Genomic DNA, 144179 nt, shown 5'->3' with positions numbered 1-144179 from the left:
TCTCTTCTTGCCATAGTGATTCATTAATGGAATCCATTTCACCCCTGTGTTTTTGTTATCCTGAATTTTAAAACGCTGTTTTTTGAAATTACTCTGATAGATAATTGCTTTCCCTCTCCCTGTGAGGTAATTTCATAAACATCAAAATATGAAGTACTTGCAGCCTAGAAAGATACATCCTGGTAAATGATAGTCTCTCTGGACTTATGCATACCCTGGCAATGCCAAGCTCTGTGACACAAGCCACCTGCTCAGTGTATTTCTCAGTTGCACTGTCTCTGCACACTCTCCATCACCCAGCAGGTCCCCTTTGGAGGCCGAACTTGATGCTATTTAGTTACTTGAGAAAGGAGGGAGGCATGAACTTCTCAATCAGCAAAGGTTCCATATAGCAGGGACTACAAGGTCTATCAGAGTGGAATGGAGCCTGATGCTATCAATAACTATCCTGTACAAGTTTCTCCAGAGTCCTGGCCTTTTTATGTCATCACTTTCTCATTCCTCTAATTGGACAGCAAAGCTCATTGGAGAGACTGATGCTCTGCAAATCTTGTAATTGCAGACCTTGATCAGTATACTCCTTGCAATTTTTATGCAAGGACAGAGATTCTCACAGATCTGGAATATATCTGCAGAGAGGCTGTTGTGTCTTAGGATTCTTTTAGGAGACCAAACATAAGTGAATTTTTCTCCTGTTTGGCTTCTTTCTTCAGTAAACCATTCTAGTGTTCAATCAATTTGTCCATTTTTAAATTTAAAGAAAGTTTTTTATCTCATTTATGCTAGCAAAATAAAAATAGAGAATAGATCATGATCATATCTTGTATCCAGTGGTTTTTTTAAAGAAAATTATTCATGGGCTTTCATTTCCATTAACCATATTGGAGGAGGTAGGGAATAGAGGGTGCTTTCTGCTTTGTGATATAACTATTTACTTTGGTTTATGCTACATTAGTAAGTGAAACAGCTTCAACTTCCTTCCTCTATCTTGCCAGAATTCCCAACATTCAGACCATTTGGGCCACTTTCAGAACTCTGAAGACATTCTATCAAGTACAATCTCCTGCTCTCTGCTTCTTTCCAGTGGACTTTAATAAACTCTAAATCCTAGGGGAGGAAGTAAAGGCAATAAACTCATTTTTCCCTTTTCAAGTGGTTTCAAAATCCTCACTTTGAAAAGAAAAGGCTTTGCAGAAGTGAATTCTTTCTCATTGTGTTAGTGACAGATAAGGAAAATGTGCCCCTCCAATCACCTTGCCTAAGTGGCCCCTGGGGTGCTTCACCAGCCTGTAAGCCACGCATCATTTTCTGTCCCAGCCTTTGTGAAGACAGCCAATAGCTCACATCAGACTTTACTGGGATCATGTTTCTTTGCTGGTCTCCTGACTCTTCATGAATCAAATCCTTAGCAGGCCTTAAACTTGCCTTATCAGTTATTATTAATAGTAACTGAATGTTGTCACCACCCAACTGGTCCATCTGCAGCAAGTTTTCTTGCTTTGGCTGACACAGAAGAAGCAGGCAACATCCATCTTTTTGAACAATTGATTCACACAGGGACTGAAGAAAAAACACTGAACAGGAAAAAAACACCAAATGCTCTCTATGGTTTGTGTTCAGACTTATATGACAGATGAAAGGCAAGGGAAACCAAAATAATAGCTCTGAGAATGATGAGGGCTCCTGAGAGAAAACTCCCAGTGAGGGAGAAAGATTTGTGAAATAAGCCCGACCCATCAACAGCATTCAAGCAACATTTATTTCAATAAATGTTCACTGGATGCCCTACTATAAGCCAGACCCTGCACTAAGTATCAACCTTAATTCTACATGTTTTGTCACCTGTGCATACAAAAAATAAGAATACTGACACATTCAGAAACAGGACAATTTTACAGTTATGGTTTTAATAGCCTTAGCACCTTTAGAGAAATGGTTAATTTTGGCAATTATTGATGTTCAATTTGGGTTACTCTTTAAATATTAACTAATACTACCTGGGATATTGTAATAAGAATCCTAAAAACATTTAAAAATTTTCAAAAGAGAAATTATCAGTGTAACATAATAATTTTCATATAAGATGCTATTGTTTTAAAAAATTTTTGGCAATCCATTTGACATGGTTCCTGATAGTGCTAAGGATTGTGATTTATGAAGAGTCAGGATACCAGTATAGAAATATAATATTAGGAAAGCCTGAAGTGAGCTGTTCGCTGCTTCACAAAGGCTGGGTCAGAAAGCGATAGGTGGCCTACAGGCTGCTGAAGCACCTGGGGGCCACACCAGGTGAGGTGGTTGGAGGGGCACATTTTCCTTACCTGTCATTGAAACAGTGAGAAAGAAGTCACCTCTGCAAAGCCTTTTCTTTTCAAAGTGAGGATTTTGAAAGCATTTGACAAGCAAAATGGAAAAGCAAGTTGATTGCCTTTACTCCCCTTTTCTTCTGGTGAGATATTTGCATAGATGTGACTGAATTCCAGAATGCATTAACCAAATCATAATGTTCTATGTAATTCCACATTCATGTGGTGTGTATAATCATGCTGGCACTTTGATCTTATCTTTCTATTCCCCAAAGAGGCTCTGACCATACTGACCACCCAGAACATGTAATGAAAACACTGGAGGGTGTGAAGGTAAGGGGAAACACACAAGTCTTCAGCTTTTACCTGACTCAAAATTTGACCATCCTACTTTGATTCTCAGGTAAATCCTGAAATGATGTGATAGTTACTGGGCTGCTGGTGATATTGTAATTGTAATGTCACTGGAATTTGTCTACATCAACTTCTGCTCACGGAGCATTTTACCTTAGAAACAAGTATGGAATGGAAAAGAGGTACAGGAGAGTTTAGATACACTCCACTTGACATCAACAGACACATGTGGTTCCAGAAGGCAAAGTTGTAAGCGCAGTCGTAAGCAAAAACCACTCAAGCTATACTACTCATATTAAGTGAAAAAATGTAATGGAACTTATTAAGAATCTAGATAACCTTTCCTAGATAGCTTGACATTCCACTATGTGGCATTGGGAGCACATCTATCTGATACTGAAAATTTTCTGGCATGACAAATATGCAACCACGTAAGGAATTCAACATAAAGATCTCGCATATAGTGAACCTCATTCATTGCTGTAATGTCATAATCCTTGACGAAACAGACAAACTGGCAGAAGAGAGGAATTTTTCTTTACAAGATTCTGGGTATAAAAAATGAAAATATCTCCATAGTCATAATTCAGGGTATCAAAGAAACTTAGATTCTGGGACACCAATGTGAAAACAGAAACTTAAAACCACTCACCACTTCTCACTGCCCTCCATCTGAAAATGTCTGTAGCCCTATGTCCTCAGGCTGCCATTCACGCTTCTAGTCTTGGAGTTTGTCCCAGTTGCTTAGATAGAGTCAACTTTCACTGCTTTCTAGGACAATCATATCATACTAAGGGAAGCCCAATTTGCCCTGAACTATTTCTAGGGTAAGTGGATTGGGCTTCCAGACTGCTGCCAAGGAGTTTCCACCATTGTTGGCCTAACACATGAGAAACTTCTATCAACAATATTATATAACGATAATAAATGTTACTAATAAAAACTAAGAAAAGTGGCATTGGCAATTCTGGTAGCTGATATCATCAAATCATCCAGGCCTTTGGTAATTTATTGACAGCACCAAGAAGCCAGAATTGGACAATGAGGTTATGGGACAGCCACCACTGCAGAGGAGTACCCACACTGGAATGCAAGTATCAGTTCCATTATTCACTGAGTATGGCAGCTCACAACATAGATGCCAAAGGATGAGATGTCTTTGTGATTGAGTTACACTAACACTGTAGGAATATTTAGGAAAACAAAACACAAACAACTGTATAGTTTACAACACAGAGCAAAACTCTTCAAATTGGGAAAATTAATAAGGTAACTAGAAATCTCATTTAATGCCATTTACATTTTCCCAATTATACAGCATTTTAAAGATGTGTTTCCAGTTTCTCAGGTAGCATATCAACCTTCAACTCATTTTTATCCACTGGTAGCCAGTGATGGAGATGGCGTGGTTTCTCCAATCATGTTCTAGCTGATTTATTTCTCTCTTCACACTAATCACATGGCCCATTTATAGAGCCTTCTCTGAGTTCCCTTTTGGCTCTCCTGATGCTTTAGTAACATTTTCATAGCAAGTCTTTTAACAAATTACCACCAAATCTACACATTACCATTGCCCCTTGTTTGAAACCAAACCTTTAGCATTCCATATGTGCTAGGATTGTTTTGACCACTTCTTGGGTGATGTTTTTTATTTATTCAAACTTGAAGCATTTTCAGTTTTTTTGGGCAAATTCTTCAAATGGCATATCAGCATTAATTTTGTATGTTTTATCATTGGTAACTAAAATTCCTGTTCAAATATTAAAACCATTTTTGCTAAATCACTAAACTTCGGTAAGTTGGCAATTCAATAAATTGAATTTTAACTTTCAAAAGACAAAATGATCTTTGGTGCATTGATCTATGATGGCTGCAGGCTGTAAATATGTCCATGCTTACACTGAATAACTTCTATAAAATATAAATATACATTGATATTTTTGAAACATTTTGGCTATAATAGTGCCCTCAATAGAAAGAATACACATTAGAACACGTCATCTATGATGTCAATGACTAATAAAGGGACAAGCCCTTGAGGAATTTAGACTCAAGCACCGGAGAACTATCTTCAACAAGAATTCCATACAGTGTTTATAAATAACCAAAAAGGCCCAGGATTCTGTTTATAGATATTATGTTGTGTCTTTCATCTAGGAACATTGTTGTACGCTGCCGGGCCTTTCATGTGCTTACTTACCTATGATGCCCTATAAGAACTTTGGTGGGCCAGGGGCAGCGACTCACACCTGTAATCCCAGCATTTTGGGAGGCCAAGGTAGGCAGATTGCTTGAGTTCAAGAGTTCAACACCAGCCTGGGCAACATGGCAAAACCCTGTCTCTACAAAAAATACAAAAATTAGCCAGGCATGGTGGCACATGCCAGTAGTCCCAGCTGCTTGGGGGGCTGAGGTGGAAGAATCACTTGAACCCAGGAGGTCAAGGCTGCAGTGAGCCAAGATCACATCACTACACTCCAGCCTGGGTGACAGAGTGAAACCCTGTCTCAAAAAAAAAAAAAAAAGAACTTTCATCTTACTGTTTCAGCCATAGGGTTCCCACTTGTTAAGGGTTATAATAATTATCATTCTTTATATGGTAATATATTGTTTATAAAAACATTGTGAACCATTATCTCTCTTAATAAGGCAATGAACTAGTTACACTACAGTGGATTTTTTTATAAGGAGATATAATTTTGTACAGTAGTGTAGAAGAATACTTCAATTCTTCACCTAAAATTTCAACTTATTACACATTCACATGCAGAAACTTCAGTTGAGTCAAAAATCCATGAAAAATAAATGTAATACTCAGAAAGCCAAGTTCCCTTTCCCCAAAGCTGGTTCAGCAGGTACCTATGCCTCTATCATCACTATGCTCCAACTCAAATGTGGCCTTGCCTAAGACAGACAGCCTTACCTAGCTGAGACTAAAACCAGAATGAAGATTATTGGAATGACATTTTGATAAAGTCAGGGATCAAACTGACACCACCAATAAACACTGGAACATCTTTGGCTTCATTGACAAGACAAGAAACCATAAAAAGAGAGTAATGTTTGGCTACAAAGCCAAGTAATAGCAAATGTGCATATACCAAATTTTTCTTCTAGTATTCATGAAGTAAAGCTACTCCCCCCAGGATGGCTCAGCCAGCCCTGCCCCCACTAGGCTCTATTCTCATCTATTCCTGGAAACAGTGTAAGAATTGAGCAATCGTGAGCTATATTCACATTGGTGACTGGCAGAGATTAATATCCTCTCTGAATTACAGTAACTTCCTCCAAATCAAACCATGCACAAAAACCCCACTCTGATTATAATGTATAACTATGATATAAAACGAAGTAGCAAAATCTCTGGACACTGAAAACCAAAAGAGATTCTTAACTCTTTTCCCTAAAATAGGTTATATGACATCTCTTTTTACAAAGAGATAATTGGCTACCATAAATAGTATAATAAAAATAGTCTCTTGTTTCTGCTGTAAAAATTAAAATGTGTTCATGACAAAAGAGAAGACCAGTGAGTTCTAACCTTTGATTCTTAATGTTGAAGTCATTTTACAAAAATATAAATGTCTTATTATACGTAGCAGTTAAACTAGCCATGAGTTTACTACCAAATGATTACTTACTTTGGGAACTATTAAATGACTTAATTTTCATTATACTTCTTCACTTAGTAATGGAGCTATTAGTCACACTTTAGCCCATATAATTTATAAATGATTGATGTTATTAAAACTTAGCTTGTTATCTAACTATGGGAATATGCTTGTGTGAAGCAGAGGCTGCAGTGTTAGGACATACTTTTTAAGGCTGCAAAATATCAGCTTGATCATCTGAATCCCAAATTTTAGAATTTTTGTAAATTAAGGTTAATAGTGCTATGAAAATAACAAATGCTCTCAAAAGGGAAAATGTTATCAAAACACCCTTTCTGCCTTGTGTTTTGGTATTTTCTCTACCTTGTCATTGGAAAGCCAGTTTAGAATTCATTTCTGTTTCATACCAGAAGTTCAGAGCTCTTGTTAAATGTGCAATGACCAAAGACACGATAATGACAGTTGGAAAAATGTGGGGAGCTGGTTCTACAAAGGCAGGTATAGTTATGACACTAAGTAAGGAGAAATAAGATTGGAGAGAATTGAGGTGGATCTGGTGGGCAATTGGAAGTCTCTCATTTCGTGAGTGAGTGATGAAAACTATTCTGTATGTGAAGGACAAATTGAAATAGAGGAGATAGGAAGACCAGCTAAGAGGCTGTTATGAACATAAGTGTGAGGTGAGTAGGACATTGATTGATGTAGTAACTATGGAATTAGTAAGAAAAACATTAAAGGAGAAGTACTGAATGAGGTGAGGCAGCAGATTAAGTAAGAAGGAAAGATAAGAACAGGTCACAGAAGCAGTAACTAAGATGAACTCCAAGGTTGGAAGCCTAGAGTCCCAGGAGAATGTGGAGGCCTTGGCATTCATAGAGCATTTTGAAAGAGCTGCAGATTTGGAGAGCAGACAGAATGGGAGCAAAAGATGTAAATCATAGATTCAGAAAATAAAACAATATTTCACAGTAAAGAAAACTTGAGTCATGTCTAAATATCAAAGGGAGAAATAAGGGGAAAAAAATATGTAAAATATTAGAGAATAGGGAAGAATTCCCAATATGCACAACGGCCCTGGTCAGGAGAATCAGTGTTAGTGATAATGCACTAAAAAGAAAATGTGATCTGCAGAGACACCTATTCCTAAAATGAGAGGACTCTGAAGGAAGGCAGGTGGAAGCCAGGAGATAACAACATCAGATGATGCCAGTGTGCCAGACTCTTGAAGGTGAACTGACTATCATCAGACCCTATTCCATCCTCCAATCCTGATTCATGGTGTCTCTATGCTACCCATTTATTCATTCACCCATTCATTCACTAAACAAACTGATTAGGGTCCTACTATGTAGCAGGCACATGCTAGGATGTGAAGAGACATAAAGCAGAATCTTTGCCCCAGAAAGCTCACACTCACAGAGGTGTTAGCAGGTAGGGAGGAGACAGATGTCGATAACTCAAGCTTGACGCTCCAGTAAGTGCTCACTTTGAGAACAACAAGTAGGACACACATAATTCTGACTAGGGAATGAGCAGAACTTCCTAGAGAATGTTTGTCAAAAAGTCATAAACACTTTTCACCAAAAGGTATGTACAAGCATGTTCACAGCAACATAATTCATCAGATCCCCCAACTGGAATCTATCCAAGAACCTGTAACAGTAGAAAGGTAAATAAATTGTGGTATACACACATAATGGAATGAGAATGAGTGTCCTACAGCTACACACAATAGCATAGATGACTCATAGAAACATAACGTTGTGGGAAGAGACAGACACAAAGGTGTGCATACGTAAAATTCCTCTAATGTGAAGTTGAAAGGCAGGCAACATGAATCTATGGTGTTAGAAGCTGCAGTGATGGTTGTCTGTTGGGGATGGAGGGATAGAAACTGGAGGGGAGTAGGAGGGGGCTTCTGTAGTGTTAATACTGTGTCTTGATCCAGATGCTGTTTACATGAGTATGCTGAGTTTTGAGAAATTCCTCAAGCTATGCACTTATTGTTTGTGTACTTCTGTATATACCTTATACTTCAATAAAAAATGAAATAAAGCTTAAGAAGAGAGGTCAAAGTTTGGGACACTGTGGAGTGTGAACCAAGGAGGACATGAGGAAAGGAGAGTACACTAATTCTCCTCTGCTTGTTCCTCTCCATTCACTATTTTTTACCCTCTCCATCTGCCTGTGCTCTGGAAGGATGACTGTTATGGGCTCAATTGTGTTTCTTCAAAAGAGATATATGTTCAAGTCCCTAATGTCCAGGACCTCAGAATGTGACCTTATTTGGAAATAGAGTCATTGCAGATGTAACTAGTTAAGATGAGGGTGTACTGGAGTAGGGTGGGCCCTGAATCCAGCATGACTGGTGTCCTCATAAGAAGACAGCCATGTGAAGACAGAGACAGGGAGAGTAAACAGCATGGGAAGATGAAGGATTGGAGTGATACTTCTACAAGGCAAAGAATGCCAAAGATTTCCAGCAAACCATTAGAATCTAGGAAGAGGTAGGGAAGGATTATGCTACAGTTTTAAGAGGGACAGTGGCCTTAATGACACCTTGATTTTGAACTTCCATCCTCCAGAATTGTGAGACAATACGTTATTGTTGTTTTGAGTCACCCAATTTGTGGTACAGCAGCCTAAGAAATGAATCCACTGACCTTTATAGATGGAATCAGTGGGCCAGGAGGTAGCTGTAGGAGGTACCATAGATCAGAGAGGATAAAAGAGCCTGACTATGCAGGCAGCTGCTGCATTTTTCTACCGAAGGCCAGCTCTCTCTCCAGGCCCTTTAACTGCCCCCTCCTCCTGCCTCTTAGTCCTAGGGGTGGTAATGGGTCCTGCTACTGCCAGCTCCAGGGTAATTCTTCATTCCCTGTACCTCCCCCTTTATCCAGCTTATGCTTTTGTAAATAGTCGTTTCACAAGCCCTCTTCAATTGTCTTATCTGAGGACTCTTAATTATATAAAGAGAGAAATTAGCACTTCCTAAATTTTACATTCATATGTATATGCGCATTATTATTTTCAGAACAAGCATGTGAGAATTGTAATGAGAGGCCCTCGGGAAAATCTCCTACCAAGGAACTAAGACCCTCTGATACTGACACGTAAAGGTTTTTTTCTTTTAGTGGTAATTGATGGGATTCAAACATCACAGGTATTGCCTATTGTCCTTAAGCAAGATGTGTGTGCTGTTTCCACAGACAGACTGCAACAAGAGAGAATTTCTACATTCAGCAGAGCCCCTCTTTAAAACTCCTTTGTTTAGAAACCATTCTCGTTTGCTTTTATTTCCACAAAAAATAGAGGGGAGGGGAATTTATGTTTCAATGTACAGCAATGTAAGGTGAAAGAATTTTGTGGTTGGCTGGACCATGGCCCATAATTTCTGTTCTGGGAAAAGTTACCAAATTGCCTCCATAGGCTTGGCTACAAGCTATAGGCCATAAGAAAAAGCCTTTGGTCATTTGCCCATAAATGAAACATCCACATTCAGAGCTCAGAACCAATAATCAATTGAGAAGACCTATCTTCATGGCCAAAAAGGGTGCTTCAAACAATACAAGCAATAGCTAGATATAGCTTTGCACTGAATTTAATAAAGAAAAAAGAGTGAAGGAAATTGTGACTTATAATTTCTCTCATTATGATAAAAAAAAATAAATGATTATTCTGGTCCAGTGAGAGAAGCACCAAGCTTGAGATAGGGTAAGAAAGAGAGGCAGTAACAATAATTGCAATAATATTATATGTGACGGACTAAGCATTTTGCACATTTATCTCTTCAACCCTACAACACAGGTAATATTATTACACCATTTCATAGATAAAAAAGCTAAACCTTAAAGAGGCCAAGTAAATTACCCAAAGTCATATGGCTAGTAAATGTTAAAGTTTAGGATCCACACCAAAGTCTATAATATAGACATCAAAGTGCCATTGTCTTCCCATTGCAAATGGGAGGGGAAAACCTTTGCATCTCCTCTCACAGGCTGAAAAACCGAGGTGTAAGGAAAAACTGAGTTGCATTTAAAACAAATGGAATTTCTCCCCAGGTTCTGAATTCTGGCCCTGAGTCCATGGCAGAAGCAATGCCCCTATGTGGCAGATGAGGAAACCAAGGCTCTTGGAGGTTACGTAATTTGCTCAAAATCACACAGCTATTAGGTAGCATAACCCAAAGTCTTGCCATCCAAAGATGAATATATGTTTGTAATGAGTAAAAGCTGGTCCTCTACGTTTGGGAAGCTTATGAGTATTAACCTTGAAAATTAAAGTGCTAATCAAAACAGAAAGTGTCTTTTCCAGAAATGTACTGCTACTAACTGATTTCACAAACAAGATCCAATGCCTCAGAGAGGGTACTTTTTCCTCAGGGTAAACAAGCGTAGCCTCTTACAAAATTTTATGGAATAAGGAATTGGCAGTGTGAAAGAAATATTTAGCAGGATAGACCCTGTAAGGCCAGGATTACTCAAAGACTAAGAGACAAAATTGAATTTACTGTGTAGGAACAGCCCAGTGGGGTCATTACAGAAAAGTGATGAGTCCCAGTGGAACTGAACCAGGGTTCAAACATAGTCTGTAGGCCAGTGCGGCGGCTCACACCTGTAATCCCAGTACTTAGGGAGGCCGAGGTGGGCAGATCACTTGAGCTCAGAAATTCAAGACCAGCCTGGCCAACACGGTGAAACTCCGTCTCTACTAAAAACACAAAAACGAGCCAGGCGTGGTGGCACATGTCTGTAATACTAGCTACTTGGAAGGCTGAGGTGAGAGGATCGCTTGAACCTGAAAGGCAGAGGTTGTAGTGAGCCGAGATCATGCCATTCCACTGCACTCCAGCCTGAGCAAGAGCGAGACTCTGTCTCAAAAAACAAAAACAAAAAGTTTTTTATCACAAGTATCTTGTGATTTATGTTTATTCATTTCATATTATGTATTGATGCTAATTTATAGATTAAGGTTTAATATAACTTTAAAATATATGAAGGACATTAATAATATATGTCCAAGGTAGCAATAAGAAAATTGAAAAGGTAATGGAGTGTTACAACAGAGCTAATTGTTATTCTGCAGTTACGGCTGTGCCTTACTGGCCCCATGTAAAGTTTCTTCCATTCCAATAACAGATATTCTCAGCGGTGTCCCTTCCAGAGCCATGCTGAGTAGCTTAAGACTGAAAAAATACCATAATAAGACAATAATCTAACTAAGTAGTTATTAAACGTTAGAGCACAGCAAAAGCATCTGGAGGGCTTGTTCAAACACAGATTTAGGGTTCCCAGTTTGAGAGTTTCTGACTCACCAGGTCTTAAGAGGGGCCAGAGAATTTGCATCTCTAACATATTTTCAGTTGATGCTGATGCTATTGCTCCAGGGAAAACATTTTGGGTACTTCTGATCTAACTCCTTGGGTAGATCTGTTGCCCGTCTGTTGTGAGAATCCCCCAGGAAAGTCTTTTTCTCCATTTGTGTTTTCAGCAAGTACCAGTTTTACATGCATGACAAGGTTACAGGTTTAAAAATTAAAAAAAAAAAAAATCTTGGCATCTCCATTCTCAACACAAACATAGACGTCAGCAAAATGCTATAAGAAGAACATAAAATCAAAGCTAAAAACAAAAACACATCCAAAAACCAATTCAATCTAACTTTCCATAGATTTTGGTGTGCTACCTGGACCTGCTGTTTTGAGACTTACTTGATGGAGACAGAAGTTGTAAATCACAATAAAATTGTGTGAGAACAGCACTATTTTCTTCATTTAGCAACTGACAAAATAAGGACTTGAATGGTGTAAATAAGTATTGAAAGGTAGCAGACTAAGGGAATGGTAAAAGAAAGAAATGAAGATAGAGAAAGGAGAAGAGAAAAAAAGAAAAAAAATTCAACTTTTCTGTTTTCCTCTGCTGCTAAATGTGTATATCACACTTGGAGGAAAAAAAATTCCTGATGGCCCTGTTTGCTTATCATCGGATCATACAGCATGAGAGCTAAAAAGGATTTTATTTTACAGAAAAGTAAACTGAGGCTCAGAGCCAATAAGCAACCATTGATACTTCCCCTGGTTGGAAGGAATGACTTACAGGAAATCTTGGAGCTCAGATCCAGTGCCCCCTCCACACACCTAGTTACAACAGTTCTAAAGGCAAAAGATATTCTGGTTAAAATGGAAAGAACACTAGCCTGTAATTTGAGTTCTGGATCTCCTCTGTGGACCTGTCACAGAATCAGTTTGGTTTCACTTTCCTCAGTTCTAAAATGAAAATAACAAGTTCTACCTCACAAGGTTTTTCTGGGAATCTATGAGGGAAGGGATGTGATGTTATATTTTGTAAACTGAAAAGCCCTGCACAGATGACAAATACTCCAGTGGAGATCTGGTGTGACTGACGGGCATTTTAGAGCTAAATGGCAGGTTATAAACAGGAAGAGACAAAGGTCTTAAGGAAATAATTTATTCAAAATGAAAGAGCCAATAACAAGTAGCTCTAACAGACTTCTATTTCTTGTGCTGAATGGCATACTCTGACATTAAAATTGCATACAAGACCAAATTTGTATTGAAGTTTAAAAAAAAAAGTTAAAACAAAAACGAACAAGCAGAAAGCAAGAGAAGATGTGATCAAGTCACATCTGGACCGTAGGTATTATGAACCTGTAATACCCAGGTTATCCCATAGGTTGGCATTGCCTGGGAAGACTGAACAATCACACCTTAAGTTTTTGTACTAATCACATATTCTGCAGAGCTCTTGCCATAGCTCTAGCTATTCATGCCAAATTGTCAGTCTTCTTGCGTCATCTGGGGAAGTTGTAGGTCAGTAATATCTAGATCTCAACTTTCGAATGGCTTATGGCTCTTGCAATTACCAAGAGACTCCCAAAGCTCTGGTTTGGGGACTAGAATTTCTGTGAGACTATTTAGCAACACTGTGGTTCTTCTAGTTAATGGGAATTGCAGCCGTGGCTCCAGAAGCCTGTGACTGCAAATACTGCTAGTCGGGGTATTAACTACGAGACACTAGAAGCAATACAGTGACCTTTGTGCAAAGGCCCAAAATAACCAAGGCCAAACTGAGATGGAATAAGGAAAACTTAGCCTGAATTAGCACCCATGATATACAGCAAGAAAAACAGGGATTACTTGTCTCCACAGTCTATGTTTAGCAGAATGTGCTCCTTCGAAAGCTGGAATGTGTAGCTGATATTTATAGAAAGCACCATATGCGTGTCCAGAACATTTCTGTGGTATAAAAAAGCAAACTATGGTGAACCATGGAAAGGAATTCATTGTCAATGTTGGTAAACTGAAACCCCAGTGATGGGGATGTAATTCTGTTTGACTCACTGGAGCTATTTCCCCACCAGTCTTGGGTGCTATGAGGCAGTTCAGGGCACTATGAGGATCGAGATGGAGGAGGGAAGCTGGTAGTAAATAAGAAACTTTTTAAAAATTAAAAGAAGTTTCTTGCTCTTCTTTTGTCCTTATTTAAAAAGAGAAAAGATGCAATAAAGATGTCATCGATTCTAATGCTGTTGGGTGGAGTGGACAAAAAGCAATGATCGGAAAGAAATAAGCTATGCATGGAAATAGGAGCATTTGCTAACACTTTCCTTCGGGCAGATTATCAAGAAAATCATTACCTTTCTTATTCTACAGTGTATTCATTTAGTTCAGTAAGTACTTATTAGGCACTTATGTGTTTAATTTTTCTAGGGAAAATGTTACTTCTGTTGTTTTTCTATTTTGTGTTTCAGAAGAAAGGCTTTTTCCTTCTAAAGAGTTTTAGGTAGCAGGCAGGTCTGCTTTACTTGTGGTAGGGCCACCACTGACCTAGATGGTGTCCATGTGTGGGTGGAGGCAGGCTCCTGGGCGTGTGGCTTAGGGTGTGAAGTGAGGACTGGATTTCAGCTCCCACTTGTGCCCCAATCAAGGTATCATTGAACAGTGAGCAGACTGCCCACCTGTCCTTAGTAGCCTGGCTTCATATAATAACATGTGTCTGAATACGTTGTGTGTTAATTAAATATATGTGGACTCACTATGACCTTTGGCTTCTCCATAAGGGGAGGTTTTATAAATTGTCAGGGCAGTATCTTATACTCTGAAACCAAATACTTGCAGCAATTCCATGACGTTTTTTTGTTTTTTTGTGGGGGTGGTGTGGTGTAAGGTGAAGAATTATCTCCTAGTTGATCTGTTCCATAAATTAATAGTTAACATCATAGTAATTATTGAATTATTCTAGAATAGTTTCATGAATTAAGTTAAACTCAGTTTAGTTCATGTCCAGGGTAGCAAAGAACCTCTGTCTACGTGCTCCTGAGTTCTTCAGGATAAAAACTTTATTATTAACTATTCTGAAGGAATATGTGGTACCATAACAAATTTATTTCTTGCTACCTAATGGTCCGGGAAGACTCCTCCAACATAAGTATTGAAAGTTGGCAAAGGAGACAAGAAAACAGGACTGCCATTGAGAAATTATTCTTAAAATTGGTTTCCCTGCTCTGTCAATTCTCACCACTACCCTCCCTTCTAGGGCTGCACAGTCTAAGTTTAGAGGTGAAGTGCATGCCGTGTGCGGATAGAAGACAAAGTATTTTCTCCATTCTCTCAGGGTAAACATAGACCTAACGTGTTAATGCGAGTTTTTAAAAATTCATGGTCTCAGTCAGAACTATTTTGGTTGGAAGTGACTAAACCCAGCTAGGATCGGTTAAGGTGATGCAAGGGCAAGTGTGGAGATGGGACTTGAGAAGAAATTCATACCAGGTCTCAAAACCTGTCGCTCTTACTTTCTCCTAATCTCTCCTTCTGGTTTCCATCTTTCAACCTCTCAGTTTCTGTCTTTAGTTCAGTTGTATATTTTCAGACGCACTTCCTCATGGAAATATGACCACCAGCCGCTATTATGCCAAGTACCTCCAAGTTTCACCACCAGAGGGAGAGTGAGACTAGCCTCTGATCACAGTTTAAACATCAGAGGGGAGGCTCCCTCTGATTGGCCTCGCTTGTGTTCATCCCAGCTGGGCCCGAACCTGTTCCAATCAGCTCTAAGTGGGACATGGTTTACTATCACCACCCGGGCCAATCAGAGCAGGCCTGTGAGTGGGATCTGTAAATGAATTGCAACTTCTATTTGCTTGTGGGTATACGGGGGAAGGAGCATTTCCCGAAAGAAGGCCGTACAGTTGTGGACAATGACCACTATGCCCATTCTTACACCAGGTGAGAGTTAACAGCCTCCTTTGTACTTGTTTATTCAGCACCAGTTTATTGAACTAGGTAAGAAGGTTGGGATTGGAAGACATGGCTGTCTGTATATTCCAGAGCAGAGTCCAACTGAATGGCATTTAGGGGCAAAATGCTGAGTGATTAAGAACTTGTGCTCTGACTTGGCAGACCTAAGTTCAAATTTCAACTTTACCATTTAGTTGGTGAGTGATCTTGAATGAGTTGTTTAACCTCCCTCAGACTCAGTTCTCCTTATATTCAAAGCACTTTGCCAAAGAGCCTGACATGCAGTAAGCACTCCATAAATGACAGCTACTATTATTATTCAAAAATATATCAAGTAGGTCTTATTGTCACTGTTGTGTTAATAAGATAGTGGCTTGTCTTGTGAAGACCAAATAGAATTTGGGTAAAAGTCCATATTGTTTTATTTGGATGGGGGTGGGGGCCATCAGCACCCTCACCAGAGCAGTTGCTGCTGTGAAAGAAGCCCCTGTACAAACCAGAGCTTACCTCAGAATAATTTTCTCATTATAGTGGCACCCTGTCCTAAATTTCTGTGTATCTAATTTTGTGCCCCTTCCTGCCCATTCTCTAATACTTGCTTGTCTCTCAGTCTGGGTCTTGACACACTACTACTACATTCCCGATATTCTTATTGTTCCTAACCTTCTCTGCCTGCATTTTTCTGGCGGGAGTTCCTGACTCTCAAGACAAGTGAAGCCTACATGTTTCACACTGTCGCTGGGGTAACTTGCTGTGCAGGAAGACAGGAATGCATTGGATATCAGCACTGACACAGGACAGCAGAACCAAAACAGGGAGAAGTGAGTGCAGGTACTGAAGTAGAAAGGGATGGAGAGTAAGTGAGCCACCAATGCCCTTAGAAGAAGAAAAGCATGCATCCCAAGGGACAGTGGACAGTGAGTAGCTAAACTCTTGTGGGAGGCTGCCATAAGGCAGTCTGCAGTCTACAGTCTGGTCCACGAAGGAGAAAGGAAGAGCAAGGCAAGAAAAATGAAGATACACAGTGCAAAAAAGCATGTGCAGGTGGAAGGATTAGTAGGGACTCACTTAATTGCTGAAAGGCTTGAGATTCAGACTTGAAAATGGGCAGGCACCAATGCAGCTCTGGAAGATGGGAAAGGAGGAACCTTAGCATGGTCTCCTGACAGGGCAGGGTACCACTGATAAAATCTTGAAAATCCAAGTGTTCCTTTTGTTGTGTCACTCACTCCAGATTCAGAGACCCAAGAGAGGGCATCTGACTGATGGAGCACAGGTTAGTGATTCACACCTTTGTTGTCCTGGGGCTTTGAGAGGAAAGAGCAAGTCACTTCAGCTCCTTTGAAGGGAGGTCCCCAGATCTACCATCCACCAGCATCACACACAGTAGGAGAGAGGTAGTTCCCCAAAAGGAAATTAGGGTGCTGCTAGGAAAGGGTATAGACCCCAGGCAGCCAACAAAACAGCAAATGTCCTCTGTACAGTTCCCACAACATGACATTTTTGTTATTTTAATACAGAAAAATGAGTTGCACCAATTGGAGGAAGATAAACATCTCCATAGATGGATTACATCATGCAGGGATTTTTTATTTTTTTAACAGAATCCATTTTGTAATTGTAAATTTTATATAGAAATCCAAATGTAAACAGATAAAAAGCAAAACGCTGGGTTGGAAGGGGAGAAAAGACCCCACACTCAGCCTACTTTTGGCAGCCCTGAGGTCCCACCACACAGAACCTCAGACTTTGAGAAACACAGTTTGAAAATCTCAGCTGAAAGTCCTTAATGGTGACTTTTTTTAATAAACTTCAAGCACATATTGAAAGGCAATTCTCACATTAGAGTTTGTAGGGAAAATATATGAACCAGTGTATTTAAATCGTAGTTCTTGGTCTTCCTTGCTGTCAACCAGAGGTTAAATTACGGCTGTGAAAAAATAAAAATGCAAGAATAATAGACTGTCCATAAAATGTTTCTTTGCTTTTCAGATATTTGTCCCATGTTGCTTTATCATTTCAAGTTAGTCCTGAAAGACTAGAAAATTTACTCTTTATTGTTAATATGTTGTTCTTGGAACTTGAAAAGGATGAGACTGAATGCTCTATGATTGTTAGAACCACTGTTAAAACCAGCAGAGACTGATCTCTATACAAGTAGCTTCAACGGAGTTGAAACTAAAGACTAGAGGGCATGAACTCTACAATTACAGAGGTATTTTCTCCAGCTTAAAACGAAAGTGCATTGACTGGACAGAAAAGCAAATTGCTAGCACTAAGCCTTCCTGAATGAATAGAAGAGTTCAATGGTATCTGTACTATTCAAGCCAGCACACTGCAACTGCAACAAAAGTTACAGTCAAATTTTTTTTCAGTTTAAAGTGATTTCCAGCATCTTCAAACAGCAACTTATATAAAAATATTAGAATATGAACTTTTTTCAAGACCTTTTTTCATCTTTAATTTAAAACAGTTCCTCCCACCCCCTTTTGCTTAATTGCCAAATAAATCATAGTTACCTAGAGATTCTCTAAATATAAACATTGGCAACTTGTTCTTTCATCACAGTTAGAGAAAGAAAATAAATAGGTGGATATTAGTTTGTAACACTTAGGGTCAGAAAGAGGAGATTCAAGAATGTAAAGAATTATTTTTATTATTATTTTAATTGTTATTATTATCAAAAAAGTAGACTCATAAAGTCCAGCAAAGATTGTGCTAAACCTGCTGACTTTCATTCCAAATGAGGAGTTAAATACAGGTGAGAGAAAATCAGTGGTATGGGGAGTTTCAAAAAGATCTCACATTCTAATCCTGCCTTTCACAATTTGGAATATTGTTTAATATTCATTTAGAAGAGAGGAAGAGTAAATGCTAACATTAATTAGCCCTTGAGGAAAAAAGCAAACTGAATGTGTTTCTGAACTGCTCATTTATATATAGGCATTAATTTTATCCTCAGAGAATTTATTGTTGTACCTGTGAGCCAGCATTACTGGGTTTGAATTCTTATATTTAGCTGATGCTAAAATCATGCTATGATATTTATAGGACATTAAGAGGCCTTCTGTGACTTCTAACTTTTCATTCCTGGTGTGCCATCTACACAGATGGGTGATAATTGCTTTGGGAGTTTAATAATAATATTAGTAATAGTCTTTTCCAGTTGGGAATTTATAATCTAGTGGACAAGTAAACACATACACATTTTAAAATGTGAAGTAGCAAACCAAAGCCGCACACATTTAAGGTCTGATTAGGACATACAGCAAGTACTATAAGAGTTGGGAAAAGAGAGGGGTCACCATGAGCTATAGAGATCATTGAAAAGTTTGTGGGTCAGATATGACTTTAGCTGGGCCTTTGAAAGTTGGTGCGATTTTGATTAGAAAAAAAATAAGGGACAAGAATATCCATTTGGGGCAAGAGGATTTCCATGCACAATACTGAGGGGTATATTAGGGTAAATAAAACTAGCTGCTGAAACAAACAATCTCCAAATCTCAATAGCTTAACACAATAAATCTTTAAAACTTTAAATAATAATTTAAAGGCACTGGAATTCTTTCTTTAGAGAGTTTCTCATACTGAAATATTCCATTTCCCATGCTCTTTTTACTCCTGCTGGTTTTCACAGTTACACATTTTTGACATTGTCGATACACTAATAGCAACAGACAATAATGTCATAATTAATAGAGCTATTCACATCCCAATTCGATATGGTAGGGGTGAGCATCAGGAGAAAATAAGGGGTTCATCTCCACCCAGCTCTACCCAGTTATTCAGGGCCCTAGGCTCATTTCATCTTTTGACATGGTCATCTTCTGCATATGGCTTCCAAGTTTACCACAGAAGAAAATGACTGAACGGAGAATTGTGAATGGGAGGTTCTTATGGGCCAGCCCCAACAATGGTGTAAATTGCTTCTGCTGTCCACTGTCCAGAATGCAGTCAGCCAGCCCCAACCTAACGGCAAGGAACCTGAGAAATATATTTTATCTGTGTGCCTGACAGCAAACTTACTTGCTGAACCAAGCATTGTTTTTGTTGCAGGGGGTCATATGAGGGACAGTAAGAAGAGGCAAACTTTAATGGCAATTGCTGGTCACCTCCCCTGTTCCCATTTTTCCCTCCTAACATTACTGTAATTTTTGTACCCCATGTACCTCCTTCACTTCAAAGGATATTGACACTGCCTTTAAGTACAACTGGAAGCAGAGAAGTTTGGTGCAGGCTAGCTATCATAGGTTATTAAAAGCCATTGTCGGTTCCTTAGTAGATAACTGACATGGTAACGCTGGCACTAGTCAATAATAGTAGAAGACTGATTGGGAAAAGGGGAGAGACTTGAAGAGGAATAATAATAATATCTTTGTATTATTTTTAGCCATATTTGTCTTTTTGTGTAATTTTTTCCCTACAACCTCTTATTATTAGTAGACAAAGAGAGTCTGGATTATTGCCCTAGTGAACAAGAAAGCAAATAACACTGAAGGGAGAGAAAGATGCCAGAATGATACTAAGTATCTGAGAATTTACATGGTCTCTAGAGAGAAGTGTAGGAGAAGGGGAGAGAGAGAATCCAGAATAGTGAAGCTTAAATGCTGAAGGAATGGACACTATCATAATCTAAAGAGACTCCTTTAACCAAAAGAATCTGAGTTACTTGAATGAACTAAATAATTACTTCCTTCCACCCCGCATTACAAAATAGGAGTGAAAATTTGAGCTTTATTATTACAAATAAAAAAAAATACTTCTACCCATTGCATTTAGTAATGAAGAATGTGTGTCTGTTACAGACCAGCTTGAAGGCTAGCTTAGCTTTGGTGTCCCCAAAGGCAGAGGTCTGGGACAAGGTTTGCATGCAGGTGGTTCATTTGGAGAAGTGGTCTCAATGAACAAGACTGGAGAACTTGGTAGAGCATGAAACAAGAGGGGAGGACAGAAAATACAATGGTGTGCTATCCAGTTGGTAACTGGGGCTTGATGCCAATGGCACCATCTGCAGGTCATGTTGAAAGAGCCTCAGATCCACCTCTGGGATGGAAAAGGGGAGCATTTTGTTACCCTGCCCCCTTGCATACACACTCTGAGGCTGTAAGTGCGAGGCTCACAGTTGGAGCACCATGTGCCAGGTGCTGCAAGGTTAACCTGTGCAGAGCTGGGTGACCCAGCAAAGACTGGAGCAAAAGGCAGGCTGAGCTGATGGGAGGTACCTGAGGCAGTTGCAATGATCCAGTCATAGGGTGGTGAGGGCACAAGCTAGGGAACTCAAAGGGTCAATGAAAAGGAAAAGATATCATGCTGCCCTGACCTTTCATCTGCAGGTCTCCTCTGTCCTTTTAGAAAGAGCAATAATCCCAGCCTTTACAAGAAAGCAAAATTTTACTCTTGGATTTTAAGGAGATATGCTACTTAAGGAAGCCTCTAAAAAAAATAGGAGAAAAAGGGAAAGGCTACCAATTTCCTTTTTTAAAAAATCCCACTGATACAGAAAGTCAGACTAATTTTGATGTAATGGCCCCTCCATGTTATCACTTAGTCTAGTGTAAATTGTGGTTTCCCAGAGAGTGAGTCTCTGATTAATGCACTTCAATTACTTTTTCTATAGAACATGGTGATATTTGCCATTACACGGAAAAAAAGCAGCTAAAATAGCTATGTCCCACACGGACGTCTCTACACTGCCCACTATAAATGAAATGTTTTTTACTTATACCCACAGTCAGGGAACTATTTGGACCAGATAGTGGTCTCTGGGCACTGGAATTCTTCCTTTAGAGAGTTTCTCATACTGAAACATTCCATTTTTCATGCTCCATTTATTCCTACTGGTTTTCGCAGTTATATATTTTTGACAGTGTCAATATGCTGATAGCCACAGCCAGTAATGCCATAATTAATAAAGTCACAACTTGACTGCCAGTTCCAAGAGAAGGGAATTTGACCTGAAAATGAGGATAAAGAAACATCTTGGTGGAATTTTTCTGTTCTTCACTGCACTCTCTTACATTTTTCTAGCACGAGAATCCATTTAGCTAGTGATACCTCTTTTAAATGATTACAACTTCAGTTATTCTGATTGAAAAAATTTCCATGCTGAGTACATAAGACAGAAAATTACAAGCAAGCTGTGCTACTATAATACATTGCTAATGTAGTCATTTTAAAAACTAGTATGGGGAAGTTTTAAGTCAGTGTTAATACATCTATTCTTTCAACATTTATTAAGGAGCTATTATATACTAGGTGCCAGAGATTCAAATTCGAGTAAGTCACCATCCTCAAGACTTTATAGTCTAGTGGACAGAAAAATACGTAATGGTACCAACTGTGAAGATACTGTAAGAGGAGCATTCCTTATGTGTTAATGGATCAAGGAGAACCCCTAACTCTACTTCTAGGTGTGGGATGGGAGCAGATGGGGAAGAAGGCTGTGAAGAGGAGGTTGATCCAAGACTGAGTCTTGAAGGATGGAAGAAAAATCATCAGTAGAACAAGGCAGGGAAGGGCAAGTCCAAAATTGTGGCAGTGTAGTTGATCATACCTTATTTAAACTCACCAAAACCTTTCACAATCAAGTTTTACCTATCTAAAGTGATTATGAAAGGTTTTGGTGAGTTTAAACTTTATTCAGGCATTGGAAAGATAGTCTGGGGATTTTTAATTTGGAGAGCAATATGATTACATTTGCATTTTAGAAAGAAACCCTTGGTGGTGGCATGGGAAATGGATTGATAGGCTGTTGCAATGCCCATTCAAGAGGAAAACAGGGCCTGAAGTCAGGCAGTGCTGATACAGAGAAGAAAAAGGTGTACTTGAGAAAAAGCCAGGGTATAAAACTGACTGTTTCCATAACCAACAGAGGAGGGGTTAGTGCGTGGGAGAGGATAGGGTTTTGGTTGACTATGGTCGTTCTTTTTTGCCTTGTCAGCACCAATACTCCTCACTGCAATTGTTGCCTGCTCTCCTGCTAATCATTCTCTTAACATGAGCAGATAAGCAGTAGGTGAAAGTAGTGCTTCGGAACAACAGATGCTTTGTTCAGACATGCTCATTATAGTCTTACCTTATGGTATTTTCCCATTGATGTAGGATGGGCCATTAACAAATATCTGGAAGACAGTCATGTTTACAGGAGAATTCTAGAATAAATAACTGAAGTTCATATAAGTCTTTACAGTTTACAAAGCAATTTTTCCATTTGTCACCTCGCTTAAGACTCACAGCAATGCTATGATGGGTAAGGCAGGAGATCTCCCCATCTCATATTGCCAGTGAGGCAGCTATGACTGAGAGGTCAAGTCACTTGCTCAAACCCACACAGCTTCTGAGAAATTGACCTAGGAATCCCATAGTATATTTCTCACTCCATACTTTACATTACCCCACATTAGCTGAGCCTTTTGGTTTTTGGCTTGGAATGTCTACAAGGCTTTTTATTTCTATGTTAATACTTACCATATCTACCCAACTTAATTATACATCTCAAAAGGTTAGGAATTGGGTATTATGCCTCTTTTTTCTTTCATACATACTAACTAGATAATCAATAACTATTATTAATAGTACAGATTTCTTTTAAAACTGAACATAACTGGAAATTTGGGGCAGCATTTAAAGTCAGCACTTAATTATTTATACCAAGGGAAAAGAGTGTGGATCAAAGAGTGACAACCAGTACTGCAAAGTCCATGAGGGTCCTGGACAGGGAGTATGTATAAACTAACACAGATGTGGGCTTTTGTGTCACACAGATCTCTGTGCTCCATTTGTAATAGCACCAGCATTTATGACCTTTGGCAAGTTATTTAATGTCTCTATGCCTCAATTTCTTTATGTCAAGGGGGAAAAGTAACAAAACCACATGGAATTGTTGAGAGGAATGAACAAGAGAGTACATGTAAATTCCTAGTCCAGAGCCTAGTACACAGTAGACCTTTCAATATATGTGAGTAATCCAGATATCAACTGAAGTCCCCATCCTATTTCCTTCCCAGAATTTCTGTGTCAACTTTGGCTATGTTTGTGACTGTGTTCCTGCTCTACAGAACTCTTGCTCACCAATGTCTTATCTCCATTTCTCTGATTAATACTACCTTCTATGTGGAAATCAAGCTGCTTGCCTTGAATTCCAACCATACCCTGCCCCTCAAAAAAAATTACACAATGCATTACAATGTATAGCAAATTTTTACTAATGATTCAGAGGAATGGCAAAAAGGTTGCATCACAGATTTCTAGGGCAGACAACTTGAAATACAATGCTTAACTTTCTTCTTCTGGAGTCCCTTAGCTATTTCACCAGCTCTCACTTCCCACCAAGTTGCTTAGCTCTTGCTTTGCCTCCCTCCTTTATTGCCACAACATCTAAAACAACAATAACTACGATTCTTCCTACTGTTGACGGGGTTGGAGAGAACACTGCCGCTCTAACTTCTATCTCCCAACTAAGTATCAAGCTCCCTCTTGAATGATGGAAGACTGTGAATGACAGGCCCCTGCTCCAGGTCTCACTCCTCTCTCCTCTCCTTTATAGTCTCTGTGAGAAGAAAGGAGCAGTATAAAGATTTATTTCCCCACTGAAATGAATTATGGCACCTCTTCCTTCTAAGGAAAAACTGTCCACAGTCAATTTTAGTTTCAGATACCTTTTTTCTCTTAGTAACATATTATTATTGTATATTGTGATGATGGGTGCTGCTTGCTTAATAAGATATAAAAAGATGATATTGAGTGAGCTGGGGTTTTTTTCTTTTTCTTTTTTAGATATCTCTTCATTTGGTCAAGACCTTCACTCCCATCCCATGGCTTCCCATCAGCACTGACTAACATCACACAATTCATCAGGTGATAACTTAAAAAGGAGTTTGGTTTGTATAAGATGCAAGAAAACTCCTTGCAAAGCAATGCCATAATTTTGATTCAGATAAACTACTTCTTAAATAGCTAATTTTTCTTCAGCCTTTGGAATAACATGGTGTCTTACAATTACATGGTATCTATAAATTACTGCAATGTTTTCTAGTTACCTCTATTTGAAATAAAGGATGTCTTGTTATTTTGGGAAAAGAAACAAATGTCTTTGTCCTCGTGCCAATGAAAATGAGGCAATCTCAAATTCAGGCAGATTGAAGAGCTGGTTCTTAAAAAGGTGACTCCCTAAAACTATATTAAATAAAAAGCAGGCCAGGTGTGGTGGCTCACACCTGTAATCTCAACATTTTAGGAGGCCGAGGCGGGTGGATCACCTGAAGTCAGGAGTTCGAGACCAGCCTGGCCAACATGGTGAAACTCCATCTCTACTAAAAATACATTAAAAAATTAGCTGGGCCTGGCTGCATGTGCCTGTAATCACAGCTACTCAGGAGGCTGAAGCAGGAGAATCGCTTGAACCCAGGAGGCGGAGGTTAAAGTGAGCCGAGATTGCACCACTGCACTCCAGCCTGGGCGACAAAGCGAGACTCCATCTCAAAAAAAAAGGTGCAGTTAGAAATTGGAAGTATGCCTTCCATTTCACCATAACTCCTTTTTGGAATTTTGCCAGTAACTTAGAATGTTCAGTATCTGGTGACTAGAAGATTTTAATACAAACTGTTTAAGAGAAAGAATGAAACATTGCTGTTGCTTTCTAATATATGACGTCAACTCCCTAATTAAATTTTCTTTTCCGAAGAGCAGTCAGACATGTTGGTATGAACCCAATCAAAGTTATGTGACTTTACATCTGGGCTTTTTAATTGCCACTTTGATGGAGTGTAATAGATAGTTTCACTCAGAGATCTTGCTTTATTATCTCTAATCTGTCACTTTGATTTGGTAATATACATGATGTCTCTAGCTTCAATTTCATTCCCTTTTCAATTTACATCTGAGGTTTAGACATGTGTGAATTTGAAATAAATTCGTGTTGGATTTAGTATTCTTTGACTTTTGACTAGCATTAGCCTTTCCCTGAAACATTTGCCATTAATAAGCTACAATTTCAACACTAGTTCGTTGTGCAGTAATTGTAAGATAATGTACCTTTTTTGTAAGGTAATGTACAATTACTGTTGATTGTACCTGCCCAGGATCCTTTTCCCCTTCTTGAGACAAAACTCACATTCTCTTCCATCTTAGTCTAGGTGGCTAGGGTAGGTGAGCCCCTCCTCCTGATGCCAGGACAGGGCATGTAAGGAGTATTGGATCAGTGTATTGTATCTCTCAAGGATGGGCAGAGTCAAGAGATGAGAAAAAGAAAGAACCTTAATTACTTTGAGCCTGGATCCAGCTGGCCCAGAATCCAGTCTACCTTGGAGTCCCTGATTATGTAAGCTTACGTCAGTTTCAGTTAGTTTTCCTATTACTTACAATAGACAGCATTCTCACCATAACAAATAGCTTTAAAATATATTTGTTTGGCAGTACCTCAAGAAAGATTTCCCTTTAGTTTATCTCTATTTTGCTAAGTTCTTGAAAGTAGGTATAAGTCACTTACTACAGAAATTTCAAAGATGACCCAAAAAAGCACATTCAAGGGCTAGTTGTTTCTACTTCTGGGTTGGTAACGCTTACTCACACATTACCGTCAAGAAATCTTATTTGTAAGCCAAAGTTTCTATTAACAGAAGTGTTTCTGAAATCTGGGTTTGCATTTCATTTTATGTTTTGTTACTTTGTATTCTTTTTCTAAACTTTCCATGCATCTGCTTTACCATCTCACAAGAGGGAGAAGGAAGGTGGACTGTCTGAGATGAACCTCTTCAGTAGGAAAAAATACTTTCACTAAGCCTGGTCCTCCTGTATTGCGCCACAGTTTACATTACTGCCCTTCTCCTTCCTGTTCCTGTTTTTATTTAAGAATTTACTTTTATGTAATAATTTCTTTGATTACTAAGATACGTTAATTAAACTGCTCTTGGATATAAGCAGAAAACCCCAACTCAATTGACTTAAGCAATAAGAAAAAATCTATTTCACATACCAAGACATCTAAGTGGGAAGGACTTCATGGCTAGTTAATTCAACAACTAATTGATGGATGTCTTCTCTTTCTACTTTGCTGTCTTTGGGAAAGTGTTTCTTATTTAGCAAGATGCCTGAAGCAGTGCTAGGCATTATTGCACAATGTCTAGGGAAAAAAGAACTGCTTCTTCCCATGTGTCTGTTTTCATCAAAGAAGAAATGAAGTCCCATTGACCAGAGCTGTATCATGTGTTCATGAATAAGCCAGTTGCAGACAAAGGGAATGGGAACATATTATTAGCACTGGGGATGGGACCAGCCTCCTCTAAAAAGAGGCCATATGGAGGAGAGGGAGTATCTAAGGAGAGCAGGTGGGAAGGTAACCAAGAAGTCTGTCCAGGGTCAGCTTCATGGGTGTGCATCTTGTGCAGTTGCACAGACCCCAGTCCCAGAAAATCCCTGTTCTTAGTTTAATGCTCTGATATCATGATATTCTTTTTTCTTTCTTTCTTTCTTTTTTTTTTTTTTTTTGATATGGAGTCTCGCTCTGTCACCCAGGCTGGAGTGAGGTGGCACAATCTCAGCTCATTGCAGCCTCCACCTCTCAGGTTCAAGCGATTCTCCTATCTCAGGCTCCTGAGTAGCTGGGACTACAGGCATGTACCACCACACCTGGCTAATTTTTTGCATTTTTAGTAGAGATGGGGTTTCACCACGTTGGCCAGGCTGGTCTCCAACTCCTGAGTTCAAGTGATCTGCCCACCTCAGCCTCCCAAGGTGCTGGGATTACCGGTGTGAGCCACTGCACCCGGCCTATCAGAGTATTCTTAATAAGTTTTGAATAACAGGCCCTAAAAATTATGTGGTCTGTCTTAGTTCTGGCATACCAAATAACTATGCCAGGAGCTTGGTAGAGTGTCATCTTCATCTTTTCCATTTCCATCTTACCTTGGAGAATTGGGAAGTAAAATTTTGCTGTGCAGAAGTCAAGCAAAAGAAGCCAAGAGAAGGTGGAAGGTAGTAGCTACTTATGTAAAGAAGAAGCAGTCAGTACAGATGTGAGCAGTTAAAAAGAGAACAGAAGGGATGGAAGACAGAGAACAGGAAAAGACAAGAGAGACACAAACCTTGGGGATGAGCCAGAACAGGCCAACATTTCCTTCCCAGGGTGCTTACATCAAAGAAAATTGCTTTCTCTTGGAATTGGTCTAGGCAAATGCTGTGATTAGCTTTATAGCTGTTTAATGATCCTTATGTTTGCTTACAGTTTCTGTTTATTTTTAATCTTTTTGTCTTTCTCTCTGTGCCTCTTTTTAACTCTTTGTTTCCCTTCTCATGGTATTCTTTGGTTTTTTTTTTTCCTACTCTCTTCAGTTTTTCTGTTAGAGGGCTGCTTTCCTCACATCAGTTATAGCCTCTCTCCTCTTTTTAAGAATAGATTCTACTGTTAGGTAAAAAGGGACCTACCTTCCCTGAATGTGAAAGGCCTGGTGAGAACATGGAACTTGAGCTGAACCCTAATGAAATCCTCTGACCTACTACAGGAATGCAGCACACTTCTCGTTGCTGTTTCCGTGGTTGACCCCCAGAGTCACCCCCAATTCCAGAAGTGGGTATGCAAGATAAGCCTGGTCTATCAGTCCAGTCCAGTCCTTGGACTTAGTGGTTATCTGAGGCATGGACACCCTCCTCAACCATCTCGTAGGTAAAATTTAGCTCCGATATATCTTTCAGAACCACTGGTAAAGAGGTGCTCCCTATATTCTGGAGTTCAAAAACTGATAGGCTATAAGCCTGGAGCTGCTGGCTGACACTTTTCTCATGACTTGGTTAGAGCCTAAGAATGGAGGCAGCACAGAAGACAGCAGAGCTGAGAGGCGGAGAGAGAAAGATTAAAAAAAAAATCAGCTTTTGTTTTAGATTCAGGTGGTACATGTGTAGGTTTGTTACATGAGTATATTGTATGATGCTGAGATTTGGCATACAAATGATTCTGTCACCCAGGTAGTGAGCAGAGTACTCAATAGGTAGTTTTTCAACTCTTGCCCCTGCTTCTTCGCTCCCCTATCTAGTAGTCCCCAGTGGAGAGACAGATTTGTAATGACAGCATTTGAGCACTCAAGTTCACGTGAACCTGAACTCTCACCCAGACTTTCAGTTATGAGAACCAACTAATTCCCTTTTTTATTTAAATCTATTTAATCAGGTCACTTTTAATTTAAAGAGCTCTTACTGATACACGTCATTGCCACCACTAGACCACATACCTGTGCAAGTATTTTCAGCCACTTTTTAGGAAAAGATGTGTTTTCAAGGAAACTTTATTTGTTATCTTTCCAGTTGTTTAAGACTTAGAACAATAACGAACAATAAACATAGCTCACGCTTGGGAACGTGCCTTCTGACTCATCTGGACTAATCAGACCCAGGGGATTCAACCAATCAGAACTGAGCGGGGTCTGGTCATCCGCTGCCTGCCAGGCGGAGAGGATTGTTTGTCCTCACAAGTTAGCAGAACTCCGGGAGGCAGCACAGTTGAAATTGATGTGAGACTTGGTAAAGAACACAGATCAATTGAAAAGGTGACTACACCAAAAATCGTTAGCTCATATACATGGCAGAAATGACTTCAGGCAGGGGAGAAGGTGAAAAGGATGGAGACTTTTAATCAAGTTATGAAAAAACAATCTACATAAAGAGGCAACATTAGAAAACAAACTTTATTCCCTTAGAACTTGCACATAGCCTTCCATTTCACCTGCTCTCAAGTTCCATTAGCTTTCTTCCCTGTAGAAATAAAAATGAAAATAAGACAGACAAAAAATTATTGTTGCTAATCATCATTTAGACTAAAGTCTATTTTCTGGCAATCAGCCCCATTAACTACAGATACTTGTTGAAGAATAAATATATTTCTAAATTATATACATTATCTTAACATCACCACTATCCCAGATTCCAGCATTTCAAATGTGTAATGAGCCCTAAATTTAGGAAGCAAATTATTGTTGTACATGCTTTATTTTACAAAAGTCCAATGTATACAAACCCTCACTTTTTCCTTTCTTTCATAGATAAACTTCTCAAAAGTTGTTTTACATTTACAGTCATCTCTTCTTCACTTTACTGCCCTGCTTCTGGACAACCAGACTCACCTATCAGACCTTGAAGGCAAATTGGGAAAACTCCAGTGGAGCTCTCTGAAATTCCCCAACTTCTCTTCCTGTGTTGTAACTTGCTTTCCTTGAAACCCTCTGTTCCCACCTGGTACCCTTAATCTGCAGCTCCACCTTAGACCCCTTGAGACTTGACTTCCCCAGGGCTTGAAATCTTGCTTTACTTAAGTGACTATAATCTGATTCCCTTCTCTCTTTCCTACACACACAGCTCTTTTTCTACTTTGAGGAGGAAATTCTGCCCTGAACTTTAGTGCTAAGGAACCCACCCCAGACCAACAGAAAAGGCAGGGTGGGGTGAGTCAGAGAGTGTCTGGAGGCCCAGGCAGGTGAGGATAAGGGCTGGCAAGGGGGAGAAAATTTGAATCCCACTTTCAATTCACTTCTTTAGTACTCTTGCAGAATCAACAATGACCTTATATTTGTCCAATCCTGTGAAAACCTTTCAGAAACCAATTATGCTAGACTTCCCTGGACTCTCTGATATTATTGGCATTTCTCTTTCCTGAAATACTCTTCTCCTTTGGCATTTTTCCTCCTTACGCCTCTAAAAACACACTTTCTCCTGCTTGTCTTTCTTTCCCTCCAACCTTTCCTTCCTTTTCAGGCTCTCCTGGTTCTACATTTACTCTTCTTCTCTTTTCACTTCACTGATCTTCCCAAGTCATTTCATCCATCTCATCCATGGCTTTGACCTATACCTACATGCCCAATGTAGGTGTAGGTCAGACCTTTAATTCTGTCCTGTTCTTTCTTCTGAGTCCCAGACCTGTGTATCCAATATGTATACTGAACAACTCCACATGGATACTCACAGATTCCTCCTCCAAGATTCTCTAGATGAACTCAGTATCTTACTCATTAAATCCATTCCTCTTCATCTGCCACCAAGTTACCCTTCATCCTACATTCCCTATTTTAGTAACTGGCATAACAGTCCCTCAAGAGTGCAATTCAGAAACCTGTGAGTGCCACTAAAATGCAAGTCCTGCCAACTCAACCTCCCAAATAACTCTGCATCTTCTCCAATATGTTAGGCTCTGGTTGTTTTCCTTGCCTGAACTACTGCAATGACTCCATCATGAGATTTTGTGTCTCTAGTCACTTTTCTTTCTAATTTACCCCCCAAGTGGCTCTTGGAGTTATTGTAATAAAACAAAATCTTATCACATTACTCCTTTACCGCAAGCCAGTTGATGACACTCTATAACCAATGAGAAAAACATGCTTCAATATGTCTCTTAGTTCATATTCTGTTGCTTATAATGAATGCCTGAAACTGAGTAACTTATAAAGAAAAGGAATTTATTTGTTACAGTTTGGCCCCAAGGTCAAGGAGCCACATCTGGTGAGGGACTTCTTGCTAAAAAAGAGTCCCCAGGTGGCACAGGGCATCACATTATGAGGAGACCAAGCATGGTCATGTGCTAGCTTGGGTCTTTCTTTTTTCCTTTTATGAAACTACCAGCTCCCCTCTTATGATAACCCGTTAATCCATTCAACCATTCATGAGGGCAGACTCCCATGATCCAATCACCTCTTCAAGGCCCCACCTCTCAATACTGCCACACTGGGGATTAAGTTTCAACATGAGTTTTGGAGCGGACATTTAAACCATGACAATAGGAAAGTCCAGCATTATCCGTACTTTGCTCTCCTTTATCTTCTTTTTTTAACGCTTTTTTATTTGAGACAGAGTCTCACTCTGTTTTCTAGAGGTTGAGTGAAGTGGTGCAATCATACCTCACTGCATGCTCAAACTCTTGGACTCAAGCAATCCTCACACCTTAGCCTCTCAAGTAGCTAGGACTAAAGGTGTGTGCCACTATGCCTGGCAATGTATAATATATATATATATATATATATATATATAATATGTTATATAAATATATATATATATAATATGTTATATAAATATATATATATATATTTTATATGTAAAGATAAGGCATCTTGCTATGTTGCCCAGGCTGGTCTCAAACTCCTGGCCTCAAGCAATCCTCCCTCATTGGCCTCCCAAACTGCTGGGATTACTGGTGTGAGCCACCATGCCTGGCGCCATATCTTCTTCATAACCTTCTTACTTAGACACAGCTAGTCTTAGAGAATATTTTTTTCTAGTTCCATTATTTCACTCAAGACTTCAAGACTACATTGCCCTAAAAGAAATTGAGATTTGTGTTTCATTTCTCAATGTTACAATTTCATTTACTTTTTATGGACGAATGCATACATTATCATACATTGATGGCATGAGGGATGAAAAGATAACTCACAAAGTACCCCCAGCAGGACCCTGCATTAAAACAGTGCTGGCCAGACAATAGTCAGTATGTAACTTATTATTTCATACAACTATCTTCACAATTTGGCCCTCTCTACCTGTGGAACTTTATCTCCTCCTGCTCCTCCTCTTCACTCTGATTTCTAAAGATAATTAATCTCAGGTTTATTTTTAAATACAAAGACCCCTTAGTATACTTGATTAGAATTTAATTTATAAAGATCTAATAGCTGTAAAACTTTTGGGGTGAAATATATCACATAAAGCTGGACATACTATCAAATATGTATTAATATTTAGATTTATCTTTGCAAAGGCCTATATGTTCTGTGACCAGAAAGAATATAAAAATTGTACTAAGATTGACTCACTATACTACCTGAAAAAACCTTTGAAGGCAATAAAATGAAAGCACCTGAAGAGAGCTTCAGGTAACCTAACTGGAAGAAGGAGTTTCCTGGGCTCTCCTTGCAGAGGAAATCACTAATCTCCTTGTGGAGAACCAAAGAGAGATGTCAAGTCTGAGTCAGCAAGTGAGAGCATTTCTTTTGTTTTTTTTTGAGACGGAGTCTTACTCTGTCGCCCAGGCTGGAGTGCAGTGGCACAATCTCTGATCACTGTAAGCTCTGTCTCCCGGGTTCATGCCATTCTCCTGCCTCAGCCTCCCGAGTAGCTGGGACTACAGGCGCCTGCCACCACGCCTGGCTAATTTTTTGTATTTTTAGTAGAGACAGGGTTTCACCGTGTTAGCCAGGATGGTCTCGATCTCCTGACCTCATGATCTGCCCACCTCGGCCTTCCAAAGTGCTGGGATTACAGACGTGAGCCACCGGGCCCGGCCGAGAGCATTTCTTAAGACGAACTCAACAGCCTGTCTAATATGATCTATAATCTTCTGAGATTCTGAGTTGGGAAAAGACAGAGGTAATAGGGGAGTTTTAGCTACCAAATGATAAACCAAATGGTATCTCTATCCACGATGAGGCATTAACAATCAACATGTTTACAGTTCATTCCTTTCACTGGCACTGAATAGAATGCATAATGCAGCAGTTTCATCAAAAGGTCATAATGTGAGAAATTACGTGCAGAACATCCCTGAACCCCTGTAAATGGAGGAATGACTCCATGGAAGAAAGAGTCTCTAGAATTATGATAAATGATGAAAGATTGAGATATTTGGCAAAGGAGTGCATATGCAAATTTTTAAAATACTTGAACTAAGGTATCTTGTTATTTAAAATTTGAAAAGGGGCATATTTGTTCGAACACAGAAATAATGTGCCGTATATCCAAGTGATTTTGGAAATTAAATTGTAAAATATGGTCTAATTATTATTTCACTTTTCTTGGATTAAGGTGGGTTTTTAGTTCACTCTTTTAAAAAAGAATATGCTATAGAATAGACTTTAGATTGTTTGCTTTTTCACATAAACTGGCCTATTTTCAATTTGTGTTATTGGGATTGAGCCAAAGCTGATTTATTTATTTATTTATTTAATTTTTTTTTTTTTTTTTTTTTTGAGACAGAGTCTTGCTTTGTCACCCAGGCTGGAGTGCAGTGGCACGATCTCCGCTCACTGCAAGCTCCGCCTCCTGGGTTCAAGCGATTCTCCTGCCTCAGCCTCCTGAGTAGCTGGTACTACATGCCATCACGCCTGACTAATTTTTGTATTTTTAGTACAGACAGGGTTTCACCATATTGGCCAGGCTGGTTTCAAACTCCTGACCTTGTGATCTGCCCGCCTCGGCCTCCCAAAGTGTTGGAATTACAGGCATAAGCCACTGTGCCTGGCCCAAAGCCGATGTTTTTATAGTGAAAACTTGAATATGCTTATTAATTCATTTAAAATAATAGTATTCAATTTTATAGTGGTAAATATGAAAATATGAAGCTTATGTTCTACTAGAAGAGAAAACAACAACAATAAAAATAATATGACAATTTTTGAAAGTGGTAAGTGGCCTAAAGGAAATAAATAAGGTGGTATGACAATAGTAATAATAGTTAACATTTATCAAATACTTTTTATATGCTGGCACTATTCTTTACATGTAATCTTGTAATGTAGGTAGTAGTATTAGCCCCATTTTACGCATGAAAAAACTGAGTTACATGGAGGTTAAATAACTTGTCCAAAGCCATGCAGCTACAAAATAACAGAGTGAGAATTTGAAGTGAAGTTGTTTCCTGTGTATTGAATCAATCATCTTGATGAAAACAACTGAAATACTTAAAAGAAACATTTTAAAATTATCAAAGAGATAACAAGATAGTTTTTTAAAAGGCCTAAGGTCAAGGGAAAATGAGAACTCTGGAAGGTAAATGGGTTGAGGAGAAATGGGTACAGAAACTGCTTTTGCCCTGAAGTCATTTGTCAATCTGGATAAATTAGAAGCTTTGTTTTGAAGGGCTTGCTGGGCAAGGGAGACGGCACAATGTGGAGAATTCGTAGAAGATCGTCTCCTAAATAAACTGGAAGCTCCCCTCCACAGAGCTGCACACTCAAGACAGGCATGAACCAGAAGTGAGCCAGCCCAGGAAGAAAATTTAAACCCCTGATTCAATTGCTATCTCAAGACTTCAACTTAGTTTAAGGTGAAAGTGCCCCCCGAGAAGCCTAGAAGAAGCAAACAAAAATTCTTTCTGGAGATTAGTGGGCCTTCACCTGTGGGACTCAAATTGTTTACACAAATAATTTTTCAAATACAATGTCCTACACACAAAGGAAACCACAACATAAAGAAACTAGACTTGAGTAAGAATCAGCAAAAACAATAAAAACACAGACCCCCAACCCCAATAAAGACTTCAAAGGCAAACAGTAAAAGAACTATGCTTACCATGTAATGTAAATGAAGATAAGCTTGAAGACATCAGTAAGAAACAGAAAACTATAAAATGTTGCAAAGTGGAATTTTTAAAAAACTGATCTTCTAGAAATACAATATATGATAACTAAAACTGTAAAAATGTCAATGAATGAGTTTGATGCCAGATTAACCTAAAAAGCTGAAGAGAGAATTAATGATCTGGAATACAGGTTGGGAAAATTATCCAGAGAACTGTATGGGGAGACATAGGGCTGGAAAATACAGAGGAAAATGAAAGAGAATTAGAGGATATTAGGAAAAGGTCTAGGCTAACATAAATTTAACTTAAGCTTGTCCAATGTGTGGCCCCGGGCCACATGCAGCCCAGGATGGCTTTGAATGCAGCCCAACACAAATATGTAAACTTTCTTAAAACATTATGAGATTTTTTTGTGATTTTTTTTTTTTTTTTTTTTTTTTTTTTAGTTCATCAACTGTTGTTAGTGTTAGTATTTTTTGTGTGTCCCAAGACCGTTCTTCTTCTTCCAATGTGGCCCAGGGAAGCCAAAAGATTGGACACCCCTGGTTTAACTGCTATTCTAAAAGGAGGCACAGAGGCAATATTTGAAGACATAAAGGCTAAGAATTTTCTAGAACTAATGAGAGACCCCAACCTATAGAGTCAGGAAACCCAGTGAATCTCAAGCAATATTAATACAGAACTCCCCACTTATCCACAGTTTCACTTTGCATGGTTTCAATTAACCACAGTCAACTCTGGTCCAAAAATACTAATGGAAAATTTCAGAAATAAGCAATTCAAAAGTTTTAAATCGCATGCTATTCTGAGTAGTGTAATGAAATCTTATGTCATTTCCATTCCATCTCACCCACCTGGGATGTGAATTATCCCTTCATCCAAGTATCCATACTATATACTACCCACCTGTTAGTCACTTAGCAGCTGTCTCAGTTATCAAATAGACTGTCATGGTATTGCAGTGCTTGTGTTCAAGTAACACTAGTTTTACTTAATAATGGCCCCAAAGTGCAAGAAAGGTGATGCTGGTGATTTGTATTTGCCAAAGAGAAACCATAAAGTGCTTCCTTTAAGTGAAAAGATAAACATTCTCTACTTAATAAGGAAAGAAAATAAATCACATGCTGAAGTTACTAAGATCAGCTCAGTTATTGTTGTTAATCTTTTACTGTGCCTCATTTATAAATTAAAGTTTATTGTAGGTATGTATGTACGTATAGGAAAAACCATAGTATATATAGGGTTCTGTACTATCCACTATCCATACAGGGGACTTCTCTACCAAGAGATCTACCCTTAGACAAATCAGAGTGAAACATCAGAAAACCAAAAACAAAGAGAAATCTTAGAAAGCTTCCCAAGAAGAAAAGACAGACTGCCTTTGAAAGAACAGTAACCCGTTAGCCGACTTCACAGCCATCAGTGAAATGACTGTCTTCAGTGTGCTGAGAGGTGTGCAGAGGTCTGATGGTGCTGGGGCCTATAGACCATGGTAAGAAATTCGCATTCTAATAAAGCCAAAGCCATTAAAAGTTTTGAGCAAGACATAATCTGATTTAAGTTTTACAAAAGTCACTATGGCTATTTTGTAAAGGAGGAATTTAAGGGAGGAAATGATAGACAACGTAAGGGCCATTGCCATAGTCTGCACAAGAGAAACACTTAAAGAATATTAATATATAAATAGATATCAACCAGAAAAATGGATTCATCTTGGCCATATCTGAACACTGTTATTCTAGGTGTAGATAAAATTATAAAAATAAGCCTATCAAATCTGTAGATCATGTGCAGTTTTGAACAAGGGAGTCTACTTTAGGTGACAAAGTCAGTACCCAAGAAGGCTTCAACTTCTTAGTGTGGTGGAATAAATGAAACAAGCTGAAATTAAACAGAGTAAATGTGATATAGGAGTGACAGAACTTAGTACCGCTCATAGAAGAAAAGAAGAAAGGTTTTCTTTGACAAGATGAATGAACAGTAATTTCAATCTTGGGCTCATTAATCATTCTACATAATACTACCACATTTCTTTGTGCTACTTAGACCAAACCTTGTCCCCAAACGGGACAAGAATGATGATGAAGGGCACAAAAGCATGCTACGTCAGGTATTTTTGGAAGAACTGGGGATATTTAACATTGGTAACTAAATGTTATTTCATTAACATTTACTGAACATCTCCTTTATGCCAGACTGTCATAAGCACAGGAGATTCAAAATACATAGGACTGGTTCCTTTTCTCACAGTATTCATGGTTTCATTACACTGAAAACAAGAGTAGAACATTGAGGATAAACAACTGTCTTCAAATAATTTCAGATTTATATATTTATCTTGAGATAGGGTGTTGCTCTGTCGCCTGGAGTGCACTGGAGTGCACAGGCTGGAGTGCACTGTGATCACCGCTCACTGCAGTCTTGACCTCCCAGGCTCAAGCGATCCTCCCACCTCAGCCTCCCAAGTAGCTGGGACTACAGGTGCCCACCACTATACTCAGCTAATTTTATTTCATTATTTGTAGAGACGGGATCTCCCTGTGTTGCCCAGGCTGGTATCTAACTTCTGAGCTTAAGCAATCTTCCCACCTTGGCCTCCCAAAGTGCTGAGATAACAGCCGTGAGTCATCTCACCTGGCTAATTTGAGATTTATTATATGGAATAAGAAATGGGTATGACACCTAGGTAAGCATCCTAGCTTCTTTGAAGGCTAAGGCAGGAAGATCCCTTGAGCCCAGAAGTTTGAGGCTGCAATGAGGAATGCTCATGTCACTGCACTCCAGCCTGGGTGACAGTATGATCCTGTCTCAAAAAAACAAACAGCAACAACAACTTAAAAAATCAAGTGAAAAACAATACTTCTTTAATAAATGTTTTCAAATGTTAGAAGAGTTTTTAGTATAGTAGATTGATCATTTGATGGTCCCAATTAACAACCTCCCTGTATCCATGATTTTAAAATGTGACCATGCAACTCCTCCCATCAAGATATAGAGTCTATTTCCCATGTCTTGAATCTGAGCTGGCCTTGTTAGGTGCTTTGGCTAATAGAATGCAGCAGAAGTGTACTTGTGCCAGTTATAAGCCTAGGCCTCAAGAACTCTTGCATGCTTCTACTTTCTCTCTTGGACCCCTGTTCCACCATAAGCACCAGCTCTGGCTAGCTGCTGAAGGATGAGAAATCACATGGAGGAGAGCCAACGGGTCCCAGCTGACAACCAGATGAGCTCTGGAATCACAGTGAACTAGACATCACATAGCTGCATGCAGACACATGAGCACAGCTTAGCCCAGCCTAAATTGCCAATCTGACTTGCAATATCATGAGCTAAATAAATCGTTGTTTTAAACCATCAAGTTTTGAGGTTGTTTGTTATGCAACAATAGTTCAATGATACAGGCAGCAAGTCCATGAATATCTTCCATCAATTTTCTTGGATTGAGAAATAATAATTCCTGGTTCAGGTTACTTCCAATTCACTATTAAATTTCTGAACGGTAACAAAAGGAAGCAAGTAATGAAATGATTATTCTATATAGATAAGAGCTTTTATTATTAATTTTTAGATCATACTTAGGATAGTGATACTTTGCTGTTTTTCTGGCAATGAAGTTAGTTTTAAGAATGCCTTGATGTATTTTAAAGACAATTGGCCTGAATAAGAATTTTAGCTAGTTTATGCCTTTTTTCCTTACTCGTATCTTGAAATGTAGATTCATAATTAACTTAGGCTTCTTATTCATTCTTTTCTTTTGCTTTTGCCAAGATGCTTACTGTGGGCTATGACACTTTAAATCACAATGAAGACACTGAATTTCCAGAGGCATAATATCACTTTCATCTTTTGGTTCAAAATCCATATGCTTCCAACATATTCTTGCGGTAGTTGAGCATTTCCTTTCCTTGTTATGCAATAAAAATAGAATCCTTGTATTTCCATTTTCTTTTGGAAAATTTCCAGCATTTCCTGTACTATCAAATCATGGTATTGGAAGGATGATTTGGGGGCACAATATCTCATTGCTACTAAATGCTTTTCATTTTTATTATATATTACTACTTGCTCTGTATTAAATGCCCCCTTTCCTTTAGTGGGGCTGTGCAGGATTTGCTATGCAGTAAAATATAATGCAAATATTCCAGATTATCCTTCGAGGATTAACTAGTCATTCTAATTACTATGTGCCATAAAAACTGGACCTCTAGGTTGGATTACACAAAGCAATGTAAATCTGGGAAAATAAATGATCACTGTGGTTCACGTCTGTGATCCCAGCACTTTGGGAGGATGGGGTGGGAGGATTGTTTGAGCCCAGGAGTTTGAGACCAGCCTGGGCAACATGGCAAAACCCTGTTTCCACCAAAAGTACAAAAAAATAGCCAAGCATGGTGGCACCTGCCTGTAGTCCCAGCTACTCAGGAGACTGAGGTGGGAGAATTGCTTGAACCTGGGAGGTGGGGGTTACAGTGAACTGAGATTGCACCACTGCACTCCAGCCTGGGTGACAGAGAGAAACCCTGTCTCAAACAAACAAACAACAACAAAAGATCTGTTAAACAGCCAAGGTCAAAATTAAGAAGTCATTGCTAGCCTTTCCCTGAGAAAGAAGTTGTGGACCTTGAGGATCCCTCCATAGTCGTCAGTGATATTCTCAAAGCCAACAACATGGAAGGGGATGAGTAATTTAAAATCTGCTTAGAATCTCTGGAACTGAGATTTCCCTCTAATTTTATGCCCAACTCTTGAGTCAAATCTTAAATGAGTGAACCAAACAGCCCTCAGGAGTAGACACCCTTCCTTCTACTTTTTTCTCTGAAGATCTGTTTATTTTCCAACTAACCAAGAATAAGACAGTTCTCCTACAACAACAGCTTTAATATTATATCACTGCTTGGGAGTTTTCCCATCTAAGGTCTTTTACTTAGAATCTGTTCCTGATACTTACCTCACAGGTATTTATGGAGTAAATATATGATCATGACACTAGGCCCTATGATAAAGCTTCTATGGTCTTCCCTCTGGAAGAAAAGATAATGAAGTTATTCATTTAAAAACACTACTTTAAGGGGTATTGTTACCTTTTTATCATCAAGAAAGCTCTTGGCATCCATTCCTTAAGGAACACATTCACAATTCCATCTCTTTACTAATAAAGGGAATTATGTTTTGGAGTCAAGTTCCAGGCACAGTTTTCTTGCTTAGAAAATGAATGCACTCCAGTCAAAAAAACAAATTCTGAAAAACTGTAAAAAATATTTCTTCAGTTCTTGGCTCTGACTCACTTCTGGTAGGTTCTGATAGTGAGTTGGGAGGGCCATGTAGGTGCAAGGGGCCCCCAAAATTCTTCTCTTTCTATTACCATCACTGGGATGCACAATGCACTTCATCAAAAGCAGTACTACTGTTAACCCCATGAGAGAAAGGAGTCTGTTCCAGGCAAATTCTTTTTACATGTAACACTTATCACTTTTTTGTGTGTGTGTTTTTTTTTTGCTACAATGTACTCCCAAAATAGTCTGCAAGTTGGGAATCATTTCACCAGAAAGATGGTTAAGTGGAAAATGTAACATGATGTGAAAAAATTATCAACCTCTGGGACTAGATTTTGTGACAATGATGCAGTTTCTGTTAATCATGCCATATTCACATCCGATCAGTTATCAACTCTTGTCAAGTTCACCTCCAGAAATTCTCTATAGTCTATCACTACAACCCTAATTCAGGCCCCCACTTCCTTTCCTGTGTTCTATTGCTGTGGGCTCTAACTTGGTCTCCCCACTCGCTATCTTTCTCTATTCTAGTCCATCCTGATTTTAATCATCTTGAGGCCAATTTAAATCATATCATTGACATGGTAAAATCCTTTAATTGTTCACCTTTACCTATAGTGTAAGATTCGAACCTCTTCAGAGGCATTCACAACTCTTTTCCACCTAGACATGTCTCTTTCCAAATGTCCTCACCCCTCTCATTCTCACATACCCTGAATAGCCACTCTGCACTTCCTGCCCCTCTGCCTTTGCACTTTCAGTTCCCTTTAATGAAAACATCCTCCCCACTGCAAGTATAAATTCTATCTTTCTCTCACAAGTCAAATCAGATGCCACCTTCATCCACAGTCTCTCTCATATCCTGTGTGCCAACAGAACTGGTCTATCCCACTTCCCCAGCTTGGGTGGCAGAAAGAACTATTTTCTCTGTAAATTCAGCTTGAATCACTCTGAGCTCTACCTCACATAAATGCAGAATGGCCTTCTCACTGGAGAGTCCTCTCTCCATGGTAACTCCAGTGCCCTCAGGCATGCTTTCTCAGTCCTAGTGGACAATATAATTACTCTTATCTCCAGGAGGAGAGAGAGAGAGAGAGAGAGATTGAGAGAGGGAGAGAGAGAGAGAAGGAGAGAGAGAGAAGCTAGCTCCATCCACCGAGGGGCCCTTTCCTATCACTTTTATCACTCTCATTTTCACACTATAGTGTTGGGAAAACACTGGGGATCTGACATGCCTGTGCTTCGCCTCGTGTCCAGCACTTGAGAACCTTGTCTTCCTGCATGTGTACTACCAAAATCTGGCAACTTGCCATCCAGGGCACTCCTTGTGCTCTGAAGAAACGCCCTTGGGCCATGTAGGGTTACCACTGCTGTTGCACTGGCTGTCCTTTCCTCCATGGGAGGGGGAAAGGAGAAGCCTCTCTACCTGCTGGCACAGGCAGCTGCTCTCATCCCCACCACTCCCAATGTTGCCGTTCTTCACTTAAAAGGTTCCTCAAGTCTGTAGCATACCCACGGGGCCTTGACAACCCAAGGCATTGTGAGCAGTGTGCAAATAGCTCACTCCTGAGGGATTTCTTCTCAGCCTGTGTTGTAGGTGGAGCCCTCCGTCCCATGTCACTCCATCCATCACTGTCTGACTCGCATCCCCTTCCCAAGATCAAAGCTTCACATCACCATCAATTCCATTAAATGTGCCTTCCAAGTAATCATCTGAGTCCTTGGGACACATACCAGTTAAAGTGCCTTTAGTTGTATTTTAAAAAAAACTCAAACTACATTAAGCAATAATGAAATTTGCGGGATGACATGATGTAACTAGAAGCTTAGAGGTAGCACAGGCTCGAGGATGGCTTAATGCAGTAGCAAGCCCTATTTCTTTGTGATTCTTGGCTCTGTCTTCCTCTTTGTATCAACTTCATCCTCAAGGACAAAGGCGACCAGAGTAGCCTTAGTGTCTGAACCTACTGCCCACACATGACACATCCAGGAGAAGAGTGAGAGGGTTGCTTCTGCATGCATTCCTGGAGTAGGAGGCAAAAAGATACCTCGAACCCCAGCAACATTTCCTCAGTGGCTGAAATGGAGACTCCCATTCCTGAGCCAATCCCTGGCAAGGGGGAGAAAGCTTATCAACCAGACCTGCCCACTGGGAGTCACTTGGGCTTTTCATAGAGGGGTGTACACCTGAACAAAATTGGGTTGATAGAAATCACAAAAAAGAATGCTGAGCAGGCTATCACCACAACCACTAGAGAGGGATTTCATCTGTGCCTCAAAATAGCTGCCTTCTTTCTGAACTGGTGATATAGAAAACCTCTCATATACATTGATTAAAATCTTAGATACAGCAATATTACCCATTTTTTTAAAAAGCTTTTAGAATCCTACAGTCATAATATTGAGCAAAAGAAGGCAGACACAAAAGAAGATATGTACTGTATGATTTCATTTATATAAAGTTCAAAAACACTGTATTGTATTAGAAATAAGAGGAGTAATGACTGAAAAAAGGGCATGGAGAGGGATTCTGGGCTAATGTTCTGTTCCTTGATTGATGCTAGTTATGGCAGAAGTTTTATTTGTTAAAATTCATTAAGCTGTACATACATGATTTATGTACTTTTGGAATGTATGGTCTACTTCAACTAAAAAGCTAAAAATAAATAATAGAATTATAGTGCAAAGTATTGTGCAAGCTGTGACAGATATTAAGATTAATAACACACAGTCTCTTCAAGATTCAAGGATGTTGTAGCTGAGCAGAGCAGTCACATAAGTCAATCATCCATTACTACACAGTGTTAGGATATGTTCTATGATGAGGAGCATGAGATCCAAGGTCGAGTAAGACTTCCTAGAAAGGATCACATGTTAAGTTGGAACAAACAAAATGTGTGGGTATGAATTTGCTTAGTGAGGAGTGAGGGGATTGTGCAAATGCACGGAGGTAACACAGTACTGAGAATAGCTCAGTGTGGCTGGGTCTGAGTGTCTAAGGAGAAGAGGAAACACAGAGGGTAGAGAGGTCAACAGGGGCCTTTTAGGTTATGTTAAGGAGGTGGACTTTATCCTGAAGGCAAAGGAAAGTCATAGAAGGGGAAGAAGGGGACTGCCATGATCCATCATCAGCCAAGAACACAGTTGGCATTCATAGTGAAGGGGCATCTCTGTGTCTAAGGACTGGAAATAATCTCCATGAAGAGGGTGAAAGGCATCAGGGCTTGGCTAAAAGAAATTCATGGGAAGCTAACTGGCCTGTAAGTCAGATGATTTAGACTCTTGCCCCCCTTTTCCTACAACTTTGATCTGTACCCTTAGACAAGGTGGAATGGGGAAGGGAAAAAACACTGTGGACTCTTTTCTCCAATTTGATATAAGGACAGGGCAGGCACATCTACTTCATGTAATTTACTAATCTCATTGACTACATCCCCATGCCATAGCTATTCTCACCACAGTTTAAGAAGAGAACTCAGGCTTAGAATGACAGAGCTGAGATCCAAACCCAGGACTTCTGGGATCCTGGTGCTCTTCCTGCAGTATTCTGGGGAGGATCAAAATTCCCTCGTTTTTCGGCAAAGAGAAGAATTTGCCCTTGGTTACTTACAAGGTCTTTTCAGTTCCTTCCAAGATTCTATGCTGTAATTGGGATGCAAACCCTTCATCCAGAGATTAAATAAGTGTGTTCTTAACACACTTCATTTGCAAATTCTTGGTCATAAATTATGTTCCCCTTTCTTATTTTTTATAAATAAAAGGATCGTAGGCTTTCAGAGGCTTTTTTCTAAATTTTACAGGAAATAAAATGTTACTTTAAGAGTAATTAGGGATCTAGAAGCTTTTTAAAGCCAGGTCTCTATATGCTAAAAAGCAATATATAACTAATTTCCATAAGTTGGGAAAAAATGGAAAAAAATTACCCCCACTGGACAGAATAATGGCTTTATATAACTACTTAAGCATGATGCATTGTGATTTTGTCATTAGAGTTGCTTTTCATTACCCCTTTTTTTCCTGATTCTTATGAACCTCACAAACTCATTCCATCATAAGCTGTCCAATGCAAGACAAAAATGTCATTGCTAGTGTCCTAGCATCCAATGTGATTGGTATTGAGCTTGATATATATTTGTTTATTTTTCTATTGCTGACATCAAATGAATACTCAATGACAGAAAAATCAATGTAATTTGACCTTTTGCTCTCTAGTAAAGGAAATAGCACTGTAACTTAATGGCTATATTCTATATCAATATCTATATCAATGTTTGAAAGATGTACACTAAATTGTTAGTAGTAGTACCCATGAGGTAGAAGTGGTACTGTGGGAAAAGGGACTTACACTTTTAATCAAAATACTTTGATATTATTAGAATAATTTTTTAACAATTAAAATGTCTTCATATACTATAAATGTAATTTTTAAAAGTAAAGAATACCACTTTCCCAGCTTTCAAAATTCCTAAGAAGTAAATCATTCTGAAAATTTGTGCAGGCCAATAATGACCATATCTAATGAAATATTGTAATTAAGTAAACATAGCTATATGTTTTACCACCATTTTTGGCAGTAATAATAATGTTTTATGCTGACAATCCTATTTTTAACAAAGAATTTAAACTCTGTTGACAGAAGGGAGTATGATTAAAAAAAACCTATCAGAATATTCTCGGAGTGTGAAGGACAAATGATATACACAAAACTCCCACATCTGAAGCCAAGAAAATCTTCCTGAGTAATAATAGCAACGTCCAAGAGCAGTGAATGCCTAAGGGGAGTAAACTGGGAGTTGTGCAACCAAAACTGCAATCGCGAATCCCACAATTAGGTTAAATTGTCACAAGATTTATTGAATGGCCACATTATGCATTAGGGAAACACAGATGACTAAGATATGGTTCTTTAATACCAAATTGGCAGGCTGATCTCTACCCAAGTAATCTCAATTCTCTACCCTAGTATCAAGGGTAATGATATTAGTTTATAAAGGAGGAAGTAATTAATTCTGCCTTGGAGAGGTGAGGCATGGTGGTTAGGGGAAGTTTTCAGAACAGCTGACCTTCTAGTAGGCTTAAAAGGCAGATAGAATTTCTCTGGGCAGCAAAGAAAAGTGTGGAAGTTTATTTATTGGGAGTAGGGGAAGATAGATATGAAGGCTATTGCACAAACAAAGGCATGTAAATACTAGGTGTGGTAATATGAGGTACCAGATTGAACTGGGAGTGCAGTGAGGAAAGGATGCTGAATTAGTGAGAAGCTGCAGGATAGGAATAGGAAAGGTAACTTAGTGTTGAGTTCAATTCTAGCAGCATGGCAGACTAGATACCCTGAATGGTTCTCCACTATAATACCCCCAATTTGTTAATAACTATTTTTAAAATGATGCTTTTTAAAGAATTGCTGAGCTCAAAAAGAAGAGAATTAGCTTAGGGCTAGCTCTTGCCTCCAAACCAAAACAAAAACATTGAGTTGAAATGGAAATGGTAAGAAGCCTTCACTAATCTGAGGAGCAACACCTGTACCAGCACTGGGACCAGAATACTACACCTAAATCTCACGCCAATCCCAATCCCTAGGTAAGAATTTAACCTGAGATTTCAACATTTACAACTGGATTCTCAGAAGGGCTAATGTCATTCCAGATCAGCACAGCCTCCTGGCTCCCAGCAAAAGAAAATCCCAATCTTCTCTGAAGTAATTTCACTTTAGGCCCTTAGAATTTTCAGAGACTACATTCAATCTGAAACAAACTCATAATAAAAATAATTTTAAAATAAACTATCAAACACACAAAGGAAAATCTACCTTTGTGAGTAAATAGAAATAAGCAATAAATACAGAGATCCTGAAAACTTTTGTTATTGTAATTAGTAATTATATAAAATTACTATTCCTTGGATAATCTTAGCAGTAAAATGTGAAACTTTTTAAATGAGCAGAAACCATAGACTTTCAAAAGTGACCAGACAGGTTTGAAAAATAATCAAGTAGAACATTTAGAAATAAAAAAAAATTGTTTAAAATAAAAACTTAATTGAATGTTAAATGACCAATAAAAACAGAGACGGAATTATCTTGTTCTCCTTTTTCATGGCATTTACTTGCCTTTTTTCGTGGCATTTATCACCTTCTACATTCTACATAATTTGCTTACTATATTTATCATTTATTGTCTGTTTCTTAATTTCATCTCTTCAAATGTAAGCGCCTCCTGGGTAGGGATGCATTTATTTTGTTCCCTGAGGTACTCAACTGCCCAAAATAGTGTTTACCACTAGTAACTGCTAAATAAATATTTGCTGAATAAATGAATGGAACTGTCCAGAATGTAGCAAGGAAGTATTAGGAGAAGAAAAATATTAAGGAGGTATTAAGGGGCACAGAGAATAAAATGAGAAGGTTAAACAAACACCTAATTGAAATTCCAGATAAAGAGAAATGAAAGAATGGACAGAATCTTCTCCAAGAGAAATGGCTAATAATTTTGCATCACTGATGAAAGACATGAAGACACAAAAATAAGGATATTTACTTGCTTTGGTCTCACAAGATTGTCCTCAGGAGCAAAGTACTCTTTGAAGATTGTCAGAGAACAAAGAAGCCAGGGTTATTAAAAGGAACTTGTCTTCATTCCCTGTCACCTTACTTTGATGAGTTTAGGACATTCAAATTGGGCCAAATGCTTTGATCTTACAAGAAATAGTATAAGACGGGAAAAGACATGAAGCCCACTGATGATTTACCCTGTCTTGATTAAAGGCCAGATTGAATTACATCACTGGGTTTTCCAGGTCTCCAGTTTGTAAAAAGCAAATAGTGGGATTCTCAGCCCCCGTAATCATTATTAGCCAATTTCTCATAATAAATCTCTTCATGGCTGGGCACTGTGGCTCATGCCTGTAATCCCAGCACTTGGCAAGGCCAAGGCAGGTGGATCATCTGAGGTCAGGAGTTCAAGACCAGCCTGGCCAATATGGTAAAACCCTGTGTCTATTAAATATACAAAAAAATTAGCCGGGCATGGCGGCAGGTGCCTGTAATCCCAGCTACTCAGGAGGCTGAGGCAGGAGAATTGCTTGAACCTGGGAGACAGAGGTTGCAGTGAGCTGAGATTGTGCTACTGCACTGCAGCCTGGGTGACAGAACAAGACTCTATCTCAAAAATAAATAAATAAATCTATCTCTTCATAATAGATCTCCTTTATACATGTGGGTATATATGTGTGTGTGTGTGTGTGTATGCATGCACATGTGTGTGTGTGTATGTGTATATATATTTACATAAAGAAGAATTTCTCGCTTAGGTAGAGAAAGGTGTGGGCACTCAATAAATATTATTTAATGTAAACAGTAAATTCACTTAAAGGATAAATTTGTATGTTTAAACAGGCTTATAATTAGGTAAGAGTGAGTATAATGTTATGAAGTCATGTATCTTTTACTGGTTCTGTTTCTCTGGAGAACCCTAATACAAGTGGGTACATAAGGGTTTATTTTTCTTCGATGCTTCATAATTTACATATGCATTATATATATATATATCTACTTTTTATGTCAAATATTACATAAAAGAAAAAAGTCCCTTAAATTTTGCAAATATTGGATATACAGAATCATATATAAAGCTCGTTAGATGATACATGTGAAATCATTTCAAGTATCATAAAGATTATTATTCTTTTTTAATACATGGATTTTTTCCTAATAAAGCTCTAAGCTCTTGAGAAAAGAGACCGTTTATATTATTATGTATCTATGATACATACTGAATCACATTCTTCTTTGAATTGAAATGTTAAAAATAAAAGAGAAAAGAAAAATAACTTTTTTATATTCAGGGGTCAGGAAGTCATTCAGGGATTATAGAAGAAGGACAGCATCTGGTCTGGATGTAAAAGATGACTCTAGTAGCAGAAAATGCAATGAAGTGAAAGCTGGGGAGAAGAAGAAACCTGGGCACTGGACATCAGGAGAACAGTGGCAAACTGCTGCAAGAACATGGGCTGGGGATCATGAGTATCTGAACTGGGAAGGAGGCAGTGGGAATACAAAGAAGAGGTGGTTCAGAGGTGCAACTGATGGGAGCTGGGGAGAGATTGAAGAGGAAGGGAGCAGTTTCTCATTCAGCAACTGGGAGGATACTGAAGGAGAGAGATGGGCAGATTTGTGAGGGAATTAGCCAACCATGTGACATGGGGGAAGTCAGTTAGCTTCTTCATAGCTCATTATTCTTCTCACATGTAATATGAGGGTGCTGGGCAAGGTATTCTCTTAGGATTCCAACTCTAATATTCTGACTCTAGACAGCAGAATGCTTTTCCCCCCAAGCCATTCAATAAACGCTATTATGTTTATTCCTCATATCACTAGGAGGAAGGGAGGAGCCTTGGAAAGATCATAAAGTTTCCTTTATCTCTTCTTGTTATCCTCTGGGAATTTAGAGTGTGAGAAATTATTCAGAATTTTTAAATTTTCAGGTAAAAATATAACATCAAGAATATTCATTTGACACAATGGGCGTGTGAAAAAAAAAAAGAAAAAAAGAGAATATTCAGTTGGCCAAATGTAGTAAAGAAAAAAACAATTGCCATATCTTTTTTTAAAAATCCTAAATTTACTTCAGAATTTACTGACTAATTAATAATATAAACAGTGACCAGTGACTCCTGGAAAGGTCGGGGGTATTACCTATTCTGTCAGTAATTTGATTAGCAGAATTTCTAGCTTCAGGTAGAGAAAGGTACAGGTGCTCAATAAATATTATTTAATGTAAATGGTAAATTCACTTAAATGAGAAATTTGTATGTTTTAACAGGCTTATAACTATGTAAGAGTGAGTATGATGTTATGAACTTATCTGTTTTGTTTTGTTTTGTTTTTGAGTCTAGCTCTGTCACCCAGGCTGGAGTGCAATGGCGCTATCTCAGCTCACTGCAACCTCCACCTCCCGGGTTCAAGCGATTCTCCTGCCTCAGCCTCCTGAGTAGCTGGGATTACAGGCACGTGCCACCATGCCCAGCTAATTTTTGTATTTTTAGAGGGATGGGGTTTCACCATGTTGGTCAGGCTGGTCTTGAACTCCTGACCTTGTGATCCGCCCACCTCAGGCTCCCAACGTGCTGGGATTACATGAGCCACTGCGCCCCGCCATGAAGTTATCCTTTAATGAAGGTTTTTATTTCAGAGAAATAATTTTCTAATATTATGGAAAAATAGTGATGTAAATTTTTTACACCAAATGTATTACTTGAATAAAGTATTCATTTGTTAGAATATACTTATTTTATTTTAAATAAATTATTTTTTAGTTTTTAAAGGAGCTGTTGAAGAGGTCTGTTTCAATAAGGAGGCTACTGTTGTTTTTTTCGAGCAACCATATTTGTTTTGTCCCAGAGAACACGGCTTATAAACCTTTTTATTTGTTAAATTGATAAGAAAAGACCCCCCTCACTCTCCAGCAGTAGCTGTAGAAATCTAATTTCAAACATATCTACGCAAATTATTAAAGGAAGGAAGGGAGGGAGGGAGGGAAAGAGGGAGGGAAAAAGGGGAGAGAAAAAAGACAATTTTTTACAGTGGAAGAAAAGGAAGGAGGGAAGGAAGAGAGAGAGGAAGGGAGGGAAGAATCAATAATAGGGAGAAAAAATAAAATTTTCATTAGATAAATATAATTCACAAGTGCTATGGAGAAATAATTATCCCTGCATCATTCTCACTTATCAGGCATGAAGAAATGTCATTAAGACCCTGTTATCACTTTTATTGTACCACTTTTAAAATTTATCCTGTGCTTACGTCCCCTCTGGGGGAAAACACATATTCTCACACATGGTTTTGAAAATTACTCTGGAAGGAGATCTGGGAAAATCTATATGGTGTGACAGAAGAATATGATTCAACAATTATTTGTGTTACCTACCCATAGATAACATTCAGGGAAACTTAAAGCATCAGTTTCTGTTATTATAGGTTTAAAAAATACTATTTTTCTTAATGGTGCTAAGTAGCATATTGCTTTACAGTAGAATTAGCCTCATTGAATGACAATAATTCATTCCCAGTGTTTCCCATGGGAGGAATGAACAAAGATGGTTAAATACTGAGGGGGAAAAATAAAGTTAGGATCCTTATTTGAAATTATTTAAATACCTTCAGTTCCATCCTCTTTATTTTGCCACTTCACTGACTGGCATGCAGCACTGTGCTTTGGTGCTAGTATATTTCTATGTATCTCTCAAAAAATAGCCATTGACTAAATGACTGATTAGCTTACCATACTCTCCCTTCTATCACTTAGAAAAGATATTAAGAGCTCCACAGCAAAAAGATGTGTCTTTTTCCCCTCCTCTATCTTTCAATCCACATCAGAAATTAGGGAAGGAAGAAAACTTTATAGCCTGTGTCTAAATAAAAATCTCAGACAAAGGATTTGTCTGAAATGATAAGTGTATACTCCTGCACTCAAGGACCTAGGAGGTTCCAAACCTGTGCTTCCTTTACTAAATGCCACTGAAATTAAACTCAAGAAAAGGATTATTCACTAATGATGAGGTCACCAGTGAAATACAACCAGGTTTTTGCACAAATAGGAAAGAAAAAAGCATGGATTGTTTAGATTCGTATTTTATCAGATTTAACACAAGAATGTTAAACAGAGAGTAAGTGATCCTCTAGCAATAAGTGTCCCTATAATCAATCATATGTCACTTATCACCTTTCCATGCCTGGATTTACTTCTTTAAACTTTATTGATTTTTTTTAACATTTTATATTTTTTACACCTAATTCTTCTAAAACCGGAATCTGGAAGCTCTTTGAATGCAGGGAAAATTGTTTTAAAAATGTCTTCCTACAGTGTCTTACACTAGGCTGGCATTCAATAAATATTGGCTGATTTGGATAATGAAATTAAATAAAACCATTTAAATTTGAGCAATTAGGTTAAAAAGGTTTTTTTCTACTTACTGAGCTAACAGATGGTCAGTGCAGAAACTTTGAAAAACATAGAAAAAACTTAAAGAAAAATTTAAGAATCATAAAACATCCTCAATGCCTTCTCCCGCTTCCTGCCCCCAGGAATAAGTGTAAGTTTTTGTAGCATTTTTGCTATGTTGGTTTGATGAAAAAATACAACGTGCAGCTATACATAAAAGTTCCATAGCTCACAATTTTTGTGTAATGGATATCATGAACTTTTCCCCACATCAATAAATATTCTTCTCTAACATGACTTTTGTGTCAGTTCGGTATTCCATTGCATGAAAACACCATAAATCCCATTGAACACCAAGATCTTCTTGTTTGTAATTTTGTCTATTATAAATTATTCTACTGTGAATATCATATCAAAAAATAGCGATTTATAATTAATCAAATAATTGTGCTCTTATCAGGGAGGATGTTTGATTGACAAAGACAGAGAATGGAATTAAATGGGTTTGTACAATTTTGTATTGCATATTTCACATATTGACATAGAAAAAATTACTAATCTCTTCAGTTTTAAAGTGTGACTAAGAAATAAGATACTGAGATTTTATAGGAAAAAATTCTTGTCTTTTTTCTTAGAGTATAAAATAGTTATAGAAAATCAAAGCCTTAAACCATTTAACAATGGCAAAAATGAAAGGCTTAACATTTATTTTCTTCATCATTTATCATATATCAGTGAGTTACTAAAAAGAAATATGGGGAAGAATTTTTGCTAATTCAGGAAAGTTTGAAGGCAGTACATGCTAGATAAATGACATAAATACATGCTTAATACACTGATAATGATCATCAATCAGTCTCGATCTTGACTTGTGTCAGATGCAAAAACCTATGTGGCTTTTAAAAAAACTCTAAAATTCTAAATTATAATAACATATTTACTTAATTATAAAACGTGAGACTGCCAAAATCTGTCCCTTACCCGAATCAGTTTTTTTAAATAATTCTATTATCAAGACAAATGATGACAAAAACTAAAAACAAAAATCTCAGAATATGCCATTTAAAGGAATCAGTTCATGGACGACTTATTTGCACTCTTTTTCATTGGTTAGGCATCCTAGTAACCTTTTTTTTAAATCCAAAACTTTTATAGGAGGTAATACATCAGATTATTAATTTTTTTTTTGAGACAGAGTTTCACTCTCATCACCCAGGCTGGAGTGCAATGGCACCATCTTGGCTCACTGCAACCTCCACCACCTGGTTCAAGTGATTCTCTTGTCTCAGCCTCCTGAGTAGCTGGGATTACAGGCACCCACCACCACACCCAACTAATTTTTTTTCATATTTTTAGTAGAGATGGGGCTTCACCATGTTGACCAGGCTGGTCTCAAAGTCCTGACCTCACGTGATCTGCCCGCCTCGGCCTCCCAAATTACTAGGATTACAGGCCAGATTATTCATTTAAAAAAGGTTTTAAGGAAAGGATTATTACTAAGATTATCTACCTCTTATCCAATTTAATCCCTTGCTCCCAAAGTAGGTTTATACCTTAAATATGGGCCAAAAATATCAGTAATAAAAAAAATAGCAATGGGAAAAGAAACAAAATGGATTTGGGCCATGGGATGGAGATTCACAAAGAATATATGACTTCTGCTCTGAAGAAGCCATAATGTTCTCGGAACTAAAAACTTCAGTCTAGCCCTGTAAGCACATTCAGTTATTGCTTAGCAAGAACATAAAGACTATCAAGGTTAAGGAGAATGGCGTATAGATAAAATACATTTAGGAAATACCTAGGTCCATGACATCAGCATCACTCCCACCCCTACTACCATCTTTATCAGTTTACATCATTACCTATAACAAAAAAATTCTAGTCAAAATTAAATTCTCTAAGAATCTATTGAGTGGTAGTCCCTATCCCCAAGAGTAACATCCTGAAGGGAAAATAATTTATAAAAACAATAGTAGTTGTTGATAAATAACATATATTTCAGTGTATATTTTTCTGTCACCTCATAGAGTTAATCCATATTGTTATCCTTTCTTGAAACAAGGTATAACTCTTCACATATTTCTACTCACCCCCATCCCCTACTGCCTTCTGTGTTATGATGGCCAGGCAGCGTAAGAACCCACTTGACATTCTTGGTCCTGATTTAATGTGGGGCAAGACAGTGCCACTGTGTGTTTTCCTCGAGGCTCATCCAGCTGCACAAGTAGAAGCATGGCTGAGTACAGTTGGTTTTGCCAAGTGAATATAAAGAAGGGAGAGGGAGCAAGGGGGTTGAGCACATTATGCAGGGAATCGTTATGATGATGGTTGTGGGTTTCAAGCTGGGTAAGGGGCCACTGGAATAAACAAAAAAGGGTAGGTCAATGGATTAGAGGTTCTGAAAAGATTGAAGGATTGCTAGAGTTGTGCTAATAGAGGGAGTGACCTGCAACTACAGGAGGTGGTAAGGTCAGAGAGTAAGGTGCATGAAATTAAGATTATGGAAGGGTTTTAGTTAGTTGTTGCAATAACTTCTAGAGTGTGATCATGCATAATGGCTGGGGTAGGGTGTAGGACAAGATAGAAAGGAATTCAAGAAACTGAGAGGCCAGGGTGTTAGAAAGATCATCTATGTATATGTTGACTTTTCAAAAATTAATACAGAAAATGTATGGAAGAGAGTGATAATGAGTCAGGAGCTAAAGTCATAGAGAAATTAGGAGGGGCTCAGGGACAGAGAGAAATTGCAACAACAAGGTTAGCTGGTAATATCATTTAATGACATTACATTCAAAGCTGGGGAGAAAGGAGGGAGAATGGTCTGAAGCAGAAAAAAAGAAAAAAGAAAAAAGATCAAAGAGACCTAAAGTCATTCCAGGCCCATAAATATAGAAGGATGTAGTAGAAAAATCAGCCCTGACTTGAGAAGACTGTAAGGGAAGAAGCATCCTCAGACAACCAGGTTTTCTGCAGAGCAAGAAGGTAAAGGAAACTCCTTCACAAAAGGGGATGAATATGTAGCAGATTTTGCTGAGGAAGAATCTTGAGTTCCGGAAGAAACAAAGGAAAGGGGTTCAAGAGTTTGGTAAAGAATATGTGGGCCGGGCGTGGTGGCTCATACCTGTAATCCAAGCACTTTGGGAGGCCGAGGCGGGCAGATCATGAGGTCAGGAATTTGAGACCAGCCTGGCCAATATGGTGAAACCCCATCTCTACCAAAAATACAAAAATTAGCCAGGCATGGTGGCATGCACCTGTAGTCCCAGCTACTCAGGAGGCTGAGGCAGAAGAATCCCTTGAACCCGGGAGGTGGAGGTTGCATTGAGCCAAGATTGCGACACTGCACTCCAGCCTTGTTGACAAAGCGAGACTCCATCTAAAAAAAAAAAAAAAAAAGAATATGTGGGAGATGGAGCTAGAAGTAGAAATGGGCAGATATGATGGGAGAGGAGAGGTGGCTTGGAGTCTGGAGCTTTTACAGTGAGTCTTATAAACATGTAGGTAAAGGGCCTCATATGGTTTGGCTGTGCCCCCACACAATCTCATCTTGAATTGTAGCTCCCATAATTCCCACGTGTTGTGTGAAGGAGCAGGTGGGAGATAATTGAATCATAAGGGCAGTTTCCCCCATACTGTTCTCATGGTAGTGAATATGTCTCATGAGATCTGATGGCTTTATAAGGGGAAACCCCTTTCACTTGGCTCTCATTCTCTCTCGTCTGCCACCATGTAAGATGTGCCTTTTGCCTTCTTCCATGATTGTGAGGCCTCCCCAGCCACGTGGCACTGTGAGTCCATTAAGCCTCTTTTTGTTTATAAATTGCCCAGTCTTGGGTATGTCTTTATCAGCAGTGTGAAAATGAACCAATACAGGGCCTAACAAAGACAGTCCTGGTAGACTCAAGGCAGACAATGCGGTCATGGGAAGGCTGGAACTGCTGAGTGTAGGGAAAGGAGATATTAAGGATATTCACGTTCCTTCATGACCCCGGCAGCTAGAAACAAGAAGGAGGCTGTGAGAAAAGGTAACTGCAAAGTTGCCTTTTTTTTTTTTTTAAGAGATGGAGTCTCACTCTGTCGTCCAGGCTGGAGTGCAGTGGCGCGATCTCAGCTCACTACAACCTCCGCCTCTCAGGTTCTAGCAATTCTCCTGCCTCAGCCTCCCGAGTAGCTGGGATTACAGGCGCACACTGCCATGCCTGGCTAATTTGTTGTATTTTTAGTAGAGATGAGGTTTCATCGTGTTGCCCAGGCTGGTCTCGAACTCCTGAGCACAGGCAATCCACCGCCTCGGCCTCCCAAAGTGCTAGGATTACAGGCATGAGCCACCGAGCCTGGACCTCCAAGGTTTCTTGACACTTGTTCATGAGGTTATGTGACCAGGGGGATATGTCTTGCCCAGTGTGTACTTGATTCACTCTTGATTCCTGCTGGTTAGGGCTGTTGATGGGAATTTAAAAACATCCTCCTCATACGGCAATTTGTTAGTGCACAAATAAACAAAGTGTGTATATACTATGACTCAAAAATTTTAGGGATTTTCTGGAAAATATTCTCGTGGCAATCAATTTACAAACAAATTAAATAATGAATGGTTAAATACAGCATAGTATATCCATATTATAAAATGAGGTAGATATATTGTTAAGCGAAAATAAAAACAAGTTGCAGAACAGTAAGTACAGTATAATTTCACTTATGTATTTTTAAAAGCAACATAAAATCCTATACTTGCATAGCATATCTAACAAACACTTCCTAAAAACGTACTACATGTTAGGCACTGTAGTTGCTTTATGTATTAATTCACTTAATCAGCTAGGTACTATTATTATTGCCATTGTATAGATAAGGAAACAGACCCAGCAAGGATAAATAATTCACCTCAAACCCCAAAAATATTAAAAAGGCAGACTCAAATTCTGTTCTAGGCAGCCTGGCTCCAGGAGCTCTGGTTTTAAACATGTAAAACTGGCTATTATAGACAAGTATTGAAAAAAGCCTGAAAAAAATATGCCCCAAACTCTTAACTACAATTATTTATGAGGGGGGAGTAGGACTGAAGGAGGTAAAAGGTAAAGAATATTGTTAGTTTTTACTTTCACTACTTCATGCTCGTTTAAACTTTTGATAATTAGAATATATTCACTTGTATAGTTTTGGTTTTACTCCCTTAAAAAAACATTCATTGTGGTTCCAGTCTGTACCAGGTTTGTGTTCAAGGCACAATGGCGGCATTATTTAAAAAGTAAAAAGGGTAGGGATCAACTTTCCTTGAGGAAGGAAACTTCAAGGAGGAGATTTTGAGTCTTGAAGGATGAAGAGTTTTCCAGGTAGACATTCATGGAAGGGCACATGGTTGGTGTTCTTTATTGTTGTTGTTGTTATTATTATTATTATTATTTTGACAGAGTCTTGCTCTGTTGCCCAGGCTGGAGTGCAGTGGTACGATCTTGGCTGACTACAACCTCTGATTCCAGGTTCAAGAGATTCTCCTGCCTCAGCCTCCCCAGAAGCTGGGATTACAGGTGTGTGCCACCACACCCAGCTAATTTTTGTATTTTCAGTAGATACGGGGTTTCACCATGTTGGCCAGGCTGGTCTTGAACTCCCGACCTAAGGTGATCTACTGGTCTCAGCCTCCCAAAGTGCTGGGATTACAGGCTTGAGCCATGGCGCCCAACTTACAGGTGGTATACAACAAGTTTTTTGAATGAATGGATTCTAGACAGAAGGAACACATATACAAAGTCTCAAAGGAAAGGTAGCAGGAGTCAAAGCTGGAGAGATAGGCAAGGGCCAGATCACCAAAAGCCTTATGTGTTAAGTAAAGGACATTATCTGGAAGCAATGAGGAGACATCAAAAGATCATATATATTTGGGTTTATTTTAGGTTTCCAGGGCATTATCTTACAGGTGCTTACTGCACATTAAGTGGTAAGGGATAGTAGAAGAGAATAACCACTGCTGCTGCTAATGAAGATGATGATGATTTGAGATTCTGGGAGATAAAGTATGTGGACTGTAATTGTGACTGTCGCAAATCATCTACTATCTTACATTTTCTGTATTTAAGATCATTTCATTCTTGGCCACATTACTATCTTGAGGGTTTTTTTTTTTTTTTTTTTTTTTTGAGAAAAGGTTTTGCTCTGTTGCCCAGGCTGGTCTCGAACTCCTGGCCTCAAGCAATCCTCTCTTCTGCCTCCCAGAGTGCTGAGATTACAGGTGTGAGCCACCATGCCCAGCCCTATCTTGAGATTTTTTTATATCCTTAGGTACTGGTAATTTTTTTCCTGCTTTTGACTGAATTGTATATTTTGCATTTATATAAAAGTATATTCTGAAAGATCTAAAGTCATGAATAAAATCTTCTTATATGTGTTCCCAAAAAGTCATTCTAGCTAAGCAATTCTATTTTCCCCCCATAACAGTTCCAACCCATAAATCCTTACTGCACCCTTGCTGCCTGTTATGAGCTTTTACTATTCCTCCTAAATCAATTTATTTCTGGATACTGGGTTTTTGCTGAACTATCTCCAGAGGTGTCTTTGTTTTATTTATATTTTAATATATTTGGCTACAGTATGCATAATATTTCTAGCCAAGGATGAGCTGATCATTTTTAAATAAGGTATTATTGGTGGCAGAGGACCTTCAGTGCATTTTTGGTAAAAATCCACCTGTGATTCACTCAGCTGACTTTACATGAAAATTGGAGCCATTTACGGTTTGGTAGCCTGCCATCTTCTTTCTGATGTGTGAGAAGCGTCTCTTTCCTTTGGGATTTCAGAATTTTAAGCTGCTAGGTAAACAGCTGAGTGAGAGGAAAGTCCTCATAAAGCAAACAAAACATCCTAAAGCAATGACTTCTTTTTGTTGTTCAGTAGCCAAGATTAATGTATAATTTTTAGAAGAAATACTTTAGTGTGCAGGAATTGTTTGATGTAGATACTAAGTCTTTTATTATTTTTCCTGGGCTCTACAGAAAGTGTCAGCCTTCAGAGGGTGCCAGAAAAGTCCATTGGGCAGAGCTCCTTTTGCAGAATAAATCACCTTTAAGCCAAGATTCAAAGCTTTCACTTTCCATTATATTGTAGAGCATTCTCCTGTTTGGTAGTCAAGCCTAAATCTGTTGAACGCAAAGAGGTATAACCTGTCTCCTTCTTGGCTCACAACAATATAGATCTTTATTATGCCTTCTATCCCCATCCCCAACTCATAATTATAACAGAGGTTCTGACTGGTTATATCCAAGACTTGAACTTAAAAGGCACACATTTTCAATAGGAACTCTATTGTTTACTGAATTTTTATATTTTACACATTGAGATAGTTTGAATGTATGTCCCTGCTCTAATCTCATGTTGAAATGTAATCCAATCTCAGAAGTAGGCCCAGTGGGAGGTGCTTGGATCATGGGTCCCTCATGAATGGCTTGGACCATCCTCTTGGTGTTAAGTGAGCTCCTGCTCTGAGTTCACACAAGATCTGGCTGTTTAAAGGTGTGTGGCACCTCCCACCAACCTTCCCTTCACCTTCTCTCCCTCTTTGTTGCTCCTGCTTTCGCCGTGTGACCTGCCAGTTCCCCCTTCACTTTCCACCATGATTGTGAGCTTCCTGAGGCCTTCCTAAAAGTTGAGCAGAAACCAGCACCATGCTTCCTGTAAAACCTGCAGAACTGTGAGCCAATTAAACCTCTCTTTTTTTATATATACACTACCTAGTCTCAGGTATTTCTTTATAACAATGCAAGAATAGCCTAATACACAGGTCCAGTTGGACTTTTCCACTTCTCGCAGATATACATGGTGTTGGACATCAATGCCTTCTAGGAACCCTCAAAGACATCACTTAAAGTCCCCCTCTGAGTGCTTATCTCATCACTAAGATATACAACAATCTTCTTTCTAAGGGCATTTACTCACAGACTTGACTCATTGATTAAGATGTAAGCCACACTATGAAATTTTTTTCCTGGCATCCAAATCTCTTTTAAGAAATTACTTACAGAAAAGAAAAAAAAGTAAATAAAAACAAAAAAAAAGAATTTATTACATTAAAAAATAATCTATAGAGGTAAATGAATCATGTTCTTAAAAACTGTTTAGTGATGAAAATATTAATGTATATGTATGAACATTTAGTCAGGATTGTGCAAAGGGATTCAAACATTATAAGTTGATCAGACTAGATGTCCTTTAAAATGTTTCAACCCCACATAGTTCATGATTACCTGGACAGTACAATCTCCTCCCTTTCCTTTATCCCTAAAATCCTTAAAGACATTATAATAATCATAATGTCATATCAAAAGGATTAACAGTTGAATTACATATTTCTATGTTGCCATGTGAATATCTTGTAATTTTAATTATTTAACCAAAATTTGCATTAAAATGAGGCCATTGAGCATCTTGTATGGGTATTTCATACATTTTCAAGATAATTTACTCCAGGTGAATATAGGGGAATCTTGCATGATACCAGTACATTAGCAACGCTCCAGGTGAATATTGGGAGAAAAGATAACATTTTAATTTTTTTGTCTTTTCTATTTCTCTTTCCTTTTGCTTTATCTTAACACTTTTGCCTAAAGTTAAGAGTTATAGGATAAAAGAGTTACATTTGAAGATTAGAGCTGGCTAATGGGAGGTAGGAAGGGCATGGTTTATGTCAATGGAGAAACAGTGTCCTTTATATATACAGAGTGTTTAAGTGAGTTTCACCCTCACTTCTCGAAATTCATGTCTGGTCAGACATCAGTAAGTCAGGTCTTTCTCCAATCAATGGTGGTGGTAGATATTTCTGCTTTTAAACAAAACAACGTCAAAGTGGTTAACCACTAACCTGGTAATATGGAGACTAACAACCTTATCCTAAGTCCATTATTAGTAATTCAGAACTTAGCATGGGGTTGCATTTGGAACCTGTAAGAGGTGTGCATGTAGCACAGAATAAATTTGACATAAAAGAAAAGGGAAAGTAAAGAGAATTGCATTTACATTTTTAATTAACATTTTAAATATGTCTTAAGAATTCAGCCTGGGTAGAATTAATATAAATAAGAAATTATCGTATCTCATTTGATTGAAGGTAAAAGTACCATGACTGGAAAGACTGACCTACTCTATTTTCCCAATTTCTGACAGATGACTTATGTGACCCATTTCTGCTAGTTTCCATATTATAAGTGATTGGTATTCTTTTTCTCCCTGAAGGAAAGACAAATATAACTTTGAAGAACATATCTTTAAATAGTTTTTGGAAGAGGGTCGGCAGGAATCATTGGGATTAGGATGAAGTGGAATTGTTCTTAACCTTGCCAAAAAGAGAGGCTAGACAGATTTGATTTCTGTATGTTCACACAGAGAGAGGTTGAGGAAATGAACACTAAGTCTTCACGCCCTCTTTCCTCAAATCTCCAAACACAATAGCATTCTAAGCCTTGAGCTGCAATTTAGAGTCAAGTCATTCTTCAGATTGTCAATAAAAAACTGCAAGCACTCATCAAGTCTGTATCTTACATTGATTCCCTCTAGGACTGATTTCATATCAAAAATTGTATTAGCAGGTATGTAAAGGAGTACTTGATCATAGAAAAATTGATTAATAATGCACTTAGTCACATAGGAAAGTTATTACAACCCCTTTAAGACACTAATTTACTCTTGGAGATTTCTGATCTGGAGAGAGCTGTGAATTTTCCATCTATAAAACCTAATCTTTTTTTTTTTTTTTTTGAGACAGGATCTGACTCTGTTACCCAGGCAGGAGTGCAATGGCACAATCTCGGCTCACCAAAGCCTTGACAGCCCAGGCTCAGGTGATCCTCCCACCTCAGCTTCCAGAGGGGCTGAGATTACAGGCACGAGCCGTGCCATATCACTGTGCCTGGCTATTTTTTTTTTTAATTTTTTGTAGAGACAGGGTCTCACTATGTTGCTCAGTCTGGTCTTGAACTCTTGAACGTAAGAGATCCACCCACCTTGGCCTCCCAAAGTGGGTGTAATCCCATGTCTGGGATTACAGACGTGAGCCACTGTGCCTGGCCTATAAAATGTAATAATTGTTAAGAACTATGAAGGATCTGAAATTTTACCCTACTGGCAAGCTAACAAGGTAGTTAGCCACAGTTTCATGAATGCTGGCAGAAGGCACAAAACTCCCCCGCCAGACACAAAGGACGGTTTATTACTCATAGCAATAGCAGTATCCAGAGTGCCAGTATTTGTGCCAGTATTTGTGCCTGAGTCTCAGTTCCCACAGAGTGACATGGAGAGGGGCAGATGACACCTGCACATGCAGCAGGTTGCATTACAAGAGAAGAACCTGGAGCTTAGGTAACCTGAATCTTTTATAACAGTCAGTAGGCATGCCTGACCTTTGCCCCAAGGAGAGCGTTATCTTTATTACACAGAACAGTACACATACTAGTTCTTTGCTGTTTGCCATATAAACATCCTTGAAAAGATATTCCAGAACAAAGGTAACCATTGCCTCTGCTTTCAAGGTGTACAGAAACATGAGGCACTCATGGAGAATTGTCTCCCCAAAATAATAAATTTCTGTCTCTATTTGCTCAATATTGAAACTATACATAAATCCCCTAGCTTTGCCCCTTAACCCATTTTCCACTCCCTCCTCAAATTGGGAGCCCATCTTGACAATGCTATTGGTAGATGTTAATGGGGTTGGGGGTGGGGCAAATTCAAAATGGTAGAAAATTATAACTTTTAGTAATGGGTAGGATGAAAGTTGGCTGGCTGCGGTGGCTCATGCCTGTAATTCCAGCACTTTGGGAGGCCGAGTGGATCATGAGGTGAGGAGATTGAGACCATCCTGGCTAACACGGTGAAACCCCGTCTCTACTAAAAATACAAAAAATTAGCTGGGTGTGGTGGCGGGCGCCTGTAGTCCCAGCTACTGGGGAAGCTAAGGCGGGAGAATTGCTTGAACCCAGGAGGCGGAGGTTGCAGTGAGCCGAGATTGCACCACTGCAGTCCAGCCTGGGTGACAGAGCGAGACTCCATCTCAAAAAAAAAAAAAAAAAAAAAGAATAAAAGAAAAAAGTCAGAAACCCTACAGGGGAGTTGTAGGCAGCTCCTAGTATCTTCCCTTCCCCTAAAAGCATCTTCCTTTCACTTGACTTTAATACACAGCTGGTAATTCCATTAAATGGACAGTTCCTGTTGTTTTTGAAAAATGTAAATCCCTTGGAGCATTAAGGACTTTTAGGGGCTCACACACATTAGTACAAACTTGTATAAAATACTTTCCCTTTAACAGCTAACTGAGACTGACTGCCCTGAAGGAATAGCAGTTTTTGACTGGCGGGGAATAGAAAGGTCATTGAGAAGCATGGAGCCCTTTTGGGGTAATGGCAGGCCAGAGATAAGATCCTGGAAGGATGAAAACAATACGATGTCACTGAGCTCATAGGTGCTAGGAAACAAGGCATTATAAGGTAGACAAAGATGTAGAGAAAGAGTAGAGAGATGCCAAAGAAAGGTTTTGCCCATTCTCAAATTTTACTTGAGGTTGGCACTGTACCCAAAGCAGAAGAAGAAAAGTCGCTCCCTCCCCCTCCTCACTATGGGATCTCTTCATTTCACAAATAGTTATTGAATGGCTGCTGTTCCAACTACCACGGCTGTTTCAATTGCCACTACTGTTATTACTACTTACCATTTATTGAACACTCACTATGTTGCCAGCTTTATGATTACACTGGTGTGACAATGTCAAATAAGACTCTGTCCCTGCCCCTAGAAGAACTGACAGCCCAGTGTTACAACTTAGCAAATACTATTATAGAATGGCATCTAAATCAGATAGGGTAGATCCTTGCTTTAGGAAACAGACTTCTGATTTCTATTGTTAGTTCTATAATTCACATAGTGAACTAATAGTGGCTAATACTTACTAGTGCCTACTATATGCCAGGTACAGTTTTAAGTGCCATTAACACAGAATCCTTATAACACCCCTATGAAGTAGGTACAACGACTATATCTTCATTTTACTGAGGGAAAAACTGAGGCTCGGAGAGGTTAAGTAGCTTTCTCAAAGTCACACAACCTGTGAGCAGCAGAGGTGGGATTTGATTCCAGGCCTCTGGCCTTATGTTCTTAAATACCTCCCTACACTGTTATTGAAACAAGTTCAAGCTAACTTTCCAGGAAATATAACCATAATTTATAACTTATTTCTATGTTAAAGTAAATTTTGAGTCCCGATATGGTTTGGCTGTGTCCCCAACCAAATCTCACCTTGAATTGTAATGATGCCCAGGTGTCAAGGATGGGGCCAGGTGGAGATAATTGAATCATGAGGGCAGATCCCCCATACTGTTCTCATGGTGGTGAATAAGTCTCATGAGATCTGATGGTTTTATAAATGGAAGTTCCATTTATAAATGGAACTGCACAAGCTCTCTTGCCTGCTGCCATGTAAGCCGTGCCTTTGCTTCTACTTTGCCTTCTGCCTTGATTGTGAGGCCTCCCTAGCCATAGGGAACTGTGAGTCCATGAAACCTCTTTCCTTTATAAATCACCCAGTCTTGGGTATGTCTTTATTTGCAGCATGAGAACAGACCAATACAAGTTCCAAACTTCTGACTAGAGGAAATTTTCAAAACACATTGAGTGAGGAAACTGCCTGGAAACTCCTTGGACTGTAAGAGAACAGCAAGCATTAGTGAAAGACAGTTTATGGGACATTATAAGTTCTGTGTAAAAGGCACTAGAATGTTAATGACCACATCATAAGTTTGGGAATCCTAATTTGGGGGGGTTGATTGTTCTGATATGCAGCTTTTATCTTCTTAATTTATGCTGGTAACAAAATCAATCAGTTAAGTTTACTTTAAAAAGCAAGCAAATGCATTTATAGGAGAACTTCTACTCTTTTTTCTTTTCTTTTTGAGACAGAGTCTCGTTCTTGCGCTCTTGTCGCCCAAGCTGGAGTGCAGTGGCGTGATCTTGGCTCATCGCAACCTCCGCCTCCCGGGTTCAAGCAACTCTCCTGCCTCAGCCTCTACACTGGGATTACAGGTGCCTGCCACCACGCCCAGCTAATTTTTGTACTTTTTTTTTAGTAGAGACAGAGTCTCGCCATGTTGGCCAGGCTGGTTTCGAACTCCTGACCTCACGTGATCTGCCCACCTTGGCCTCCCAAAGTGCTGGGACTACAGGTGTGAGCCACTGCGCCCGGCCAAGAACTTCTGCTCTTAAGGAGGGGAAAGAAATGTACACTGTTAGGAACACTTTGCCTGTTTCTGTGCTCTTGCTACCTTCAGAAAATTGCTAAGTCTAACTTCTATGCTGGGTCTAATAAGAAGACACTGTTGAGCAGTAATTCTTACAGATAACCTTATTTATATTTTAAAATTTTTGTGATACATTGAAGTGTTTAATCTTTGCTTTTCATGTCTGTTTTTTTCTTTGTGGTTTCTTCTATTCCTTTTGAGATCAGAAAGTTCTCCTCTGTTATAGGCTGAATTGTGTACTGCCAGAATTCACATGTTGAAGTCCCAACCCCCAGTACCTCAGAATGTGCCAGTATTTGGAGATGGAGTCTTTAAAGAGGTAATTAAGTAAAATGAGGTGATCAGGGTGGGCCCTAATTCTATATGAGTGGTGTCCTTATAAGAAGAGGAGATCAATACACAGGCACAGAAGGAAGACCATGTGAAGACAGGGAGAAGATGGCCATCTATAAACCACAAAGAGAGGCCTCAAAAGAAACCAACTCTGTGAACACTTTGAACTCAGACTTCTAGTCTCCAGAATTGTGAGCAATTAAGTATCTGTTGTTTAAGCCACCCAAGCCACCCAGTCTTTGGTACTTTGTTGTGGCAGCCTCAGGAGACTAAGACATTGTGTAAGAGTAAATCCTGGTGACTCCAGCATTGCTATAGAGCTTCTATCCATGGTCCTATAAGGGCAGTTTATAAACATATTAAAGTAATTATAAAGAAACTATAAACTTCATGAATTCATCCAACAAACATTTATTTAGCTTGTCCTGCACATCAGGTACTGATCTAAATAGCAAGGACAAAAAGATGAGCCCCTAATAGCTCAAAATAAATAAGATCCCACATCACCCTCAAGGGATTCATAGTTTAGAGGAAACAGGCACATACAGAGTGAATTTCAGTATGATGTGATCACTGGTAAGACTGTGGTATACACAGTATGGGTAAGGACCAGAGCCTGTGGGAAATCCACTGGGACCCAAGAGGGCTGTCAGACTGGAGGCCACAGCTAACCTAGTTCTTTAAGGAAAAGTCAGTGTAGCAGATGAATGAAGAGAGACATTTCAGTGACAGGAATGCCATAGACAAAGGCAGAGAAATGGGAAAGTATCTAGCATGTCAGTTGATGACTGAGCGTTCAGGGTAACTGCAGTTAGAATGTGTATGAAAAAGGATGGGAGGAGAGATTGAAAACTTGGATTTTAACCTGAAAGTAGTGGGAAGCCACCAGAGATTTTTATAGAGAAAAGTCGTGATCAGACTTTGCTTTAAGCGTGGTCTTTCCAGTAGTACAAAGAATGAAACAGTATGGGGAGAGGTGGGCTGCAGAAAGGCTGGATAGCAGGGAGAAGCAGGGGAGCCTGAATTGAGGCGGTGGTACCGGGTGGAGAAGGGCAGTCCTGCTTTAGAGATATTCCAGAGGTGAAACTGAATAGGTCTGCTAACCTACATTGTGAAACCGTTAACACTTGCATATGTACTAACAACTGAAAAGCACTTCCAAACATAAAGCACTATACAATATTTACTTGTTTTTGTTTTTCCTATATTAGATGTATAAATGCTATTGCTTCTTTCAACATATAGACTTGCCAATTTAATACACAATATTTTATTTACTTTTTAAGAATTAAATTCAAAGGAGCTACATTTTCTTGTGTTTTGCTTAAATTTGGGAAGAATTGTTCCTCTAAAAAGTACAGTATAATTGGATACAGTTAAATAAATTTTATCTCATCAGAGCGTGTCCAGTATTTTTGTGATTTTTCCTAGTTGGACTTGCTAGAAAGCCGTCTATTTGAAGCAAGGGAAAGTCTGGGAGAACACACTCTTCTGGATCTAATCTAAGTTTTCTCACTACCCACCTGTCATGAGTACCTTTTTCAGTCTCTCTAGGCCAAGGGTTTCTTATTTAAAAGGACCAAGAGACTCCCTGATCCCTAAGATTCCTGCTAAGATTCTGTACCTCTTTCCTCCCAAAAGAATGACTGGTATTGAATTCTAAAATGCAATTTTTGTGAGTGTGTTTTAAAAAGAAGACTGCATTTCGCTGAAAAATCTTCCTTGGAAAGTATATAAATCTTATTAGATGCCTTTGAGAGTCATTAAAAGAACTGAAGCATCATGCACGTTTAAAACATTACCAGGCTGGATGGAATACGAAGGCACTCAGGGGAAGGTACTTAAACCTCCGTAGATTCAACCAAGTCTTACCGGGAGTAACCCAACGAACAAGTGATGCTTTTTGAAACAAATTTGGAGAGTTGGCTGCAGGAAAATTAACAAGCCAGTGGATTTCCTTTTCCCTTCCTTAGGAAACTTGTTTCTGTAGATGCAAAAAGGGCCCTAGATCCTCTGGAAGAGAAAGAGAGTGGGGAGGGGAAGTTTCTCTTTCTTTACTCCCCACCTGCGGTCTGTCTGATTTCCTCTCCAGCTCTGTCTGATAAGGAATTGATTCTCCCCCTCCTCTTCCCCCTCCCGCCCTCCCTCTCCTTCTCCCTGAGTAACGATGCTGTCCTAGCAAGTGATGCTGTCGGAGACAGGAGACGGGCGCCGAGGAGGCATCGCCGCCGCCGCGGGGCTGGAGAGCCTCTCCCAGCACCAGAGCCCCGCTCGGCCCCGGGCTTCCTCGTCGCAGCCACGGCCGCGGCAGCTGCTCCCACGGTTTGATGGTGGGCGGCGGCAGCTCGGCTTCGGCGCTAGCCTCTAACTGCTGGATCGCGGGCCGCGACGCTCTCCGCTCCTGCCTTCCCGCCCTGGGCCGCCCGGGGCCCCGGAAGCCGCGGGAGGTGGTGAAGGGGCGCCGCGGGAAGACTGCACTGCCGCGAAGGCGGAGGAGGCCGGCAGCCGGCACCCCCACACTCGGACCGCAGCCGGCGCGATGTCCACCAAGGTCAGGAAGTGCAAGGAACAAGCAAGGGTGACCTTCCCCGCGCCGGAGGAGGAGGAAGACGAGGGCGAGGACGAGGGCGCGGAGCCGCAGCGCCGCCGCCGGGGCTGGAGGGGCGTCAACGGGGGGCTGGAGCCGCGCTCGGCGCCCTCGCAGCGGGAGCCGCACGGCTACTGCCCGCCGCCCTTTTCCCACGGGCCGGACCTGTGAGTACCGGGCCCGGCCGCGGCCCGCGCCTCGGAGGGCGGTGCCGGGCGGGGGGCGGGAAGGCGCGCGCCGGGCGGCTCCACGTCGAGCCCAGGACCTCCGAGACCCACATGGTACGGCCGGGCAGTTCGATTTGGAGTGATTTGGAGGGGACAGACCTCGGCCGGAGGCTCGCCCCCTCGGTCCCGCGCGGTGGAGGGACACAGGGGCTGCCGAGTGCGTGGCAGGGGCTCTGTCCCGGCTCAAGCACACGCAACAGCCCGCAGGCGGGCACACTGACTTCAGACAAGCATCCTGGCGAGCAGCCACTCCCTGTATTAGAGCCGAGGAGCTCGCACGACTGCTGCCAGGGCTGGGCACCCCTTGGAAGACGGACCCCGGGGTCCCGAGCTTACCCAGGGAGGCCGAGGAAGGGGAAGATGTGCACAGACCCAGGCGCGCACTTGAACCCTGAACTCCTACCGGGCGTCCCAGCGTGGACTTGGGTCCCCTCCGACGCTCTGGGACGTCGGGGGCGGGGGCAGAGAAGTGGGGAGTAGGGAGGGGACAGTGCGATACAGGGTGTGGGTTGAAGGTTTGCCCAGGCGCCTCGTCTCTCTGTGGTTCAGTCACATTGGGGGTAAAACTGGAACCGAAGCCCTATAGGGTCCCCTGAGGGAGAGAGTGGGCATCGGGCAGCCGGGGAACCGCTTTAGTGATAACTTTGACTGCGGTTCCCAGGCGGTGCAGGGTCAGCGGCTCGCGCCCCGGCGCGCGGGCTCTCTTTTTCTCTTTCTTTCTCTCCCTCTCTAAACGAAGGAGCGGTCGGCGCGCTAATGCATGAGAAAGAGCAACTTTTCTTAATTTCCAATCTTGGAGACAGCTTTTAATCAGTGCGAGACGCAGAGAAGATAAAAAGAGGGTGATCGGTTTCACAGGGTGAGATGCTCTGTATTTTTTCTGTCACGTAACACTGGGAGTGCCGCAGGGCTTACTGTCTTTTTTAGGAAGAACGCTCAGAACTAGGTAGAGAACTTGGGGTCGGATGGTGGCTGGCGGCGCAGACCGGCTGAGCCGGGGAGGTGGTTCTCCAGGATGGGGACAGAGGTTCTGCAGCGCCCCCTGCTGCCGGTGAGAGGCCCACCGCCCGAGGCCGAGACCTCCGGGGTGACCCCTGCATCCCCAGGATCGCGCGCGCAGAGTCTGCGCCTGGTCAGGCTGGACCTGTCGGTAGAACACAGGAACACAATCAGTGGCTGGGAGTAGATCCCATAGGGAAGAGTTCTGATTTTAAATGAGCGACGCATCCCGATGTGGTTCAGTTATTGCTGAAGATAAGCGTGGAATGGAAGCGGCCCAGGAAATGGAGGGAAGGTATATCCTTTGGGATTAAAGCGCCACCAGCTCACTTCCCCGTCTCCCTAAGGTTTTAAAACATTGTCCATTTTTCCTTTTGCCAAATTGGTTTTTATAACCTACCTGTTTTTTTATTCCTTTTAAAATTCTTCTTTTTTAAAAACCTTAAATCCTGACTACATGAAACAGCGGAACTCTTACCTGAGAAAGTAGGGCGGAGCAGAGATTATTCACTTTGCCTTCTGAAATTTGAGGTCAATTACACAAAACCCTGGGGCAAATTCTATTGTAGGCTTGCTGTCTCACTGCTAATAGAACATCTTTTGTATATGTTTGCTAACTTTACGTAATTCAACAAGTAAATGTTGTGGTATACTTATTTTGTAGAAGTCGAGAAAAAGACCCAGCCATTTTTAAGGAGATATACATTAAAAAACATTTCTTCTAGAGGCAGGGCAGCAAGCTCTTCATGTTTATTTCAGGCCTGTCACTTGGTAACATCAGAGACTAGCTTGATCTCTGTAACAGAGATTAGCTGTTTATTCCGCCTTTGAGGAGAATCCGGCCACTGTTTAATAAACAGTGTTTATTTATTGTTGTTTAAAAGCGAACACGACAGCCCTAGGATGGACTCCGAGAAGGATACCCAGGGTCATTTCAGGAGACGGAACAGCATAGCTGAATTTAAAATTCAGCAGGATGCTGAGGATACAATCCCACCTTTACCAGGATAATTCCTCGGGGTACTTCTATTGCTGGTTTCACTGCTCCATGCTGCCCTATTCCATGTGGAAATTTTAAATAGACTGACTTGGGAGGAAAAGTGTCACCTGCTGTATCACTAACAAGATTATTTTTACCTGGTGATAGAACTCTTGATTGAACCACTGATTCAAACCAAGACTTCCTTCATCCCAATTGGTTGCAAACCTAGGACCAAGTAATATGTCATTGTAGTGATGGCCTCATTTTAAAAAAATGTTTCAGTTATTCAGTATATGTGATGAATTCCAAAAAAGATATTGGAAGGCAGTTTTCATGAGTCTCAATTCAAGCGTTTCTCAAGCGTGCATATTTGCAAAGTGTAGGCTAGGTACAGCAAGCCACAAAGATAAGCATGACAACTTTCCTGTACTCAAGAAGTTTACAATCTCATGAGGGAGGGGAATGAGACTGGGCATGAGCGGTTATGCTGTAAGTTAGAGTAAAATCAGTTCCGTTTAAAAAACAACAACAACAACAAAAAACCACAAAGAGTTATAAAGGGTCAAGTGCAAAGAAGAGAAGGACAACATTAAGTTGTGGGGAAATCAAGGAAACCTTTATGGGCCTTGAAGGATAGATAGGACAAGAAGCAGAGATAAGGTAAATACTTAATTCAAGCCCTCTCTTTCCCCAAAATGCCAGGCATGTTTAAGGAATATTAGTTGAGTTTGGTTGGAACATAGTTATGTATAGGGGAGCAGTGAGATTTAGCTGGACATGTTGGTTTGAGGCATTAGTGCGGAGGATCCTATATGCCAGGATGAGGCACTAGGGAGCCACCGATTATTTTAAAGTAGCAGTAATTTGAGCAAACCCACTCTGGATTGAAGTGGCAATTAATAGAAAGTGAAGAGACAAATTAGGAGATGACTGTAACTGTCCAGGCTGAGATTAGACTCTGTGATAGTGTAGTGTTGGTGGAATGGAAAGGGGAGAAATTGAGGGGGAAAAAAAAAACCAGCTAGAATCTATGGAATTTTGTAACTCACTATCCATGATGGCTTTAAAGAGAAAGCAGGATCAGAGACAATTTAGTGATTTTTGACCCAGATAACCAACATGGTTGATGCCATTGTTGACAAGAAAAAAGCAAAGGTGAGGATCTGATTTTTCAGATAGTTCTCTTTTTGTTGTTTTTTTTTCTTTTTAAAGGAATAGTGAATGATCAAATATTTCTGATAGAGATGTTAAGCAGGGAAAAGGAAATACAAGTTTAAAGCTGTCTGATGGGAATTGTTACACAGTTGTGTGACTACATGAGATTACTCAAAGGAGTGTGAAGAGAGAAACAAAGGGAGTCCAAGCTAGATTTTGAGGGAAAAAGCTTTTGTTTAGAGGGGAGGGAGAAAAAGCAGCAAGAAATAACATCGATGCACACTCTTCAAAAACTGAAAGATCAAGAGAAAAACTTATGACTCTACTGTTAGAAGAATCAGTCCTTGCACGTATTAGCATACATGCACAAAATCATTAGATTTTTCAACAATGTTATCTTTAACAGAGAAAGATTTCTAGAAAAAAATCCTGTTTAGTTTTTCTTTAGAGGAAGTGCTGCCAAAAAATTTGTCATAATAAAAGCAGTTAATTTGTGTTTATATACTACATGCTGTCGTTTATACTCATTCACTTAAATCGCTCCTCTTTAAAGCAGTTTTTTAAATCATTGTCATCACTTACCAAATGAGGAAATTAGTACACAGAGATGTAAAGTAATGTTCTAACGCTTCCCTGGCAAATCAATAATAGATCTTCTGATACTCACCTTTATATGATCAAGGAACCAAACATGAGTCCACAATGCCTTGTAACTCAGATTACCTAAAACACTTTGTATGTTAGTTTCTGTGGCACTGGTCTTGTATAAATGTTCCAGTCTTGGCTTAGTGTGTGTGTTGGCTCAGGCATTAGACTGGAAGCAGGACTTCCCTCCCTCCCAACCCTGGAGGGAATCAGATTCTCCAAGTGATTGTTGAATCTTAGGGACACGAGTCTGGACTTTGAGTCCAGACTGACTAGTGTTATTAAGAAAGAGGCAGCTTTCTTTACAGTTATAGTTTAATTTTTAAGAACAGCACAGCATGGCATTAGACTTAAGGACTTTATTTTTTTAATTCTTTTTTTTTTTTTTTTGAGACAGAGTCTCACTCTATCACCTAGGCTGGAGTGCAGTTGGTGCAATCATAGCTCATTGCAGACTCAAACTCCTAGGCTCAAGTGATCCTCAAATCTTAGCCTCCCAAGTAACTGGGACTACAGGCACACACTACCATAACTGGCTACTTGTAAAATTTTTTGTATCGACGAGGTCTCACTATGTTGCCCAGGCTGGTCTCTAACTCCTGAGCTCAAGCAATCCTCCTACCTCTACCTCCCAAGTTGCTGTGATTATAGGCATGAACCACCGCACCACCCAGCCTTGAGGCCTTTAATACTCTGAAACTTTTCTTTATATTATCAGTTGTATATAGCAATTTCACTGTGTACAATGAGTCATCATTTTTGTTGGTTTAAGTTATTTTTATGTAATATCAAATAGTTTTAAAAGTTAGATAGTGCTAAAAGACGTCTACGAACAACAGCAAGCCCCCAGCAATTCCCTGGTCCCTTCTCCTTTTCTGTCTACTCCACTTTCAACTCTTTCATATACTGCTATCTTTTTATTCATATTTTAGATGTTATCAATAGTCTCAGGTGAGAATTTATGTTCACATGTATCTATTACTCTCCACCTATCTTCCACAAGATGGTTTATCACAATTTCTGGTTAATATCTTATTTAAGTTCTTCATTAATATGACCATGTAATCATTGTTCACTGCTAAGTCAAGTAGTATAGTATGACTGCATTTATTTTCTTTGATAATTGGTTGTTTTTCTTGGAGTAAATATTTGTCACATCGTGTCCTTGTTTCTTAGCTAAATCTTCTACGGTGTCTAACTGTGTGTGTTTTCCTGAAGTTATCCTTTCTAGAGCCCTCTAACTTTCTTTGTATGAGGTCTTTTCTTCCCCCCGCTTCAGGAAGCTCTTAGAATTGTCTGTTCATTAGCTCTCTTCTGAAGATGTGCCTTGGTATGGATGCTTTCATCATCACCTGAGCTGGACACTTGGGTAACACTTTCCATCTGGACATTATGTCCTTTAGTTCTGGGAAGTTTTCCTAACCACTATTTTTATTCTTTGCTTTTTCTGGAATTTCTATGGTCTGGATGTTGGACCTCCTGACTGATCCCCTAGTTTTTATATCTCTTCTCTTCTGTTTTCCAGTGCTTGCTTTTTGTGTTTTTTCTATTTCCTTGTCTCTATCTCCCAACTCTTTCACTGAATTTATTTCCATTTTAGTGATTATATTTTTAATTTCTAAGATCTCTTTCTTGTCTTATGAGTATTCTTTTTTATAGCATTCTTTATTTCAGAGATCCAGGGGTTTTTTTCCTAATATTTCTCAGGGGAGAAGAGATTAGGAAATAATAAACCTGGCTGTTAGTATTGACGAACTCGGCAAGAGTCCCCCTGTTCCTAGTTCCTGCCCCCTGGTATCCCCACGTCTAGAGCATTTCTGTTTCTGTATCTCCAGAGATTCCATATCCTATCTCCCGTAGGGGTGCAGGAGGGTTGTCACTTAACCATATCAATTAGCAGGTGGGGATGTAGGGGGATGGTTTCTATGCACTTTTTATATAGCCAATTCCCTCATTTTAGGTTCCAGCCTTATCTCTACTTTCTGGAATTTTTTTTGCTTTCAATTTCTGGGCGTTCTCTGGCATTGAGCTGGGTGGATCAGCTTGTTTTCTGTAACAGCCACTGTAGTTGGAACTTCTTTCTCTCCACTAAATGATTTACTATTTTAACAACTCATCTCCTTTCCACCGTTATATATTGTAGCTTGGAGTTACAAATGGCTCTTGGTTTCATGGAAGATGAAATTTGTGTTGCAATTCCTTGTTCTCCTTGTTTAGGGAGGTAATTTTGAAAAGGAGAAGGGATGAGAAAGGGCTTTATTCCACCATCTTGAGACTGAACATCCCTATGATACATTCCTATGATTGTGTGTTGTGTTTATTTAAGCCCTAACATTGGCAATATTATTTAACGTAACCAAGAATGGCAGAAGGAAGAACATTCTTACTCGTAACTGATCTTATTAGGCACATGGAGTAGATAGTAACTTACACTGTGTGATAAGAAGGTCATCTGAATTCCCCACCTAAAATCATCTTAGTACCACACTTCTGAAATTTAACAATATAGAATATTTTGAAGAATAATAGAATGTTTGAATTTGAAAGGATTTCATCTAGTCCAGTCTCTTATTTTACAAATTAAGAAACTGAAGCTGCAGGTTGACATCTAATTCACAGCAGCCCCAGGCCATCTGAAATCCCCAGCTTTCTGGGACTGTGCTGTTCGCACTGTGGCCTCCTGTGGTTAAGCATTTCTCTCTTCCTCAAAGAAATTTTAAAATGCATTTACTCTTGGGAGGAGCAATACAGGAAACTATTAATTAGTATTAATTTATTTATGAAATCCAATTAATTCATTTAAATTTGGCTGCTGATGGCAGATCAACTTGAGAAAGTTGGTAAGCTAAATAGGAGGTCTAAGAGTAAGGGGAAAGAGGAAAAAAGGTTATCGCAAAGCACAGTTGACCCCCTGCCAAATATTATTTATGATTATCCCTTTTATTAATATTAAAGAGGTGAGAGGATCCTAGTCCAGCACTAGACCATCTTCTGAGGACTGAGTTAGAATTTTAAGGATTTTTCATTATTGTGCTGGGATAGAAAATGTGTCTGTGCTTCTGTCCCTCTCTCTTTCTCTTAAAGTTGTTATTAAACATTGAGCTTTTCCTCTGCCTACAATATCCCATAAACCTTTACTCCCCCACCCTCCCCCCACCCCCCAGTTTATAATAGGCAGTCAAACACCATGGGAAATGTAACGGGAGGAAGAAAACTTTACGGAGTTGCTGTGCCCTTGGTAGGAAGGAATCCTTTACATTTCCTAGCTCAGGATTGAGATTTCCTGTTTCAGGGAGGATGCTAAGGAATGATGAATGGCTGCTGGGCATTCTTCTAAGGAGGGGAGGCTCTTTGCTTGTCCAGAAGTCTTGCTTCTCAACCCTCTCCCCTCTACTGCCCTCAATGTTGCATAACATCCGTCCAGAAGGGGCGCTGTGTTAGTGGGCTGTGCTGGGTGAACACATAGGAGTCTGGTCCCATACAGAGGGTCTGCAGATGTAGACTGTGGGATGGCTGACTTCACGCTTATGCACGAGGGGCTCAGCAGTGACTTTATGAGAATAATTAGGATTGTTAATAGCATTTTGTGTTTAATTTAGCATTTAGGTCAGGTATGTTTGTCTTCAATTATCTAGTTAAAAAAAACCTATTAAAAATACTATTTTCTTTGCACTGTTCAAATAATAGGTGATAATGTGGATTTGGTCCTAGGTCTTTTTAAAAAATGAGACTTAAATGTCCACAAATGCGTGACTTGTTAAGGAAAATGCGTGACTTGTTTTGACTTTAGATATGGATGATAATGATAGAAAACCAGATTCCTTTATTCTAATAACTATATATATATAATTGATAGTGACTAATGTATTTAAATATGAACTTCTCTTGGGTCAGTAGAAGTTCCTTAATTTTATTATCTATGGTCATTTTGTCTGAATTCTTGTTCAAGTATAGACTGAATTTATATAACTTTTAATTTCATTGTCACTAGTCTTCCTGAAATAATAAAAATTAGTTTTAAAAAGCATTGTGAAGATGAGTTTGAGATTTGTTTAATTACTAATTAATTATTAAAGGTTATTAATTTTAAGATTTATCTCCTGTTTGCCTCTAGATTATCCTGATAAAATATAACTATGTAAAATCAAAATCAAGAGATAGAGAATGCACCAAATACTTTTGTGGTGTAACTAAGAATTAAATGTTATTAAGCAGAAATTTGCTTTGAAAGAATGATTGTTGACATTACTTTTATTTCTTATTATTAATTTATATTATATGTGACATTCTTTTTTATAGACGAATCACTTCAATTCCCCTCCACCACTGCTTCTTCCACACATAACCATATGTGACCAGGGGTATTCTGTAATCTAGGGGGGGAAAATTATCTGTTCCTTAGGTCTTCAGTGATGTGGTTTAACTATGCGTGCATCTGGGCACCCATCCCTCCAGTAGATATTCATCACCATATACTAAAAGCCAAGCATATGGAGATGAAAAGAGGCAGCCTTTGCCTTTAAGGACATTTTAATATCATTGGGGAGATAGGCATGAAGACAGACAATTGCAAAGCAATACAGTAGTTGGTTTAATGGAGTTATACACAGAACACAGTTCCTAGAAGCATAAACATCTAAGTTCTAGAAGGCATTTGCTTGAATACTTTCTTGGGCACATACGTTCGTTTAAGAAGTATTACCAAGAAGTCATGCAGGCAATGGCTAAGGGTCCTCACTTCTGCTCCAGTGTACTTTTAGAGGGAACAATGCACTGTTAGGTAGCTGTTTGCTTTTCTGGTTTTAGCTGCTGAGGAATCTGGCAAAGAGCTACTCATGCTTTCATGAAAAGAATGAGAGATAAAGCAGTGGAGATAGAGCAGGGTTCCTCTCCTTAAATACACAACAGCTTCTTGCTTCTGACAGTCATTAGGGCAAATGCCAAAATTAGCATATATCTAATAGATTGTTTTTAAGTTTTTTGTTTGTTTGTTTGTTTTTTGAGACAGGGTCTCGTTCTGTCACCCAGGCTGGAGTGCAGCAGCTCAATCTTGGCTCACTGCAACTTCCAACTCCCAGATTCAAGCCATTCTTGATTCTTGTGCCTCAGCCTCCCGAGTAGCTGGGATTATAGGCATGCACCACCATGCCCAGCTAATTTTTGTATTTTTAGTAGAGATGGGGTTTCACTTTGTTGCCCCAGTTGGTCTAGAACTTCTGGCTTCAAGTGAGTCATCTGCCTCTGCCTCCCAAAGTACTGGGATTATAGGCATGAGCCACCATGCCTGGCCAAGCTTTATTAAAATTATGCATGAAGAATTCTGAATATAATGCAGACCAACAGAAACTATCAGGGAATTCATTACTGTGGAGACCTAAATATCTCTCTGGGCTTATAAGTGCTGGAATGTTTATATTTTAAATTTTTATGTGTGTGTGTCAGGGCGGCGGTGGGAATGATGAGAATCTTTAGAAATGAAATCTGCGCTTTCCTCTTTCTTCAGTGAAGCACCTTATCTTGCTGGTTTGGTTGTTACTGTGACAATGTATTATTGAGCTCTATGATGTGTAGGTAGATGCAGGCTGAGAAGTAGGTATGAGATACTTGTGGACTACCTGTGGCCATGTACCCTCTAACTAGACAGTTGAACTGATGGGCTAGCTTTCTCTAGCCTTGCATGCTGGTGTACTTAATGGCTACTGGGGTTCAGAGTGTCCCCACTCCACTTCTTCCCCTCCAAAAAATATATATTAAGAGATGTTCAAAATGTGTGTTTTTGATGATATTATTAAGACTGTTTGTCAGATTCTGTCTCCTCCTTCCAACCACATACACATAAGCCTATTGTGTAAATGTCAGATGTCTCCAGAAGTAGCCACATTGACTGACAGGTGCCTGCTTGCCAGGGAGATTATGGGATTTTTCTATTTTTTGACTTTTCTTCTCTGACTTTCTTGTCTTTTGTCAGTACCTGCTGCTTCCCACCCTCATTACCATTTCCAATTATCACCATCTCCATAGTGTAACTAACATGGTGGCTATTGTCTAACACTTTCCCCCACTTCTGTGCTTTTCTCACTACTTATCTTCTGTGGCTCCATCTGCCCTTCTTGCCCTTCACAAACGGATGCACAGGATCCTGGCTGGTTAGCACAGTCACTTTCTTCAATGTGGTGAACTGCTCCATCCAAACATTTTGGATGTCATTCTCATTAACTCAACTCACATTGATGGTGTTCTTACTTTGCTTGCTTGCTACATGGGTTGAATAGTTGGTTAATCTTTACCTCATTCAATAAAGGATTTGAGGTGACTTCCGTAATAATGCTCATGTATTGCAGCGTGCTAAGGAGCTTGTGATTCAACCCAAACAGCCATGTTAGAAGCTGTTCTTTGTAGAACCAAAATGTTCCGACACATAAGCTCAGCATGCATTTTAATAGTGATACTTGGATTTATAACCCATTGTTCATTTTCTTATTCCCTAGCAGCATCATGATAAAGTAGCCAGGAAGATCTCTGAGCTCTAATCTTCTAGTTCTGTACTCCTCAGTGACCTTAAGGGAGGTAGCATTCTGATGAAGTCTTTAAATCTGCAGAATTAGTATCAATTGCCAAGTATTTTTGAACATATACTACATTGTATTAGGTACAGTAGAGATAATATGTCAAGAATAAAACATAAGATAAGACACAGAAAACATTTATCCTCAATTGAACTGAGGACATGATTGTCACAGGAGACAAAAGGAGACAAAAATCAAGGAGATGAGGTAAAATTAAATGTCTATATTTATGAGTAGACTACCTATATTACAAAAGCTTGGGCTGAAGTGGTCAGGAATGGCTTCAGAAAGGATCAAAAGACCCAACATTTCATACTGAACAGAATCTTGTGGGTCATATCGGCATTGCCCTGTGAAACGTGACCCTCTGTATACAGAAGTGTAATGTAAACTGGACCACTGATGGTAAGAAGGATTTGAATTGGCAAAGAGCAGAAATAACAGTATGTTCAGAGAGGGAAACATAAGAGGAACATCCTGGAGGTAGGTGTAAAAGGGTCAAGAAATCATTCACAACTTGGATGGGCAGCAACGTGTAGCTCCTGTAATCTGCCTGTAACAAAAGTCTGTCTCCTGAGCCTCCCACTTACTGAGTAGGAGAGAAAACATTAAATGCCCAATCTGTGGTTCACATTAGTGTTTTAAATTTTGTTTTGTTTTTGCTTACTACACAGACACTCAACAAGTGAATAGTGCAATCAATAAATTAAGCAATTAAGTCAATTAAGCAATTAAGCAGTTACGTGAATTGACAAGGAGGGAAGGCTTGCTCTACATTTGGCAGGGATTTGGTCAGTTAGGACAATGTCTCCCCACGTCTTGAGCCGGTGTGGAAGGGGCTTTTGCTTTCTGATTCTTGTCCCCCAATCTTCTAAAGGGCTCAGAGTCTCAGTGGCCTGTCTGTCTACCAGCATTCAGCACACTGCAGAAAGAGGCTGGGAGGCTGACCTCTTTTATCTTAGTTCGATACTATAAAGTAAATGTTTATTTGGATAAAGTTGCTCAGGCTCTCGGGAACTACCCTTTCCCCTGCTCTTCTCTGTCACATCTGGCCCTTGGGGGAGGGGAGCTTATGTGTCCCTGGAGGGGGAAAGAGTTAGTGTCCTCTAACTCGTCTGGTCTCTGGGCACTGTTCTATGTCTACTTGAGTGCTGCTTGTCAGCAGAAGTAACTGGATCTTGGCTGACTTTCTTTTGTTAGAAACCCAGATATGCTCCCTCAAGTACTTGGTTTCAGCTCAGCTCCCACTGCTACAAATCCCAGCACCTGCAACATCTTCCATCCAGCTTACAGCACCAGCAATCTGTCCCAAGCCTTAGTGCAGGCTACCTGGCTCTCATAGCAGGATCCACACCACAGAGGAGCTGAGGGTGGCTTGAGAAAGCTCTTTGCTTTTCCCATATCATTCCATTACTTAACCAGTACTTAAGGTACTTCCTCACCTTATTGAATCCACATCTTGACTTTTACTTCCCTTCTGTTATTTATTTGTCCTCCCAGAACAGTAAGCATCACGGCTTTGCTGTCAGAAGTGGGAGAGCTATCTTGTCTGCATAATGAGAGCACTTTATGATCAGGGTCCTTCAGGATGAATTAGAGAAATAAAGGAATTGAGAAAATCTTTTCATTAGACAGTTTCCCTTTTCTCAAATTCTGCTTGCAAAATCCTCAAAATCATTCAGTAAAAATACAAAAATCCCATAATTTTTTGCTTGTAAGAATCTGAACTTCTCCATGATCCTTTTCTTTTCACTCCTGTAAAATGTATCTTCTCGAACTCCCCTTGAACACACCCACCCAACTCTATACTGCACCACCCACCCTCCAGGCAGAGATGTCCTGAGTCAACCAGGGCAAAGATCCTGTATTTGAAAAGGCAAAAAAGAAGAGCACCTTAATATATTTTCAACAAATGTCCTTAATAGTACGGGAGTACCCCTTGACAGTACAGAAATGGCAGAATAATATGTTTACAGGATAGTGAAGAATGAATCTGGGGAACAAGGGAAGGAAGGTTGGCAAGGCAGGGTGGGGTGGGCTGTCACCATCCCTGAAAGTCATACAGACGAGTCTCGACTGATGAAAAGAGCGGTAGGGGTGTTACTGATGGTTTCCTGTTTTGGTTTTTTTTTTTTTAAAGAGAAGTGTGATATGGTGAAAACAGAGTTTATGAACAGCAAGATGCTGGGCATAGTTGTCATGTGTAAAGAGGAGAATCAGGTACAGCCGGAGGCAATGGAAAATAAGAGTCAGACAGATTCCAGGTTGAATCCCAGTTCTTCGTTATTTTACCATTTGTGTTATCTTTGGCAATTTCATTTGAGCTCAGTTTTGTTATCTATGAAACAGAGAAAATTATACCTGCTTCGTGGTATTGTTATGAGAGTTAAATATGATAGTGCATTGAAAACATTACATACATATGAGGTGCTCAGAAAAGTTTAGTTGCCTTCCTTCATGCCATCTCTGCTGGGAAGCTGTTACAACAACCCAGCTATGACTTGATAAAGATCTGGAGGCTGGTGCTGGCAATGAGAATTGGAAGGAAGCATTCAGTACAAGAAACATTCCAAAGCAGAGGCTTTAGAACTTTGTGACTGACATGATCAAAACAGTGAGTCATAGATGACCTTGAAATTTCTAAACCTGAATAATCAGCCTGAGATACAAATGTTAGGAGTGGGAGCTGCTTTAAGGAAGAAGGTGAGTTGGGGCATTTTAGAGTAACCAGGTGATAGACCACAGTACATGTGGGACCTGAGGTCAGGTGAGAGGATGGGATCTAGGAAGAGATTTAGAAACTCAACTAAACAGATATTTATTGATATTTATTTTCTATGGGGCACTGGGTAGAACTCTGTGGATGATGATAAATAAAACATGAATGTACTATCTATGAACGTGTACAGTAGAGGCATATATGAGAGGGTATTTATTAATACTCTGGGTTGTTTTTTTTTTTTTTTAAATAAATTCAGACACTTGAGCCCAGGAGGCAGAAGTTGCAGCGAGCCAAGATCCTCCCACTACACTCCAGCCTGGGTGACAGAGTAAGACTCTGTCTCAAATAACTTAAAACAGGTTGAAAACACATGGAATATAGGATATTTGGTTTTAAATCTGTGTGAGAAATAATTTTAAAAAGGAGAAAGACTGTGCCAGAAATGTGAAATAAGATAGTAATAACAATTGAGCAGTCCCCCTAAGAGAGGGGCAGGGGAGTGAGGGTTATACAGTTTTTATTATTAGATTAAAGGACAAAAACTTATCTGAAGAGAGAGGCTTCTTGATTTGCAATTCTAGGTTGACTTTGGCACTTTAATCCTCATAAAAGGTACAAAGAATACTATGGTGAACAATCTCTTTAACTCTTTAATTGTTTTTGAAAAGATACAATAACCTTTTAAAAATATCACTCCTTCATAAAAGCAAGGTCTTGACATTAAACAGTCACTGCTGAAGGCATTTCTGTAGGCTGCCTACTTGCTGTGCTGTGGTTTAGGTAAATAGCTTCCTGGAGACCAAATTTTAAATAGTTAATAAATTTTAGAGAAACTAAATGAATGTGAGGCTACTTGTCCCTTAGCCTGTGCTGCTCAAACATATTATTTCAACTTCATTTTTGGCAGGACCAGAGTGACAACTGCTTGAAGGCCTCATAGCCAGGGGTCCTTGATCCAGGATGCTTCATTATTTTTATATTGGAGGTTCCCAGTAAGTGTAAAGAACTTTCATTTTAAGGGCGTATTTCAGGGTCCAACCGTGAGAGATTCTGATTTAGTTCATCTGAATGGGGCCCAGAAATCTGATTTCAACAAGCAGTCCAAGTGACCTTGAGGCAGGTGGTACTCAGGTCACACTTGGAGAAACCCTGTTGGAGGTCAGATGAGTTGATAGCAAAGTCAGGAAAAGTGAGGAGTGTTACTTGTATTTTAGCTTCTGAATAGAGCAGAGCAGAGGGTTCCCTATGGCTCCACCACAATATTTCTCAGAAGAGCCTTTCATCTGCTTAAGTGTTTGGACAAATTCTAGGATCCCAAAAAGCATGAAAAAAATGTTTTGCCTTAAAATGTATTGTCAGTGTCTTCATTCAGGCTGCCATGACAAAATATCATAGAATGGGTGGCTTAAAAAAAAGAAACACACAGAAATTTATTTTCTTCCAGTTCTGGAGACTGGAAGTCTGAAATCGGTGCCAGCATGTTCGGTTTCTGGAGAGGTACCTTGTAGGTGGCCACCTTCTCAATGTTTCCTTACATAGGAGGTAGCAGGGTGAGGAGAGCAAGCCCTCTTGTCCTATAAAGGCACTAATCCCATCATCAGAGCCCCATCTTTATGATCCTATGATTTCAAAATAATCTCCCAAAGGCTCTGTCTCCAAATACTATCACATTAAGGGTTAGGGCTTCAACATACGAATTTTGTGGGGACACAATTTGGTCCATAGCAGTTGGATATTACTAGCTATCTGTATTAGTCATGAGGAGCTTAAACATGGCCCTCATAGATCTGCGGGTCAGTGGTACTCCAATGCTTTTACCAGAAAGAAGTCCCTGCAGAATGCACTCTCGCAGTGTTGAATGACCCATTGGATGAAGATCTGAGGGTAGGAAATTCCTGGCAAAATAATTTTAGTGTTAACATTACTAGAGCTAAACATTCTCTCCCATTCACCCACATTCCTTCCTTATTTTTCATGCTAGAAGAGATACATTGTCAAGGCCAGCTGAGATGATGTTTATGCATTGTGGATGATGTGAATATTGACTCGTTCCATCAGTTCAGATTAATGAAATTTATCTTAGTACTATAAGGAAAGTTAACAAAAAGACACTTCCATTTGTGAATTTATCATAAGATGAGTGATATTAAGTCAGCTCTTTTATTTTGAAACAACAGTATAATTTGTTCTAATTGAGATATCTCACTTCTCAGTGTCAGAAGTTTTTAAAGACAAAATAAAAATGACATGTGACTTGTTCTAAAATCAGACATTTCAGTTCAAATATATAGTATGGAGGTATAGCTTTTGAAGGAATAAGAAGTATTAAGAAAAAACGTAAAATACTAAGAAATACAAAGGAAATATTGATGAAAGAATGATGTCCTAATGTTCTCAACCTGGTGTCTTTTGGGAGAAATAGTAGGATTTTTATAAGTGATTTTTCCCTGTAGATAGCAATCATTAAATTAAAAGCCTTTCCACCAAGATGTGACACTTTAATAAGAGTTAATTTTCCCAAAGGTAACCCCTCTGAGTATTGAAATTCTGACATATATACTCCACATATATTTTCTCTCATCAATATATAATATTTTATACAACATGGAATTTCTAGCCATTTGAAGAATATCAGTTCATAGATTAATAATAAAAATATTAACCCAATGAAGTCAGTACCACTAATAGTCATAAAACATACTTATTACTATAATATTTACAAGATTTGTTTAAAATCCTTGTCATAGAGTTTGGTCTTGAAACAAAGTTCTCTTCTATGCAGTTCTTGTCCACCTAAAAGTCATTATTATACCAACACACACACACACACACACACACACCCCACACACATGTCCCCCAACTCAGACTTGCACCCTTCCCTTGTCTCCCACACATACCACACATACACTCTACTCCACACTCTCCCCTACACATCATACCCTACTCATAACAGCCAAACACAGCACATTTATTTCACTTCAGAAAGATTATAATGTAATGGTTTCTAATAAATACATTTTAACATTTTTGTCAACCAAGGAATTAAAAATACAAATTTTAATAAATAAAAATTTAAAACATTAATTTTATGTTTAATAAAGAGATTCACACAGTAGTTAAAACTATTCAAAATATGCAAAAGGGTATAAGTGAAAAGTGAAAAGTGAAAGTCCCCCTTCCTGTATGACTTCTTAGTCCCAGTCCAGATATAACTTCAAAATCTTCATGTGTTGATTTCTAGAAATTGCTACAAACACATATGTGTATATAAAACAAATATGTTTATTTAATTTTTAAAAGTTGATCACTTGACACTAGTTGAGCCATTAGAATTGGGTGCCAGTCACAGCACTGTGTCCTTGCATAAGTCAACAAGCCTCTCTGGGGACCCCTTTAGTTGCCATACCTCTATAGAGTCAGGCTTGCCCGGCCACATTTGCCTTAGTCCCTATCTGGGAGAAGCCAGTGGCTTCTGTGCTCCTCTCTCTGTTTGGGGCCCTCAGAGCTGAAAACAGAATGGACACTGGTAGGTGCCTCTGATTCCTCTTGCCAGGGAAGCTTCCCAATTTAGTCATCCACCCCAGGCACCCAGGGAGGCCAGTGTCCTCTCTAGTTAATTTTCAACTCCTGACTCCACGAATACAGTTTTTTCAATGGTAGGAGGTATTTCTGGGATATATATTCTAGAAATAAAGCATTTTCTTTTCTAGCCGTTCACTTTTAACTTTGACTTATTTGCTTCAAAAGTCAGTAATGTGGAAGCTTTATCTGGTACTTTTTGGTACAATTCATCCCACCAAAAATCACAGATTTTTAAAAGGAAGTTATCTTGAACGTTGGAACTGGGTAAGGTAAGATACAGATTTATACAATATTTGTGCAACATTTTAATAGCCACCAAAATATTGTACAGATTATTGAAAGATTATAGATAGTCACGATGTTAAAAGTGTTTATTTAGCATTGTTTTTCAGAGACTCTGAATTTCTGAAAAAGCTTTTTATTCATGAGGAAAATCTGAGAACTTCATAAAATTCGATTTTATACCTGACGTGAGGATGCACAAGGAAATGAAATTATTTACCTAACATCACAGAAATTAAGATGTGAACTCAAATCACTGTTCACATCAATTGACATAACTTTGATAATGCAGCTAAATAAATCTCAACTAATGTGGTTGTGTTAGGATTTCAGTGCGCATTGATCTGGATGTACAATTAGTGCCCTGTTGCTTTACTCAAAGTAATTCTAGTGATTTTTAAACCATAATCAAACCTTGTCGTTTCAGTTCCAAGAGGCAAATATATAATACTAGTAATTAAATAATTCTTATTACAAAGGCATGGTTGTTTTCAATAAAATCAATCTAGGTTGATGCTCAAATTTTATAATTGCTAAATCTTGTCTGCATCTTTGAAAAGATAAATCCTATAACTTGGGGATGGGTGAATCCCCTTAAGAGAAACGCATAAGGTGGAGGGTGTGGGGGCAAGTGGCATGTGCCGGTAGTCCTAGCTACTTGGGAGGCTGAGGTGGAGGATTGCTTGATCCTAAGGGTTCAGGGCTGCACCTGTGATCTTGCCACTGCACTCTAGCTTGGGCCACAGAGACCCTGTCTCTAAAAAAGTATTTAAATAAACAAAAATTTTAAAATAAAGAGAAAAAGATGAAACTAAGATCCTGCAACATGATACTTGGCCTAAATCCTGTGCTTTTGTAGGGGGCTGAGGGTCAATGATTTTATTTAGTTAAAAGGATGCAATGACTTGGCAGGAGTGTTTTGGCCTCATTCTTTAAAAAATTAACTTCTCTTAGTCTTCAAGCCTAGTACTTGAATGTCAAGTACCTGCAAGCCTCAATGTCCAAGACTTTTAAGAGCGGAAGGTACGATGAGTTCCATCTTTACTAGGGTCACAAGGAAGGCATGGGTATATAGAAATTTTTATTATTATTCCATCTGAATATCATTTTCTAGAGAATAGGAGCTTTTGTTCTGAAGGGCTACCGGCTTCCTTCTGGGATCTAGCAGCCAGGGTTAGATCACAGGTGTCACTTTCAGGCGAGTAGTTAGCAACGGTATCGCTAGCAACTGAGCCGACCCCTGCAGCCAGAGGTTTGCAGTGGGTAGTGTGTATTCCAGAAAGGGCCCTGACATGTGAAAGGAAGGAATATGCCCTAATATTCTACAGTTGTTTTATCGTTGCTACTGATTAGGTCCATGGAGGGAAGCCCATCCCTGAGACGCATGACAGTGATGCGGGAGAAGGGCCGGCGCCAGGCTGTCAGGGGCCCGGCCTTCATGTTCAATGACCGCGGCACCAGCCTCACCGCCGAGGAGGAGCGCTTCCTCGACGCCGCCGAGTACGGCAACATCCCAGTGGTGCGCAAGATGCTGGAGGAGTCCAAGACGCTGAACGTCAACTGCGTGGACTACATGGGCCAGAACGCGCTGCAGCTGGCTGTGGGCAACGAGCACCTGGAGGTGACCGAGCTGCTGCTCAAGAAGGAGAACCTGGCGCGCATTGGCGACGCCCTGCTGCTCGCCATCAGCAAGGGCTACGTGCGCATCGTAGAGGCCATCCTCAACCACCCTGGCTTCGCGGCCAGCAAGCGTCTCACTCTGAGCCCCTGTGAGCAGGAGCTGCAGGACGACGACTTCTACGCTTACGACGAGGACGGCACGCGCTTCTCGCCGGACATCACCCCCATCATCCTGGCGGCGCACTGCCAGAAATACGAAGTGGTGCACATGCTGCTGATGAAGGGTGCCAGGATCGAGCGGCCGCACGACTATTTCTGCAAGTGCGGGGACTGCATGGAGAAGCAGAGGCACGACTCCTTCAGCCACTCACGCTCGAGGATCAATGCCTACAAGGGGCTGGCCAGCCCGGCTTACCTCTCATTGTCCAGCGAGGACCCGGTGCTTACGGCCCTAGAGCTCAGCAACGAGCTGGCCAAGCTGGCCAACATAGAGAAGGAGTTCAAGGTAAGCTTTGCGCTCTACCCCGGCTGCTCTGTGTGCTCACCCAACTTCCCCGCTGCTGCCTGGCCCGCTCTGCCACTGTTCGCTCCACATTCGGTTTTGCCCAGTGAATGTGAAATCACGAGGGACTGAGAACGTCATTCAGACCTCATCTAATGTTTTCTTTCTCCCTCTCAATGATGGTGCTGTGACAAATTCGCTTTGGGGATCCAGTATTCTGGATCAGAGAGCTATAATTATGGTGCCGCTCTGTGTTGGGTAAGCATTAAATAAAACTCAAGATTTCTCCCCTTTTTGCTAAAAGGAGGGTTTGGGTGTGACTTTTTGTCTTCCAAATCCTTCCTCCTGTTTTGTAGTTAGTTGTATGGTAGCACATAAGTAATATGTTTGCTTTATTTCCCCTGAGGGAGTGTACCGTGTCTGGATGTCCTGCAATACTAGGTCTGTGGTGGACTGGACGGAGCAAGCTCCTATTCCATCTCCACGATAGTGTTAGTTTTGAATGCACTGTTCATTGGCCCAAGCATTTGTGTATCCCTTTAGAATCAAAAGTCAAAAGACCAATAAAAAATACTATTAAAGTCACTTCACTGATATGACAAAATGCCTCTCCCTGAATTCCACAAATGTATATTCAGAGTGGTGAGCCGTAGATGTCAGTTCAATCTAGAAATATGAGGACAGCAAAGTGATTTGCTTTAAGAGATTTTTTTAATAAGTGAACTTTTTTTCTGGATATTATTTTCAATCAAGCAGTATTATTTATTTGTATAAAAATTATATATTAATGACAGATCATTTTATTTTTTAATCAGTTGCTACCTCCTCCTATGCGTTTTGATTGGTTCTGGCTACTAAATCTGGGTATTTCATAGTTCTGATCAATATTATTTAGACTGTTTTTGGCAGCTTCTTGTCTCCCATTTCCCATCTAAAAAGACGATTGTAGACATCAATTCCTTGAATTATTTTCTAGATGCTAAGTTAATCTTTTTAGTTTAGTGTTATGGTGTCAGATCACAGAAAAAGTGATTATTCTTTCACATCTGAATATGGTTTTTATAGTTACTGAGATTTACACAAATGCAACTAGCAATATAATTCAGGATACAGAAAATATACTTTGCCCCGGTGTTGCAAGAAAATGGTGGGAAAGTGGTCCCATCCCTTTTCCATACACACAAAATTCCCTGGATATCCATCAATGCTCATTTTGTCTCAGTAGAGATCTGGACTTACTGTAATTTTGTTAACCCATTAAAATATTTTTCTGATGTAAAAGCTACACACATTTATTGTAAGCATTTTCCAAAAAAGGGAAAATACAAAGAAGAAAGTAAGTCTTACCTTATATCTAATCCCTTTGAAGAGATTCATTATGTGGTATTTGAAAAGATTTATTTACTTGGACCCAAAATGTTTTTTTTTTGTTTTTTTTTTTTTTTTTAGATCTCAGAGCAAGTTGAAAACTCCAAATTCCGTTTAGAGACAGTAGAAAAGCATTTAGGTAAAGCACTTGTAAATATCACTTTGTTGTTTTGAAACAGTAATTAAAACATAATTCTAAACATTTATTTGCCACTATTTCAAATGCCACACAAATCTTGTTTTTACACATTTTTCTTGATATATACTGAAAGTCTGCAAGAGATTCTATAAAAGGGAATATTTTCTAAGGTCGTGTTTTAATAATTTACTAAAGATGGTGATGTTTGCAATTCCACCCAGAGTCGTCAGCTCAGTGCAACCATGGTAAGAGAGTTTGTTATTCATAGTTTTACCCTGAAGCTGGCTAAGTCCATATTGGTAATGCTTAGAATCTCCTTTATTCTGACTTAAAGGGTCACCTCTGATAACCTTTCAGGGGTGGGGAAATATCACAAATAAAGAGGCAAAAAGAGAGAAAACACAGTTGAATTCTAGAGAACATCCATAAAGCTGCCAAATATCTATAAGGTTAAGCAAAAATCATCTAAATCTCCCAGTTCTTTTTTCTAGATTATATGGAAAGTGCTTGTGTAGCAAGATAGCCCTCTCTGAGCCAAAATTAGGACAGTTCTTTAGAAATTATAGTCTCCAAGGACTTCATGTCTCTCTCCCCTAACTCAATGTGCCTTTTCTTTCTCATTTTTACCTGTCCTTGTTATTCCTTTCTTATCTGCCTTTCTTTCACCTTTCTCCCCTCTTATCCCATGTTCATGTCCGTCTGTCAGGGCTTTAGACAGACAGAGAAAATAGTGCTTTCATAGCACTGACCCAGAGACTCTGAGCTCTGAAAGGGCAGCAAAAGTGAAGCTCATTTCTGAGACAAGCAGGTAACCTAATTTGCCCTATTCCATGGTGTTGCTATATTCTTCCCATGGGGACTTTGAGCTCAAAGTATTAGCCTTGAAATTAAAAAAAAAAAATTGTTTCCTAGTGAAAAAGAGGTGATTTTTTTCCTTTTAAGACACCTATATTTATTTTATCTTATCAGTGGCCTGTAACATCTAGTATCTCACCCCCGAAATTGCCATTATTTAGATGCTTCAGAGAAGATTCTCAGCCACTCTGCAGTTTTCACATTTCTTTGAGGAATACAGTAGGTATGGTGTTTAAAACATGTGAAGGTCAATACCCTAAGAGGTCAAATATTCTAGGATACAGATTTAGATAAATTAATGGAGGATAGCTCGGTGACAGGTTATTAAAGAAATATTTTGGATGTGCAAATGCTGTTTGAAGCTATTCTGAGAAACAGAATATTGGAAAGATAGACTCTTGGTCTAATCCTCCAAAATGTCAGTGGCAAGGAAGCCAGTCATTTATTAAGCTGTGAGGACGCAAATTGAAATTTTCTAGTTCTGACTGAGTCAATGACGCACCTTTTTTGTAAAAATAAAGAAGTGGGGAGAGGCGTTTGCTTCCCTGTGCCTCAGTTTTCCTCTCCTTAAAGTAAAAAAACAATTTCACCTTATATCACACTACAGCTGTAAGGAAGAAAAAAAATGAATATAATCCAAAAGCAAGGTGACATTTTATAGCAGGAAAATACTCTAGGAATCATCTTTCATTTGTAAAAGAGAAAACAAAGGCTGTAGGCAACATTTCATATGTTAAGCCTAGATTTGAGTGTCTTGAGTCCCAGTCGTAGGTATTATATCTAATATAATGTACCTGGTAATATTGAAGCACTTCTTAGCACCTAATTTGTACCAAACACATTCTAAGCATTTAATCCTCATAGTACCAATATTGGGTAGGATTATTCATGTCAGAGAGGTAAAGTGAATTCCACAATATCACACAGCTAGTAGGTGGTAAAGCAGTATTTGAACCCAGGAAGTCTGGCTTCAGACTCTATGCTTTTAATCAGTATGATAACTTGCCTCTTTTGTTATTAGGGAGAGAGCCTGATAGAACCAAGCCTGTTAAGAGTTGAATTTCAGTTTTCCTCTTCAGGATAAAAAAGGATTAGAATGGTAATTAAACATATACATTAAAAGGAGTGTGCAGAACCTGTAGATAGATTGTGATGAAGACTGAACTTCATTGTTCTTCCTCTGGCTTGAGCAGATCCTTAGGGTTTTAAGTTCTGCTCTATAAGGTGTGCAGTAGGTCCACCAGCTAACTGTGGAGGGCTGTGGTAATAGATGAGCAGTATATTAAAGACCATTATGCAAAACTAACTTAAGATAAACTTATTAGAAAATGTAGACCAGACAAATGGTCTGATCTGTGAAGTAACATGGTGGAATTAACAGTCAATGCGGCCTCAAGGTGGAACTAACAGTCAATGTGAACTTTACATAGATGGTTGCTTTTGCAGCTGAAGAGAGGCTGTTCTTAGCTGGAGTTCTCCATCTTTCCCACGGAACTCTGCATAGGTTTAAAAAATGGTATCCAATGACTATAACAAAAGAAATCACCATTATCTCCAGCTCTGATTATTTTCTGCACTCTGGCAACAGACTTCTTCAAGTGGGAAATGTTTAAATTGTTATAAAAACAAATAGTGCTGTCCTTGCAACATGTTTGATTATCAGTTTTTTTGATCTTTATTGATCTTTCAGTGGATGTGAAAAAAGCTTTCCTTAAAACTAAACAGTTTATAGACTATAATTTTATAGGTAATGAGTCATTATTTAGGTATTACTACAGATGTGGGTACTAAGTGTTCTTCAAAGCACGGAAAGTAGCCTCTTTTTATTTCTGATCAGTGGAGAAATGACCACCCTATGTTGTACCAAATCTTACAGAACAGTCTGAACTGAATAATAACATGAGGAAATTTCATCTAAAAAAATTATATTAAAAGGGAAGCTTTATATGGAAACAGGCATGGATTTAATACTTCTTCTGGATGCTATAATAAAATGTTTCATTAGTCTTTCAGGAATGGAAAGCAGATGGATATTTAACTGACACTCTGCACAGAAACCAGAGACTGAACATTTTATTAATTTTATCAGTTGCATGGTACCAACTTGAATGGAAACTAAAGATTGAAGTTTTATTCATTTTATCTGTTCCCTTACGAAGGGAAAAGGATTAACTGTAACTGTTCTTTATCTGAATTTCTCATATCTGAAATGGAAACTATTCTAATCTGTGTAGCCTTTAAACAGTCTCTCTTCTTCTTGTTTATTTTAGCTGATGACGTGGTTTTGCTCATCAAATCACGTTAATTATTTAAAGGAAAAAAATTGAAATTTTTCACATGTCTTTTTTAAAGTATGATTTTTGGAAGCCCAGTAATTCTGCTGAGCCAAATATTACTTAGTAATATGGACACATACAGTGTCTCAGGACATGTTACAATGGGGAATTCTGTTTTCCTCAAGCGTTTCACATTAGATTATTATCTGGTTACCTTTCCTAATAGGCTAGAATTTTAGTGAAAGTCATAAAAGTAGAACTGGGGTCTCCAAAAATGAGATACTTTCTCAGGAGATGGTCATTGACACCTTCATTAGAACAAATGGACTAGAAATAAAGCTCCATTCAGAAGGCAACAAGGAATGCTACCAACTGACTTCCTTATGGCAGTCCATGGCAGTGTATAAATATGCAAATGAAATTAAAGATTCACGGATTATTTTTAGCAAGGTGTTAGTTCCAGTGGCCTGGAAATTTTTCTCTCAGGTACTGAATTCTGTAACCCTTGAGAATTCAGTTACATACAGTGATGTATTTCTCTTCTTCTAGTTCTGCAGGGCACAATAATATGCCCTTCAGACAAACAAACAAACAAAAAACCCTCTGTATACAGGTGGGTATCCATCTACCTCTCTACATTCGCTATAAACCAGTTATTCTCAAACATAACATGTATCAGAATCATCTGAAGGGTGTGTGAAAACACACAGAGATTGCTGGGCCCTTCCTCAGTTTCTAAATCAGGACATGTGGGCTGGGGTCTGAGAATTTGCATTTCTAACACATGCCCAGGTGCTGCTGATGCTGCTGGTCTGAGGACTACACTTTGAGAAGCAGTGTCTCCAGTAAGGCAAGGGATAATGAACTGGACAAGTTATTTTTCACTGTCAACCTAAATAACAGAGAGAGAGGTTCTCTAAAAGAAAATGAGGCCGGGTGCGGTGACTCAAGCCTGTAATCCCAGCACTTTGGGAGGCCCAGGTGGGTGGATCATTTGAGGTCAGGAGTTCAAGACCAGTCTGGCCAATATGGTGAAACCCCATCTCTACTGAAAATACAAAAGATAGCCGGGTGTGGTGGCACATGCCTATAATCCCAGCTACTCGGGAGGCTGAGGTAGGAGAATTGCTTGAACCCAGGAGGCGGAGGTTGCAGTGAGCCAAGATCGTGCCACTGTACTCCAGCCTGGATGACAGAGCAAGACTCCATCTAAAAAAAAAAAAAAGAAAACGAAAAAAATAGAAAATCATATTTATTTGGGAATATAACATTGCAGTGCAAATACAAGTGACATGGTAAACTATGTGTGTATTCAGGGAGGTAAAGAAAGACAAGGTTTTTAAAGGAAAAGTGAGGAGGGTTACACTCCAGGAACAATAACAAAGGCGGAGCCAGTCCAAAGTTGTACAGGCAGTTGCTGGGCAGATGTCCTCATGGAGGTATTTTTTGTGTAAGGTTGCCATGGCCTTTATGCAAGGTTATGGTTTTTGCAGTCTTTTGTGATAGTTTTATGTGTGAGAACCCTCCCTTCGTGGCCTTCTCTGACTCTATTAGTCAGGTTTTTTTTGTTTTGTGGTGTTTTTAACACAGTTGACTTAGTTTTGACAACTTTCATATCACATATAGTTGATCTTCTACATCAAATTGCCATTTTAGAAAAATTGCCATTATAGAAAAATTTCCAATGTAGAAATGGTCTTGTTTTGGCTTTACAAGAACTATTGTTTGTACAAAAGAGAGAAAACTCTTTGATCCTTTGGTCTTTTGGCATATACTTTTTTGAGTAAATGCTTTTTAAATTTTTTAATTGACAAATAATTATTGTATATATTTATGGGGTACCATAGGTACCATGGGATGCTTCGATGTATGTATACAATGTGAAATGATTAAATCAAGCTAATTAACATATCTGTCATCTCACGTTACTTTTTGTGGTAGTGAGACATTTGAAATTTACTCATCAATTTTGAAGTATATAGTACAGTATTAAAGCTATAGTCACTGTGCCGTGCAGATAGATCTCAAAAACTTATTTCTTCTGTCTAAATGAAACTTTGTTCACTTTGACCAATATCTCCTCATTCCATCTGTACTTCACCCTACCTCCTACTCCCACCCCCTGCCTCTGGTAGCCACTTTTCTATTCTCTGAGTATGACTTTTTTAGATTCCACATATAAGTGAGATTATAATCATGCCATTTTCAGAAATATCTCGGATGGTTGGGCTGGTTGCAGCAGAAGGAAACCTGGCTAAAGGGTTGGGTGGGTGCAAATCCAGCCTGTATTCAGCTCAACAAGCCTTGCATCCAGGTAGGCTGCAGCTTTCTACCCCCAAAAGAAGGGATACCTTTTTCTAATTCACCCAAATACTTTCCACTGAATAAAAGCAAATTATTTGTGTTAAAACACTAAACCTCTTGTTCTTAGAATGACTATCGGAAGCTCTCCATGCAATGCAAAGACTTTGTAGTGGGTGTGCTGGATCTCTGCCGAGACTCAGAAGAGGTAGAAGCCATTCTGAATGGAGATCTGGAATCAGCAGAGCCTCTGGAGGTACACAGGCACAAAGCTTCATTAAGTCGTGTCAAACTTGCCATTAAGTATGAAGTCAAAAAGGTGAGTGGGCCTACTTTCATCTAGTGCCATATTAGAATAAACATGTGATACAAACTATGCCATAATCCTAGGAAAATTATTAAAATAATAAGACTAGATGCTAGTAGGCTGGGCAACATAATGAGACTGTGTCTCTACAAAAAATAAACAAAATTAGCTGGGCATGATGGCATGTGCCTGTAATCCCAGCACTTTGGGGCCTGTAATCCCAGCGCTTTGGAAGGCTGAAGCAGGAGGATCACTTGAGGCCAGGCGTTCAAGACCAGCTGGGCAACATAGCGAGACCCTGTCTCTACTAAAAATTTAAAAATTAGCCAGGCATGGTGGCACGTGCCTGTAGTTCCAGCTACTCCGGAGGCTGAGGCAGGAAGATCACTTGAGCCCAGGAGATTTGAAGCTGCAGTGAGCAATGATAGCACCACTGCATTCCAGCCTGGGCAACAGAGCAAGCAAGACCTTGTCTCAAAAAATAAAATAAAAAAATAGATGCTATTGATAAAAGAGTTTTTTGTGGGGGGTAAAGTTGCAAGTTAAATGTGTAGCTTCTGATCCTTTCTACTTTTTACCCATGGTGGGACCTTGAATAAGTCATAAATTTTTAAATTTCAGTTCCCTCATGTACAAGGAGGATAATATCTCTTATCTATCTCAGGGTTTTGGTGGAATTTAAATGAGTTAAGATATGCAAAAGCACTCTGTAAACTGTTAATTACAATACAATTAATAATGCTGTTACTTGTATACATTTTTGTAAGGCATTTTTACATTGTTATGTGAATCCTTGCAGCAAGTCTATGTTATTATTCATTTTATCTATAAAATACATCAGATAGATGATGGGGTTTCTATTCTACAAGGAAACTGAGGATTGCCAAGCTTCAATGACATGTCTAAGGTCACATAACTAAGGAGTTGGTCATGCAGGTGCCAGAAATAAAAATTATGATTTTTTTACTCTGATTATTGCAGAAAAACTGTTATGTGTATCTATTTGCTAACTTGTATGGGGCTTTTAAATAATTCACAAAAATTGTAGTTATAATGTTTCACAATAATAAATATCTCAGTTATCCAGAATCCAATACTTTATACATGTTATATAACAGACTTTCTTGTACTTTAAGAGAAACTGATAAATCACAAAGAAATAAACTGTTATCAGCTCTGGTTTTATGAAGTTGGTCAATTTACAAAGAGCCAAGTGTTCTGTCTTTTCTGCAGTGTGACATGGTGCTTAAGAGGACAGGCACTAGAGCCAACCTGTAAGGATTCATGTCCTGACCTCGCCATGTGCTCCTGTGTGACCATGAGCAAGTCACCTAACCATCCAAGCCTCCATCTGCTCACTAGTAAAGTGAAGACAATAGTTGTACCTACTTATTCATTTGTTTAAGGATTGCATGAGATAATGCATGTAATTAGCACACAGTAGTACATGGTGATTTCTCAATAAGTATTAGCTATTAATAATAACATTTCTACATTATGAAAATTCATACCCAGAGTGATGACTCTTTAGCTAGTTAATCCTCACTCGTCAAAGACAGATTTCATGCCCCTTGTACTGAATCAAGTCCTTAGTAAGAGGAGTTGATTTAGGCAGGAAGGAATTTAGTAAGTGATATTGAGGAAGCTCACAGAATCCTAAGAAGAGGTAGAGGAACAAGCTTATCTAAGCTGTGCTTCCAAAAACCTCACCCAGAACCAGGCACAGCGCTGACCTGTTAAGGGAGTTTCTGTGGCCCAAACAGAACAATTCTGCCTCTGCTGCTCCCATATCAGCATAGAAAGGATGCTCTGCATCCTGCCTGTTTTCATATGGCCCCTTCCACTTGTCAAAATGCCTCTGATCAGTGGAACCTAAGCCAATGTTTGCACCCTAGCAGCAAGTGAGGATGGGGAAATCTCTCTCTCTCTCTCTCTCTCTCTCTCTGTCTCTCTGTCTCTCTGTCTCTTTCTCCTCTTTCTCTCTCCCCTCCTTTCTGTCTCTCTCTCTTCTGACACACATAATTCTACTACCACAATGTAGAAAACTTCTACACATAGTATTTGCAAGATTTTGGTCAACCATTAATGGCAGATCTCTTCTCTACTTCATAAGATAGTCAAATGTGAAGATTCTCAGTAAAGATTGAAATAAAACAACTTTTCAAGGAAAGTATGTTACAAGATAATTAAATTGGCTAGATTGCCCTCTCAGAGCATTCTTGCTAGTTGAGGTTTTGTTATTAATATATTGAGGGAAAAGGATAGTTTTGAGCAAGATTGATAGTAAACTGTTTTTTAGAAAATTGTCTGGACATATATTCACACATCCTGCAATATGTATATCTTTTCTTTGGCACCTGAGAGAATTGATTTCAGTTGTCACTTGTTTTTTATCATTGCTTTGGAAGTGTTATATGAGCAGAGACAGCTCATCTACACTTGTGCTTCAGTCAACTAAACTGCCTTGCAGAGTTTATGTCTTCCTGCATGTCAATTTTAAATAAATTGGCATGTAGGTTACAAAGTATGAGGTGTCGTTAGTAATAAATTGGTATCAGTCAACCATCAGGCAACAACAAAAAAGTTAGAACTGTAAGGAGATTTAGGACTTTTGCAAACTTTTCTGGTTTTGTTTGTTTTATGCTATAAAAGGAGTATTAATTAGAGTCTTTGATTTGGAATCTTCACTCAATAACTGTGTGTAAGAATTCTATTCTTGAATAATAAATGTATGTAAGAATTCTGTTCTAGAATAATAAATGTGTGTAAGAATTCTATTCTAGAATACTTGCAAAGCCCCAATTTCTCCTTTCTTTCTTCCTTTCAAAGGCTTCCTTCATGGCCGGGCGCAGTGGCTCACACCTGTAATCCCAGCACTTTGGGGGGCCGAGGCAGGTGGATCACAAGGTCAGGAGATCGAGACCATCCTGGCTAACATGGTGAAACCCTGTCTCTACTAAAAAACATACAAAAAAATTAGACGGGCGTGGTGGCAGGCACCTGTAGTTGCAGCTACTAGGGAGGCGGAGGCAGGAGAATGGCATGAACCTGGGAGGCGGAGCTTGTAGTGAGCCGAGATCGCGCCACTGCACTGCAGCCTGGGCGACAGAGCGAGACTCCGACTCAAAAAAAAAAAAAAAAAAAACAACAAAACAAAAAACAAAGGCTTCCTTCATTTTCAGTCAACACTCACCCATCTTCACTCTCACAACGAGGAAAAATATCACCCCACCCACTCCTGCTGCTTCCTTTTCCCACCATCTCATTTCTAGTCTCCAAGCAAAACCACATCTTGGGTTATAATGATGCACAAACCCTGCCCACTCTGGCACAGAGGTAGTCCACAGCCATATGCAAGCCATTGGGATTTCAAAGTAACTTTATATGTTATGGACTCCCCCACCCTGATAACATAATAAACTCATATTTATTCAAATCAACCGATAATTCCACCAAGGAAACCATTCTTATCTAATTGTAAGCCATATTGGCCGCATATGAAACTCAGGAAGTCTTTTTTCTATCCTCTGCCCAAGACCTACTCCCAGCTCTGGTTCTGAGTCTATTATCTTCTAACTGGGCTCAGGATTCCCAGAGCTCTGGTCTTTCCTAGAAATCAAGGCATGAGTTCAACGCAGGCCTTACAGAACTCAAGGACAGTTAATCCAGAAAATGAATATATAAAACACCAGAATAGGAGATACATGACCATGAATTTAATGTTTATGTTGGAAAGGACTTTCTCATATAAAAGCGAAGAAATCTCCAAGCAAAAATGCAAATAATCTGGCCACATATAATTTAAAACCTCTGTATGACATCAGAAAGATTATAAACAAAAAAGTGAAGGGCATACTAGGAAAAATGTTTTTTCGATTGTAACTCACAAAAGATTGATCTTCTTAATATCCCAAGAGCTCAAACAAATTTGTAAGGAAAACATCCAGGGCCCTGTAGAAAAATCAGCAAAAGATTTGAATAGGCATGTCACAGAAGAGAAAATTCAAATGGCTAACATGCATATTTAAAATTTTCAGACCTTTTAGTGATAAACGTATACTAATGTACAAATGCCATTTTCCTTCTCTTAAACTAACAAAGAATAAAAATTTACAATTCTCAATGCTGATAGTAAAAGAGTAACCATCTGCCTGCATCTTTACTAACAGGGAATGGATTTTGAAGATTATTCATCCTAAAATCTGTTTTTTTTTTCTTTTTTTTGAAATGGAGTCTCACTCTGTCTCCCAGGCTTGAGTGCAGTGGCGAGATATCGGCTCACTGCAACCTCCACCTCCCAGGTTCAAGCAATTTTCCTGCCTCAGCCTCCCGAGTAGCTGGGATTACAGGCACCCATCATCCATGCCTGGCTAATTTTTGTTTTTTTAGTAGAGACGGGGTTTTACCATGTTGGCCAGGCTGGTCTTGAACTCCTGACCTCAAGTGATCCGCCCACCTCAGCCTCTCAGAGTGCTAGGATTATAGGTGTGAGCCACTGCGTCCAGCCTAAAATCATTTTTAAGGGGTCTGTAAGGTAAATTATAAAACTGGAAGGATAGTGAACACTATTACTATTTATAGAAATACCTATATTATTCTCTGAAAAGAGAATGGAATACACTGGAAGATGAAATTTGATTTTCTGAAAATGGGTACAAGAAAATTAAATTTTAGGCAAAAACACTAATTTTGTTTAATTAGAATAATGGACTATTTGCCCCCCGCCAAAAGTCTTGAGTTCTAATTCTGACTCTGCCTCTATCCTGCTCTGTGATGTGCAGCTGAACATTAATCCACTCCCCACCATAGAAATAACCAAAGTTCTACCTACTTCACCGTGAGCTATGTCTATTGTGAGAAAGTTTTTGACAAAAGATACTAGAGCTTGGTAGACCATTGAATCTGGAAAACTGGGCTCTCAGAAAGAGAAGGAGAACATTTCCTGAGTTCTTCGTTTCTGCTCTCCTATTAATATTTCCTCAATAGTAGGATTAGATTTAAATGTAGAAAAGCCATCCTAAAAAGAAACATGCAGCAATATAAACAGGATAAAAGCATCCATTGTGTATCCACTTTCTGTGCAAAAAGTGTGCAGGGGAAGCCCAGAATTAAAGAAATGCAATGAGAGAGTGGTAAATACACCACTGAGACGTTGGAATGGGTGTGCTGGCCGGCACAGTCCTGTGTCCTGCACTGTGTGGCCTCTTGTCCTGGTCTTCCCCAGGCACCAAGAGATAACAGAGCATTTTGCACTCAGCAAGTTTGAAAATCCAGAAAACCTGTGCAATATAAGTTTTAGGTTTATATTTCACAAGTCATTGAGTTTTAAAAAGAAGTTGAATTGCCTAGTTTTTATTTACAAGAATATGTTCCTTTAAATTGTATGAATTGTGGCTCTAACAGTATCATTAAAAACAAGTCCAGAGTTCCTACTATGATTTTACACAACAGTATTCCCATGAAGACCGTTCTTGTGAAGGCTGATTTGATGAAAAACAGTGTAACATGAATTAATTTTTAAGTTTAAAATTTGATTGTTTTCCTTAACCTGCCCTGATCAGTGGTTCAGTTTATAATCTATTAGTTATTTGGCAAGAAAAAACATTTCAGTTGTTCTCAATGCTGATTGTCCAATTGAAAGATTGAGATTTTCTTGTGTCAAGCATTCTCTCTTTAAATCAGAAAACTCAAAATAAGGGTATTATTTTTGTTATGACTTCAATTTGCTGGTCCACTGAAGTTAGGAAACAGCATACAAATGTTATCCAGTTGGGCATAACTGGTGTAGTGACATAAGGAGATTTTTCAGGAGGTAAAACACTTTTCAGGTATAAAGGTCACTGCCCTATTTCGAAGTCATTGAAAAGACCAAAACTCATCTCCTAAAGGGATTAGCTTTTTTGCCTTCACTTGCTATTATTCTACTGGCTTTACTTTCTTTTTTGAAATGCTCCTTGTGTACTTGCATTAGGATTTTACATCATTGGAGGAAAATCTGTTGGTGTGGATTAAATGGAATCGACAGAATCCATGAAGTCGTGTATAATTATCTCAAAAAAAAGAGTAGAATTAGAAGCATAGGAAATAGACCTGTTAAGCTGAATTTTAAAGTGTAACAAGCAAAATGCAAACACCCACAATTTTGGTTACTACTTAATGTAGAGTAAGTGTTTGCACTGTAGTACAGGTTACATCAAGTCAAAGATTGACCATCACATGTATGCCATATGGAAAGGACTGAGTCCATCAAGTCTTTGAAGCTGTGCAATCTTTATAAATATGTAATTAATGCCATAAAGCACATCTTCAAATTTAAAAATTAGTCCAAGGAGGAGGAGTAGGAAAGGGAGATATACTATAACATTAATATTTCTGTCCTCAAGAGTTTAAAACCTAAGGACGACTAGTGCCTTAGTCCGTTTGTGTTGTTATAATAGAATGCCTGAGATGGAGAGACTTATAAGAACAAAACTTTCTTGTCTCATAGTTCTGGAGGCTGGGAAGTCCAAGATCAAGGCACCAGCAGGTTTGGTAGTCTGGTGAGGGCTGCATCCTCTAGAGGGGAGGAACACTACGTCCTCACATGGCAGAAGAGTAGAAGAGCAAGCTAGCTGAATGCTGCATGAAGCCTTTTTTATAAGCGTCTTAATACCATTAACAAGGGAGCAGCCCTCATGGCCTAATCACCTCTTGAAGACCCCACCTGTTAACTCTACCACATTGACAGCACCTGAATGTTGGAGGAGACACATTCAAACGATAGCTACCAAACACTCACAAAAGGGAAATTTGTCCATCAATTCCATATAGACACATGCCCACCTGTCTCTTAACTTCATGGGAATTTTGTTTCCTACAGAAACTGTTGGTCTAAAAACTACATTGTTGATTTCCTAAGTGGTAATCTGATTTAACGACATTATATGCTCCACCTGTAGTTTACCCTGAATGCACCATTATCTGTCCTAAGGTTAGCCTGGCTGCAGCCACCAGGGATGCCTTTTATTTATATCTGTCTAACTTCCCACAAATGCATATCCTCCAAATATCAAGATACTTGTACCAACATTCAAATTAAGACTCTTTTAAATTCTGATTAGGCATCTTGACAAGCCTATGAGTTGAAGTCTCAGTTATAATAGCTTATTTTGTGTCTATTCAAAGCTTACTGTGTACCCTAGAACAATGACCTCTTATCACTTAATTCAACTCTGATGCTTCCATTTTTATCTTCTTGTACCAATATACTTGCCCAATATACTGCCTGGATCATAGGAGGGGCTTAAGATATTTTGATGAGTAAATAAATGAATGAATGAATAAAGGACATTTAGGGACCATAGAGGGAGAGGTGAAGCAGGAAGGAAATGATCTAAATATAGTACAGGAGCAGAAGTGGAAGTTTGGAGAAGTTCTCAACAAGAATCCTAGAAAGTTGTCACATATACCCAGGAAGCCTTCAGCTTTGATATTCGTGAGTTCAAATAATGATTGCATTGGTCTATGAAATGCTGTTTTCCAAACTTAGAACCTTGGAAAAGTGACAAAATCCTGGGTTTGGAGAGAAGATCTAATACATCCTTAGCAACTAGCAGCTACTGAAAATCAGGACCTGGGATTTTGAAAACTGAATGGAAAGGAACTCGCATGATAAAATATGCTTCTTAGTTCAGGCTGCTGTAACTAAGTACCATAGGCTGGGTGGTTTATAAACAACAGAAATTTATTTCTCGGCCAGGCGTGGTGGCTCATGCCTGTAATCCCAGCACTTTGAGAGGCTGAGGCAGGCGGATCACCTGAGGTTGAGAGTTTGAGACCAGCCTGACCGCCATGGAGAAACCCCGTCTCTACTAAAAATACAAAAAATTAGCCAGGCATGGTGGCACATGCCTGTAATCTTAGCTACTTGGGAGGCTGAGGTAGGAGAATCACTTGAACCCGGGAGGTGGAGGTTGTGGTGAGATGAGATTGTGCCATTGCACTCCAGCCTGGACAACAAAAGAGAAACTCCATCTCAAAAAAAAAAATTATTTCTTACAGTTCTGGAGGCTGGAAATCCAAAATGAGGATGCCAGCATAGTGAAGATCTGATGAGGGCTCTCCTCTGGGTTGCAGACTGCTGACTTCTCATTGTATCCTCACATGGTGGAAAGAGCGAGCTCTCCCGCCTCTTCCTATCAGGGCTCCAGTCTCATTCATGAAGGCTGCTCCCTCATGATCTAATTACCGCCCGAAAGCCTAGCTTTCTAATACCCATCACATTGAGGCTTAGAATTTCAACATAATGACTCAGTTAATTATTTCAAATCTAATATTCATAAATTTATTCTCACCACCTCTGTCTGTGGGTCGTTAAGTATGCATGTATGGTGATGCGGAGGCAGCCGCCAGTGCAGCCATCAGTGGACTTTACACTGGGTGTACTCTGGGGGCAAAGGCAGGGATTTGGGGGAAATTGAACCTACATCGCCTGTCCTGGGAGATGAGACTTTCTTTTTTAATTAAAATTGTTGATGGGAAACTATGCACCAGTCAGTGGAAACCTGTGCATTTCCTTGTAGGTGGGCTTTGATAAAGAGCCAAATGTTAATAACTCTAGGAATTGCCTGGAGTTACTAAGAATCATCAGGATCATTAACTAGAACTTGATCAAAGAGGAACCTTTTGACAAGTAGGAACTGCAGCTACTCTGTTTCTCAGTTCCCAAAAACATTTCATGGGTGTTTCTTAACAGGTTCATTGTTATTGCTTATTCTGTTTTTTAGAAGATAGTGACACCTTGATTTTTGTGTTGCTAAGAACTCCTTTAAAAAATATGTTGTCACTCATAGTTGATTTTTGAATTCCTGAGCTTGGACAAAGAGCATATGACCATTCAAAAAAAGGTGTGTCTAGCTACAAATGGGCAGATTTTGGCATAGGGACCTTTACACGGGCCTGAGTACAAATACATTCTGCTTCTTGAATAAGAACAGGGCTTTAAAGAAATCCCAGTCCCTCTAAATGATGCAGGCAGATAACTTAACAAAATCAAACGGGAAAAAAAATCAAATGGCTGGGCTGAAATAAGTATAATTTGCTCATTTTTCCTGATTAGAATTGTATTTATTAAAGAACTGCTAAAGATAAATAGTCGTGTTCTTTTGACCTTTTGATAAAGGAAGCAATAAAAAAGAGGACAGGAGGGAAGTGGCATTTGGTGCCAGTTCCTGGAAGAAGTGCATGTGTAGACCCAGCATAATATTTGTAAGTTCAATTGATTATTTTTCAGACCTTTTACAGATTTGCAGTAATAGTACATAATTACACAAAGGGTGCATTATGCATTTTTTTGTATGTAGCATTTTAGGGGTTGCTCGCGAAACTTCACACATTTCTCTTTTAGCTATAGCCTACAATAAACCAAGTAATTTTTCTTCTTTTCCATTTTGAACTGAATGCAAGTAAGCTGGCCAACAGCAAGATGGGACACATTTTTACAAAAGAAGCCAGATGTCACCCAGATTCCACAGAGAAATCTGTGAATCATGGAGGGTTTCTATCAAAAAGAACTGTGATTAAGGACAACACCAATTTTACCTTCTCATTTCCATTCTAATTCTTCTATTAGTTCTGAAACAATTTTGAAAAATGGAGGGAAAGCTAAGAAGAACATTACCAGAACCTTCCAGTACCAATATGCTAGAAAAAATATACTTTAATATCTTTAGGATGCATGTGTATTTAATAGTTGAGCTATTGACAATGGCATGGTAACTTACCTTTCTCTCCCCTTCTCAAACTCTCTCTCTCCCAATAGTTTGTGGCTCATCCCAACTGCCAGCAGCAGCTCTTGACGATCTGGTATGAGAACCTCTCAGGCCTAAGGGAGCAGACCATAGCTATCAAGTGTCTCGTTGTGCTGGTCGTGGCCCTGGGCCTTCCATTCCTGGCCATTGGCTACTGGATCGCACCTTGCAGCAGGGTACTTGCTTTCTACATCTATTTCCTCTGTGGTGGTGTACTGTGTCTCTTTGGGATAAAAAAATAAAAAGCTTCATGCTTAAGAATCTTATCAGTTTTACCCTGAATGTTAATTGATTCAAGAACACAGATTCTCCTTTTTAATTACTGGATCAATTCAAATAAGGGATGAAAAAGGATTTGGTACCAGTGGGATATACCACATTTGCAAGCATAAAGTACTTAGGCTTTTAAGATTAAATCCTCATGGTAGACAGAGAAGGAAAAGCTGCTTGAGTGAACTAGCCCTTGTATTGATTTTATTGACGGCTTAATAAGTAGAGTGTCGACTGGGCTGGCCTGTGAACAGACCGGGGAATGGAGTGCACTGCTGCAGTAGTACCAAGAAACAGTTACGCTGGGAACTAGAAGGGCAACCCATTTGGACGTGTCAGAAGAAATCCAAGGTTAAGTGTGTGAAGCACAATTGAGAACAGCAGTGGTATCCAAAGTCTTCAAGAAAATGCATGTCAGGTTCCCCTAGCCCTTTGTTAATTCAGACAGTTCTTAAAAATGTAGGATTTAGGTTCAGGGGTTTTAGATTTTTTTAGATTGTTTATTTGGTTTTGCTTGGATCATTTTGGTTAGTACCTTTATTCTCCTCTCAACTTTCCAATGTAAAATCAATTTAGTTGTGCCCAAGAGATCCCCTAGCAAGATGTGGAAAGGAATACTATTCATGCCAGTTATTACAGGCACTGCCAGAGAGAAGGAGCTGTGCTGAGATCCTTTAATCCTGTTTTTATATTCTGAAGTTTGGTTTTGTTTAAGTCAGAGGTAGTTTCAAGGCAAAATGAGTCAAGGGCACTTACAAATGATCCTGGAAATCTGTCATCTCTCTGGCTCAGCAGTCTCCCCCGGCAGAGTTCTGCTCTGCAAACACCATATATGTGTGAGAATATTCATCCATCTCATTTCATCATTGCGTTGCCCATGCAAGTTAAGGCAGAAAGTTTGTCATTTTGATCATGTTTGATGACTCAGCCAAGTTCTTTTGTTACGTATCATGGAAAATTACTTTAAGATTCTTCAAATACGTAAACACTAAAGATGAAAAACTATAAATAATATGAGAGGGCATGCAATAAAAAAAAAATCATATCCTACCCAAATAATTTTCTTTTCTGAAGGAAATGAGTTGGAAAGTTCAGGTTTAGAAGTGTTTGTCTCTTAGGGGAACTTAATCAGTTAAAACATTCCATCAGGTTTGAAGTAGCCATCTTGGAGTCCACTTCTTTTTTCCCTGCACTTTTACAAATACAACTAACAGTGTGGCGTGCTCTGCAGAGAAGGGAAACATGGAAGTTGAGCCGTTCCCAGAGCCCATGTTTAGAGCTGCCGTATACCACCTATCTTATGGAAAAAGGCAACATAGCAAGAATTTTCCATGTATGTCCCATTTTTGAGATTGGCATTCTGCTTTCTTTTCATGTTACTTAAAGTTTTAAAAGATTGACCTTTAGGAGAAACAGACTTGGTAATCCCAAGAAATTTCTATGTGCTACGGATAAGCTACCCCCAAACGTGCCCTTTTTGCAGCTGTGTAACAACAAGGTGATGTGTAAATGTGTTGTTTATTTTTCTGTGTCTAACATGGAAAATGTGACATTCGTCTGTGTGCATTCATGTTCAATCCCAAAAATCCCTGACATCTCTTTCATCATTTATTGATATCACATTAAGGTTCTAGACCTACAAAAACATTTGTTTGGAGTTAACAGTCCCTTAAATGTGAACCTCAGTACTTTATAAGGTCACAGACAGAGTTAAAAAGCAGGGTCTGAGAGTGTAGAAGAGAGAACATACTTGATAAATCTACCAAATGTACCTAATTCTTGGACTGTGGGGGCCCTTGGGACGGGAGGAATGGTTTTTCATTTTCACTGGAACATGGGACTTTTAAGGACATTATATCATAGGGGATTTTAAAGGAGTCACCTTAAAATAATTATATACTGAACTTTGGAAGTCCCTTTGTACCATTTACATGATTATCCAACTCGGAGATCACTTTCAATTAAGTTAACCTACTTAGAGGTTTTAATTATTGTGTATCTCCTTATTAGGGGCAGTAACAGGTACAATATTCATCTTGGTTCTAATATTTTCTGCCTTTTTTTATAGCATACCAGGTATAACTTGATTTTGGAATATTTAGAAATGAGAACTAAAATTTACTTCTGTAGTAGTAATTTTTTTAATCTTCAAAGGGTTTTTAATGTCTTATATGAGTCTATAAGATCCTCATAACATCTCAATTACAAAGCAATGAAGAATTACACAATACAAAGTTGAAGTTTCTTTTTCCAGACCCTAAAATCCAGACTTTGCATATTCTTTTGTGTAAAAATAAGAGCAAGAACCAGTATAGGCCCTGTGATTTCCAGAAGTGCATCTGTGAATGCAGTCTACCCTAAGACAAATTGGACATTCAGAAACAATGAATTTTGAATACTTATTAAATTATTTTTGGAGGAAGCATTCCCCTAAAAAAGAATATTTTTCATAATGTAGAGCTTTTTGGAAACAGAAGCAGAATTTTGAGTGTTCTCCTTTCATCTATTTTTTTTTAATCCTATATTGTAATCTCCACAAGTGAAAGCCAGATTTTCTGAAGCAAACTTTTCCTCTTTGGTTTGTTACAGCTGGGGAAAATCCTGCGAAGCCCTTTTATGAAGTTTGTAGCACATGCAGCTTCTTTCATCATCTTCCTGGGTCTGCTTGTGTTCAATGCCTCAGACAGGTTCGAAGGCATCACCACGCTGCCCAATATCACAGTTATTGACTATCCCAAACAGATCTTCAGGGTGAAAACCACCCAGTTTACATGGACTGAAATGCTAATTATGGTCTGGGTTCTTGGTAAGTCTTTTATTTTAAATATCCTAATTTCTACCAAAAAGTAATTATAGAAATAATTGTCATTTTCTATTGAAAAAAAATGTTATTATATCTTATACGGTGACAACATCACTGTTGCAAGATAAGCTAAATAGCAAAATAACCAAATAATTTTCTAGCTAGATAATGCTAAAAGGTGTCCCTTAACACTAAATAAAATTTTTTATGAGTAACATGACCCTAATTACAAATATACCATGTTTCAGAAATCTAACTTCAGTTATTGAACAAGATGTAAGTTTTAAAATGTAACTCACTGTGATTATTTAATTGAAATACTTATGAAATAACCCAATGGCTATCAACTGATGACAAATACTTTCTTTGTTGTTTTAGTTCCAGAGATTTTAGGAGAGTTTTCATTTTCAGAATGTTTGTTATTAGGTTGGGTACAAAAATAACTGTGGTTTTTACTATTTTTAAAATGGCAAAAACTGCAATTACTTTTGCACCAACCTATTTCATCTTACAATAACCCATTTTGAATAGCTGTGTTAAAATAAGAATTTGAAGTAATGTGAGGAAAATAATTTATTGTGTTCTCTGCTAAGAAATGGAGATTGGAACCAGGTTGTTTATTTCTGATTAATCCGAAGTCATTTTTGTATTTGTTTTATCCAATGTGAGTCTTGGTGTCTTCTCATTTTCTGAGTTAGTAGGTTAGTTCTTCCTCCCATTCACTCCTGTGGCCTCAGCCTAGGTCAAGTAATTATTTTATACATTTTCTTTTAAGCCATTACATTTTTTAAAAATTCTACAATATTTTCCCTTTATGTAGTCAGGACAATTTGTTAAGTTGGACAATTTGTTAAGTTGTTAAGTTGTACTATTTTGTCCTCTTGTCCCAGAATGGCATTTTCTGCTTTCAGTTTCTTCAGAATGTCCTAGGGCCTCTCACTTAAGGGTTTCATCTTTTTCAAATGATATTGCTCACTTTTTAGCATGACATGGAAATGAGAAGAGAGGAGAAGAGTGTGATATGAGTATCATTGGGAAACTGTTCTTCTTGTTAAAAATCTTGTGGACTTATTTCTCCAATAATCACTATGGTTTGATAACTAACCATTGTGATTGTATAGAACATATTTTCTTCTCCAAAAGTCTTATGGGATAACTTGAAGAGCCTTCTCTCCTTATTTCCTTTCCTTCTTTCTTCTCCTCACCCCCCTCCACCACCTCCTCTCATGAATAGAGACATCTCTGGTGCCACATGTGGACCGCTTCTCCAAATTCTAGTGTGGTGGGGTGAATTATTTTCTTAGCAGGAGCTTCTTCCATTTAACTCTGCACAGGGCCTCAGTGACCATACAGTCAGTCAGTCAATGCTTTGTGATGCCTAGTACTGTGCTTGACGTGTAGGGTAGAGATGTGACCTGATGGTGGACACAATAATGGCTTCTCGGTCTGGCCTGTAAAATCTGACCTGCACCCTCTGTATTTGTTGTGACAGGAATGATGTGGTCTGAATGTAAAGAGCTCTGGCTGGAAGGACCTAGGGAATACATTTTGCAGTTGTGGAATGTGCTCGACTTTGGGATGCTGTCCATCTTCATTGCTGCTTTCACAGCCAGATTCCTAGCTTTCCTTCAGGCAACGAAGGCACAACAGTATGTGGACAGTTACGTCCAAGAGAGTGACCTCAGTGAAGTGACACTCCCACCAGAGATACAGTATTTCACTTATGGTAAGTTGTTAGCTTCAGGGTCCCCTTATGTTTTGGGAAAGGTATTGGAACCACATTTTGGAAGGAAATGCCAATTGGAGTATGTTTAGTATGAGAGGTGTATTGAATATTTATGGACAGTGGAGAAAGCATGAACTTTGGAACCTACAAAACTGGATTCATTTCAAGGCTCTGACCCCCTTTGCTGTGTAAACTTGTTCAAGTCAATTTGCTTCACTGTGCCTGTTTTCATAGCTATAAAAAGACAATGTTGCAAGGTGGAAGAAAATTACCTTTAAGCCTATAAGATAATTACTATTGGGAGACTGTCTTAATTAGGGAAAAAATAGTTTGATAAACTGCTTGATGTGGAAGATAAGTCCCTGAGAGCATGGGTTCAAGGAGATAAGATAATAAAAGTTGCCAAACTGCTCTGCAGGCAAAGTGAACGGTAATTCAACAGAGGCAGGAAGTAGGTTCTAAAGTGACCGTGAGAATGTAAGCTCTGGAGAACCAGCAGAAATATTTTGGGAGGATGTTGTCCTGTTCACATGGCATGGAATGGGGTTCATGTCAAATATCTCTATATTATGAAGAGCAGTGAGACCTCAGCTGACATCCGGTGTGAAAGAACATTGATGCCTTCCTTGCCCCGTACAAACCAATGGTAAGTAATGTTAGCCTCCCTTCCCTTGAGGCCAAATTGAGGAGCCACAGTTAGCAAATTTGTATATAGTTGTAAAATCTGAAATCTGGAAAAGACTTTAGAAAGTGTTGTCTAATCTTCATCTTACAGGTAAGGGAACTCAGGCACAGAGTTTAACTGTGATCTGGTTGTGAAGAATAATTTTTTATAGGTGTAATTAGGGCACATTGTGATGAGTACAAGGAGCATGTTAACGTTATTGAAGGCTGGATTTCCGCTCCAAAATATAAGATGTAATTAAGCACCTCTGTTATTCTCAGCAAGCAAAGATTTTTATATACCAAGGAGACTTGTTCAAATGAGCAAATGATCACCATTTGTAATTAAAGAATTAATTTTAGATTGTATTTTAGGTATCTTGACTATTTCATAACCTATTTACTGAAATTTATTTATGTATATTTAATGACTGTTGTCTGGAAGGGATGGATTCAGGCTTCCCTATCTCCTATATGTATTGTTTTGATCAATTTTTAATCTTTCTAAGTCTGGTTTCTGCATCTCTAAAGAGAGGATAATAATATCGAATCCATAGGATCATTGAAAGCAGTGTCTGACACATATTAAATAGTCAAGAAATGTTAATTTTTTAAACTTTTTTTTAGATTCAGAGGGTACATGTGCAGGTTTGTTACCTGAGCATATTGCATGATTCTGAGGTTTAGGGCTAGGAATGACCTCATTACCTGGGTACTGAGCATATACCCAATAGATGTTTTTCAACCCTTTCCTCCTCCCTCTAGTAGTTTTCCAGTTTCATTGTTGCTATGTTTATGTCCATGAATACCCACTATTTAGCTTCCACTTATAAGTGAAAACCTGCTGTATTTGGTTTTCTATTCCTGCATTAATTCACTTAGGATAATGGCCTCCAGCTGCATTCATGTTGCTGCAAGGGACATGATTTTTATTCTTTTGTGTGGCTGCATAGTATTCCATGGGGTATATGTACCACATTTTCTGTATCCAGTCCACTGTTGATGAGCACCTAGGTTGATTCCGTATCTTAGCTATTGTGAATAGTGCTGCAATGAAGATACAAGTGCATGTGTCTTTTGGTAAAACAATATGTTTTCATTTGGATATATACCCACTAATGGAATTGCTGGGTTGAATGGTAGTTCTGTTTTAAGTTCTTTGAGAAATCTTCAAAGTGCTTTCCACAGTGGCTGAACTGATCAACAAATGTTAAGTTTTGTTGTTATTGCAGATGTCTGCAAGTTTGCACAATTAACCACATAATATTTCATTGACCTGACAGGTCTGCTGCAGACTTAATAAGTGACCTTGAAAGGGTTGTTAGGGGTCCTCATTCTGAATCTATATCCAAAATTCTTTTACTTCAGTGGCATTTTACATTTTTCGGGGACAAGTTATATTGCTGAGATACCACATCGTCAGCACCATTGTGATTCAGTGACATTCTCACTCCTCGAAATATTTTATTTGCATGAATTGTTGGATGAACTAATTTTCCCACAAAATATGGAAAAGAAGTTACACTCCGGCTGTGCCTATAGGATGGCAAAATAACTGGTCAGTAAATCTAATAACTGAAGGGACAAATCAGTCAAGCCAGTTGTTTTGTCATCCTGGATACAGTCTGTGTCTAACGAAGTGTTTTAACCTCTCCATGTTTTGTATTTTATTCTGTTTCTGCTGAATGTGAAGTCAGCTTAGTATCTTTATAATAGTGTACCCTCCATCTAAAGTAATATAGAATTTACGTTTCTGGTTTAAGATGAAAATAGTCCCTGGACAGTTAATTAAATCTAGATTAGTTTCAACTGAGATGGTAACCACCTACCTACAAGATAGATCCTATTTAAGGTATTTGCTTTGCGTAGTTGGCAATGAATAGAAAGCTCTGTTTTTAATCTCTTTCTCTCTTTTTTCTAGCTAGAGATAAATGGCTCCCTTCTGACCCGCAGATTATATCTGAAGGCCTTTATGCCATAGCTGTTGTGCTCAGCTTCTCTCGGATTGCGTACATCCTCCCTGCAAATGAGAGCTTTGGCCCCCTGCAGATCTCTCTTGGAAGGACTGTAAAGGACATATTCAAGTTCATGGTCCTCTTTATTATGGTGTTTTTTGCCTTTATGATTGGCATGTTCATACTTTATTCTTACTACCTTGGGGCTAAAGTAAATGCTGCTTTTACCACGTAAGTAAAATATCTTATTATACAGGTATGAGAAAGAGAAATTCTAACCAATCTAGAGGAAGCAAAGGAAAAATTTCTCTGATTGTAATAAAGATGTTTTTAAGCACAGAAAATAATCCATCAAAAACAGTTAGTGCTTGTGTTGATTATATTGCTCTGAAGGCTCATCTCTGAGCTTAGTGAGAGTTTGACCACAGAATGGGTCAGAATTTGGAAAAACCCTAGACAAAACTGGCTATTTTAAGAAAACGGGATAACAGATTTCTAATACTGGGTGTCTCTTACATTATGTATAACATTAAAATTAGTTTCATCATTTTGTAGCCAGTACTCTTCTTTCAAAAAGGAAGCATCAGCTTTTATTTTAATATATTCATTGATCGGTACAGGAAGTCGAGTAAGAGGAAGTTATAGCTAAACATTTTATAGCCCACTATCATGGTAATACCAGTTTCTTCCTTTGGCCATACTGGTTTCTGCACTGGAGACTCACCTCTTCCATGAAGTCTTCCTTGATCAAGTTTCCTTAGTCATTTTCCCTTCAAGTTCCTGCAGCATGGAGACACCCAGATTGTGAGATCTGTTCTCACCCAGTGGTGTTTGGTTGTCATGAATATAGGGCCCCCCTTCTACTGCAGTTCTTCCAGGTGGGAAGGTCATAAACCCTCCCTGCTCTCCCTTTGTTCCCAATAATGCCACTGCTGGAAACAAACTATACACTCAGTAAGTACTCTATAGACTAAAGTAGCATATCAAGCCCTTGTAGACATCTCAATTGTTCTAAAATGAATTTTTTAATAGTTAATATAGAACAGGTCTTAGAGGTGAAAGAGACTTGAAACTCGCTTTATTGTAATGAAGAAAAAACCTGTTTGAACCCAGCAGGGAAATTACAAAGAGATCTTGCACACAATGTGATCCCTGCCCCCATTTTCCTTTTAACTCTATGGTAACTCATTTTATACATTCTATTTTCTTCACTGTTTTATCTAGGGATGTGACCATTCAATGTAGTAGAAAGGACATAGGCTGAAAATCATGCAGACGTGGATTTGAATGCAATCTCTGCTGTTTCTAGCTGTGGCTTTTGGTTAAGTTCCTGAACATTTCTCAGTGTCAGTTTCCTTATTTTTAAAATAAGCACAATAAAGTTTAAATAAGGTCGTTGTGACAATTATGTAAGGTGAGTTATATAAAGCCTCTTGCCCACAGTAGGAGCTCAGAACTGCCAGTGTCCTTTCCTTTTTTACTATCCCCCTCTTCCCACACATGCACTCCATATAGATTCGAGGAGAAGCTAGGGGCAGCAAGGTTTGCAAAGGAGCAAGAGGAAGGAGCGGGAGAATTTTGTGATACGGTTAAATAAATGGTAGGAACAAAAAGATTATAGTTTTTCTTACTCTCCTGTCAGCATCTACGCCATGATATCACACAGCCAAATGTTTTGTAATAGAGAGTAACTCTATAGGAATAGAGTTCTATTCAACCCTCCATCCTCAGGGTGTAGCAAAATTTCTAGAACATAATAGGTGCTCTGTCAATATTTGTTTTATGAGTGAATGAATAAACTAGTCCTAAAACCTACAAATCTATAAAATTCATTGTTATTTAGGATGTGTTATAACAAACTTAAAACGTACTTTTTCACAAATCTTTCTCTGAGAAAAGACTTACTTTTGAAGGTGTAATGGAATTTTATGTGTGTAAATCTTTAATTTAATGATTACTAATTTAGTTCACTAGTGATTACAATTTGGTTCTGTGACAAAACCACCCAAAGATCATTTAAGGGACGAACGTAGGTAATTAGTCTGGTGAGGGCCTAAGTGTTAATTGTTGTGGTGGAAGAATCAGGAAGTACATTACATAAATTAAGGGAAAAGAACAGGAATCTTTCATTCTGCTGCCTCCTCTTCATTTCCAGTTAAGTATTTCTAGGTAGGTAATGTGTTCCTATGATAAAAAATTTAAATAGAGAGGCGTCTACAGGGAAATGCCTGTCCTTCTCCCTACCCTTGGCCCAGTCTCTTACTTATCCTTAGTTCCCAGAGACAATGGTGTCTTTTGGATATTTTCAGAGTTTTTTTATATAAAAAAGAATATAAGTATTTGTATGCCCTTCTTTTTTATTTAAATGATAGAATATTTCACACTTGCTATATCTTATTTTTTCATTTACTGTATCTTTGATATAATTTTATATAAACACACAAAGCTCGATCTGTCTCATTTTCCTACAGTGGCTGCATAGCATTCCATCATCTGGATATACCAGAATTATTTAGCCTGTCCCCTATTGATGGATATTTAGATTACTTTCATTCTTCCCTACTGCAAATGATGCTGCAAGGAATATGTTTTTACATACTTTTAAAAAATTGGGTATATAATTTTAATCCCAACCCTGTTCTACTACAGAAAACCTGATTTAAATTTCTAAATCACATACAAAATCAAACAGCAAATTCCCATTTTTGTAGGAGAAAGGAATGGTTATTGTGACTTGACTTCAGCTTTCTCCTGTGGAGTTCAGAGAATTTTCACTTGATGATAACTTCAGAAAAGCTAGGCATTGGCACCATTTAATCATCAGTTCCTGAAAACCTGAAAGAATAATTTTTCTATGAAATGTCATAACAAAGTAATTCTGCTCTTGGAGTATATTATGGTGGCATTTTACATCTGTACAGTAGTTAAACCCTAACTTGTTTTTTACTTTTCACTCTTAGATATTGAAAACTGTTAACTTACTTACTTTTTATCTTATTTTTCCAGTGTAGAAGAAAGTTTCAAGACTTTATTTTGGTCAATATTTGGGTTGTCTGAAGTGACTTCCGTTGTGCTCAAATATGATCACAAATTCATAGAAAATATTGGATACGTTCTTTATGGAATATACAATGTAACTATGGTGGTCGTTTTACTCAACATGCTAATTGCTATGATTAATAGCTCATATCAAGAAATTGAGGTAAATCGGTTTTCTATCCATAGTGTCTATCCTTGTCATCCTATTCTGATAGTATACATCTGCTTCCGTACCCTGTGGCTGAGCTCCAGCTCATGTAACAAAGAGGCTTATATCCACACAGAGCCTGAGCCTTTCCCTGTGTTTTCTACCTGGATAGATAGCTCTACACGTTTTTCTGTCTTCTAGGTGCACAGCAGGGGTCCCCATGAATTTACTGCTGCTCCGCCTTCTCTCAGGGTATATTTCAGAAGTTTTGAAATTAGTAGCTAGAAGAAGTATTGGCCCTAAGGAAATTACTCTCTCTTCAATTAGCCAGCCCACAATTCTACCTGGTAGAATGACCAGATGTTTGGCAAACACTAATGGTGTTCTTAATCCAGTCAAAATTTTGAGTATTCTAGAAATCACTTGATTCTTGGTTTTGGATTGGGCTGGGTTTGGTACCTCTCTTCACTGTTGTATATATGTTTTCTTATGTCCTTCAGTTCAGTGTTCAGTATCTTTTTAGTGCTTTGCAGTTTGTTAACTCCACCAAATCTCTATGTATGTTTTAGAAACTCATAATATAGTGTTCTCAAAGTAGAAGTTTTGGTCCTAATGGCCTTCTAGGCTGTGTGAACTGAGAGAGCCAGCTTCCTCCTCATAAGGACCCCTTCCCTTCATTTCTCCTATCAGTTAGGGTGGTTATCGCCATCACCGTGGGCAGCACAGAGAATGGAAGGAGATGTAAAACAAGTTCAGGTACTCCGGGGGGCTTATGTGACATTTGGGGACATATGGTAAACACAGAAATGCCAAAAAGCAATTCATCTGAGAATCATTTTTCTCCTTGCCCTTGAAATATAATATGCTGTGTCTACAACCTGGCTTGGATAGGTATAGGTGAGGAAGGAGGATGGGAAATAGGCAACTATTGTCAAACATGCAGAATTGACTGAGTGGGGGACAGAGGGAGGAATTAATCTTTTTATCCTTCCTTGGCACTCTATTTTTCTTGTCTTTTTTGCATTGTTTTTGGATGTTAGACAGGAAGTTCTGGTTAAATTTCAGTGGGTACAGGTAGAGGCATATGAAAAAGAATGAGTATCTTATATTTGAAAAATGAGAATATTATGTAGGTCTATAGAATATATGTAGATAAATGTGTATAAGTTACCTATTTCAAAAATGTAACTTAGATTCATTGTAAAAAACCTATTAGCATCAGTCACTAGAATATTGAGCGTTTAAAATTAGTTTTTTTTTCTATTTTTGTGACACAGGATGACAGTGATGTAGAATGGAAGTTTGCTCGTTCAAAACTTTGGTTATCCTATTTTGATGATGGAAAAACATTACCTCCACCTTTCAGTCTAGTTCCTAGTCCAAAATCATTTGTTTATTTCATCATGCGAATCGTTAACTTTCCCAAATGCAGAAGGAGAAGGCTTCAGAAGGATATAGAAATGGGAATGGGTAACTCAAAGTCCAGGGTAGGTATCGAAAACTTACCAAGACCTTAAAATAAATGTTCTGTCTTTTTTTTCTTGTCTTTTGATGTTTGTTCAATAATTTTTATGTGTGAACTTAGAAGATGTTAAAAGTAACTGTCTAGTCCACAGTCTTTCACAGACTAATACTAAATATTTTCATGATGTTTCAAGAAGTCACTGAGTTGAGGCCCTGCTTTTGATCAGAACATCATATAAACTGCCAGATTAAAAACAAACAAAAAAGCCTTTAAGTTGTTAAAAGTAACCAGAAAAGTCACTGTTAGAAAACACTTTGTTTTTGTGTGTTCCATGCTTCTCAACTGTTATTCTGAAGTTAAATAGTTTAAACTTCCAGCCTTCCTCTTGGCTTATGTATAGTTCACCACCACCATATTCTCCTTTTTTGTAGAAACTTTTTATTTGGCTAAATAATCTTTTTTCCATTAGTGTCATAAAATAGATACAGGCCCAAGAGCATCCTCAAATAACCATAAATACTCATTTTATAAATAAGCAAGAAACCCTTGAGTTATCTCAGTTGGGTCGTAGTTTAACTTAAAGAAGATAATTTTCATGATCATACTTTGTTATCATGAACTAACTTTCAGAGATAGAATGGTATAGATAGAAGGATGTGAGTGAACCTAAATAATAGGGAATGAGGCAGACAGGAACAAATGTATAGAGTTAAAATATAACTTTTTCTAAAATTATGAAAATGGTCTGTAGCTATAACATCCTGAAAGCCCACGAGATATCAGTGTTATCCCCATAAAGCATAGGCCTTCCTGAGCGAAAGTAGATATTTTTTCTCAGTTGAAACTAGGTGAAAAAGTTAAGATTAGTGCAATTTAACTTATTGCTTTTTAAAATTGTTGTGAATCTTCAAGAATTGTATTCTTTAAGAAAGTGACCTTTTAAATCTTTTTTTGTTTGACCTGGATATGGGCTCTTAAGGCTATTGAGTTACAAGTCAGCGATTGGTTGTGACAGCCCATGATTTAAAATAATACCTCATGTATGTAGTGAGAAGCAGTATAACACAAAGAAGAGAGCTTCGACATTAGACCTGGATTTGAATTGTGGCACTTAGGGCTTATTAACAAGAAACATGGATAAATCACTTCACTACTCTGAGCCTTAATTGTCCACGAATTGTAGACAATTGTCTAACTTTGTAGAGTTGTTGTGAGGATTACATGAGATCTACAAAATTCCAGCCTCAACAAATATCAGTGCCCTTCCTCATTCACAGTTTACAAAGTGCTTTCCTGTACATTTGAACCTCATGCAACGCTGTGAGGTAGGTATTATCATTATTCCCATTTTATAGATAAGACAATTGAAGCTATTCAGATAATTTGCTTATGCAAGGTCACATTAACTGACCAGTGTGGGGTAGGTGCAGAATTCAAGTATTTTAGCATCAGATGCCTAGCTCTCTCTGCGGCACCTGGATGCCTCATGTTCAGCACCTGAGTCCACCCTTGGTTACTGGCCCACTTCCTCTCAGCGAGGTGTACCTTCAGCTGTGCGGTAGCTGGTCTCTTAAAGGAGCCAGGCTCTAGTTGTCATCCTGGGCAGCTCCTGCTGCTACTGAAATTGACTTTGCTTTGAGGGACTTTTGTTTTTCTGGGGATTTATTAACTGAAGCTTTATTGCAAAAAAGAAAGTCTCAAGTGTGGGAGCTCACAACTCTTGCACTTCACAGAACACACCTTGAGTTTTCTTTCTGTAGGCAACAGGTCTCACTGTCTTCATTCCTGATATTATCATAATGTAGAAGGGAAAATACTAAACGTCAGGTTGAGAAGAGCACACGCAGTAGGCTTTTGGCTACCTAGACCACTGTAAAGAAAACACAGCCTGTTCACAGGAACAAGAAGGAAGCATTACATTTAGGCTGTCCTCTCCTGCCTGTATCGTACCATTGACAGGAAAGAATAGCTTTTCTCAGAGAAGATGCTGGAAATAGAAAGCTGGACACTGATCTCTCAGGAGGCTTGTTCCTCGACTTCCCACTCTTCCCATATCTGGTTAAAAACTGCCACAATAAATAATAAAATTTTGATTTCATTTTTTAAAATTTTGCATATAGCTGTTTACATCTCTTTAATATTACTCATATTCATAGATACTCTTCATGTATTGAATGCAGCAGAAATTTGGAGAAATTATACTTTTCTATTTCTCTTTTTTAGAAGAGAGGAAGGAACCTCAAGAAATCTTTCCAGCTAACCTAGACAGCTAACCTCAGTCAGCAATCAGATACTGGCCTCCAGTGGCCGATTGGAGAATTAACTTTGTTAGCTAAGGTTTTCTCCAGGCACAATTGTAAGAGAACAAAGGAAGGTCCTTGCCTATCAGTGGCACTTCCTTATCTCTTAGCATCCCCCACCTTCCTGAGTTATAATGGTGGGAAGTTAGGTGGTGAGGTGAATCATCTCTTTGGCTAGAGGGCCATGTGTTTGAATCACACCTTACAGTGGCAGAGCTTGGCCACAGATAAGAGGCCCTGCTCGTATACATGAAGACTAGGTAGTACCTGTGTGTTCCTCTTGCTTCCTGTTCCTACCCACTCAAAAGCTAAACCTTAAAAAGAAAAAGAGAGAAAAGAAAAGGAAACCAAAATTCTTTAGCCCAATTCTCTCCAAAATTGTGAACCTGGCTCAGTATAAGGCCAAGATGCTTTGGAAGATGTGTTATTTTGGCTAATATTTTAGGGCTGCAAAATACCAAATGGTGCCATCTGAACCTGCAATATGTTTCTATTCAAATCTAGAAGAGGAACTTAGGCTCAGGAACAGATCAAACTTCTATGGAATTTGGCCTTCTAGATGCCTTGAGTACATTTTGATAAAGTATACAAGGTCCCCAGGAAAAATTGTGTTTATTATGAGCCAGTTTTTAACATATATTTTCCATTAAATAGTTCTATTACAGTAGTACATCCTGCCAACATTTTGATAAATGTGAGCATATTGCTCACAGTAATTTTAACCTTTGGGAATATGTTACATCACTTACAAAGCTCAACTTCCACAAAATGTTTCTTGGGAATGTTGACTCCAGAAATGTTATCAAGGAGAATAAAGGGATTATATTTTTTATTCCAAATGAATGTATTCTAATTTACTAGGTTAATTGTATTTTTTCCTAGTTAAACCTCTTCACTCAGTCTAACTCAAGAGTTTTTGAATCACACAGTTTTAACAGCATTCTCAATCAGCCAACACGTTATCAGGTAAGCATTCATTAGACGTATCTCTTGATCTCTATGTGATTCCATATATGTCTGTGTGTGTGTTTGTGTGTGTATCATGAGTTGAATTATATTCTCGAGATATACCATTATACCATGAGGATAGTTCAGAACAAAGAAAATGATTCAACACCTGTGAAATTTTTTTTAAAAAAATTAAAAAGAAAAGAAAATAGTATGTTAGTTGGAGGAGACTTTAGAAATCAGAGTCCAAGTCCTTCATTTTTTTAACTAAGAGTTCCTCTCACAATATTGAAAGCAAAGTGTTGCTACAATTGCCAAATAATGTATAACTTAAACTGGAGAAAGCAGTAGAAGACAGAGTATGTTAGAATGAATAATGCTCCCACAGCAGGAAAACTTGTTTTTTCTCTAGGTTTTTCTTTCAGGTGATCCATTTTTTAAATGGATTGTTTGGCTATACTGTTTCATGAGTGCTACTTTAAAATATCTTTTGCATTTTGATACTGGATGTGACATTTGAACACTATTCTCCAACTCAGGGGAAGTTATAGCCTTTTGTTTTTCATCTCGTTGATCATTTCGATCATCAAGTCTTTGACTTTCTGATGTGTATAAGTTCACAAAAGTGACGATCAAGGAATTTATAATATATTGGTGATGTCAGTTACTGCGTATTGTTCTATTTCTTATCCAATTTTTTTAGAAGCAGGAAACCACAAAATGGCTCAGCCCACTGATTGTCAAAGTCTTTTTTTTAAGAAAAGTTTTGTAAATTTTACATATTTGTTTATTTTTGTTTTATTGGTTTTGTCTAACTTTATTTTTAATTGATAAATAATTATACTTATTCATTGTCTACATAGTGATGTTTTGATACATATGTAGAAATCAGATCAGGGTAATTAGCATATCCATCATCTCAGACATCTATCATTTCTTTGTGTTGGTAACATTCAGTATCCTCCTTCTAGCTATATGAAACTATATAATATTAATATATCATTGTTAACTATGGTCATGCTATAGTGGTATAGAACAGTGGTCCCCAACCTTTTTGGCACCAGGGACCGGTTTTGTGGAAGACAATTTTTTCACGGATGGGGTGGAATGATGGTTTCAGGATGAAAGTGTTCCACCTCAGATCTTCAGGCTCTTCAGGCGTTAGATTCTCATAAGGAGTGCACACCCTAGATCTGTCACATGTGCAGTTCACAATAGGGTTCACAATAATAGGAGAATCTAATGCCGCTGCTAATCTGACAGGAGGTGGAGCTCAAGCGGTAATGCTCGCTTGCCAGCCTGTCACCTCCTGCTGTGCAGCCTGGTTCCTGACAGGCCACGGACAGGTGCCAGTCCTTCACCTGCGGGTTGGGGACTCCTGGTGTAGAACACTAGAACTTATTCCTCCTATCTAGCGGTAATTTTGTATCCTTTAACAAATCTCTCCATATCCCTCCCTACCCCTTACCCTTCCCAGTCTCTAGTATCCTTTGTCCTACATTTTACCTCTGTGAGATCAACTTTTTTTAGCTTCCACATATGAGTTTATGAGTTAGAACATGCGGTGCTTAACTTAATGTTCCTGGTTTATTTCACTTGACATAATGTCCTCCAGTTCCATCCATGTTGCTGCAAATGATGGGATTTCAATCTTTTTTATAGCTGAATTGCATTCCGTTATGTATATATACCGCATTTTTTATATATTCATCTGCTGTTAGACACATAGGTTGATTTCATATTTTGAATATTGTGAATAGTGCTGCAATAAAACATGTGGGTGCGGTTGTCTCTTGGATATAATGATTTCTTTTCCTTTAGATAAATTCCCGTAGCGGGGTTGCTGGATCATATGGTAGCTCTATTTGTAGTTTTTGGAAAATCCTCCATACTGTTCTACATAATGGTTGTACTAGTTTACATTCCCATCAACAACATATTAGAGTTCCCTTTCTCTGCGTTCTTGCCAGCATTTTTTTTTTTTTGTCTTTTTGATAGTAGACATTCTAACTGGAGTGAGATGATACCTCATTGTGGTTTGGTTAGTGATGTCGAGCATTTTTTCATATATCATTGACCATTTGTATGTATTCTTTTGAGAAATGTCTGTTCAGATTATTTGCCCATTTTTAATTGGATTTTTTTTTTTTTTTTTTTTTTTTTTTTGCTGTTGAGATGATTGAGTTCCCTGTGTATTCTGGATATTAATCCCCTATTGGATGAGCAATTTGCAAATATTTTCTCCCATTTTGTAGGCTGTCTTTTCACTGTTGTTTTTTCCTTTGTTGTGCAGAAGGCTTTGGTTTGGTATGATCCCATATGTTTATTTTTGCTTTTGTTACTTGTGCTTTTGAGGTCTTGTTCATAAAATATTTTCCCAGACCAATGTCCTGAAGCATTTATCCTATGTTTTTTTCTACTAGTTTTATCATTTCAGGTCTTACATTTAGGTCTTTGATCCATTTTGCCCTGATTTTTATACAAGGTGAGAAGTGGGAGTCTAGTCTTATTCTTCTGCGTATGGATATCCAGTTTTCCCAGCACCAGTTATTGAAGAGACTGTCCTTTTCCCAATGAGTGTTTTTGGCATCTTTGTAAAAACTCAGTTGGTTATAGATACATGGATTAATTTCTGAGTTCTTAATTCTGTTCCCTAGGTTTATGTGTCTTTTTATGCCAGTACCGTGTAGTTTTGGTTTCTATAGCCTGGTAATATATTTTAAGGTCCGATTGTGTGATACTTCCAGATTTGTTCTTTTTGCTCAGGATGGCTTTGGCTATTTGGGGTCTTTTATGATTCCCTACAAATTTTAGGATATTATTTCTATTTCTGTGAATAATGTCATTGGTATTTTGATAGGAGTTGCATTGAATCTGTAGATTGCTTTGAGTACTGTTGTCATTTTAACAGTAGTAATTCTTCTGATCCATGAGCATGTGGTACATTTCCCTTTGTTTGTATCCTCTTCAGTTTCTTTCATCAGTGTTTTGTAGTTTTCCTTGAAGAGGTCTTTCATCTCCTTGGTTAATTTATACCTGAGTATTGTAAATGGCATTGCCTTTTTTATTTTCTTTTTCAAGTAGTTTGTTGTTCGTGTATAGAAATGCAACTGATTTTTGTATGTTAATTTTGTATTCTGCAACTTTACTGAATTTGTTTGTCAGTTCTAAAAGTTTTTTGGTAGAGTCTATAGGTTTTTCAATGTATACGATCATGTTGTCTGCAAACAGGGACAATTTGACTTCCTCCTTTCCAATTTGGATACCCTTCTTTCTTTCTCTTGCCTAATTGTTCTGGCCAGAACATCCAATACTATGTTGAATAAGAGTGGTGATAGTGAGCATCCTTGTCTTGTTACAGTTCTAAAAAAGCTTTCAGCTTTTCCCAGTTCAGTAAGATGTTAGCTGTGGGTTTGTTATATGCCTTTATTACATTGAGATTCTTTCTTTCTATACCTAATTTATTAAGATTTTTTATCATAAAGGAATATTGAATTGTATGAAAAGCTTTTATCATCTGTTGAGATAATCATACAGTTTTTATCCTTCATTCTGTTGATGTGATGTACGATGTTTATTGATTTTTGTATGTTGAAACATCCTTGCATTCCTGGGATAAATCCCACTATCAAGTGGGATTTTGATGTGATTTTGGATTTGGTTTATTAATATTTTATTGAGGATTTTTACATCTATGTTCATCAGGGATATTGGCCTGTAGTTTTATTGTGTCCTTATTTTGGTATTGGGGTTATACTGGTCTCATAAAGTGAGTTAAGAAGAATTCCTTCTGCTTTAATTTTTTTGATTAGTTTGAGAATAATTAGTATTAATTCTTCTTTAAAGGTTCAGTAGAATTCAGCAGTGAAACCATTTGGTCCTGTACTTTATTTTATTATTTTTTTGGGAGATGTTTTATGCACTCATTTAATCTTGTTACCTGTTTTTGGTCTGTTTAGATTTTCTATTTCTACTTGGTTCAATCTTGGTAGATTGAATGTGTCTGTGATTTTATCTATTTTCCCAGGTTTTCTAATTTATTGGCATATGGTTATTCATAGTAGTCTCTAGTGATCTTTCATATTTCTCTATTATCCATTGTGATGTCTCCTTTTTCATTTTCTGATTTTATTTATTTGAGTCATATCTCTCTGTTTTTAAGTTACTCTAGCTAATGATTTGTCAATTTTATCTTTTTTAAAAAAACTTTGTTTTGTTGATTTTTTTTATTTATTTTAGTCTCAATTTTGTTTATTTCTGCTCTAATCTTTATTATTTCTTCTACCAATTTGGGGTTTGATTTGTTCATGCTTTTCTTGCATGCTTTTTTCAAGCATTTTTTATGCTTTTTTTCCTTTATGTGCATCATTAGATTGTTTGAAATCTTTCTAGTTTTTTGATGGATGTAGGCATTTATTGCTATAAACTTGCCCCTTAATCCTGCTTTTGCTGTGTTGCATGGGTGTTGGTATGTTGTATTTCTATTTTCACTCATTTCAAGGAATATTAAAATTTCATTCTTAATTTTTTCCTTGACCCATTGGTCATTCAGGAATATGTTGTTTAATTTTCATGTATTTGCATAGTTTCAAATGTGCCTTTTGTTATGATGTCTAATTTTATTCCATTGTGGTCAGATAAAATACTTAATATAATTTTGATTTTATTAAGTTCCTGAGACTTGTTTTATGTCCTAACATATGGTCAATCCTAGAGAATGTACCACGTGCTGATTAAAAGAATATATGTTTTGGGGTTGGGTCTGGTAGCTCACACCTGCCTTGGAAGGCCAAGGCAGAAGGATTGCTTAAGCTCAGGAGTTTGAGACCAGCCTGGGCAACATGGTGAGACCCTGTCTCTGCAAAAGTGAAAAAAATTAGACAGGCATAGTGGCACATGCCTGTAATCCTACATACTTGGGAAGATGAGGTAGGAGGATCACCTGAGCCCAAGAAGTTGAGACTGCAGTGAGCCATGATTGTACAACTGCACTCCAGCCTAGGGTACAGAGTGAGACACTGTCTCAAAAAAAAAAAAAAAAAAAAAAAAAAAAAAAAAAAAAAAACCAGAATGTGTACTTTCCAGCTGTTGGGTAAAATGTTCCGTAAATATATTTTTGGTCCATTGGTCTTGGTGTAGTTTAAATCTGATGGTTTTTTTGTTGATTTTCTGTCTGAATGATCTGTCTAATGCTGAGAGTGAGGTTGAAGTTCCCAACTATTATTATATTAGGATATATTTCTCCCTTTAGACTTAATCATATTTGCTTTATATATCTGAGTGCTCTAGTATTGGGTGCATGTATATTTATAACTGGTATATTCGCTTGCTGAGCTGATCCCCTTATTATTATATAATGCCTTTCTTTGTCTCTTTTTAAAGTTAAAGTTTTACTTTTGGTAGTTACATTGTATTCCATCGTATGGTTATACTTATTTAATCATTCTTTTATTGATGAAAATAGAGGATATTGCTAATATTTAGCTATTATAAGCAATACTGTAGTAAGTCATTTTGTATATATAACATCTCAATCATGAACAAATACATGGAATTGTCTGGTTAAAGTATATTTGAATTTTAATTTTTTAGCTATTATCAAACTGATGGAGCTTGTACTAACTTACATTCTTACAATAAATATATGAGAGCACCTATTTCCTCCTTAATTTACAAACAGTGTGTTACCAAAGGTTTTTATCTTCACCAGATAGGTTAAAATGTGCTGCTTTGCATTTCTTTATCATGAATGAGTTTTACCTTCTTTTTTATGTTTAATGTTATATGTACTTATGTCTCCATATATATTTGCTTTTCTTGAAGGGCTTTTTGTTATCAATGAAGAGGAATTCTTCATATTTTAACAATATTAGCCTTTGTGTTATGACTTAAGAATGTTTTTACCAGGTTATTGTGTGTCTTTTTAATATTTAAAGTATTTTTTCCCATCCACAACTTTTTTTATTTTTGTATAGTCAACGTTACAAATTGTTTATGGCATCAGGTTTTGTGTCCTACTTGGAAAGATTTTTCCCCCATAGGAGATTATTTAATATTTTTAACTCATATTTCTTTCACTTCTTTGGACTCTGAAAATATTTGATTCATATAGAATATATTTTCATTTAACCTGTAGGATGGGAATCCAAATATGTTGTCTTTCCAGATTATTATACAGTTGGGTGTGTTGAATAATCTATCTTTTCTATTGATTTGAAATACCACTTTAATAATTTACTAAATTCCTGTATAAATTTATTTCTAGGCTTTTCATTCTGTTCCACTGATCTATTCATGCTGTAGAACCACATTATCATAATTATTATAGTTTAAGACAAAAATCAAACAAACAAAACACACATGTGCATACTTGCACGTGTGTACATACACACGCACACACACACACGCACACGCACACGCACACACACATACACATCCTTACTTCAGGGTTTTTATTTTACAGAATTTCCTATTATTTTTCCTTTCTTTCTTTCTTTCTTTTTTTTTTTTTGTGACAGAGTTTGCCTCTCTTGCCCAGGCTGGAGTGCAGTGGTGCAATCTCGGCTCACTGCAACCTCCACCTCCTGGATTCAAGCAATTCTCCTGCCTCAGCCTCCCGAGTAGCTGGGACTACTGGTGCCTGCCACCACACCCAGCTAACTTTTGTATTTTTAGTAGAGATTGGGTTTTACCATGTTGACCAGGCTGGTCTTGAACTCCTGACCTCAAGTGATCCACTTGCCTCAGCCTCCCAAAATGCTGGGATTAAAGGTATGAGCCACCAGCACCCAACTTCTTCCTTATTTCTCTATTTGAATTTTAAGGTGGGCTTGTCTGCTGGTATCTTTATTTTGATCACGTTAAGGCAAATTGATGCTTTATAATGTTGTGTTTTCTTTTCTAAGGATATACTTTTCGATTTGTTAGGTCTTTTGTGTATTCAGTGACATTTTAAAGTAGTCCCCTTATTGTTTATATTAATTATGATTAATTTGGTGCAGTTCTCACAAAACCACCACATACCAACCTTTAAATGGCTAAAAGAAAATAGAAATTTATTTCTCTCTCATGTTCCTAATGTGGTACCTAACAATGTCAGGGACCCAGGCTTTTTCCATCGTATTACTGCATGATGAATGGCTTTCAGTCTAACATTATCTCATGTTCCAAGAAAGCTCCTGGAGCTCTGCCTATTGTTTCTACATTCCAAAATACAGTTAGAAAGTGATAGAGAAGAAAGTTCCTTCCTATAAGAAACTTCTGTAAAGTTGCACAAACCACCTATCTGCAATGGAGCCTGGGAAATAAAGTCCTAATTTCAAGTGGCCATGTGCCAAACTAAAAAGCTGTGGAAGAGAAGTGGCAGTCTCTGCTGAAGTGGATTATACTATATGTCTTGGTGTTTATCTTAATATTTTTAAACATACTTAGATCTCTGTTAATTGATTGATATGTTTCAAGTTTTATCTTTTGATCCTTCAGCTCTAAACTATGAAGAAAATCAATATCTGTATTTTATTTACACCATTTTCCCCCTTCCTCTCCCAGCTCCTGCTTGTTAAATTATTAGAACTGTGTTTGTTGGGGGAAGAAGAATAATTTTCTTAATCCCTTTAGGTTCAGTACCTGGGGGCTATGAATTAAACTGACAACTGACTGATAAACAGGAGGGGAAAAAAGGATTATTTATGCATGCAGTGCACATACCTGTAGAAAAACTCAGTGATGAGTGGCTCAAAGGGGTAGTTGGCATTTGGGGCTTATATACCAACTTAACAAGGGACAAGAAGTTTGTGGAGAAGGGATATGACAAAGGAAAAAGTGTTTGGGTTGCTAAAGGTAGTAAATTGTTGGAAGGTAAATATGTGGGAGAAACTGATAGAAGATACGGGTTATTTTAGTAAGGTTGTTTGTGCAGAACCACCTTGGTGCTGACTTTCTGTCCCCAGTGGTAATGATTGTTTTTCCTCCTGCTAATCTGGGAGGGGGAGAGGAGGAAGATCTTCACAAAGGGAAATGTATGTCCTGTTTTTAGGCAGATGGGTTAGGGCAGAGAACTCTTTCTGTGTTTGCTACTTTTTAACTGCCTTTAGCTCAAAATAATCCTTATGCCAAAATGGCATATTTTGGGGTGACATATTCTGATCCACTTCACTACCTTGTCAGGACTATAGCCTACATTTGGTTTAGTTTTAGTCCCACAGTTAAACATAGTCAGTATTCACCACCAGTCTTTTTTGCCATAATTTTCTGTTTATCTCTTTCTTAGCTTAACTTTGTCTTTTGGTAGTTCCTTCAAGAAGAGTTTATGAGAACTATGTTCTCTGAGTTATTTTATGTTCTAAATTAGTTTCTATTTCTATATATTTATATTGACTACCTGTAATATACTTAGGTTATAATTTATTTTTAATGTATGTGTAGATGTTGCTCCAGAGCCTCCTGAAATGGAATGTTGATGTGGAAGAGTTTGAGGCCAGCCTGATTGTTTTCCTCATATAGTTGACCGGAGGTTTTAGTTTGAATGCCCCAAATATCTTTATCTTTTAAATCCTACAACTCAGTATTGATTGTTCTATAGATGGATCTGTATCAATTTTTCCTGGCATACACTATGGCCTTTCTATTTTTTTGTTTTTTAAGATGGAGTCTTGTTGTGTCACCCAGGCTGGAGTGCAGTGGCATGATCTCGGCTCACTGCAATCTCCACCTCCCAGGTTCAAGTGATTGTCCTACCTCAGCCTCCCAAGTAGCTGGGACTACAGGTGCCACCACCACACCTGGTCAATTTTTGTATTTTTTTAGTAGAGATGGGGTTTCATTGTGTTAGCCAGGGTAGTCTCGATCTCCTGACCTCGTGATCCACCCATCTCGGCCTCCCAAAGTGCTTGCATTACAGGCATGGGCCACTGCACCTGGCCACACTATGGCCTTTCAATATGTACGTCTAGTCTTCTTTTAATTTTTGAATAATTTTATTGAAATATCTCTAAACATTTTTTCTGCTCCATTATTTTGAATTTCTTCTTCAAAGACACCAATTTAAAGCCTGCTGAATTCTTCTTGACTGTCTTCCATATCTACCATTTTTTCCCTATTCATTTTGAATTTTTCATCCATTTCTATTTTTGGCTCCTTTTTCCTCAAACTTTATTTTTTAATTTTATTTTTAATTTACACATTATAATTATGCATACTTATGGCATACAGTGTGATATTTCAATACATGTATACGTTGTGTAAGGATCAAAGCAGTGTATTTGGCATGTTCATCACCTTGTTCATTTATCATTTCTTTGTTGTAAGACCATTCAACATCCTCTCTTCTAGCTATTTTAAAACATACAATACAATGTTATTAACTATAGTCCCCCTACTGTGCCCTGTAACACCTTAAATTACTTCTTCTATCTAACTATAACTTTGTACCTGGTGACCAACTTCTCCCTACTTCCCATTCCCCCTGCCCTCTCCAACTTCTGGTAGCCACTATTCTACTCTCTACTTCTATGAGATAAACTTTTTAAGATGTCACGTATGAGTGAGATCGTATGATATTTGCCTTTCTGTACCTGGTTTATTTCATTTAACATTATGTCCTCCAGGTCCATCTGTGTTGCCACAAAGACAAAATGTCATTGTGGCTGAATAGAATTCCACTGTGTGTATATATACAACCATACTTTCTTTATCTGTTCATCTGCTGATGGACAGTTAGGTTGATTCCATATTTTGGCTGTTGTGAATAGTGCTGCAGTAAACATGGGAGTACAGATGTCTCTTCAACATACTGATTTCATTTCCTTTGGGTATATACCAGTAGTGGGATTGCTGGATCATATGGTAGTTCTATTTTTAATTTTTTAAGTATCTATTCAATATACTGATTTCATTTCCTTTGGATATATACCCAGTAGTAGGATTTTTGAATCATATGGTAGTTCTATTTTTAATTTTTTAAGGAACTTCCATACTGTTTTCTGTAATGGCTGTACTAATTTTACATTCCTATCAATAGTGTATGAGTTCTCTTTCTCCACATCCATACCAGCATTTGTTGTTTTTTGTCTGTTTGATAATAGCCATCCTAACTAGGGTGAGGTGAAATCTTATTGTGGTTTTGATTTGCATTTCTCTGATGATTAGTGATGTTGAACATTTTTTCATATGCCTGTTGTCCATTTGTATGTCTTATTTTGACAAATGTCTCTTCAGGTCTTTTGCCCATTTTTAAATTGGATTACTTGTTTTTTGCTGTTGAGTTGTTTAAGTTTCTTATATATTCTGGATATTAACCCCTTGTCAGATGTGTAGTTTGAAAATATGCTTGATGTAACCCCATTTGCCTATTTTTGCTTTTGTTGCCTGTGTTTTTGAGGTCTTATCCAAAAACTCCTTGCCCAGACCAGTGTCCTGAAGTATTTCCCCTGTTTTCTTCTAGTAGTTTTATCATTTTGAGTCTTACACCTGAGACTTTATTTTGAAATGATTTTTGTATATGGTGAGAGGTAGAGGTCTAGTTTTATCCTTCTGCATGTGGATGTCCAGTTTTCCCAGCACCATTCATTGAAGAGACTGTCCTTTCCCCAATGTATGTTCTTGGTGCATTTGTTGAAAATCAGGTAGCTGTAAGTGCTTCCTGGTTCATAGACAACTGTCTTCTCACTCTGTCTCATATGGCAGAAAAGGGACAAGGAAGTTCTGTGGGGTCTCTTTTATAAGAGCACTAATCCCATTTGTAAGGGTGGAACCTAATCACCTCCTAATACCATCACATTGGAGGGGTAGGATTTGAACACATGAGCCTGGGGTGGACAAAACATTCAGTTCATAACAATGAGTAATAATAACAATTGTTTAGTTGTTAGAGATTTTTTTTCATGCAGCCTGATTATAATAGGTAAGACTTACCTTTAAAACTATTACAGAACTTGGAGGTGGGCGTGGTGGCTCACGCCTGTAATCCCAGCACTTTGGGAGGCCAAGGTGGGTGGATCACCTGAGGTCAAGAGTTTGAGACCAGCCTGGTTAACATGGTGAAACCCTGTCTCTACTAAAAAAAAAAAAACAGAACCTGGTCTGCTAAATAGGGATTTTTCTTTCAAAGTGATAACTCTTAGAATGTACTAATTCTAATGAGGCTATCACAACTCAGAATATTTTTAGAACATCTTTAAAGAATTACTTTTATAATTAGTCCATAAGACTCAAAAAATGTTTCATTTTTTTCTAGTTACTGAACTTAGCTAATTATTCCTATTAATAAGACTTAGTGCCATGACTTTGCATTTTTTTAAAAAATGATCACATCCAACTTCAACAAACATGTAGCCATCACCAATAGGGTCATCACCTTATGTGTTTTATATCCAAATGAGGGTTTTTTTCTCCAAAACAATTTCTTCAAAGACAGAGATTCAAATATGCCCCAAGGGGCCACAGCGGAACAGTTTCAAAAATGTTTTTATCAGGGCCAGACATGGTGGCTCACTTCTACAATTCCAGTGCTTTGGGAGGCTGATTTGGGAGGGCAGTTTGAGTCCAGGAGTTTGAGGCTGCAATGAGCTATGATCATGTCACTGAACTTCAGCCCTGGTGACACAGCAAGATGCTTTCTCTCAAAAAAAAATAAAAATACCAAAAATGTTTTGATCAATAGTGGTATTTATATTAAAATTAATTATTAATAGCATGTTGAAGTAATTCTTTTATGTGTGTAAAGAATTTTTTTTAACTGGGTGTGATTTTTTTCTCAAGAACATAGGACGATGGCTATGATTAAATTCTGCTAATTTTAACAATATTTTATTTATTATTTATTATAACGATATTTGTGTTTGGTTATTTCAAGTTAAAAGCACGCAGATATGCTATGATATGTTAAGAAATAGGAATTTATTGTGAGACTCCACAGAAGCTGGACTATGAGTTCTTGAGTTTTATTCTCTCTGTTGTCTCTTGCTGGCAGATCTGCTTTCACAGATGACTTCGCTTTGGTAACACCCTTGGTCCAAACAAATACATTATTGGACAGTCTTTGGCCCAGGTGGTAGACTCTGGTCCAATCCATGAAGGATATCACTGATGGCTTGGTTTTACTGGAAGCACATGACAGTTTTTCTCTAAATGGGGCAAAATGAGATGTTCCTGAACTCCACTCACAGTGAGCTTCAGGCACATTCAGGGACAACCCCTGTTATACATGATGTTAGGTTATACAGATACAAAGATATAGGTCATGCCTTCAAGAATCTCTCCATTGAAGTAGAATGGCAGTGCTGAGGTTAGGAGGAAGGAAAGGAAAGTATAAGTAGACAAATATTCACATAACGCTACATGCTATGTGGTATAGTTATGCCTATATATGAAATAGAAATAAATGTAAATGCAATGAAATATAAATAAAATGGTTTGGGAATAGAGAAAACAAAAATAGCTCAGAGCAGTCTGAACTATGTGAGGTATGCAGGCCCAGAGAACATGAGTATGGGACTTTCAGTCACAGCCCCCTACCTCTACCCATGCCTGAGGGCAGTTGTTTAAATTCATTTGTTCCTGACTTGCAGCCTCACCTGTTATCTTCATGTACCTAGAATTTGTGATACAAAGAACAATGTATAACCAGTCAAAAGCTTATGTTATTTCAATGTAAGTCCTTCATAAACAACTTAGGAACTGCCTCTTCTTTTACTTTAAAAACCCACTAGTAATTGCTGCGAATTGGAGCACATATTCAGGGCAACTTGAATCTGTGCTCCCCAGGTTGCAGTCCTTAAACTTGGCCCAAATAAACTCTCTACTTATATATTTAGTTTGCCTCAGATTTTTTCTTTAGGTCAACAGAACTGGGAAACCTAGAAGAGAAGATATTTTAAAGTCAATCAATAGGTTTGCAGGTCCCTCTTCAAAAAAAACAAAAAACAAAAAAATGCAGAAAAAAGTAACAGGTAAAAGTCAATCAAGTAGAAGAAAAAACAAATTTATTCTCTGTTGCCCCAAAGAACAGAATTTGGACCAATAGTTATTTTGGCTTCAAAACAAAGAAGTTGTTTTCTAACAGCTATAGTTGCCCAAAAATAGATTAAACCAGCTGTCTGGAAAAATAGCAGGCCCTCAATCACAGAAGTTTATACAGAAGCTGTGTAATGGTAATCTTTCACAAAGTTTCATGAGTGGTATAAAAACATGAAAAATAATGATTCCCAAGGTCCTTTTCCTTTCTAAAATTTTACTCTATACTTCTGAGTTTTTTTTCTATTTGTCTACATCAGTCTTATTACCCTTCCTTCACACTTTTTAGATTGTTAAAATTCATCGTACAAAATCTACTAATAAGAGTCAAATTTGGCTTCTCTGTAGAATTAAGTGAGAGAATGAATGTAAAAGTACCTGATAGAGTGCTTAACAATTATTAGTTGAATTTGAATCAGTAAAAAATACCAAGTGAGAAGAAAAGCTTTCACTCCTTTCGGGAAGGAAGATATCTAACCACCCCGCAGCTACCCAACCACCCACATCTTATTTCTTCTCCCAGTCTTAACGGAGGGTTGAAAAATGAACTTGGGTTTGTTTGCAGGAAGGACTGTTTGAAGTAAGTACCGCCTGGAATCTTTACCTGGTTACCACTCAATTTCAGTTTTGGAACCTCTCTCTAAGATTTCCATACCCTGGACAGAGAAAATCAATAGTCTTTATAGAGTTAGAGTGTATTCCTTAAAGAGTGACTCACAGGCTTGTACCAAGAAAGCTATATAATTTCTGGAGGTTTGTGGAATGTGGAAGTTAATCTATAGACTTCTTTTGTGTTAGTTAGTTAGCAATTTGAGCAAGAGGGAAAAAAGATGAATCTGTTATTGGTCAGTTTAATTTCTTGTACCAGCTTTAATTAAAGAATCAGTTGGAAATTTAGTTAAAGGTAGTATTTAAAATGGTACTTTTACTTGTTACATATGAGTTTCATGGTCCTTGCTTATGGTACCATCATTAAGATGGATTTATCAAGATTTGCTTTACAGAAGCATAGATAATAATGAAAGAATAATAGTTATATTATTTGAGCACCTACTATGTAATTTACATGTATTGTCTCTTTTACAAGACACTGTCTAGCATTTCCATTACACAGATTAAGATACCAAGGTTCCAGAGCTTGTGAATGATGGAGTCACAACTCAAAACTACATGATTTGTTCTTGCAACTCACAGTCTCAACTGTGTTAAAGAAAACCAGAGCCAGACAGCAGCTAAAGTGGTAAAAACAGATTTTATTCAGGAACTATTGCGACAGGGGGAGAGAGACCTCAAGAGTCTTTGTTGCCTATTACACAATACTGTCTTGGGTTTACTAGACAAGCTTTCTAATAGAATGGGGATGGCCAATCTTTGTCTCCTTCTCTGAGCTGCAGATCATTTTAGAATTCTCATGAACTGTCTTTCCAACATGAACAAAGGGATGGACTATTACCAGGTAGTGTCATGTGTGGGGAAGCTGATTTCTGTCTAATCTCAGGTACCTTCTTGCCTTGTGCAGAGGCTCAACTTGTCTCAGCACTACTGGTTAAATAGTCATTTCTTTTCCACCAATTTGTATTACTGCCTTTCAAGCTGCTTTCAACTGATACACATAATTTTGTATTTTCATTTTATAGGAATCTGTCTTCACTGTCCCCTAAATTTAACCAGATCCCTGATATGTTCACCCATTATTGTGAATGGTTCCATATCAATATGAAGTTTCACTGGACTGGGGACTGTGTTCACTGTTGTATTCCTAGCACCTGGTACAGTACCTGCCACAGAATTGGCTCTCAATAAATATTTGCTGAATGAATGAATCAGTCCAGTTTAAGATCTATCCAGCTGTGAGTCTGTCCTGGGATCTAGATTCTACAAAATTCAACAGGTTTTATGTCTTACAGTGACTGGAAAAATCAGCTTTTCCTTTTCAGTAGCGTGGGCCCTCTCAGTCTGTTGTTATTCTCTGCATAACATTTTGAATCTTCCTGGATTCTTCTCTTTTACTTGACCTTGGCATAATTTCTACTTTCTTAAAATTGAAGTATATATTTTCTACTCTCGCTATGTCTGCATTTTCGTTCAGGTCTTTTTCCCTTTCCTTTGTTATCTTTTATATACAATATTTGTTACATGCATAAGAATATGTATAATGCAAAATAAATTATGAAGCATAATTACATTCACACCTATGAAACCACCGCCGACCTGACAATGATAACATTATCCGTCCATTGCCTCTACTTATATGCACCTCGCTACCTACTCCTCTGCCTCCACCTAAGAGTTAATCCCTATCTTGAAGTTGGGTTTCTCCTCTTCTTGCTTTGATTTTCTTTTCAAATATAATTTATTATATGTGTCAGTATTCCTAAAAATATATTCTACAGATTTACTTGTTATTGAGCTTCATAGGAATAGCTTCATACTCTGTGGTCTTCTGCAACTGGAATTTTGCATTCAACATTATGCTTCTAAGATTCATCCACACTGTTGTGTGTGGCTATGGTGCATTAATTTCATTAATGAACACAATAACATTACATTGAAAATACTAAAATCTGTCTATTCTTGTTAATATTTGTTTAGATTGTTTCCAGTGTTTTGCAATTTCAGACAGGGTTGCTACAAACATTGTTGTATGTCTCTTGGTTCATACCTGCAAAGTTTCTCTAGGCCTTTTACTGAGAAGTGGACTTCTAGCTGAAAGGGTATGCAAATGTTCAACTTTAAAAGATAATACCACCTGGATGCAGTGGCTCATGCCTATAGCTCCAGCTGCTTGAGAGGCTGAGGCAGGAGGACAGCGTTGAGCCCAGGAGTTTGAGGCAAGCCTGTGCAATATAGTGAGACTCCACCTCTAAAATTTTTTTAATAGAAATCAATTTAAAAACTAAAAAGATAGTACTAAATTGTCTTCAAAGTTGTCTGCAGTCTTGCCAGTAAAATATAAAAGTCCCCATTGATCCATATCCTTTCTAACACTTGGCATAACCAGATTTATTAATCGTCCTCTTTATTAGATGTAAAATTGTGTCTCCTTTTAGTCATAATTTGTGTTTCCCTGCAACAGAGTTTGAAATTGTTTCTTAAGCTTGTGGACCCTTCACGTTTCCATTTCTGTGAAACATTTGTTTGTCTTTTGCCCATTTTAAAATCGGGTTATTTGAGTTTTTCTTATTGAATTAAAGTTCTTTATATATTTGTACATAAATTATTTTTAATTACAAGCATTACCAATATTTTCTCCCAGTTTATGGCTTGCCTTTTCACTTTCTTTATAGTATCTCTTTAAACAGAAATTTTAAATTGTAATGAAGTTGAATTTATCAGTCTTTTCTATTGTAATCAGAAGTTTTAATCTTGTTTTTTTAAAAATACAGGTCTACCCCAAATTTATAAATATACTGTCTAATATAATACGTTCTTTTAAGGGTTCAGAAGCTTTGTCTTTCACATTTAAGATGCAAATGGAATTAATTTTTGTGTTCATGGTATGAAATAGGGCTCCAATTTAATTTTTTCCATATGGGTAACAGTTATCCTAGAAGAGCATTTATTTAGACGTAAAATAGTCACATATATTGCTATTAGAGAAAAGTATGCAATATAACAAAATATATGGCATTTAGAAAACATAAAATATAATACAGTAATTAGTATATATACAAATTTTAAAGAAAAGATATTGGAAGGGCATACACCAAATGAAAACAGTGATTATCTTTGGATGGTGAGGTTGCCAATCATTTCATTTGTTTATTTTGTTCTTCTGTATATTTTCCAAATTCTCCATATAGAGTATACATTGATGTATTTTTCTAAATACTGGGAAATAAGGTAGTGTCTACGGGTGATAATGTAGTGTCAATGTAACTTAAAAAGAAACTATTAGTTGAAAGAGGAGCCATGAATTCAAATCTTCAAGCTTAACTTCTTTTTAAAAGCTTCTTCCGTTTCTGAGGCAAAAAAAAAAGTATTGGTGGATTATGCAGTAAGTCTCAGTAGAAGGCATTAAGAGAGTTAAGTTCTGGAACCTGTGTAATTTTTCTATACATAGTTATAAAATTTTTTTCTCCCCTGAGTTGTTTGCTTTACAGGTATGTAAGCCTCTTTGGAAAATAGGATTCGGGCACTTATGTATATCATTGGAGATCTAATCATTTACTTTTGCCCAACAGCAGATAATGAAAAGACTTATAAAGCGGTATGTTTTGAAAGCACAAGTAGACAAAGAAAATGATGAAGTTAATGAAGGTAAGCATCTCCAACTTAAAAAATATCCTTTTATAACTAACTTAATGAACCTGGAAAACTTCGTGTTGAGGCATATTTTAAAAATCCAATCCCAGGTTATAGTTTGGATGCCTCTAAGATGGGAGGAGGATCTTATGTTACGTTTCTAAAACTTCATCTTTTAAAATAAACAGTTATTTACAGTATCGATCAGAGGCAGTTTATCTCTACTCATAGTGCCCTAACTGATTCTTAGAATGTAAAGACTGACATCTTTCTAGGAGTTTTTTAATCCTTCTGACATAAGGTAGTCAGTAGTATTGGTTACATTTTCAATGAGTTCACATTAGTGTTAACATTTTTCCAGTTAAGCAGATAAAAGAACAGTGACTCAAACAGAATTCATGTCTTCAGGAAAACCTCTGTTTTGTTGTTCAGAAACACATTTTTAACCTGTTTTTCTTGTCTGGTGCTTCTCTTTTGAATTTCACTTTCCCCCCTGCCTCCTTACTTTAAGCAAGCTTATTATTTTAAGGCATATTTGAGGCAGGGCATCTGTCTGGACTATAAAAATTTTTTACCAAAGTCTAGGATGTAGAGCTAAACACAGGCCCAGAGTTGGAAAGAAATCAACCAGGGAGAAATAAGTTGCCCTAAAAATGGAAACTGTACCTTCCAACACCAATGAGATGCCACTAAATCTATCTACACTGATAAAAGAGGAAAGGGCTAAACTTAATAAAATTGTTCATAGGCTTTGAAGCCATTACTTGATTAATACAAGGAATCCGTTTTAAATGTAAATCAATCCAATAGTGTATGTATGTAGAAGAGAAACCTGTGAATTTATAATTGATAACTAGCAAAAATCTAATCATGGTGACCTAATCAAACTGTCTCAGGAGAAAGGATTGGAATGAGGTTGTAGTTTAGAAAGCAGAAGTCTGATGAGTTGTACCGTAATCTCCATGGGGGGTGGGGAGGGAGGAACAAAGTGGGAAGAACTGTATGGCTAAAACGGCATAAAAAACAAGAAGCATTTCCCAAGCCCTTGCACAAAAGGGGAAAATCAATGAGAATTTGGAGTTTTGAACAAAGTTCTTTCTAAGAAAATGTGTCATATAACCTCCTCATTTAATTAATCAGGAAACTAAAATCTGAAGAGTTTGAGTAACTTGTGTTTCCTGAATTGGCAGATTAAATGTTTAATACAACACATAGGTTGTAGTCTCCCCATGAGTCGGGGACAAGGAAGAAAGGATAGTAGAAGGTGAAGTAGGGCAGGGGGTCTTCTGCGGTACTGATTGGTGTGAGAATCCACTCCTTCCACTGAAGTCTGCCTCATGATTTCAAATAAGATCAGTTTATTCCTTTTATATTGCCATATGCCAAAGGAAGCACTTTTTTTTTTTTTGCCACAAAAGGGCTCCTCAAATGTTTTGTGTGTATTCCTGAGAGTTAGAATTCTTTTCAAATAAAAATGCTCTGACTTTTATATAATAGAAGAATATTGAAATTATACTTTAAAGCATATTAAAGATACCAGGAAATATCATCAAAGGTGTGTTTTAAATGCCATTTTATTATAAAAACCTAAGTCAATGGTTTGAAGAATCATTCCTTAGATTCAAGGTAAATTCTTGCTCCAACATTCACTTTTGAAGGTCAGTGGTTTATCTACATTACAGTCACTTGCAAGAGAATCCAGTGTTTCTTTTCTTTTCTTTTTTAACCAAATACTGCCTCTCCTTGAAGAGAATCCAGTTTTTAATTGCAATATACGTATGCTCAAAATACTGCCAAACTGAATTATGGGAGCAATTTATTTTTATAGCCCAAACTCTCCTATTCTCTTCAGGAATATATTGTCAGTGGTATCATATCTAAACTCCTCAATTACACTGTTGCTTGTTACTTCCTTACACATTAGTCCTTTGTGCTGGACAAACTAATGTCTTCATGTCCATTGCCATTGCCTTCCCTAATAAACACTCCTTACTCTTTTTTCTTTCTTTCCCTTACTTCATATTTGCCTTAAAATTATTTGCCTGTCAGATAGATTGATTCATTTTTAGTAAAATTTAGTTTTTCTAGGATTCCCTTTGATCCTAGCAATGGGAGCTATTTGATGCAGGTGTCAACCTTTACACTTGAAAGAAACAAAGGGACTCCCTTGCAGTCAGAAAGGAGATATCTTGGCTATAGATCAGTTAACGGAGAATCACCTTATGTTAAAATGTAGGTCAACAAAAGGACAATACTTTAAGCTGAGTGTTACTTTAAAAAATATAGCTGGACTATTTTTATAGCTTTTTTCAAAGGTCAGTATACCTTTAAAGACAGATGTTTCTTAAATATTTTAAAGAAAAAACTTTGAAGTAGCTACCTTGGAGACCTTATGAAGCAAATACATTGATATTGTAAGAATTTCATTCTTTGTTCTTTTCTAAATCCAAAGAGCAACTTACCAATAATTTTTTAATGTCAATACTATAGGTGAATTAAAAGAAATCAAGCAAGATATCTCCAGCCTTCGTTATGAACTTTTGGAAGACAAGAGCCAAGCAACTGAGGAATTAGCCATTCTAATTCATAAACTTAGTGAGAAACTGAATCCCAGCATGCTGAGATGTGAATGATGCAGCAACCTGGATTTGGCTTTGACTATAGCACAAATGTGGGCAATAATATTTCTAAGTATGAAATACTTGAAAAACTATGATGTAAATTTTTAGAATTAACTACCTTTATCATGTGAATCTTTAAAAGTTAGCTCTTAATGGTTTTATTGTTTTATCACATTAAAATGCATTTTATTTGTCTGCTTTGACATTACAGTGGCATACCATTGTGTTGAAAAGCCCAATATTACTATATTATTGAAATTTTTATTCATTTTAGAGTGAACTCCACATCTTTGCACTACCTGTTTGCCTCCAAGAGACTATCAGTTCCTTGGGGACAGGGACCATGTCTTATTCATCTTTGTGTCTCCAGCATCTAGTACAGTGCCTGGTATATAGTAGGTGCTCAATAAATGTTGAAACCAACTGAACTGCCAACAAAATAAAAATAAAAAGTCTTCACTATGTAGCATACCTTCCCTTGTCCAAGTTCTGAAGAGGTTTTTTTTTTTTTTTTAATAGAAACTGAAGAAATTTTACAACCAGCTATGACTTGGTAAGACATTCTTAGAATTTTAGGTGTCACTGATAATCCTAGAACCATTGAGCCCCGAGTGAAGAATTTAACAACAAAATGGGTTAATGAAAAATATAATTACATTGTATATTTAAGTTTCATAGAATTATTTAAAACAACACATTAAAGATTTTTCTAAAATATAGACTTCTTGCTTTCTGTCTTAGACTTACATTTGTTGTTTTTCAGTAATGTGATTTTCTTTTAAGTTGGGGGTTATGCAGGGTTGTCATTTTATTATAACCATCTAATTTCTGCCTCTGCTGCTTTAATGCTAAATGAGATATCAACAGCTGACTTCATATCTCACCTGTGAGCTCCCTGCTGAGTTTTGGAGGGTCTGCTCATGGGAAGAAATAGGAAAGAGCAATGACTATGGGCGTACTTGGAAAGACATGGCCAAGCATCCCCAGGTGTGTTTCAGTTCCTTTTGGGGCATTTCTTGCCATCGTTGCTTACAATGCTTGACATCTTTGTTTCTTATCAAAGGATTCCAATTCCACTTTCTATATAAAATATATTGTGATATATCTACATATGCCTTATTACATAATTGTGCTGAATGCTGGTAATATCCGCAATGCCTCTTGACTTTAATTGGAAAAGGCATGCAGACCAGTAAGTTCCCCAGTCACTTCAGAGACTATAAAACACTCAAAGCATTTTTTAACCAGCTAGGTTTAAATCTCTCATAGAGTTATGTTTAACATCCTGAGTCTCTTCAGTCAGTTGCTGTCAAGTCGTATAGGAATACGAATTGTGATCATAGATCAAAGATTTTCAGAGGTCCTTAAAACCAACTAAATACATGCTACTTTAAAATCATTGCTATCACGCAGAAAAGCTCTTTAGACATGAAGACAGAAATAAGTGTTAAATGGAACTACATAAAGCTCTTTAAAGATTATTTCTTAATTTCTACTTTTTGGGAGTTAAATTAAGAAAGGAACTTTATAAATGTTTTGCTACCATTGTAGAACACTTCATTAACTTTTGTGCCATGCTAAGAGTATTCGTCTTAAACATTTTTCAAACTTTATGTACTTTATGTTGTGTCTCAGAACTGAATAAAATATTGAATTTTTCCATTGTTATACGTTACCATATGTTAAGATAGTAAAGATACAAAGTTTCTATAATAGATGTTTCTGATAGTTTTATAGTATGGTCCAGGATTCCAAGTGTGAAAAGTTTTTGCTTATAGCTATGGAACTGAATATTTTGTAATTTTCTTCTTTGCGGTTGGAAAAAATGTTGAATGAAAAGGTGGCAGATTCAGCTGGGGACATTCAGCCTAAGATCCTTGGAATCTGAAGATCAGAGAAGTATGAAGATAAGCCTCATGGTATCCACACCATGTGGATAAAAAGCTGACTTTTTTTTTTTTTGTTCATGCCCCTCACAACTGTAGAGCTCTTAACAGGCATTTTTTCTTTATTTACTATGTACAAACTGGTATAGTTTTAATATTTCATCTTTTTCCTTATTCATCATTTCAAGGTGTTGTTTCAGAAGAAGGTGTGATGACAAGGTGTAGTGAGTGTGGTTGATGTTTTTGATGCCCTGCCCAGATGCCCTCTACTGGACCAGTGCACCTGTCTCCCAGATTCTCCTGTGCAGTTCCTAGCCAATCACTTCCCCTGGAGAATTGCCCTCAGCTAAAAAGAAGCAGCCTTGCTCGGGATGTGATGCCTCCGCCTCCCCATGGCCAGTGACTGATGGGTGGGGGCACAAAGGGCTGGCCCCTTGTCTCAAGGTGGGGCCAACTATTCGGTGCAGTTCATGCTCCAGAGCTCCTGAAAGGATTAGGGTGATGCCAGACTCAAGCTGAGATGAAATCCTGGTTTAGATTCTTCCTCTGCCTTTTCCAGTTTCCTTCCTTCCCTTTTCCCAGAGAGCATCCCCTTAATGAGTCACCACATCCAAATCTTATTAGGTTTTGCTTTTAGGGAACTCACACTAAGCCATAAGGTATTAATGTGGTAGCATACGGTTGAGATGAGGATTAGTCGAGGGGATTGCTGTCAGAATTAGTCCTTCACTTGAGGATAAAGATAGCTCTGGGTCAGCAAGTCTTTTCCCTAGTCACTTTTAACAGGTACCTTTGGGAAAACAAACCTCAAAGAAGTTGTTGGGGGCAACTCAGAGAAGGGAGCATTTAAACAGGACCAAAAACAACTTTATAGAAAAAAACATTAATTAAAGGATTGTCAAAGCCCCGGGACTCTTTTTTCCTTGGGACATCTCTCATTTTTTACCTCCTTGCTATTCTTATTTTTTTCTCATTTACAGATAAAAGAAAGCAACACTCAAACTGCTTCTTAGACTTATTGTTTGAAAAGTTGGGTACTTTATAAGTGCCTGCTGTATTGAATTTACAGAGCACCCGTGACTTTATGGAAGTCACAATCTGTTGAAAAGTTTGGGTTCTTAGACTTGAAATAATGAGAAAACTTTGAAAAAGGGTACACAGTATCTTTACAGAGTTTATGCACAATAAAAACAAAAATGATACGTTGTGATTATTAAAAGCAAATTTGGTACAATTTAGGATAACTGTCTTACCCAATATGTCAATATATTTATATTTCAAATGTGCAAGCCAAGTGAAAGCAGCTTTTATAAATGGGAAGATAAATTGTCTTATGGACAATGTCTAAAGAGAACTGAAGCCACACTAATGACTGTGGTATGGGACAAACCATTTAACTTCTCTGGTCTTCATAAATAGTTCAGGCAAACAGGGTTATGCTACATCAGGGGTTCCTAGTCCCTGGAGCTCATAGAGGTGTTTTAGCAGGTTAATGTCATCATCCAAGGTGGTAATCTTTCTTTGTGTCTTTTTAAATTTTTTAAATAAAGTTTTTAAAATACATTTTTAGAGGCGGGTCTCACTATGTTGTCCAGGCTAGTCTTGAACTTTCGGCCTCAAGCAATCCTCCTGCCTCAGCCTCCCAAAATCAGGCTGGGCACAGTGGTGCACACCTGTAATCGCAGCACTTTGGGACGTTGAAGCAGGTTGATGGCTTCAGTTCAGGAGTTCAAGACCAGCAGGGCAACATGGTGAAACTGTCTCTACAAAAAATACAAAACAAATTAGCCGGGCGTGGTGGCATGTGTCTGTGGTTCCAGCTACTCAGGAGGCTGGAGTGAGAGGATAACTTGAGCCCAGGAAGTTGAGGCTGCAGTGAGCTGGTTCACGCTACTGCACTCCAGCCTGGGTGACAAAGTGAACCACCCCCCGCAAAAAAAAAAAAAAAAAAAATCTAAAATGGGTATTTATAACTTTGTTCAGTTTAAAAAAGAGTTTGAGAATTTCTAAATTTATACCATGTGTTAGGGGAAACTAATGTTTTTACTCATGACTCAGTCACTCAGCTGACCACCACTAGCGTGTTGATGGTTTTAACTTTAATGCAGTTTAAATTGCTTTTATTTTTAGCCATAAGTTGTTTAACTTATACTCATAATGGTTGCTTTAGCACCATAACATAAGGTTATAAATTAGTGAGGTGCATGGTAATTCTGCAGATTTGTCTCTAAAGTGGTCTTTGTCACATCTGAGAGGCAGTCATCTTCTGTTGAGTTTTATAAAGACCACCAAGATGTCTCTGATACCCTAAAACATCTTTAAAAAGAGGACACACAGTGGTAATTTAACTTGACATTTTCTTTATTGTGAATAAAAATTCCTCACCCTGCTAATTAATTATTTGAGGAATACTTAGTAGGTTGAAATCTTTACTAATCATTTAGAAACAAAACATAGTATGTACTTTAAAAATAATAAATTGCATTTTTAGATGCAAAATCAAAGAATTCCAAATATCATATTATGCAAACTTTTTGTATTGTTTTGATACTATTTCATAGCCTCATTTCACTGTTTTAAAATAAATTTGAGCTTCAAAATAAACTTTTACTTTCCTTCTACACAATTAATTGAACAGTGGACATCACTTGCTAAATGGAAAGTGAGCACTGCCAGCATTGTCTGTTTTTGGTGTTTTTTTTTTTTTACCTATTCATTAGAACCATAGTATTTCTTCATTATTAATTTGTATGAACTATTTTTTAAGATATTAACTCTTTTCTCCTATATTTTTGTTTTCATTTAAACATTGTTGTGACATATTGAAATGTTTATCTTTACTTTTCATTTTTTTTAAGTTAGTTTTTTGTTTGTTTTTTAGAAATGGGGCCTTGCTATTTTGCCCAGGCTGGATTGTTGGGCTCAAGCAATCTTGAGCCTCAGCCTTCAAATAGCTGAGACTACAGGCATGTAACACCATATCTGCTTTTTTCCTTTGTGGTTTCTTCTATTCCTTTTGAGATCAGTTTCCTTCTATTATGGGCTGAATTGTGTCCCCTCAAAACTCATGTTAAAGTCCTCGCCTTCAGTATCTCAGACTATAACTATAGTTGGAGATAGGGTCTTTAAAGAGGTAATTAATTTAAAATGAGATAATATAACTGGTGTGCTTATAAAAAGACAAGATAAGACACAGACAGACATAGAGGGAGGACCATGTGAAGACACAGGGAGAAGATGGCGATCTACAAGCCAAGAAGAGAGGCCTCTGAAGATTGGTTTTATTCCCTGCTGACACCTTGATCTATGACTTCTAGACTCCAAGACTGTGAGAAAATAAATTTCTGTTGTTGAAAAGCCTCCCAGTGTGTAGTACTTTGCTATGGCAGCCCTAGCAAACTAATACTATATCCTCCAACCTCCAAAATTCTGTAAAATGCTATACAATTCTATTTTCTTCTATCTTTTCTATGGCTTTATTTTTCAGTTGACTTCTAAAATTTATTTGTATTTTTTTCTTGAATCTAAATTGATATATATTTCCCCCAAATTGCTGAACAGCTAACTCATCTACATGTATTGTGT

General features: G+C 38.3%; 1 protein-coding gene and 1 long non-coding RNA gene across 7 annotated transcripts; one reads left to right on the top strand and one right to left on the bottom strand.

Moving 5' to 3' along the window:
* Nucleotides 1-29081: 29081 nt before the first annotated feature.
* Nucleotides 29082-67840, bottom strand: LOC117980057 (uncharacterized). The gene is made up of 3 exons (XR_004671183.2): nucleotides 67762-67840; nucleotides 39743-39815; nucleotides 29082-29267 (listed from the first exon to the last, which is right to left on the bottom strand). It is a non-coding gene; the product is annotated as an uncharacterized LOC117980057 (long non-coding RNA).
* Nucleotides 66771-140366, top strand: TRPC3 (transient receptor potential cation channel subfamily C member 3). 6 transcript variants are annotated; one of them, XM_034959105.3, is made up of 13 exons: nucleotides 67020-67365; nucleotides 85712-86483; nucleotides 93550-93738; nucleotides 103526-103690; nucleotides 106374-106590; nucleotides 108080-108313; nucleotides 110898-111162; nucleotides 113938-114133; nucleotides 115396-115605; nucleotides 116861-116908; nucleotides 118766-118849; nucleotides 136030-136102; nucleotides 138578-140366. In XM_034959105.3, exons 1-13 carry the CDS (start codon nucleotides 67151-67153, stop codon nucleotides 138718-138720), a joined length of 2811 nt encoding a protein of 936 aa, XP_034814996.1. In that variant the 5' UTR covers nucleotides 67020-67150; the 3' UTR covers nucleotides 138721-140366. The 6 variants fall into 6 exon arrangements, with proteins under 6 accessions (XP_003816459.2, XP_034814998.1, XP_034814996.1 ...); XM_034959104.3 differs by having other exon boundaries at nucleotides 136027-136102; XM_055111799.2 differs by lacking the exon at nucleotides 67020-67365 and adding an exon at nucleotides 68216-68284 and having other exon boundaries at nucleotides 136027-136102.
* The last annotated feature ends 3813 nt before the right edge of the window (nucleotides 140367-144179 follow it).

This window comes from Pan paniscus, chromosome 3, assembly GCF_029289425.2.
Source record: "Pan paniscus chromosome 3, NHGRI_mPanPan1-v2.0_pri, whole genome shotgun sequence".
Lineage (NCBI taxonomy): Eukaryota > Metazoa > Chordata > Mammalia > Primates > Hominidae > Pan > Pan paniscus.
The sequence above is the reverse complement of the archived record's forward strand: the minus strand, read 5'-3'. Positions and strand labels throughout refer to the sequence as shown.

Excerpts from the sequence above, each read along its gene's own strand:
- TRPC3 (XM_034959104.3), top strand. The coding sequence starts at position 67,151 with ATGTCCACCAAGGTCAGGAAGTGCAAGGAACAAGCAAGGGTGACCTTC. Across the intron at positions 108,314-110,897 it reads GATACAGTATTTCACTTATG|CTAGAGATAAATGGCTCCCT; the intron begins GTAAGTTGTTAG and ends TCTTTTTTCTAG. Across the intron at positions 111,163-113,937 it reads GTAAATGCTGCTTTTACCAC|TGTAGAAGAAAGTTTCAAGA; the intron begins GTAAGTAAAATA and ends TTATTTTTCCAG.